The 144,179-nt window shown below is 41.9% G+C and overlaps 2 protein-coding genes and 1 non-coding gene across 4 annotated transcripts; 2 read left to right on the top strand and 1 right to left on the bottom strand.

Moving 5' to 3' along the window:
* Positions 1-29,514: 29,514 nt before the first annotated feature.
* TRNAN-GUU (transfer RNA asparagine (anticodon GUU)) lies at positions 29,515-29,586 on the bottom strand. Its single transcript has one exon. It is a non-coding gene; the product is annotated as a tRNA-Asn (tRNA).
* Positions 29,587-52,981: 23,395 nt separating this feature from the next.
* On the top strand, positions 52,982-97,804 carry LOC147438449 (uncharacterized). Of its 2 annotated transcripts, none has more exons than XM_086484110.1 (11): positions 52,982-53,136; positions 53,321-53,373; positions 53,692-53,775; positions 96,142-96,192; positions 96,309-96,389; positions 96,472-96,563; positions 96,652-96,728; positions 96,811-96,890; positions 97,068-97,162; positions 97,243-97,294; positions 97,392-97,804. In XM_086484110.1, the coding sequence occupies exons 1-11, from the start codon at positions 53,022-53,024 to the stop codon at positions 97,398-97,400; spliced, it is 789 nt and encodes a 262-aa protein (XP_086340236.1). In that variant the 5' UTR covers positions 52,982-53,021; the 3' UTR covers positions 97,401-97,804. The 2 variants fall into 2 exon arrangements, with proteins under 2 accessions (XP_086340236.1, XP_086340235.1); XM_086484109.1 differs by having other exon boundaries at positions 52,983-53,136; positions 97,243-97,308.
* A 17,214-nt stretch (positions 97,805-115,018) lies between these two features.
* On the top strand, positions 115,019-115,516 carry LOC147438450 (uncharacterized). Its single transcript, XM_086484539.1, has one exon. It carries the CDS (start codon positions 115,019-115,021, stop codon positions 115,514-115,516), a length of 498 nt encoding a protein of 165 aa, XP_086340665.1.
* The last annotated feature ends 28,663 nt before the right edge of the window (positions 115,517-144,179 follow it).

Raw genomic sequence — 144,179 nt, forward strand, 5'->3', positions numbered from 1 at the left:
TTACCTAACCAAGTTGGAAATTCGGATCCCGCCAAAGTAGCTGAATCAAACTCCTCTACCGGTGTTCGGTTCACATCTTTGTAGCTATGGTCTTTCAGGTTCACACGTGTAGTGGTTTCCATATTTCTCAAGTATATGTGATCGTAGCCCCAATCTTGGACCATTTTCAACTGTCTCATGAATGGTCTTCCCAATATGATATCATAGTTATTCTCCTTGGCAAAATCGACAATAGCAAAAGTATGTTCGTATTCAATGCCGCAAGAAGTCACTACAACTTTCTCTAATAACCCCATAGGTTTCTCCATGTGTCCATCTGCTAATTGGAGTTTCAACCTAGTCTTCCTTATTGCTGGTTTCCCCCATTTTTTCCAGATTTCTTTTGTAGCAATGGCTACCCCTGCTCCGCTGTCTAGTATTGCCATCGTCTTCACTCCTTGGAATTCAACTGGTAAGGTTGTATTCCCCTCTTCACCTTCGCAATACTCTCCGACCTTGTTTAAGGGTACAGGCTTAGCGTTCTTTTGTGGCTTGCTCAGCTCCTCTATGCTCTCTTGCAATCTCGATGTTGGATCTTTTATCCCGAATTTCTCCAAGCATTTTCCTACAGTGGTCCACATATGTGGTCTTAGCCTCAAAAGCTCAGCTAAAGTGATAGTGCATGTCACTGGTGTTGACAAAATCTCTATCAATCCTTGCGAGTCCATGACTTTTTCTGATGAGATTTTTCGTGAGGGAAGTGCTCTAATCTCGGATTTTGCTTCATACTCTCCTAAGTATGAAGGTAAGGTTTTCAGTGAATGAGGTTTGCTCTCCATTGTTCTAACAGAGCCCCCATCTCCCCAGTAAGATTGCAGATCCAAGTCCACTTGAGATCCTGCCTCAAATTCCACTATGGGAGGATTCCTGATGTCCTTTTCCCAATTTGTCTGATTAGCTTGGCAACTTAGCTCGTTTGCAAAGTTTGCCTCTCTCACTTGTTTCCAAAATTCATTGTAATCCTCATCTCTTCCGTAAGACCTCTGTATGACTGGATGAAAACTCTCTATCTCCTGATCGGTTGTGTTCAATACTATGCGGTCATCCTTTTGTGTATTTTCAGGCTTTTGTGCACTGGGAGTCTTTTCAGCTACCCGTGAAACGATAGTCTCTTGCTGAATTGGGTTTTCCTTCCACAATTCATTGTTTCTTTTGGTGGTTCTAATAAGGCTTGTGCAGTCTCGATCATTCTCTGGCACATTTCAAGTCTCTGCTTTTCCAATTCCGCGTTTGGGTATGTCATCCACCTCTGTTCTTGTGTTTGGTTGTTCTTTAACCTAGCTTCGTAAGCTCTCATCAGTGCGTCCAATGGTTCGTGTACTTTGTCGACTAGCACTGATCCCCCTGAGCTTAAGCTCGTTGTTTCTTTGATACTCTTTTGTTTCGTTCTTTCCGGGCTCATCTCTCGTTTCCCGTTTTGACTCTCAAGTTTTTCTAATCTAGCTTTAGTTTGCTTTAGTTCCTCAGCTAGAATAGCGTCTTCACGTTCTTTTCTCAACTTCATGCGTGCTTTTCTAGCTTTCCATGTGTTTTTCTGACTCCGCGGTCCTTGACTAACCACTTCAGTCGCTAACTTTCCATTCTCAGGTTCTCTAGTGGTTTTCTTAGCTTGAGCTCTAGTAACAACTTGCGTTGGTATCAGAGTTTCATTTTCAGACCCACTGCTGGTAGGAATAGTTTCTAGCATATTCAATGTCGTCTTTTGCACTTTGTTTGGATTCTTTGAACAATCCTCAATGAAGTGAGTAACCCCACACTCAGTGCAATAAGCGTTATTCTAATGATTTCCGTATGTGGGCAAACATTCATCAGATGGTCACCTCCACACTTGTAACAGGGTCCTAGTGCTGGTCTTGGTCCCATTTGATTCGTCCTTTGTGGATAGGATGGTCTCTGTCCTGCTAACCCTCCATGAGCTATGAACATCAAGGTTCTTGCGTCCATATTGTATCTCTCTTCATCAGAAGCACTTGTAATTGTTGGTGTTCCAACATTCCCCATCATGCCCCATGGTTCTGGTTGTTTTGGTTCTTCTAGTGGGTAATACACTGTTGGAGACATGTGTGCACCCGATTCTTCGTAATAGGCTTGAATAGGCACTAAGGCTTGTTCTTCCTGATTCTCTAAGGTTGGTGCATATCTAATGCCCACTGGTCTTGCTCCTGGTAAAGGTGGTTGTTGTCCCAATACCGGTTGCGGTCTTTCTATCCCCATAGGTCCTGGTACATTTCCCGTTGGGTATCGAGGTACTGGATGTACTTGAGGTGGTGCTAATTGAGCAGGAGGTGCATACTGACGCTCCCTTACATACCCTTTGTTGTAATAACACTCCTCTGTTGGATGATTTGTCCATTTTTGTTCAATAGCACACCATTTCAGTGGTTTTGGCAATGGTTTTTGGTATGTTGCCATCCTTTTTAGAGCATCTTCTATCATTTGCTCTACATTTGGCATGGTTGTTGTTTGAACATTCTTTTTAGTGGTAGTCTCACTCGCTACGGAGGAGGAGCTACTGGATGCAAAATCTGTATCCGCTGACACCTCTCCATAAACCGTACAGTTATCCACTAAGTACAATGCTTCTCTCATTACTTGCTCGAAACTTGTACAAGCTTTCAAGTGCAAGTCCTTCTTGAGAGTGTCGTTCCTCAGTCCCTCAATAAAGAGAACAGATAGTCTGTCATCTTGTGGTCGTTCACGTACTGGACATCTCTCAATGTATTGTTTGAAGCGAAGTGAAGCTTCCTTCACTTTTTCGTGTTCTCTCTGTTTAAAAGCATATATTTGTGAGACCGTATTGTGCTTAATCCCTCGTTTTGAGAATTCCTCAGCAAACTCTCTTAGCAAATGGTCAATGTCATGGAATCCCCCTATGTTCATTGGTTGAAACCATGTCAATGCAGTACCTTCTAGAGTAAGACCAAATCCCTCGTATTGTGTATGGAAATCTGTTATCTGCTCAGCTCTTAAGACTTGCTTAAAGAGTGACACATGTGCATACGGATCTCCTGAACCACCATACTTCTTTGGCATACACTTGGCTACTTGAGATGGTCTCATACGTCTATGATCTGCTACCAATCTCATTGCTCCTGTGTCTCGGCTAAAGCTTTCTCTAGCATCATGGACTTCATGGGTTACCCTTGTCGGTTCCTCTGCCCTGAATCTACTACTGGGAGGTAAATGTGATGGTTCCGCTTCAAACCTTGGACCTGGAGTGGTATAGGTGGGGATTGGAACTGCACTACCTCGATTCGTCTCCATTGACTCTCTGGAATCTAATGATCCCATTGGTCCGAGTTTTGAGTCCCAAGGTTGACTGAAAGAGTCAACAACCTGAGTTCTTTGTCCTCCTGTTGTCCTAGAGTTTTGCACTCCAGTTGTTGGTGCTGGTCTATGTGAGCTAGAAGTAACATAATACTGATGTAGTGGTCCCCCAAAGTATGTATATCCTTCTAATTCTTTCTTGACCATTGTTGAGTATTGCCTGCCATACTTATCGTAAGCAGCAATTTTGTAACATTTAATGGCCTAAAATCTTATTTGTAGCGGAAATTAGCATGAACATAGTGGGCATTTCATTAGAATAGATTCCTAATGAGAATTACAAGAGTGCTTGGGTGGAGAGAGCAACAAAAAGCATAACACCTAGTTAGATAGCATCGACAATACTTTCAAAAGAGAGAGCAATTAAACTATTGACAACAGTTGAGGACCGGATTTGCATGGAGCCGGTCCCCCCTCCAAAAGGCTTTGTATTATGGTTTCTCCCATCAAGAGAGACATTGTACAATACAATTCTTTGTGTTCCTTCAAGACTAGCTAGTGCAATGAAGATGGAAGCTTCATACACCAAGCAAAACACTTAATCAAACACAACTTGAATTATCCCCGTTCTCAGACCCAAGACCTCACACACCTTCGAAGATGGTGAGAGCTAGCAGGGTATGAGAGTAGATTGAGAGGAAAAAGAAGTATCTTACGAGAAAGAAGTACATCTCCTCACATAATCACTCATATTAGCATAGCTTAGCTTAGTAATTAGCTTGGTAGAGAAGATGAGCATGCATTGAAGCTTGGCTCTTGGTTGGATTTGCATCCACATGCCAAGAGAGTGTTGATGTAGGCTTCTATCTCACAAGCTTGGAGTAGGTGATGAGCTCTCCATTAAAGCTTGGGAGGAGATAGAGTATTTTCCCTTCACACATGGCCAAGTGTGAGAGTGTGAGTGTCAATGCCAAGAAAAAATCAGCCCCCTCTCTCTCTTGGGCGAGCCCTAGCTGCTAAGTTAGTCTGGCTTTTGCCTCATTGGACCTCCCCAGGTCAAGCCAATAGGGATTAAGCAGCATAAGTGATAGCCTTCTGACATGTGTCCCCCTTTCCCCTTTTGTGAGAGCTTTAGATAATTAAATAATTAAACTAAACTCTCATTGGACCCCTTTGCCTCCTGGCCAATAGGAATCAGGCAAGCCATGGGGCTCCTGAATGCTCATTGGACCCCTTGGGAGACTGCCCAATAGTCTTCTAGGACACTTAATTCTTATTGGTTTCTTTTATTAAATGTTTTTAAATTAATTAAACTAGATTTACTCTAGCCTAATTCTCATTGGTCCACTTCAAGGGTCTTCCAATAGGAATTGGGCACACCTTGTGGGCATCTGGCCTAGGGAGCTGACATGTGTCCCTCATTCCCTTTGTGTAAAGGGAGCCTGTGTGTGTGTGTGTGGCTTTCTCTCTCATCCCCTAGCTTTGGGGCTCGCCCCCTCCCATGTAGGGATGTAGAAAGACTTTTTGGGCACACACTAAGCATCCAATTTTCCCTAAGGTTGACCTTTGGACACAACCTTTGAATTTTGGAACCTTAGCATTTTGGAAGTCTTAATGGGCTGAACCTTAGGGTCTTTTTAGCCCATTGTTTCACATGGCTCTTTTGCAGATGGCCCCCCCTTTGGATCCCTATTTTCCCTCCTTTGGATCCCTACTGTGGCCGGTCTGCTAACTTAACCAATATTCTAGCTTTTTCTCCCTTGGCACTTCCCCACATTAAATGATCAGTTTAATATGAGAAAATCATTTAGGAGAATTAGATATTGATTATTATGACATTACCTCTCTCTTGAAATCATAGTCGTCCTCGACTATGGTGTAGAGAAGATAAAGCATATGCATGAGTCCTTTTCTTAGCGGGTAGAGGATCCCTATGTTACCCTACGACATCATTCCATAATGGATGACTAGTCCATTTGGCGCTTGAGAGCCTGAGGCTACCGCAAGCATGTCTGCACATTAGTCCTATCAGTCTTCCATAGTAGAGTGACAAGCTCTACTTGGTGTTCGGGAGACGTCGTCTCCGCAAACTTGATCTAAGCATGCATACTACTTCATTTTTGTGCACAAATAAAGAAAAAGAGAGTCTTATAAGACAAAAAATTTTGTTCATTTTTAACATTTTGTACATTTGCTTACTCTTGGGAAGCATTGTAAGCATTGACAAGGTTTAGGTTATCCTTTAATTGTATGCCTTGCATCCATCTAGCATCTTCAAAAGGATAATTCTTAAACTTAATAAGATATCGTCTGATAGTCTTACCGCCTCTTAATACCTTGTCTTCATGTCGGAGAATGGACTCGGGCTGCAGCACCTCCTCGTGGTCCTCGATCTCCGGTGGGTCTTCAATAGTTGGTTCTTGAGGTGGCTCTCCTTTGTAAGCTTTAAGAGGCTCACATGAAAAGCATTGTGTATGAGCCAATGATTGGGAAACTTAAGTTGATAGGCCATCTCATTGATTGGCCTAAGAATCTGGAAGGGACCATAGTACCTTTTTGCTAGTTTAGCATAGTACTTTTGGTGGCCCGTAGGATTCTTGCCCGTCGTGTGCCTTAATCGAGCCTTGGGAAACTTTAACAAGACCCAATCTTTTTCTTTAAAGGCTTGGGCTCTTCTGTGCTTGTCAGCAGCAGCCTTTTGCCTTTGCTGTGAGATAGAGATAGCATCCTTAATCTTTTGGAAAGATTCTTGTAGGTCTCGGCTATACTCATCTGCAGCGAAGATCTTCCCATGTACCTTAAGTAGCAAGGGACTTTTTGATCTTCCCTCAATTACCTCGAAAGGTGCTTTTCCTGTAGAAGTATGTACAGTGTTATTGTAAGCATACTCTACTAAGGGTAAGTACTTCTCCCATTGGGATCTTTGATCTACTTCCGTTACATAGGCTTTTAGTAGATCGAGAATAGTTAGGTTAGCTATTTCACTTTGGCCATCAGTTTGTGGATGATAGGCCGAAGAGAAGTTTAGCCTTGTTCCTAAATTCTCAAAGAGACCCTTCCAGAAATTACTGGTCATTCTAGGATCTCTATCCGACACTATGGACATTGGCAAGCCATGGTACTTGAAAATTTGTGAAATGAAGAGGGTTGCCATTTGATGGGCTTTGATAGTCTTTTTGACAGGTATAAAATGAGCTTGTTTACTGAACCTGTCTACTATCGTCCATATTCCCGTATTCCCATGGATAGACTTAGGCAATCCAAAGATAAAATCCATGGATATGCTCTCCCACGGTGAATTAGGGATTGGCAAGGGTTGAAGCAATCCAAGTTGCTTCCCTCTATCAAATTTTGTCTTTTGACATACCACACATTTGGAAACATACTCATGTATGTTCACTTTCATGGTAGGCCAATAGAAATATGTTTCAATTCCCTTTAGGGTAGACTGAATCCCTCTATGCCCCGCATATGGGGGAGCATGAGATTCATACATTACTTTCTCACGTAGTGAGTTAGTAACGCATAGTCTATTGCCATAGAGAAGATAACCATCTTGTAAAGTAAATGGTTCTTCTTTCTTCCCTAATGCAAGGGCTGAAATCACATCTCTAAAATCGGGATCAATAGCATACTCATCTATCATTGAAGATAGATCATTGTGAGTTGCTATGGAAACCGCATTCACTCTCGGTCGTCTTGAGAGTGCATCGGCTACTTGATTATGCTTGCCAGCAATGTGAGCAATATGAAAATGAAATTGCGAAAGGAAATTTGCCCACCTCATTTGTTTGTCGGAGAGCTTGGTCTGCGTCATGAAGTACTTAAGACTTTGGTGATCCGTTCGCAGAATGAAAGGAGTCCCCAATAAATAGTGCTTCCATGAGTCTAAGGCATGTAGAACTGCAAGGAGTTCTTTTTCGTATATGCCTAGAGCTTGCTCAACAGGGTCGAGCCTTCGACTCTCATAGCCTATGGCGTGCCCTTCTTGGAGCAAAACAGCCCCAAGGCAATCACCACAAGCATCACATTGGACCTCAAATGGTTTTGAGAGATCCGGTAGTGTAAGCACAGGTTGAGAGATAAGCTTTTCTTTAAGTTTTCGAAAGCATTGTTCTCCTTAGCAGACCACGTATACCTAACATTTTTCTTTGTTAGGTCATGTAATGGTCCCGCAATTTGTGAGAACTTTTCTATGAAGCGTCTATAGTATGCACACATACCTATAAAGCTTCTTAGTTCATGAAGATTCCTTGGTTTAGGCCATCCTTTTATTACCTCTAACTTGGATGGATCCATTTGGATTCCATCTTGAGAGATAATGTGACCTAAATATTGAATCTCTTGCAAGAAAAATTCACTTTTCTTTCGATTAACATAAAGTTTATTCTCTCTTAAAACTTGAAATATTACCTGGAGGTGTTGCTTGTGTTCCTCTAATGAATTAGAGTAGATGATAATATCATCAAAGAACACTCCAGTGAAGGTTCGATGAGGTCTGAACAGCTTCTCCATCAAGCGGTTAAATGTGGCTGGTGCATTAGTCAAGCCAAAAGGCATGACAATGTATTCGTAAAGACCAAATGTAGTACGAAATGCGGTCTTTACAATGTCTTGATCAACTATCCTTATTTGATGATAGCCACTTTTTAGGTCAATCCTACTGAAGTAGGTCGATCCTTGTAGCTTATCAAATAGGTCTTCTACCCGTGGAACGGGAAACCTATTCTTGATAGTGATCCTATTTAGTGCTCTATAGTCGACACACATACGATATGTGCCGTCTTTCTTTTGCACTAATAGCACAGGTGAGCAAAATGGAGATGAGCTAGGCCTAACCATGCCCTTCTCAATTAACTCATGCACTTGCCGCATAATCTCCTCTTGTTGAGCTTGAGAAACTCTATAAGGAGGTTTGTTAGGCGGTGAACTTCCTGGAAGAAGTTCAATTGCATGGTCGTCATTACCTCGTTTAGGAGGTAGCTCACAAGGGATGTCGTCAATAAAGACATCTTGAAACCCCTTGAGAAAATTGGATAACTCTAATTCCTTTTGGTTGCTTTTATTTTCTTTTGCTAAAGCATTAGGTTCATTTTGAGAATCTTTAACAAAAATCATGTACACGGAAATAGAGCTCTTTATTGACTTGTTGAAAGCTGGTGTATGTACAATGGGGATGGTGTTACCCATCTCCCTAGCATCTATATACATGTCCTTTTCCCTGAACTTAAAGGAGATTCTCCTTTCAGGAAATTTAACATGGGCAGCCAGACGGTCAAACCATGGTGCCCCTAGGATTACATCCTCATGCTTGAGAGGAGAGATAAAGAAGGTCCTCTTTGTCCACATAGCCTTGGACATGAAGCCTCAATTTCCCGATTAAGGGAGTGACTGAAGCTTCTTGCCCCTTGAAGGCACTGTCTGCGGATAGGATATCTCCCATCTCGTAGGATTGTATGCCTAGCTTGGTGGCTAACTCCATAGATATAAAATTGTGAGTAGAACCAGGGTCAAAGAGAATAAAAGCATCATGTTCTCTTACCTTTCCCCAAGCATGGCATAGAGGAGATCCTTTGTGGTGAGTTTGGTGAATCTCCTCCTCTTGGATTTCAACCAAAGAAGCTCTAGGAGGATCTTGGCGGTTGTTCTTTTGGGGACAAGCGCGGTACGCATGCCCTTGTTCGCCGCACTTGAAACACCGGTTATCTTTACGATAACGCTCAAGCTCTTCAGGAGAGAGTTTATTCTTTCCTTTGTAAACTCCCTTCTCTTTAGCTTTGTTGGAATTGCCCTTAGGAGACTTTTGGACATTGTCCTTCCCCTTAGGCTCATTGGAACTTTTGTTTTCCGGGGGCTTATTATTTCTTTTACCCCCCGTTTGGAAATTGATTCGCGAGGCCACCATAGTATGGTGTATTACCGCCGATATGGTACGTGGCCTTTGGGAGTTGACATACTCCGCCATTTCTTCGGTTAAGCCCGCACAAAATTGTTGCTTTTGCTCTCCAAAATCCAACTTTTTGAAGACAGTGGCTTTGAGTTGTAGGTCCCAAAACTTGTCTACATATTTGTGGATGGATTCATTGGGAGAGAGCTTTAAGCTTCGCCATTCGGTGAGTACCTTGTCTTTGGCATCGGTGGCCAAAAACTGCTTCATAATGGAAGCTCTTAAAGCCTTCCATGTTCGTGGAGCTTCACCGTTGGCTCGTAGGCTAGACCACCATTGTCTGGCGGACTTTTGAAAGTGCATAGCTACATGGCGTAGCTTAGAGGACTCCGTGAAGCCCTCATCTCCAAACGCCGCATTGAATTGCTGGATAAAGGCCAAAACTTTGTCTGTAGCACCGAAGGTGCCATCATAGGTAAGAAAAGAGATGCTCTTCCCTCCCTCTTTGAATTTCTTCAGCTTGGACGACCTCTTCCATGCGGCATAGGATTTCCTATGGCCTCTTCTTTTTGATGGTTCAAAAGTTGCACCATCACTTTCTTCAGAAGATGAAGAATTTGAAGAAGGTGGAGAAGAGGGTGACCTCTTTCTCGCCTTTTTCTTGTCTTGATCTTTGTCGTCTTCACCATAGCTTTCATAAGAGGAAGAGGATGAAGAAGATGGAGAAGAGGGTGTCCTCTTTCTCGCCTTTTTCTTCTCTTGCTTTTTATCATCCCTCTTTGAATTATGGCGTGGAGAAGAGTGTGATGGTCTTCTCCGCTTTGGTGGTGATGGAGAGCGTTTAGCCCGCCGTCTTCGTGGAGCCATCTCCGCCGAGGTGGCGGGAGACTCGCTTCTTTCTCGTTCCTTCGGTGGAGGCTCTTGAGTTCTCCTTTGGGAAGGAGATGCATCATCAAGAAGTAAGTTCTTGAGCCCTTCATATGGATTCTCTTCTTCTTCCCGAATCGGAGAGAGACCTCTTTTGGTAGTCTCACAAGGAGGCTTCCTAGGTGTTCTCTCGTCATGGTGATGAGCTTGGAGAATCCCGTGAGCACGGAGCTGCCGTTGCACTTCACTTTGGAGAGATGGATTGCCCATGGCTTGTTGAAGCCTAGAAACAAGATAATTAACAAGCATTGAAGCATCATTAGTAGCTTGCTCATGAGCAAAATCAAAGTTATCAACATTAATTTCACTCTCTTTAATATTGTCAGCCATTCTAACAACTTTTAGGTGTAAACTTTTTAGGTGTACTTTGGCACTTCAAGCCCTAGTTGCTACTCCTCTTTACCCCTTTAGAAAAAGCACTCAAGCTACTGTACCCGCGGCTCGAATACCATTAATTGCAAGGAATAGAAGAGAGGGTCTTTCGACACCAAAACAGCACCGGCTCCTGTCAAGCTTCTAATAGCTCAATAGTGGTTAAGCCGTAGGCAAGCCCCGTAGGACTCCACTATTAAGACCATAGCTCTCGACGGTGATGCCCCGTTAACTGCACAAAGGCAGGCGCACTGCAAGGCTGAAAAATCCCTATTCTACTTACTCACAGGCAATTAATAATACCAACCATTTGTAGCTAGCTTGAGGACCTCCCTTCTTGAGCAAGAAAAGAGAAACCTTGAGCTCTGATACCAATGTAACATTTAATGGCCTAAAATCTTATTTGTAGCGGAAATTAGCATGAACATAGTGGGCATTTCATTAGAATAGATTCCTAATGAGAATTACAAGAGTGCTTGGGTGGAGAGAGCAACAAAAAGCATAACACCTAGTTAGATAGCATCGACAATACTTTCAAAAGAGAGAGCAATTAAACTATTGACAACAGTTGAGGACCGGATTTGCATGGAGCCGGTCCCCCCTCCAAAAGGCTTTGTATTATGGTTTCTCCCATCAAGAGAGACATTGTACAATACAATTCTTTGTGTTCCTTCAAGACTAGCTAGTGCAATGAAGATGGAAGCTTCATACACCAAGCAAAACACTTAATCAAACACAACTTGAATTATCCCCGTTCTCAGACCCAAGACCTCACACACCTTCGAAGATGGTGAGAGCTAGCAGGGTATGAGAGTAGATTGAGAGGAAAAAGAAGTATCTTACGAGAAAGAAGTACATCTCCTCACATAATCACTCATATTAGCATAGCTTAGCTTAGTAATTAGCTTGGTAGAGAAGATGAGCATGCATTGAAGCTTGGCTCTTGGTTGGATTTGCATCCACATGCCAAGAGAGTGTTGATGTAGGCTTCTATCTCACAAGCTTGGAGTAGGTGATGAGCTCTCCATTAAAGCTTGGGAGGAGATAGAGTATTTTCCCTTCACACATGGCCAAGTGTGAGAGTGTGAGTGTCAATGCCAAGAAAAAATCAGCCCCCTCTCTCTCTTGGGCGAGCCCTAGCTGCTAAGTTAGTCTGGCTTTTGCCTCATTGGACCTCCCCAGGTCAAGCCAATAGGGATTAAGCAGCATAAGTGATAGCCTTCTGACATGTGTCCCCCTTTCCCCTTTTGTGAGAGCTTTAGATAATTAAATAATTAAACTAAACTCTCATTGGACCCCTTTGCCTCCTGGCCAATAGGAATCAGGCAAGCCATGGGGCTCCTGAATGCTCATTGGACCCCTTGGGAGACTGCCCAATAGTCTTCTAGGACACTTAATTCTTATTGGTTTCTTTTATTAAATGTTTTTAAATTAATTAAACTAGATTTACTCTAGCCTAATTCTCATTGGTCCACTTCAAGGGTCTTCCAATAGGAATTGGGCACACCTTGTGGGCATCTGGCCTAGGGAGCTGACATGTGTCCCTCATTCCCTTTGTGTAAAGGGAGCCTGTGTGTGTGTGTGTGGCTTTCTCTCTCATCCCCTAGCTTTGGGGCTCGCCCCCTCCCATGTAGGGATGTAGAAAGACTTTTTGGGCACACACTAAGCATCCAATTTTCCCTAAGGTTGACCTTTGGACACAACCTTTGAATTTTGGAACCTTAGCATTTTGGAAGTCTTAATGGGCTGAACCTTAGGGTCTTTTTAGCCCATTGTTTCACATGGCTCTTTTGCAGATGGCCCCCCCTTTGGATCCCTATTTTCCCTCCTTTGGATCCCTACTGTGGCCGGTCTGCTAACTTAACCAATATTCTAGCTTTTTCTCCCTTGGCACTTCCCCACATTAAATGATCAGTTTAATATGAGAAAATCATTTAGGAGAATTAGATATTGATTATTATGACATTACCTCTCTCTTGAAATCATAGTCGTCCTCGACTATGGTGTAGAGAAGATAAAGCATATGCATGAGTCCTTTTCTTAGCGGGTAGAGGATCCCTATGTTACCCTACGACATCATTCTATAATGGATGACTAGTCCATTTGGCGCTTGAGAGCCTGAGGCTACCGCAAGCATGTCTGCACATTAGTCCTATCAGTCTTCCATAGTAGAGTGACAAGCTCTACTTGGTGTTCGGGAGACGTCGTCTCCGCAAACTTGATCTAAGCATGCATACTACTTCATTTTTGTGCACAAATAAAGAAAAAGAGAGTCTTATAAGACAAAAAATTTTGTTCATTTTTAACATTTTGTACATTTGCTTACTCTTGGGAAGCATTGTAAGCATTGACAAGGTTTAGGTTATCCTTTAATTGTATGCCTTGCATCCATCTAGCATCTTCAAAAGGACAATTCTTAAACTTAATAAGATATCGTCTGATAGTCTTACCGCCTCTTAATACCTTGTCTTCATGTCGGAGAATGGACTCGGGCTGCAGCACCTCCTCGTGGTCCTCGATCTCCGGTGGGTCTTCAATAGTTGGTTCTTGAGGTGGCTCTCCTTTGTAATGCTTTAAGAGGCTCACATGAAAAGCATTGTGTATGAGCCAATGATTGGGAAACTTAAGTTGATAGGCCATCTCATTGATTGGCCTAAGAATCTGGAAGGGACCATAGTACCTTTTTGCTAGTTTAGCATAGTACTTTTGGTGGCCCGTAGGATTCTTGCCCGTCGTGTGCCTTAATCGAGCCTTGGGAAACTTTAACAAGACCCAATCGTTTTCTTTAAAGGCTTGGGCTCTTCTGTGCTTGTTAGCAGCAGCCTTTTGCCTTTGCTGTGAGATAGAGATAGCATCCTTAATCTTTTGGAAAGATTCTTGTAGGTCTCGGCTATACTCATCTGCAGCGAAGATCTTCCCATGTACCTTAAGTAGCAAGGGACTTTTTGATCTTCCCTCAATTACCTCGAAAGGTGCTTTTCCTGTAGAAGTATGTACAGTGTTATTGTAAGCATACTCTACTAAGGGTAAGTACTTCTCCCATTGGGATCTTTGATCTACTTCCGTTACATAGGCTTTTAGTAGATCGAGAATAGTTAGGTTAGCTATTTCACTTTGGCCATCAGTTTGTGGATGATAGGCCGAAGAGAAGTTTAGCCTTGTTCCTAAATTCTCAAAGAGACCCTTCCAGAAATTACTGGTCATTCTAGGATCTCTATCCGACACTATGGACATTGGCAAGCCATGGTACTTGAAAATTTGTGAAATGAAGAGGGTTGCCATTTGATGGGCTTTGATAGTCTTTTTGACAGGTATAAAATGAGCTTGTTTACTGAACCTGTCTACTATCGTCCATATTCCCATATTCCCATGGATAGACTTAGGCAATCCAAAGATAAAATCCATGGATATGCTCTCCCACGGTGAATTAGGGATTGGCAAGGGTTGAAGCAATCCAAGTTGCTTCCCTCTATCAAATTTTGTCTTTTGACATACCACACATTTGGAAACATACTCATGTATGTTCACTTTCATGGTAGGCCAATAGAAATATGTTTCAATTCCCTTTAGGGTAGACTGAATCCCTCTATGCCCCGCATATGGGGGAGCATGAGATTCATACATTACTTTCTCACGTAGTGAGTTAGTAACGCATAGTCTATTGCCATAGAGAAGATAACCATCTTGTAAAGTAAATGGTTCTTCTTTCTTCCCTAATGCAAGGGCTGAAATCACATCTCTAAAATCGGGATCAATAGCATACTCATCTATCATTGAAGATAGATCATTGTGAGTTGCTATGGAAACCGCATTCACTCTCGGTCGTCTTGAGAGTGCATCGGCTACTTGATTCTGCTTGCCAGCAATGTGAGCAATATGAAAATGAAATTGCGAAAGGAAATTTGCCCACCTCATTTGTTTGTCGGAGAGCTTGGTCTGCGTCATGAAGTACTTAAGACTTTGGTGATCCGTTCGCAGAATGAAAGGAGTCCCCAATAAATAGTGCTTCCATGAGTCTAAGTCATGTAGAACTGCAAGGAGTTCTTTTTCGTATATGCCTAGAGCTTGCTCAACAGGGTCGAGCCTTCGACTCTCATAGCCTATGGCGTGTCCTTCTTGGAGCAAAACAGCCCCAAGGCAATCACCACAAGCATCACATTGGACCTCAAATGGTTTTGAGAGATCCGGTAGTGTAAGCACAGGTTGAGAGATAAGCTTTTCTTTAAGTTTTTCGAAAGCATTGTTCTCCTTAGCAGACCACGTATACCTAACATTTTTCTTTGTTAGGTCATGTAATGGTCCCGCAATTTGTGAGAACTTTTCTATGAAGCGTCTATAGTATGCACACATACCTATAAAGCTTCTTAGTTCATGAAGATTCCTTGGTTTAGGCCATCCTTTTATTACCTCTAACTTGGATGGATCCATTTGGATTCCATCTTGAGAGATAATGTGACCTAAATATTGAATCTCTTGCAAGAAAAATTCACTTTTCTTTCGATTAACATAAAGTTTATTCTCTCTTAAAACTTGAAATATTACCTGGAGGCGTTGCTTGTGTTCCTCTAATGAATTAGAGTAGATGATAATATCATCAAAGAACACTCCAGTGAAGGTTCGATGAGGTCTGAACAGCTTCTCCATCAAGCGGTTAAATGTGGCTGGTGCATTAGTCAAGCCAAAAGGCATGACAATATATTCGTAAAGACCAAATGTAGTACGAAATGCGGTCTTTACAATGTCTTGATCAACTATCCTTATTTGATGATAGCCACTTTTTAGGTCAATCCTACTGAAGTAGGTCGATCCTTGTAGCTTATCAAATAGGTCTTCTACCCGTGGAACGGGAAACCTATTCTTGATAGTGATCCTATTTAGTGCTCTATAGTCGACACACATACGATATGTGCCGTCTTTCTTTTGCACTAATAGCACAGGTGAGCAAAATGGAGATGAGCTAGGCCTAACCATGCCCTTCTCAATTAACTCATGCACTTGCCGCATAATCTCCTCTTGTTGAGCTTGAGAAACTCTATAAGGAGGTTTGTTAGGCGGTGAACTTCCTGGAAGAAGTTCAATTGCATGGTCGTCATTACCTCGTTTAGGAGGTAGCTCACAAGGGATGTCGTCAATAAAGACATCTTGAAACCCCTTGAGAAAATTGGATAACTCTAATTCCTTTTGGTTGCTTTTATTTTCTTTTGCTAAAGCATTAGGTTCATTTTGAGAATCTTTAACAAAAATCATGTACACGGAAATAGAGCTCTTTATTGACTTGTTGAAAGCTGGTGTATGTACAATGGGGATGGTGTTACCCATCTCCCTAGCATTTATATACATGTCCTTTTCCCTGAACTTAAAGGAGATTCTCCTTTCAGGAAATTTAACATGGGCAGCCAGACGGTCAAACCATGGTGCCCCTAGGATTACATCCTCATGCTTGAGAGGAGAGATAAATAAATCCTCTTTGTCCACATAGCCTTGGACATGAAGCCTCAATTTCCCGATTAAGGGAGTGACTGAAGCTTCTTGCCCCTTGAAGGCACTGTCTGCGGATAGGATATCTCCCATCTCGTAGGATTGTATGCCTAGCTTGGTGGCTAACTCCATAGATATAAAATTGTGAGTAGAACCAGGGTCAAAGAGAATAAAAGCATCATGTTCTCTTACCTTTCCCCAAGCATGGCATAGAGGAGATCCTTTGTGGTGAGTTTGGTGAATCTCCTCCTCTTGGATTTCAACCAAAGAAGCTCTAGGAGGATCTTGGCGGTTGTTCTTTTGGGGACAAGCGCGGTACGCATGCCCTTGTTCGCCGCACTTGAAACACCGGTTATCTTTACGATAACGCTCAAGCTCTTCAGGAGAGAGTTTATTCTTTCCTTTGTAAACTCCCTTCTCTTTAGCTTTGTTGGAATTGCCCTTAGGAGACTTTTGGACATTGTCCTTCCCCTTAGGCTCATTGGAACTTTTGTTTTCCGGGGGCTTATTATTTCTTTTACCCCCCGTTTGGAAATTGATTCGCGAGGCCACCATAGTATGGTGTATTACCGCCGATATGGTACGTGGCCTTTGGGAGTTGACATACTCCGCCATTTCTTCGGTTAAGCCCGCACAAAATTGTTGCTTTTGCTCTCCAAAATCCAACTTTTTGAAGACAGTGGCTTTGAGTTGTAGGTCCCAAAACTTGTCTACATATTTGTGGATGGATTCATTGGGAGAGAGCTTTAAGCTTCGCCATTCGGTGAGTACCTTGTCTTTGGCATCGGTGGCCAAAAACTGCTTCATAATGGAAGCTCTTAAAGCCTTCCATGTTCGTGGAGCTTCACCGTTGGCTCGTAGGCTAGACCACCATTGTCTGGCGGACTTTTGAAAGTGCATAGCTACATGGCGTAGCTTAGAGGACTCCGTGAAGCCCTCATCTCCAAACGCCGCATCGAATTGCTGGATAAAGGCCAAAACTTTGTCTGTAGCACCGAAGGTGCCATCATAGGTAAGAAAAGAGATGCTCTTCCCTCCCTCTTTGAATTTCTTCAGCTTGGACGACCTCTTCCATGCGGCATAGGATTTCCTATGGCCTCTTCTTTTTGATGGTTCAAAAGTTGCACCATCACTTTCTTCAGAAGATGAAGAATTTGAAGAAGGTGGAGAAGAGGGTGACCTCTTTCTCGCCTTTTTCTTGTCTTGATCTTTGTCGTCTTCACCATAGCTTTCATAAGAGGAAGAGGATGAAGAAGATGGAGAAGAGGGTGTCCTCCTTTGGATCCCTACTGTGGCCGGTCTGCTAACTTAACCAATATTCTAGCTTTTTCTCCCTTGGCACTTCCCCACATTAAATGATCAGTTTAATATGAGAAAATCATTTAGGAGAATTAGATATTGATTATTATGACAATTTTCACTTCCGATCCTTCTGTGTAGGTAAAGACATAGAGTCTTTTTTTGTCTGTCAACTCTCCGGTGTAGGGTTCTTCACATCTATAATAGAGATCTTGCTCCCCATTATTATATTTGTATAGCCCCACATAGATGTTATCAGTGTTGATCCTTGTAGTTTCATTCTCTCTTCTTAACCTCGCATTAGGGAAGTTCATTATTGGTGCTTTCTCCTCGAGTTCTTCATCTATTTTGGCTTTGGTGCCCATCAATCCCCACTTGTCCACAATGTTAGGGTTTAGGACTACCAAGTACATGGTACCCTCGTCATCTAGATATCTATCTCCGCTATAGCTCACAGGCACTAAGTCCTTGAACTCACTAGGTCTATCTTCTATCTTTACACAATAGCGGTCCATTCCGTCTTTGTAGATCTTTGCACCTTGCTCATTGTCGTACTGATATTTTATGAACAATAGCTTCATTGTGGCGGAAGGGTTTGATGATCCTGCTGCCATATTTTCTCTGTTGTTCCTGTTCGAGTGTTCGGTGAAAATCTCGTAAGACCTCTCCGAAGAAGTATCAGAAACACTTCCTTCAAAGATCGGCTCTAATGGTTGCACCCAACTTTGGTTTACACTTCCCTCGGTTGATATGACACTTGCTGGTTCCCCTTGTTTTGGTTGATTATTCCAGAGATTCCTGCCCGATCTCAAATTCATCAATTCCCCTAAAGGACTGTAACTTTTCCGTCTCGGCAATTTGTTTTCCCCAAGTTTTTGTGGTCAGAATTGATCCAAACTAACTGATACTTGGTCAATTGTTTAATCTTGTCAGTTGGACAACTTCTGTTTCATCAAGTGAGAATTTTGTTGCAGTTATGCTGAAAAAGACATTATACGCGTATGATGTTTTTTTTCACAGATTTTGACTATTTTGGTTATGCTCACTCTCAATGGCCCCTTTATGCTCTGTTCACTCACAAAATTCAGTTTGAACTCTGTTTGAGCAAGTTATGGCTAGTTCAGGCTTTTCTTGGTAATTTTCTGCTTTTGACTTGTTTTTGGGTCAATTGTTATCCAAATGGGATGAAACTTAAAATATAACCTCTAGACAACTATTACAATGGATCTGTGTTAGCAAAGTATCAGAATATGTCCAAAATTAGGTCAAAGACATCATACGCGTATGATGTCTTTTTCATCAATTTGGGTCCAAACTTGACATTTATGCTTCCTACAGTGCCTGTAACAATCTTGTCAGGTCAGATATCAAAAATAACCACATGCTCTAAACCATCATTAATTTTACCCTTAAAAGGAATGTTCCCACCAACAAAGGGTTTTAGTCCAAAACCATTGATTGCTTTTGGAAAAATTCTGCCTTGAGCATCTGACAATAAAAATGTTGAATCCCCAATCTCCTCTACAATTTGAAAAGGACCCAAGTATCTTAATTCAAGTTTTCATAGCCTCTTGCCAAGTCTGCTGTTATACATGAGGACCCAATCCCCTTTTGAAAATGATTTATATTTAATATTTTGGTCCCTGTCTTCTCCTTTCAATGGCTTTAGCTACATAAGCAGCCTCAATTCTGCTTTCTTCCAATTTTAGGAGTTGCTCATGTCGACAAACTAATGACTCAGCTCCTGACAATTTGTACCAAATTGCAATTCTCAAACTTGGAGCAACAAACTCCATTGAAACAATTGCTTCCAGACCATACACCATCTTGAATGGTGTCATCCATGTACTTACTTTAAATGATGTCTTGAATGCCTAGAATGCTGAATCCAATTTTGTATCCCACTCTTTCCTGTCCTCTGAAACAATTCTTCTCGAAATTCTTACCCGAGTCTTGTTAGTGGATTTTGCCTGACCATTAGTCTGTGGGTAGTAAATTGTGTACTTCTTATGGATAATCAAGTGATGTTCAGTAAGCTTCCTGAATACTTTATTGATAAAGTTTCCTCCTTCATCTAAAATCAATTCCACTAGACATCCAAATCTAGTCATTATGTGTTTGTAAAGAAATTTAGTCACACTCTTTGCTTTGTTATCTTTCATAGCGTGTGCTTCCACCCACTTGGTGCAATAGTCTGTTGCCACAAGAATATATTTGTTCCTTGTAAACTTTACTGTTGGCTTCATAGGGCCCACAAAATCTAACGCCCATTTTTGAAAAGTTTCAAGTGGTAAAACAGGTTGTAAAGGCATCCTATGAGCATTCAAGGGTATGTCATCCCTTTGACATGTCAAACATGACTTCACAAACTGATGGGAATCTTTTAAAACTAACCACCACAAACCTGCTTGTAAGATTTTCTTTGTTGTGATATCCCTCGAAAAATGACCTCTGTATTACCTGAATGAGCTTCAGATAATACCGCATTCTGTCCAAAATGTTCCACACATCTCCTAAGAATCTGATCAATTCCCTTTTTGTACAAAACTCCCATTATCACTGTAAAAGACCTGCTTTTCCATGCAAGTTTCTTTCTTTGTGTAAATACCATTTTTCTTGGGTAAAACACCTTCAAAGAAGAAAGTACAACAAGAATCCTTGTCGTGAATGACCTGAACTGGAAACAGGTTTGCATCAGGTAATTCATCAATTGCCTGACTGGGAACTTCACATGTAGCCAATCTGCTATGGTAATCTGCAATAGCCTATTCTTCACCTGGTTTATGAATTACTGAATAATCAAATCTCTGCATCAATAGAACCCATCTAGCCAGTCTTCCTAACAAATGTGGCTTATTCACCAAATACACCAAAGCTTGATTATCTACATGAATGGTCACCTGATTGGCTAACAAATAATACCTGAATTTTTAAAGTCTAAAAATCATCCCCAGACATTCCCTTTCAGTGACTGAATGATTTCTTTTTGCAGAAGACAACACCCTGCTTGCATAATAGATTGGTTTAAACGAGCCTATTTCAGCTTCCTGCATCAAAACTGCACCAATGACTGAATGAGAAGCATCCACACACAGGTGGAATGGTTTTTCCCAATCTGGAGGAATTAAGATGGGTGCAATTACTAGCATTTTCTTCAACAGAGTAAAAGCCCTTTCTTGCTCCTCCTTCTAGACAAAGTCCACATTCTTTTTGGTTAAATGTGTCACGGGTAAGCAGACATGAGCTAGGTATCTCAAAAACCGTGTATGCCACTTAACCTGTCCAACACATCTCATTAGTTGCTTGACATTTTTAGCAGCATGTGCTTCCAAAACAATCTCCACCTTCTTGGGGTCAATTTCAATGCCTTCTTGATTGATTATGTGACCCATCAAAATTTCCCTTTTCACTACAAATGCACACTTTGCAGGGTTGATTGACATCCTGGCCTCCCTGCATTTCTGAAAACGTAACCTCAAATGAAACAAATGTTCATTTTTATTCCCTGAGACACCAAAATCATCCAAAAACACTTTCATGAATGTTGTCAGGTAAGGATTAAAAACTTCCTCGACCCATTTTTAAAAAGTTGGTGGTGCATTCTTCAGTCCAAAGTTCCTTACTGTGGAAGCATATACACCCCATTCTATAATAAATGTAGTTTTGTCCCTGTCCTCCAAAGCCATACTGACCTAATTATAGCCACTGAAACCATCCAGAAAGTTATACATTTCCTTTCCAGCAACTGCATCTAGCATTGTATCACAGTGAGGTAATGGAAATGGATAAGTAATTGTAGTAGCATTCAGTTTTTTGTAATAATCCACACAGATTCTGATTTTGCCATTTTTCTTTGGAACCACCACAATGGGTGACAACCAAGTTACTTTATCCACTGGATAGATGAAACCTACTCCCAACAGTTTATCTATTTCCTCCTTCACCTATTTGGTATAACTAGGATTCATCATATACCGTTGTTGCTTGATTGGTATTGCATTAGTTTTCAAATTGATTTTATGTTGACATACCATTGGATCTACTCCCTTCATATCAGTATAAGACCAGGCAAAAACATCTTTAAACTCCTGTAATAAGGTTTTCAATGACCTCTTAAAATTCAGGTTCAATTCAGTGGATACTCTGACAAATTTGGTCTCTTTTTCCTCTCCCAAATTCATATCTTCTAAATCATCTTCTCTCACCCTTGAACTCTTTGACATTTTCTCCTCAAACATTCTCTCCACATGATTTATTGATTCTAATGTTCCCTACTACTCTTGCATCTTTTTAGTAATGATTGTGTTACATTTCTGCTACCTGTCCGTTTTATGTCAAGTGACTGTACCTGATTATGAACTGCATCTGCAATCTTTTGCACATCTAATTCAAAAATAGGAATAACTAATTTATTCCTTTGAAGGAATTCTTCTTCCTCATCTTCCTCAATAGCTTTGTCCATGTTGATTCCCTCTGCATACAAAGGTCTAAAACCTAGTGGGATGGTTTTCCTAGGAATCATCTACATCCTAACCTTCTTCTTGCCCTACTTAATAACAATGGTGTCTGCACCCCAAAGTTGTTTTGACTTGGGCTGCCCTTAACCATATGGTCTTCCTAGGATCATTGGATAGGAACAGGTTGTTTCTTCCAATCTAAAAATCGCAAAATTCACAATAAAGATTAATCTTGCAACACTTATGGTTTGGTTAGTGAGAATTCCTAAAGGTTGCACTCTTGTCTTGTCTGCCATCTTCACTTGAAAAGGTGCAGGTTCCCATTTGGTCAAATTCAGTTTCTTACAAACTGATTCAAGAAGAATGTTTACTCCTGATCCTCCATCCACTAACACATTTGACAAATATAGTTTCACAATACAAATATTGATTACTGGAACCTTGTAGTCCACATCTACTGGTACTACCTCTCCAGAATGGATATGTGCCAGATGAATGTGGCTTGTTTCCTCCTTCGGTTGCAAATCCCTTTCTCTAACCTAATTTGTCAGTTTCTTGAGGAATCCTTGGACTAAAGTTAGGAGCTAATTTCAACAGTTGTCCCACCTTCACTGAAATAGGGGCATCCATCAATGCTTCAAAAAGGTCATTTGATTGCCCCTTAGCAGGAGACTGTACTGAATTATCTGATTTCATGTGATACCCAAATTCTCCCATCGTTTTTGCACTGAACTAGTTGGCCAAAAATCTCTGAATGTTCAGTTTTCTGATTAAATTGAATTTCCTTTAGAACTTCTCTTCGGATTTTATCATGAGCTTTCCAATTATTAATAGGATCCTCAGGATCTTTCCCGTGTTCCTTTTCCTGTGGGGACAACTTCCCTTTGGACCTAGTAATAACCAAACTCTGTGCTGCCAATGGTCTCTTCATCACTTCTTCAATTTCAATACATTGAAATCAATCACACTAAGAAGAATCTAAAGAATGAGTGTATGAGTTTGTGATTTTGTCCCCTGGTTCCTCAATAAACTGGTTGCAGTCATTTTTCTGCTTGTTGACAACCCTGCTTTTCTATTGAAGTAACAATTTCTTCCAAAAAGACTGCATTAACCTGAGTTGGTTGTTTCATTCTTCCATCATTAGAATAACTAGTCCCTACATATGGAGAGTTGAAGTTTACAATTAGAATCCCTCTCTCATTCTTATGCTTACACCAAAGCTCACAAGAAGGTCCTTGCATGTGCCTAATTGTACCACAATAAGTACATGGTTGCATCGGATTATTTGATTGTTGAAACCTTGGCCCATTTTGCCAATTCCCTTGTTGGAATGGCCTTGGTTGATTTGAATTCTGAAATCTACCCCTGAAGGGTTATGGTGCAACCACATTAGCACCTGAGTCCATTTTTGATAAAATGTGTATTGGTCTCCTTCCTCTAAAATTACGGTTATAATAACAATTATCATAATCATGTCCAGGTCTTTGACATACCTGACAAAATGGTGATTTGGCAGGATTGGAAAATGATTGTGGCTACATCTCCTTCAGTTTGTCCAAATTTTGTTTACTGATATTATTTGTCTCCTTGGATTCAGACTTACCATTTTTGGCTATGCCTTTGCTTTTTTGTTTCTTTGACTTTGATCCTTTCTTTTTGGATTTATTCTTCTTCTTCTTGGCACTCCATGTGTCCTCTTCCTCATCCTTAGAATTTGTCTCTTGATCAGAATCTGAATCTATTTCCTCATCATCATCTGAATCTGAATCTGAATCTTCTTCCTTTGAATCTGAGTCCTGCTTGGACTTCTTCTTCTTACTTTTCTTTTGTTCACTAGTGCCATATCTTCTCTCAGCTCTCATGGCTGCATCTACTATGTTTCCAAAATCTTGAGGTTGGGTAAGAGGAGCATGACATGCAATTGCACTCTTCAATTGCTTCCTCAAACCTCTACAGAAGTAGTCACCCAATTGCTCCCAAGAGGGTCTTTGATTGGCTTGCAACATGTTCATCAAGTTTCAAAATTGTTGGGCATAGTCTTCTACCAACAAATCCTTTTGCTTTTTTTTTTTTTTTTTTCTTCAGAACATCTTCAGGGGTTTTCTCTACCCTGAACCTGGCCAAAAATTTGATTTTCAAATTATCGTAATCAGGGAATGCAGCAGTACCATATTGCATGACCCAGGACATAGATTTTTCCTCCAATGTTGTTGCAAAATGCTCCTGTTTTATAGCATCATTGTAAAGTACATCATACCCACTAGCAAACCATCTTGTGTCAGACTGTCCCACATGACTGTCAGCATCCTGGGATTCTTTCCCACTGAATTTTGTTGCCTCAGTTTTAGGGTTGAGTGGTGGTTGTGCCATAATGGGTACTCGTTGAATTTGTTGACCTCCCAAAGGATTGAAGTTCAACAACGGTACAGGTGGTGGTGTAGGAAACTACAGTTGCCTCTTTGTCCTAAAAAACTGATGTATTGCCTGAATGCCAACTAGCTGATGGATGACCCTTTCAAGAGTTGGGTTTCTTCCCTGCTCTATTGGCCTAGGTGAAGAAGTTTCCCCTGCTTCCTATTGTTGTGTTGCTAGTCTCTCCAGATCCGCTCCCTTCAACAATTGGTGGCAAACCTGTAACTACTCCTACTTCAGGAATCTCTTCCCCTGTATGACTACCTATTCTCTAAAGTTGAGATTCCAACCATGAATCCCACCTTCTTCTTCAAAACCTGGTGCCATAGGAGATTGTTGGTGGTGGATTCTTTGAATCACTCATACATATCTCCTTCTGCTTGTAAGTTTTAAGAACATTCTGAGTTGCCTACTACTGGAATAATTAGTTAGACTAATTGGACCGTTCAATAATCCAAATGGGAGTAACAATGCCTTGTAATACTGAAACACCTTTGAAGCAATCTGAAGTTTTAAATCACCGGGTAGTTATGAAAAATTATCTTGAAGGAATATACAGTTGTATTCTTCTTGCTCCTCTTCCTCTGACTGCCAATTGGAGAAAGCCGTCAGAAAATCTTCAAATGCAATCGTCATATGCCCCAACTAAACCCCATTGCCCATGTCGGCTTGAGCAAGGTTCGCTCCACAATCAACAGGATTGCCAAGTGTTATTGAGGCATTAGGGGGTTGAGGAATTGCATAAGATTACCACACAAAGCATTTCAATACTTCAATACAAAATTAGCACAGTTTCAGTACCTGTTCAAGTTGCAGTACAGATTCAAGGAACAGAATAGAGACTAAATAGAGAGAATAGATAGAAACTGAGATACTCCATAGCCCAAACCTTTCATTCATCCCATTTTCTCCTTGTCATCTCGTTACAAGGGGCACGAGATAACTTACTTCCAGAAATAAAGAGGTACAAACCAATTAACTTACAAAAGAATGAAAGTTAACAGCTAAGGTTCTATCAACACTTAACTGAAAATATATCTAAGGTTAACATTAGGAATGTTGCATTTTCACCCTTAAACTACCATGCATGGAAGGGTTTCACTCTTTCATAAGCACTCAAAGGAAGTTTCTTGATTATTTGTCTCAGGATTGCAAGTTGGTGCAATTTGAAGTTTTGTGTTTGCCACGCATGATCATACCAAAGCAAAACTCATTTTAGAAAGAATATGATTTGTTCATTTCAGGTTTGTCTACTTTCAAATTTGTTTACAAATTTGAAGGGGGGAGTAAGGGGATAGCTTCACGAATGTTGTGACCATCATAAAACTCTCGTCGCTTCCATGGAGATGCCCCATGGATGGAAAATGAAGCAAAGGTACCAAAATGGGATTCGTCAAAGTTGGGATTAAGTTGAAACTTACGTCGATACAAGACTTTAAACTCCCAAGAGACTCGTTGTATTTAGTCGGGTCTTATTTGATTGAAGATAAAATTGAACTAGGAACTAAGAGATTATAACTCAAGGAGCTTCATCAAAATTTAAACTAGGATTAAAACTTTACCGATAATATTTGACGTTGATAGCCCTAGAATAACATAGAAGATTTAGGTGTGAACTTTGTCTTACATGCTTGGATAAGGCCGACGCAGGTGTTTACATGTGGGATACAACAAGGGATGCTCCTTTTTGGCTAGGAATGATAATGGTTGGTCTATGTTTTGAGGTCAGGTTCATTCACTGTCCTAGAAATGGGATTGAATGGGAGTGAGTCTCGGCCGGGTGTGATAGGGACCCGCGAATGCATCTGGAAATCGGCCTAGTCCGGGTAGGCCTGATGCCGATGGGAAAAGGAGGAAGGAAAATGGATCCATGAAGGGATCAAGATAAGGGAGGAGGATGTGATTTAATTAAGTAAATCTTCTAATTGTTTGGTAAAAAGGAACCTTGGAAAGGCTAGGAACCTAAATGGCCTATTACAAATTGTCCTCATGAGCCGAACCTTTCCTCTACTTCTCAAATTATTGATTTAAAAAGAATCTAGAGTAGAATATTTTTGTAAGCCTGTTTGAGGATTGATCGAACGGGCATCCACCTGGCCGGACACGTAGCTGGACACCACATTTGTAGTTTATTATTTTGTCGAGCTAGTGTAGTAATACTCTATGTAAATCCTAATTCAAGAGTAGCAGATCAGTTCCCTGAGTGTCATGACAATTGTAAAGGTCCATGTGAACCGACCACTAGCCATGTCAATAACCTTAATGTTAAAGGAGGCTTATCTTTACAGAAGAAAGAGCTCTGCTATACGTACGCTCAAACTACAAAGCTTCTCCAACTTGTAATCATTGCAACTAATGATTGGGTAATCCATTTTCAATTCCAAAACTTGCATTGTGTTCCCCTTTTCTTGCTCTTTCAATTAAGTGGACGTATTGTTAGTTTTATTGAGGTTTGTGACTACACGTTAGTGAGCCTATTCTTCATATTTGAGTGCTTGAATCATTGTGTTTAGTTGTTTTGACCATAAGAGAGTGTTCTTAGACCATAGAGTGACCTTTCTGGATGGTTTTGTTGCAATTTTTAGGACCTTTTTCATGATGGATTGTGATTTTGGTACCTTGTTGGATTGCGACTAGACTTGGTCGGATAGTGCCCCTAGGTATCCTAGACCTCCTCCTAAAGTTTCATTGCATTTTGAGCCCGTTCAAGTGCCAAAATGGCGTGATGACCTAGAGCTGTGAGAAAGGACATAGGAAAATTTTCCTAATCATGCTTGTTGAGTTGGTGTCTTTGCTTGTTAAGGTTCACTTCTTGAGATTGACGATCTCAGAGAGTCTCCATGCCCCATCTGAGTCATTTACCTGAGTATTGACATTATGTTAGTACCAAATCGCTATGCTACAGGCGTCCGTTGCGGTGATCTGCTAACATTGGCGTCGTTGCTGGGGATATGATCCTTAGATGGTGAGTGACCTAGTGTGTATTTAAAGCGTCTTTTTTTGAAGATTTGTCTCTCCATCCCATTTACACCTTAGCAGTGAAGCAACTAGACATGGGGTTTAGTGCTTAGTAGGCTCTAGAAGTCAAGGACTTGTTAGATCTATTCTTGAAAGGTAAAGAGGGTTGTGAGTCAGATAGCCAAAAGCATTTCATTCTTCAATTTTCTCTATGCTTTCAGAGTGTTCTTCCTTTTTTCATTTTGATTTTATTTTGTATCATTTTGTTTGTTTTTGTTTCATATTTCATTTTAATACTTTGGAGTAGGGTAAGTAGAAACTACAACCATCAAATTTGGGCTAAAAGATTGAGGGGAAAAAGGGTGAAAACCATATTGTGGCAGAAATGACCATAACTCTAAAATTATAAAAATTTGATGGTAGAGATCTCAAAAGTGGTCCAAATTCAAAAATTTGTGGATCAAGGGCATCAACATACTCTCTAGAAGCAATCTAGAAAGTCTGAACAGATTCTATGGAGGAACATGGATTGCAATCCATAAACCCCACATACCATTTTGGCAGAAAAGTGACTAGTGACACTGTGCATCAATGGGACATTGCTCTCATCAAGTTTTCTTGAAAGAGAAACTCAAAAAACACATCAGAATAGCAAAACAGGCATTACAAACATAAAATTTGGGATTTTGCAACTTTTTGGGATCCAAATTCACAAGGGTGAGATTTGGCTTCTAGAATAGAGAACCAATAGAAAAAAATTCATGGAAAAATGATGTCAAACATGGATCGTGATCCATGTACCTTTTGACATTTGGGGTTGATATTTGACAAGTACATCCCTAATAACTAGTGGAACAACTTTTGCCAAAAGGGACCATGTCAAAAAGCTAAAAAAAATTGGTCAAAATAGCCAAATAGAAAAACTTGTCAAAAACCGCAGGGCAAACATAAAAACTTACTTTTGACCAGGAAAAAGGTGTCCAAATTCAAAAAAAAGTGGTGGAATAGACTAGTGTCACTGCAAGTAATCATCAGGCATGATTTTTAAGAGCATTATTAGGTAATTTTGCAAAAAACTACACGTTAATATCCAACTTTTTCTTCCTCTTCAAACATTTCCCTTAATTACTAAAGTTTCCTTTCACTCCTCCTAGATGGAGTCTCCAGGACGACTGTGTGCATGGGGGTTGAACAATTGTGTCTATGCATAGCCATGGTTGGCCCTATCGTACTTTGAAGGTAAATGCACTTTAAACCAGTATCCAATGCAAGAGTTGGGTCTTGAGTAGTTAAGTCAAGGGTTTTTGTTGTTGAGGTTTCCTATTGCTGTTTTCTAAATAGCAAATTTTATAATTTGTGTGCTCTTTGTCTGATTCTACCATCTGGATGCTTTGACACTCTAATTTCTAGAGTTGTAGGTATCAATGATGACAGTTGTTGAGCTTTAACTCTCCATTGGTATTTTGATTTTCCGTGGGTGAACTGTTGTGGTTGAGTTTTTTGAGATTTAACCTTCCGCTGATTCATTGGGGCTTTACAGTTGGTGAAGAAGATAAATGCTCCTTTGGTTTCCAAACCCATTGATTGCTAGATTCTCTTCTGAAATATGTTTTTTTCTGAGTTGTTCGATGTGAAACTTTCTTCAGTATAATAGATGAGTTTTTGGGCACCCAAATTTGAGACAAATTGTCCTTAATTTGTGCTTTTGGTAGCCAAATTTTCCTGACTCCTTACATGCTACTTGTAGCATTTTCTTTTCTAGAGAGTGAGGTAGATTGATTACTCCCTAGTCTCTTTTGTGGGCGACTTCTTTTCCATTCTTCTTTGCTTGGTGCAATTGGAGCTAAGAGTTGTCCTCCTTTAACTAAATGGAATAATTGAATGCATTCATTCAAGCTCCGGTATCTACTAATGCATTTGTGCTATGATTGTTTAGTTGTACCTTGATGCGAAGGTCAATTCCACCCAACCATTCATCATCCATTGACACTTTATCATTTTGTAATTCCCATAGTCTGTCATCTAGTTCCAAAGTATTGATGGGAATAGGCGTTTGTTGATTTTTGAAAGCAAATTTTTTCTTGAGTACTCAAAGTTGAGCTTCATCAATAACCTGCTGTCGTTTAATCTTCCTTTGCTTTGCTACATTTATTTTTTCTAGCAATTCATTGGTTAGTGGCAAATGGTACTTCTTTAAGCGGCATCCACTAATCTAATTAGCCATTGGTTCACCATCTAGAACGGAACGTGCCAATATTCTCGTTTCCATTAGTTGGTGTCGAGGCCTAAAATAGCGCGATAGCAAACCATTCAGTGGTTGGTGGGTCACGCCGACTTGATTTGGCATATGTGTGATGTGAAATACAGCTCTCCTAATCCTAATTAGTATTAGTGGAAATTCTTGACGTAGATACGGATCTCCCCAGATAGGATTCGAACCTACGACCAATCGGTTAACAGCCGACCGCTCTACCACTGAGCTACCGGGGAAAATGGTAGGGAATTCAGTCCCATACACACTTGCTTGAATACCTTTCTCCAGAAGCCAATTCCAAATCTGGAAGGAGTTAAGCTTTCTTTGCCATTGCAAAAACTTTGCGTACTCCCTAGCCCCCATTATGGGGGGGGGGGGGGGGGGGGGGGTAGTGGCGATAGCAATCCCATTCGAATGGAGGGGCCCCCAAATCATGGGCGTGGGAGGGGGGGGGGGGGGGGGGGGGGGGGGGGGGGGGGGGGTCCAACCGGCCGAGACGAGGTCAAGATCAACCTGGCAAGCCCCTCCCAAGATTCGTATTGATCAATCACCAATGAGTGGTTTCTATTCCCCCCTTCCGGGAGGCGTAGTAGAATAGTTGCGGGATTCTTCCTCCACGTTATTTTGAGGACTAGAATTAGGGGGAATAGAGGAAGCAAAATAGAATTAGAAAGATGGGGAAGATGAAAAATAGTCGGGAGAAATGAACGCGAATTGGAGTTTCGTGAAACGAAAGTAGCAGTTTATGGAAAAGGCGGAATTGGAAAATCAACAACTAGCTGTAATATATCGATAGCTTTAGCCAGAAGAGGAAGAAAAGTCTTACAAATTGGATGTGACCCAAAACATGATAGTACATTTACACTAACAAGATTTTTAATACCTACAATTATAGATACTTTACAGGTGAAAGATTACCACTATGAAGATGTATGGCCCGAAGATGTGATTTATAGAGGTTACGGCGGGGTAGATCGTGTAGAAGTTGGAGGACCCCCTGCAGGAGCAGGATGCGATGAGTACGTTGTGGGAGAAACGGTAAAACCTTTGAAAGAATTAAATGCTTTTTACGAATATGACATCATTTCATTCGATGTTCTGGGAGATGTTGCTTGCGGGGGATTTGCCGCTCCCTTAAATTATGCGGATTATTGCATTATTATAACTGATAATGGCTTCGACGCTCTATTTGCGGCAAACCGTATTGCCGCTTCAGTTAGAGAAAAATCACATACCCATCCCTTGCGACTACCGGGTCTAGTTGGAAACCGAACATCCGGAAGAGATCTTATTGATAAATATGTAGAAGCTTGCCCCATGCCTGTACTAGAGGTATTGCCCTTAGTAGAAGATATTCACGTATCGAGAGTGAAAGGAAAAACCTTGTTTGAAATGGCTCAAATCATGATCTTCGTAGAATTTTTGAAGGAATTGCTAGGGGTTTAGTAGGTAGCGCGAAGGGCTATTTACTCCGAAGCCTGCAAAGGCTAGGATTGATATTCGGAAACAATTCTATTAATACTATATCATCCGAGACAGATCTTCTCATTCTCGAAAAAATCCCTGATAAAGCGGAGATTTTACATCCGGGGGAATGGTCGGTATCTCAATTTTCCAATAGGCCTATCTCCTATTGCTGCATCCTCTCAATATTACTTGTTCTCCTGTCATTGAAACATCCTTTGTCTGCCGTTTCGGGTTCCAATTCCTTTCATTTGTGGAAACGTTTTGCTACTATTGACTATTTAACAGACCCAATGCGTGGATCCTATTTGAGAAAGGTAATGTATTCCCCCCCGACAAGCTAAATGTTAACAAGAGATCTACTAATTCATTCTCTCAATAGATTCTTGAATTGTGTAAGTAATATACTTTTTTCCTTTTCGTGAAAAATGAAATTGATTCGTGGATATTTCGTAGAGAAAGCTCTGATATTTTAGATAGTAATAAAGAACTACTGACTCAACATTTGGTAACGACTAAGATTCTCTACAGGTATGCATCGAAATCAAAATTCAATTATGATTTATCGAGCAACAAGATTTTTCATGAACCTTACCCGCAAGATAGATCCAACGTTTTGGCATACTTACTTCAATTCTGGCAAAATGATCTATTGGGTCACAAGATTCGTAAGTTGGATCCTGCGGAGAAGTGGGCTTTTTCCGCCCTTGGGAGAGATATTCTATTTTCGGCAACAACTTAACTACTCCACTTGGAGATACATCTTCAATGATAAACGGTCCATTTCCCTTTTTCTTGAACTTGGGAATGTGTTGCTTAAGGGAATAAACTAAAACTAGCTCCCCTTTTTAGAAGATTTTTGTGACTAGATGTGAATCAAAAAATTATTTTTGCTTCTGTTTTTGTGCATAGATGTGAGCTACAGTTGTTATCCTTTGCTCATCAAGCTTTTCTAGATCTTCAAGCCTTTCTCACAATTCAAGTCCGATCCACTCAAGATATTTTTCTACCCTTAGTGTTGGCAATAGAAATATTATCGGTAGTATGGCATCAAGACCATAAACAAGATTAAAGGGTGTAGCATTCAAAGTTGTCTTGAATGAAACTCTATAAGCCGATAGAGCGGCATGTAGATTCATTTCCCAATCAGCTCATCTTGAACTAACCACTTTAATCACTATCGAGCTAAGAATTTTATTCGTGTGCTTAGCTTGTCCATTTGCTTGTGGATTATATGGAGTGGATTTGTTATGGATGACCATAAATTCATTCAGCAGATACTCAATTACCTCATTGAGTAAATGAGTTTCCCTGTCTCACTGACAATTTCTATTGGAAGTCCATATCTTGTGAATACATTCTCATACAAGAATGCGGTTGTGGTTCTAGAATCATTCTTCCTAGTTGCCTTAGCCTCTGCCCACTTGGTCAAATAGTCTATAGCTACAATGATCATTGAGCTTGAGTTCTATAAGCAGGTGGTTGTACTGGTCCAACAAAATCTATGTCCCATTTTTCAAAAGCTATAGCCCCCATCATTGATCTTAAAGGCATGCTATTTACCCTTGTTGGAATTTGGGCTCGTTGGCATGCATCACATCTTTAAACATATTCTTTGGCATCTGCAAAAAGTGTTGGCCACCATATGCCTGCCATTAATATTGCTCTAGTTGTGGTTTTACTAGAAAAGTACCCTCCAACTAATCCAGCATGTGCTTGTTCTAGAGTGGGTATATATTCATCTTCATTTGCATAGAGACGCAAATGTTGATCCTTTCCTCTCTGATACAATTGGTTTCCAATAAGAGCATAGTCTCCTGCTTCAGTTTCAATAGCTCTTTGGCGACGTTTACTCATATCCTTCGAAAATGTTTTGCTTGTAAGTAAGTGCCTATATAGTTGCTCCACTTAAGAACGAGTGATTTTTGAAATAATGTCACATGAGGTATGGGTGTTTGTTTCTGTCACTGAGGAAAATCTTTTACAAATGAGTGAACATCACTCCTCATGGTTGGCCAAGATTGTTAAGATTGCACCATGGCGGATTAGTCTTTTTGGGTTTTAACTTATGTAATGGACCTTAATATGATAATGTGTCTTTTGGGATCTTAGTGAAGGGATGTGATGTTTTATGTGAAAGGGTGTTCGGGCATTGCGAGCGGAGATACGCTGATGCAGCAGATGTAATGGCGGATAAAGGAAGTGAATACAGTTTTGTCATACACTTTTGTCTTCTTTCATTTCTGTATTCTTGTCAACCTGGTGTTCTAAACACATAGATGAAGCAGTGAGTGTCGGCACAGTATGTCTGTGAAAGTTAACTAAAGTTTGTGGCGGCGATGGCGGATTTCTGTAAATGTATCTCAGAAGTTGTCAAGCAGTTTGTTATAGTGTATGGTGTTGGAAGTGTGGATGTTTAAGGTTAATAATACACTTGCGATCACAGCGTTAGGTATGTGTGTTCATGGTCGGATTTACTCTCTTCTGTGGGAAGGTTGAGTGCCAGGATGAAGTGGAAGCGAAAAGATATTGGCAATTATTATGACAATTTTGGTTTGAAGAAGTCAATTCCATCGGTAATCAATTCTGGATAATTTACAACGATCAATACATTCTTATTTGACAAGGTTGGCTACGAGGCAGCGGGACTTGCAGCAACAAGAAGAGGAACAACGTGCACCAGTGCAGGAAGGTCGAGAAGATAGAGGTCTTCAGGTTGACAATTTGAAAGAAGAATCAGAGCCAAGTACGGAGGATTTAGAGGATATTGAGCAGTATGGTGGTATCTTTCATGAGGCTAAGGAGAATAGGGCAGTAGACCCGGATATGTTGGCAGTGTTGTGTTGCAGCAATTGTTTCTGACAAGAAGAAGGTTAGAATATGATCCTTTGGGCATTGGCAGAAATATCCCACGGCAAACAGTACTACCAGAATCATCATCATCATCATCCTCAGCAAGGCAGTTATCTCCAAATACGCAAAGGAATACAGCGAAAGCGGATTTACGCGTCAAGTTTGGGACCTTTTCAAGGAAATCAAGCAGGACCCTAATTGCCACGTAGCTCAATTTGAAACAAGATGGCAGGCCAGAGGATTTGACGGATTATATGATGCAGTAGCCAAGATGCGACAATTCCAAGCGACATTGGAGGGGAAAGCCATGTAGTGGTTAAGTGATTTTAATGTGGGACATTTTGCAGATTATGATGCATTGAGAAATGCATTTTTGAACAGATTTCGTAAGGAGAAGACACCAAATGATGTGTTTAATAAGGTCAAGGGTATTAAGTAGTGGAAAATGTTTGTCAAGGATTATACTCAAAAGTTTAATCAATATTTGAATAGGCTTACTTATGCAGAGAGGCCTACAGATGAAATGTTAGACGAATATTATATGAATGGTTCACGGAAAGAGTTGCAGAATGCAGTTCCAGGTGTTGATGTTGGGGCAGGTTTGGATATTTTGGTGGAAACTGCCACAAGGGCAGAGAAGAGGTTTGGAGTTATTAACCCAAGTTCCTCTAAAAAGAAATCCAAGAAGAAGAAGAAAAAGGGGAGAAAGAAGAAGAGATTAGCTGATGATAGTAGTGAGGATGAGTCACATTCTGATTCACATTTCGATAATCATTTAAATTTTTCTTATACTCACAATGATCAAACACATACAAAAAGGTGTAGGGCTCTCCAAATGCCAAGCCTCACTATCTTATTGTAGTGACAATGAGAACCACGTACATAAATTTCATACCGTGGGACGAAGTCGAGTCAACTAGAGGTTGTCAGTCCCTTGAAAAATACAGTCAATCCCTATTGACTCAAAGCTACACTCATTTGCATGTCAGGCAGCAAATGCTAACTACGACACCGCAAGCAAATCTCGTCAATTCACTAAGCAAACAAAATCCAAATGAGATGAAACTTATAGGATGGATAGGCAAGATCTAAGACACATGCATATGCCCTCAAATCCTCCTTTTGACCACTTACCAAAATAGTGCTTATTATCTATAGGGCAGATTTGACATAGCCATTTTCACCCTCGAATACACCCTAGAGCTTAGCAATGATGTTCATACACCCCTCCAATGCATAATGTAGTTTGGTTAAGTGAATCTTGAGTTATAAGCACATTAAGGAGTAGGCGAGCAACAACAAAGACATAGTTTTATCACAAGAAAAGCACAATGTTACAAAGAGCTTTCACATGTGAATGCAATGAAGTAAGAGACACTTCAAACAAACACTTCATGTGGGAGTTATGAGCTTGAGAAGAAAGTAAGAAGTACACAATGCTTTGATAATTAGTCGTACCGCTTATTATCCAAAAAGCCTCCTCTAGGTTTTACAAAAAATGGCTTTTTATACCTTAGCCAAAGGTTTTGGGTAAAAATTGTTATATAACTCTTTGCAGCCTAGGATTCCATTGATACAATTTGGAAACATTTAGCCCCACTTTGTCTGGCTTATAATCACGTAATGTCTTACAAACTAATTTTGAAAATAAAAGAATTACAAAGGCTTAGGGCTATAGGTGTCCAGATTGATAAAAAAGTGAAAGATTACATCATAGGCTAGATATGTAGGCTCTGATGTTAGCTATGTGCTAACATTTCCCCCCCCTCCTAGACTAGATCACCCCCAACACAGCTTCAGGGAATCGGATAGTGTTCCGGCTTGCGTGTCTTTTTTTCTTCTTAAGGGCTTCCAAGGCATCATAGTATGATTCGTAGTTTCTTGTCTGCTTCGGCCAAGAACTGCAAGTTAATAGGAGTGTTGAGCTCCATTGTTGTGTAGCCCACGAACCTGGCTCAAAGGTTCTCAATTACAGGGCCAAAGGTCTTTGATCTAAAAGTAAAGAATCCTATGTATAAGGCTTCCTCAAATGTTTGCATGTACTATGAAGACAAAAACACGACTCAAGTCAATAGGAGTGTTGAGCTCCATTGTTGTGTAGCCCACGAACCTGGCTTGAAGATTCTCAACTACAGGGACAAAGGTCTTTGATCTGAAAGTAAAGAATCCTATGTAGAAGGCTTCCTCAAATGTTTGCATGTATTATGAAGACAAAAACATGACTCAAGCATAGAAGTCGTAAAGGACTTCATCAGGTGATTGATCCGACAAATCATAATAGAGCCCTTGATTGCCCTTGGGGAATGCCATTCATGGTGCATCGGTCTGCTCTGCTTGGTGGAAAGTCTGTATGCATTTGAGTAAAATTTTGGCAATTTTGATATATATAATGCTGTTGGGGGTTTCATTGTTGCATATCTCCAATGACCAACAAAATTATCAATCCAGAGGGATAAGCTACCAGGCTAGGGCATGGAAACACTCACATGATTAGTGAGCTAATCATGGCAACACGAATGGTTAACTCTATGAGGTGAGCTTCTCAGCCTATGGAGGAGCTAAGCCACAATGAAGGGGAATCTCCACATCCACTTCTCTTCACCTCTAATTAACCCAGTCGCACACAGTAACGATTGCAAGATGCACACAACACTAATCATATCATGCAACATATTAATCACAAGCACACACATATAGATCTATAGAGCACCACACTCCAATAAAACCTACATTCACACACAAGCAAGAGAGGGCAATCAAACAATATTAGAGAGAGATTAACCACTAAGTAGTTAAGATCTAGCTAATCAAAGCATCATAGGCAATCATAAGAAGCATGAGAGAGGCATTGTGAAAGAAAATTAAGCATTGATTAGTGTTAACCAAGTCACATGAGCAAGGAAAAGCTCAAGGACTCCATAGCCACACAGCTCAAGAGCTCTCACCAAAGAGTGCTCTCAATAAATGAGCTTGAGAACCCCAATTTCTTTTACACACTGCCTTATATACCTAGGATAAAAATATGCAATGTCTGGACGCCCAAGGCCTTTAGGGATCCACCACTTACTGAATCTGCTACCCAGGCACACTAATTGACCTGTCCTTTACAGCTTGGAACCCCCATTGAGCCCGATACACATTAAAATATTACAATGGCTTGAAATAAATCCGGAATTTACAATACGTGACCATTTTGAGAAAATGTGAAAATGTGTAATTCCAATCTTTACTGCTTCTTTTTTTCCATCTTTGATGTGCATTCGTATGTCTTTGGTCTTTAGCAGCTTCTGTTAACTGACGTTGACTCAGTTAACATTCCTTCCTTCTGATTTTAGTGCCCGTCCTCGGGCACTGTTGAAAAGTGTTCGTGGAGGGTGTGGAAGGATTTTTGATTGGTTATTGATGGGCTAATCGTCTTTATTTGTCGTTGAATTTGTTGATGAGGTCAATTTGCTACAGCAACTTCATTGGTCGGATTATATCTAATGTGAGAGATGATGTTGCATTTTTCCATTGTATTAGTATAATAATGAGGCTGTTGTTTATTTATGAAAAGTATGTACAAGGGAAGTAGAATGATGAGGTTCTACACGCATTATTGGAGTATTTATTAGCATTGAAAACATTAATAAAGTACTGAAGGGATTATTTGTTGATAGATATGGAATTAAAAAGGGAGTAAATATGAAAGGGTAGCATGATGGAACATTGGTTTGCCTGTTGTAGTCCACTCAAGGTGCATAGTTGGAAGCAAAAAAGAGTGTCTAATGCATATGTCCAATAGTGGGACATCCTATTTATGCATACACAAAAATACATGGGAAACAATATGCTGTGCAAGAAATATTTTGAGGGGTTCTTCAGAAGGATGGTGTAGCTATAAAAGCATATGACATGGCTTTGCAAGCTAGCACTCCTTTAAGAATGGTTTTTGTTGATGAAGATATGTACTCTCATCTTATTGTACACTGTGCATGAGTGTTGGACTCTACGACACTCCATCACTTGTAAGTTAATAGACTTTGACTCTTATGCTCATCTCATCCAACATGAGCAACATGACTTTAGATATGCTCAACTCTTCAAGCTTGAGCGCGTAAGCCTAATAACTACGATTCTTAACACAAAGTTTAATATGACTTGAAGCTTTGGGACTAATGCTTTGCTCAATTTATGGCCCAGCAGCCCGACTCTGACTATTCCAAAGAGTGTTTTTTGCACTCTGGTGACTTGACTTTTGACATTATTGTGCTTACTACAAACATTTCTTCAGGTAAAAGTAAGCTTGAATCCTCAAAAAGAGGATTAGCGAAGGACCAAGTTGGCATTGAAGGTTTCTTTTGTCATACCTGTTTTATCATCTTTGATTTGCATCGTTGGTTGGGTTGTCCTTCTTTGACTGTGAAGACTCCATTATCTGTTTGATTCTCCAATTAGGCATGTTGATAGGAGTCTTTGATTTTGTTGTAGGCCTTTGTTCACTGTCGACATCTGGCTTTTGACTAGGAGCATTGGAAGACTTAGGAATCCAAATTTGTTGAGGATCTTTGTAACTCCTTTGTTGACTTTGCTCTGCTCTAGGTCTTGTTGAGTTCTTGAGATCTTCATGCAGTTCTGATGTAGTTGCAGTTGGCTTGTGGTTGACTAGTAGCCAAATCTTTGTATAACATGTGTAGAATTCTTGTCTAAGAGGAAGATTCTTTGAGATCCGTCTTTGTCTTGTATCCTCTTGTGAGCTCTGGTAGACTTTAATATCTTTAAATGTTGTTCTATTATATACGTACTTCTTAGGTATCCTAGGATCTTGTTGAGGTTGATACCTAATGGGCCTTCTTTCTTGGGAGGGTCTTGATGTTACTTCATATGCTCTAACCTACGGTTTTGGCACCCATATCTGTATGTTACCTCCATAGTACTCTTGTTATTTTAAGCTCCATTGTGATGCTATCCATCCCGTGTGTTTATCTTTTTGTGTTGATTTCCTATCTTTAATCCAAACTGGATCATTGACTTTGACAAAACTGCTCGGAACAAAAACTTGCTCGACTTTCCTTTACTTTCTTGAGTACTTTGGTTGATATGTCTTTGTTTTTCTGGGTGTCTCCTTAGAGGTTTTGGTTGTGTCAGCAACTGACTTGAAGTTTTGAAAGCCTGACTTGCTTGAAGAAGCTGATCCATGAGGGTTTTTTGATGTAGAGGCATATTCTGTCACATCTTCTTTGCTAGTCGATGGAAGTTCCACTTTAGCTTTACCTTTGTCTGCAAGGTTTGTCTTCTTTACCTCTGGTATCGATGGCATTCACTGCTCAATAGCTTCCGTGGTTGCTCTTTGCTCTGTTTGATACGCACTTAATATTACCTGATTTGTTTTAAGCTCTTTTGAAGTTTTGTTCGATGGAAATGATTCATCTTCAATAAGATATGCTTTAATATCAGTCTCTATTTTAACTGTGCTTGAGGACTTTGTGATGTCATCCGTGGGTGACCACTCTTGGTCTTCATTCTTGGTTGTCTTTGAAGACTGCATCTTGCTTACATTCTGTATCTCTAACATCTTCTGAGCCATCAGCATTCCCATTATGATGTCATCTGGCATATCCTTTGCTGTGATCATGTGGAATTGAGCTTTGACGATCTGTGAACTTACTTCAATGGTGGTGGAGATGATTCCCCAGCATTATGCTCGTTGTTTCCTGATATGCTCACAAATTCAGGAGCATCTTCCAGTTGTGGTTGGCCACATCTTTTCCAAGTGCAAAAAGACATGAGGTTCTTATCTAGCTGAAAATCTAGCTTTACTTCTCTTGACAGTTTTTCTTTGTTTTCACCAATTATGTGGCACTTGATCGTCTCGAGATCTTTTTCTGTTTTGAGTGCTTTTGTTGTGGCAGTGTCCTTTGGTTGAGCTTTATCTGTATTTTCTTTGCTTTGATCACCTGCTTCAATCAATGTTGACTCGTATGATTGTGATACTGCACTTTTTTGTAATTGTTGAGCATTGTCCTCCTGCATTTGAGTAACCTTTGACCTTAAAAGAACCATTGTACTTTTTGGTAGAATCTGTCTCTTCGAAGGAGATTTTGGTGGTGACCTTTGTGTAGCCTTCTGAACTTTTGCTCCCATTGACTTTGACTTTGATGTCACCTGTTCTGGCAACTTGAGGCTTTGCATCAACTTCAGATAGTCTTTGATTTCAATTGTGTCATCCATAGTAGGGGTTTGTACAAGGTTTTGATCTTGTTGATATTCATTACCATGTGCATCTTGATATGCATATGTGAGCTTGATCACATGAAACTGTTTGAACACTAGTGGATTTGTCGGCTTTTGACTTGACTTATGGAGATCAACTGAAACTTTTGTCTCTGATGATCTTCATATAAAGCATTTGTCTGCTGATTTCTGATGGAATCTGGGTCAATTGGAAACTTCCAAAAACCATATGATCTTTTAATGGTTTCTGCTTTGAAGGGGTTTGTTGGTTAAAGGCTCTAGGGCTTCTAATTGGTGTAGCATTTCCTAGTACATGAGCCAAGCTTGATGGATTTACAGCTCCCCCCTTCCTAGGATGATCACTATAGCATGCTTCGTTGTAAGAGATTAAAACTGTTTGACTCTAATTTAATTTCACCTTTTGGGACTATGAAGGTACACTTTGGGTAGCACTGTTGATGTTTGGTATATGTAAGCCTTCTGCATAGTTTCCTATGTATCTTCGTGAAACATGACAACTTATTCAGATCTAGCTGAACCAGGAGAAGAGCCTAGACCTGCCTACATTGCAAATGACTTGACCGAAGAAGAAGAAGAGCTTCTGCTAAGCTTACTGAAGGAATACCGAGATATCTTTGCTTGGTCTTATAAAGATCTCAAGGGTGTTGATCCAAAAATTTGTCAACATACCATACCTATGAGAGATGATGCAAAACGAAGTAGACAAAGGCCATATACTTATAATGAAATATTTGCCAGAAAGATCAAAGAAGAGATAGAAAAGCTCAAGGAAGCCGAATTCATTTATGAAATTGAACACACAAATTAGGTGTCTCCAATTGTGGTAGTACCCAAGAAAAGTGAAAAATTAAGAGTGTGTGTCAATCTCAAAAAAGTGAATGCAACCACCATTAGAGACAACTACCCTCTTCTAATCACCGAGCATGTTTTAGAACAAGTTGCAGGAAAAGAAGCTTACAGTTTTTTACCAGGCTTTTCAGGGTACAATTAACTTTTGGTTGATCCCAAAGATTAGCATAAAATTGCCTTTGCAACTGAATGGGGTATTTTTGCCTATCGGGTTATGCCTTTTGGGTTAACTAATGCTCCTGCCACCTTTCAAAGATTGATGAGCCATGATTTTAAAGAATATCTTTGGAATTTCTTAGAAGTATATATGGATGATTTATGTGTACATTCATCGGTCTGGGCTGATCATTTTGAACACCTCATAAAGGTATTTGAGAAATGTAGATTTTATAGGGTTTGTTGAAATCTTGAAAAGTGCACCTTTATAAGCAGACAAGGAAAAACTATTGGACATATAGTGTCTAAAAATGGCATAGCGACCGATATGGATAAAATTCATGTTACTGTTAAATTACCTAGACCGACAACAATCAAAGGGGTTCAAGCTTTCATGGGACATTGTGGATATTACAGACGATTCAATTACATGTATGCTATAATCGCAAAACCCATGTATAGCCTAATTACACTCTTTGTATGGACTGATGAGTGTGAAGAATCCTTCATAAAGCTTAAGCAAGCTCTCACTTCAGCCCCAATATTGAAAGCACCAGATTGGAATAAGATATTCCATATACATGTTGATGCTTCCAATCTTGCCATTCGATGTATATTAGCTGAACCAGGAGACGGGAAAATTGATTTTCCTATTTCTTATGCTAGTAGACAGTTGAATGTGGCAGAGAAGAATTATACAACCACCGAGAGAGAAGGATTAGGGATGATCTATGCCGTAAAAAAGTATAGACATTACCTATTAGCCAACAAATTTGTGTTATTTGTGGACCACCAAGCTTTATTGTACTTGGTAGACAAGCCATGCAACACAAGAATAATAGTGAGATGGTTCATCATTCTTTTGGAATTTGACTTCACTGTAGTTGTAAAAAAGAGCACCACACACCAAAGAGCATATCATCTATTGAGGATTATTTCAGGAGAACCACCAAAAGGGGTAGATGATGATCTACCAAATGCGTACATATTCTCCATAGAAATGATACCCCGTTGGTCAAAAAATATGGTTTCATTGATGACTATAGCTCAAGTGGATTCTCAAATACCACTTCCTATTACACCCGAATTAATTGGGCAATCAGCTATGTATCAATTACTAAAAGCTGGAACACTATACAAAAGAAATAGAGATGAAATATTTCTTTTGTGTATTAATCCTGAGGAGAAAATCCAATACCTAAGTCAAGCACACATTACCATAGTAGGACTTCACTTTGCGGAAGACCAAACTATGCAACAGATCTTGAGACTTGGAGTATTTTGGCCAACCATGAGAAGTGATGTTCACTCATTTGTGAAAATTTGTCTTCAATGCCAGAAACAAGCACCCATACCTCATGTGACATTACTCCAAATATCACTCGTTCCTAAGTGGAGTAACTATCTAGTTACTTAATTATCAAGTATAACATTTTTGGAGGATATGAGTAAACGCCGCCAAAGAGCTATTGAAACTGAAGCAAAAAACTATGCTCTTATTGAAAACCAATTGTATTGGAGAGGAAAGGATCAACATTTGCATCTTTGTGCAAATGAAGATGAATATATCCCCACTCTAGAACAAGCACATGTTAATTAGCGGGAGGTCACTTTTCTAGTGAAACCACCGCTAGAGCAATTTTAATGCATAGATTTTGTCTGGCCAATACAACCACCTGCTTATAGAACTCAAGCTCAATATATCATTGTAGCTACGGACTATTTGACCTAGTGGACAGAGGCTAAGGCAACCAAAAAGAATGATGCTAGAACCATAGCCGCATTCTTGTATAAGAATGTAATCACAAGATACAAACATCCAATAGAAATTGTTAATGATAGGGAAACTCATTTCCTCAACGAGGTAATTGAGTATCTGCTGAATGAATTCATGGTCATCCATAACAAATCTACTCCCTATCATGCCACAAGCAAATGAACAAGTTGAGCACACGAATAAAATTCTTAGCTCGGTATTGACTAAAATGGTTAGTTCAAGACGAATTGATTGGTAAATGAATCTACATGCCGCTCTATGGGCTTATAGAGTTTCATTCAAGACAGCTTTGAATGCTACACCTTTCAATCTTGTTTATGGTCTTGATGCCATACTGCCAATAGAGTTTCTATTGCCAACACTAAGGGTAGCTAAAGATCTTGAGTGGACCGGACATGAAATGTCAGAGAGGCTTGAAGATTTAGAAAATCTTAATGAGCAAAGGCTAACAGTTGTAGCTCACATCTACGCACAAAAACAAAAACAAAAACAAAAACAAAAACTGTTTTTTGATCCACATCTAGTCACAAAAATCTTCAAAAAAGGGAACCTAGTTTTAGTCTATTCCCTTAAGCAACACATTCCCAAGTTCAAGAAAAAGAGAAACAGACCGTTTATCATTGAAGATGTATCCCCAAGTGGACAGTTAAGTTGTTTACTCTAGATGGTGAACCAATGGCTAACTGGATTAGTGGATGCCGCTTAAAGAAGTACCATTTGTCACTAACCAATGATTTGTTAGAGAAGATGCATGCATCAAAGCAAAGAAGATGAAACGATAGCAGGTTATTAATGAAGCCCAAGAGGCAGCTCGACTTCGAGTACTCAAGCGGAAAGCTGCTTTCAAAAATCAACAAACACCTATTTCCATCACCACTTTGGAACCAGACGACAGAATATGGGAATTAAAGAATGATGTAGTGTCAACGGATGATGAATGGTTGGATGGAATGGACCTTCGCATCAAAGTACAACTGAACAATCATAGCACAAATGCACTGGTAGATACCAAAGCTCAAATGAATGCAGTCAGTTATTCCACTTACAAGAAAGCGACGAATCAGTCCTTAGCATCGGGAATACCGGCTATCAAAGGATGCAACGAAAACCCAACACCGGAATTGGGAGTAGTCAACTTGAATGTGATAGTACATGGATGTTCATTCCCTCATCAATTTGTATACATACCAGATGAACATATGAGTGAAAAGATGATTCTTGGGATCTCATGGATGCGGACGTACAAGGAGGTACCAAATTGGGACACCAATCAACTCAAGCTATCACCTAAAGGAGGACAACTCATTGTTCCAATTGCACCGAGCAAAGAGGAATGGAAAAGAGGAAACACACAAGAGAAACAAGGGAATAATCAATCTTCTTCACCCTCTAGACAAGCAAATGCTACAAGTAGCATGCAAGGAGTCATGCAAATTTGGGTACCAAAAGCACAACTCAAGGACAAGCCATCTCAAATTTGGGTGCCTAAAAACTTATCTACCATAACAAAGAAAGTTTCACATATAACAACTCAAAGAAAAACATCTTTGAAAGGGGACACTAACAAAAGATGGATTTGGAGGAAAAAGGAGCATTTATCTTCTCCACAAACTGTAAAGCCAATGAAGCATTGGAAAGTTAAGTCTCAAAACACTCAACCACAACAGTTCATCAACAAAAAACCAAGATACCAATGGAGAGTTAAATCTTAGCAACCATCATCATTTATACCTACAGCTCAGGAAATCAGTGTGCCAAAGCATCCAGATGGTACAATCAGGCAAAGAGCACACAAATTACAAAATCTACTATTTTTAGAAGACATCAAAAGGAAACCTTGACCACGAAAACCCTTGAATTAACTACTCAAGACCCAACTCTTTGCACAACATGCTGGTTTGAAATGCATTGATCTTTAGAGCATGGTAGAGCCAACCACGGCTATGCATAGACACGATTGTTCAACCCATGCACACAGTCGTCCGGGAGTACTCCATCTAGGAGGGATGGAAGGGAACTTCAATAACTAAGGGCAATGGGAGGGAAAAAATTGGATGTTAACGTGTGGTTCTTTTTGCAAAATTACCTAATAATGCCCTTAAAAAATCATCAACAGGGAAATTTCAATCGATAACATCTCCCTGATGAGTGTAAATATTGTATATACTATCAAAAATAGTCTTTCGTGCTTATTTTCTTCAATTTTTCTTGATATTGGAGCTTAAAAATGGAGAAATCCACCAAGAAGTAATAAGATAGTGTTGTCCAATGGATTTTCTTAATTATTGATTTTTCACTTTGCTTTTTCAATGCATTTTATTATTTTCTTTAAATTTTTTAATAAACATGTCAAAAATTAATAATAAATAGCAAATGAGCTTTGATGGAGAAACTGAAGATACGCTGCTGATCAGAAGAACAAGAACGAACAGACACAAAAATTTTCAATCAAAACGACAAACAAAAGCGGGAAGCCTAAATTAGGCCGCCAAGGCCTGTTTCTGCAAATTCTTGCAAAATGAGCTAATAGAGTGCGATTGAAGAAATTTTTGAGTCTAACATAGATTTTACGGCCTAGTAGGACTAACAAGAAAATCTGAGAAAATATAGTTTGGGAAGTCCGAGTATAGATATCCAAGGTAGCCCTAAATCACTTCATCTCCACTAGTCACTCTTGGAGGAGAGAGCTTTCTACCTTCTTCGCGCGCGATTTTCGAAGTCCACAGTCACCCATTTTCAGCACCGTCTCACACAAAACATGAGGGGTAAGCTCTAACCTTATCAAAGAATGTTTCTATACGGTGTACCAAGTCTAGGCCAAGGAGAAAACCCTAGAATCCCAGATCTGTACGAATGCCTACGACATAAAAACGACCATAGCGGCCTGTCAGCTCAATTGAATCGGACGAGACTTGAAATGTAGCATGCCCCTAGATAGTAGAACAATTCCATATCATTAGATGACCATTTGGTAGGGGTCGAGGGGGTCCCAAGTAAGTAATCTAGGTTGTTGCCACATGCCGAATGAGCCCAAACTGGATGAGCAGCATCAGGACTATGTAGTGGATAAATCCATCGCTTCAAAAGTGACCGACCAACTCTACACACCAAGTAGTAACAAAATCCGGTGATTTCAGAGTCGACAAGAGCAGAAAGTGATGCCGACACGACCAAACCTTACCAAATTTATTTTAGGACTTGTTTTAGATGTATTAAAGATGTTTAGGTCATCAAATTATCTTTTAATGCAAAAAAGTGATTGTTGTAAATATCACAATTATTTACTTTTGTGCACATTTGGCTTGAAATTTATCTTGTCACTTCATCTATCTCTTGTATACATCTATCACATGCCATATGTCAAGAATTGAACCCAAAAGATCAAGAAAACCTCTGATTTTATCAAAAAACGCACCAAAAGCTCTTCTGTCCAAATTTGAGTTAATTGTCACATTTTTTGATCCAAATCATCCCATATCTCACCCAGAGGCTTTACATCATGTCTAGAACCAACTTGCAACAAAAAATGTCCAATTTGATGAAAAAGTTAATAATCGCGATTATTTACTTTTTCACCAAAATGAGCTCAAATTTCAACTTTGACCTTATGGGACCAAAGTACATGATGTTCCAAGCCTACCAATCAAGTTTGATCACATTTGATCACAAAAACCCAAAATCCCTTCATATCTACTGTGTTAGAGTCTGAAGCCTAAATCTGGCACCATTTCCACCCAGTGCACTCAAATGAGCCCACACTTCACTTAGAGCATCTAAATCACATATATTTCAAGCCTATGATATCAAAAATGCAAAAAGTTGAAAAAATTACCCATTTGAAAATAATCGTGATTATTTACTTTAGTTGCAAATTTTGCATGGATTGCATGATTTTGATCTTTACATGTTTTTATGCATCTATGCATGCTCCAAAATTGATTTGAAGCAAAATGGACATCATTTACCAGCAATTCATACACAGGGCATTTTGGATCGAAATCCGTGGAATTTTCTAACGATGACATTGTATTCCCTATTAGGTGCAATGCAAGCGACTGAGAAGGCAAAGAAGAGGATGTCTCAGAAAGAAAAGCTACAAGAATTGCCACCATACCAGTTGGAGCCACAGGTTCTAACAAGAATTGCATACCATGCTATTGGAATGGCCAAAACTTACCGCCAACCCCAGATTAGAAAACATGGATAGTATCAGCTCAACCTTCTCCATGAACCACTAGATCGACAAATAAAAGGGTATATAAATCAGATGAAGAATCAGCATAAAGCTCACCTGAAGCCCACAGCAGTGAAAGCTCTAACAATGAAGAAATGAGGGCAAGAAGAGAAGAAATGAAGAAGAAAGCAGTGGCAACCCATCAAGAAGAACCTCAACAGAAAAGGCCCAAGTTTGAAAGAGAGAAACAATCGTATGAAAGAAGCCGCCAAACTGCAGGAGAAAACCCGCAATCATGGAGTTCGAGAGAGATCAAGGGTCCAAGGACCAAGAACCCCGCAAAGAAGGTCCTAGAAGATTCAAAGGATTTACTTGAGCGAATGTATGCAGAAGCCGAGGCCTTGAAGATACAGGAAGCTCTAGAAGCGCAAAGGAAAGCAAGAGAAGAATCGGCTGTGCAACAAAGGCAAGCAGAAGCTGCACAACAAAGTGAACCACATTATGAACAAGGAGAGATGTCTCCAAGACCCACTTCACCCAATACACCCACTACGGAGCAAGAAGATCATCCCATACCAAGTTTGAGCCCTTCACGAACTGCTAAATCCAATGAAGGCGAGGTCAAAAAGGGAAAAGAGAAGCCACATGAAGAGGCCAATTTTGAACAACCCAAGGGAACAGAAAAACCTAAAGCTGGACCTTCTACAACAACCCAAGCAGAATCAGCTGAGGCAACCACGAAGCCTCAAGAAGAATCAATTGAACCAACTACAAGGCCACAAGCAGAATCCGCTGCACCATTGAAAGAGCCGCAAACCGAATCTACTGAAACCTCTAAGCAACCCCAGGTAGAACCTGAAGAATGGGAAACCATGGATAAGGTCATCATTCAAGTTAATGAGTATGCAAAGCAAATGCAGCTTATGACAGAAAAGATGCGAACAACAGCACTTAGCCGCAGTGCCAAGGCTAGAGAATTGGAACAGGTAATAGATGCTTTACAAGGTGAGCTCGAAGACAGAATCAACATCACCGAGGATCTTCAAGCCAGATTAAAGAGCTAAAAAACAAAGCAGAACAACACCAAACTGTCAAGGAAAGACAACAAAAAGAGATGGAAGATTTAGGGGAGCTCCTCACGAAGCTATCAGATGCATGCAAAAGCAAGGACCAACAGCTGACTGAAGTGACCAATGAACTTTTAATCACTACTCAGTTAGTCCAAAAGATCCAAGTGCAACTAGATGTAGCTAATGCCTCACTGCAATACTCCGAGCAAAGAATCAATGACCAAGCGGAATTTCTAAGGTAGATTAGGGAAAACCTAGCCGTAGCTTCACTGAAGGGGACAAATGAAGTCTACAAAACTTTGGAAAAGAGAAACAAGGACCTGGAACTTGAGTTGAAGCTTGAACAGGCACAAAAACGAGACCTCTCCTTGATGCGAGTACAAAGGGAAGAGCAGTTGCTCAAGGAAATAGAGGATTTAAAGAAAGCTAACCAGCTTCTGAGAGAAGGACATACAGAAGCTCAAGAGGAGGCAAGAACCTCTGAACAGTCAATCATAGACATAACATCAGTCTCCTTTGCAGATATGGAAACACAACCATCACAAGGGCTAGGAGGAGATTCTAAATTCCAGGTACCAATCACTGAAGAAAAACAAGTGCCAATGGTCCAACTTTCTAAAGGTGAAGAAGATGCACTAAAAGAAGAGATTGTCCATGAAGCAGATGTTGAATGGAAAGCAACAATGTATTGGGAGTTGAGAGTTCTCCACTTAGTCAATGTAACCTAGCTCACTCCCAACCAAATCAACACTCAATGGCATCAACAGTCGCTACCCTACCCTTCGATAAAGGTGGAGCTACTCCAAGTCAAAGAAAGACTTTACAAGGATATGCAGGAAGAAGGTTCAGATGCTCTCCACCCAAAATGAAGAAAGAACTGGCTCAACAAGAACTCACGATATCTCATTTTGTTTATAAGAACACCTACAACAATACAGAAAGACCCTACATTTTGTATTGTACCAAGGGTAAGAACATGGCATGCACATGATGCATTGAGGAAGAAGAGACCAACTTGGCTCAACTAACCAAGACTACCATCTCTAGAGCAGAGACCAACAACGGAGGACTCCATGGTGAAAACCCTAACGGGCACCATGAACTTCTTCAAAAGTCTCCCTGACCTCTCATGTGCAATGCTCTATAAAATCAACAGAATGCTGCTTACATGCATTCAAGCCTTTCATGAGCATGAGCAAGCAGGAGCCCCATGGATGTCTTTCCTAGAAGGTAACAAAGGTTTATGCTATGTTATGAGTGGACAGCCCTCAAAAGAAGTCCTCTACGGCTTCTACGCCAGATGCTTGTTTCTGCCATCAAGCAATATGTTGGCATTCAAAGAGGCTTTTTACACAAGATTCTTCACATGGCGGACAAAGATTTTTGGGCAAGCGATCCACAATCTAACATCAAGGTTTGTTGGCTATTCTACCATCGAACTTAAAAACAAAGTCACTCATTCAGTTTTTGCAAGTCCCTGACAAAGAAAGGCACATCATATATGAAAAAGCTCTATATGCACTTAAAGACCGCCTCGCCAATCATCAACCCAAAGACTACTTCAGTCCTGAAACTGTATCAAGGGACGACACAGTCGAGGAGGGGGGGAATGCTAGCAGCAAGCTAAGCCATGTAACATTTTTTGGGAGTTTTATTGTAAAAACGCTTATTCTTTTGATAAATCGAGAATACTATAACTCCTATTTTCTAGGTGGATATTGTAATCGATGAGCCAGGGCTATAAGCTGTCAGATTGTATCAACTTATTCTTAGTTAAATCTCCCAGATTATTAGTTTTTTATCAAAGAAGCCTTGGTTAAGATATAAAAGCCAATTTTTGTAAGTTATTTTTAAGTTTTGGATAATAGAAACACAATGTGAGCTAACAACGCTCGCTTCTCTCCTTTTCGCGCTTCCTACTCCCTTCCCGGTTGTCACATTGTAGTGCCATCTGTTGCGTTGCAACCGCAGGTAAGAGCTCTACGCATTGATGTAAACATTTCATGGTACACTGTAGCTTTTGGCGTCGTCGACCGGCGGCCTAATTTCATCATAAGCAGGAATTTAAGCTAGGAAATCACAAAGTAAGCATAGGCGGGGGTGGGGTATTGGGACATCATTGCTAAGCATGTAGATGCATTTGGGGTAAAAAACGACTAGGTCAAAAACTCACTGCCGTTAATAATCGCGATTTTTGCACTTCATCAAAAGTGAGATTTGAGACATTAAGCACGTCCTAGAAGTTTCGTAACATTCGGATGTCGTTTGATGCTGTAACGATTATAATTTGTTTGCCGATTAACGATTAGCTTTTGATGACTTAGGTCATTTGAATGTAGCTTGTGTTAGATACGAGTTTTCTATTGTTTTCCAAGAGATTGACACCCTCTTGTAGCCTTTATGCACTAGTCGAGTCAGCTTCGTCCCATGGATTGACAATTATGTTTGTGGTTCTCGCTATGTCTGCAATAAGATAGGAGTGAGGTTAGAAACCCGTCCCACAGTGACATAAGAGGTATGTGGAATGCAAATATGCAAAGTGCAAGTGGTGTGAAAGGCCAACATGCAATGTGGATGTGTGGTGTGCAAAATTAATGTAAAGCTTGTTAGGCTTTTGCAAAACCAAGGGTTACCTCATGATGTTCACTCGAATACTGGACAAGCTCAAACTTTAAATGAGATTATTGTTAACTTTAAGGACATAAATTCACATAACATCATCCATGCCAAAACATTCATTAGAAAGCACTATGATATGGATGTCACACAAACAATAGCAACCCAACATGATTCATGTATAGATGGCCAATTACATACAACCTATTGTCCACATTCAACGTCTACAAAAGTAACCACCCTTCTCTCATAAATCGATCAAAATAGAATGATAGACTTCTAAATGCAATTATACCATTACTTGCACTCCATGAATGTCTACGAAAAACTACCCCATTGTCAATCTCTCAAACATTTGTTATCCTTTGCAATTTTTCATAGCGATATTTGGTTCTCGCTTCATAGAAGATGAGAGTCGACGATAATGTTGGCTCCTAGAGTGAAAGAGTTCATATTTGTAGACATTAATGCCACTATTCGTAAGCTCATTTTTTGTCCAAGAGCTGAGTCGCACCCGTATTAGTGCGGGTAGTGGGGATAAGAAGAAAGTTTAGGTTGTACCTTATGCTTGAAATTTGAGGAAGAGGGTTGATCATAAATTGTAGGAGTGGATGGAGATAACGTGAACTCTTCCCATTGGCAAAAACTGCATTGCAAATGAGGAGAAGGGAAAGTCTTCCTCAAGTATAACTTAATACCCCTATTTTTCCCAACGCTAGTATAAGTAAGTTCTTGATTCTATTTTCTTGGCATATTTTTCTCATTTGCTCATAATAGAATGTGACCTCCCTCCACTCCCCCACTCATCTTTGCTGCGACCCCCCTAAGAGCCCCGTCTTGCCTAGCAGTTGTGGGGATTGGGGAGGAATGGGGGAGTCATGTGCTGCAAGCGCTTAATGGCGTCACACGAGCTTTACGAATTTGAAGGAATCTTCTTCACGTGCACTAGCTAACCAGTTGCAAGGTCTACATACTATTCCTTTCATCGTGAATCAACGAGCACATCATGAAGGAGCCCCTAAAACCTGCAACGGTCCATTGGCGAGGCTATGCACTGTAAAATCTCGTTCTTAGATGCCTACTTGTAGTGGCTGCAATGCATTTCTCTAAATGCTACAAGCACCATGCATGACCACTATGCTTAGTGCTTGTAGAGCAACGAGCCCCCCTCAAGAGTTGGGTGGACGACTTAAAAGGAATGTCTCTATATTTATGAGGTATGCTGAAATTTTAAACTTTTGGGAATTTCTATTTTGGCCTTCAGGGCTGGCTTGCCTTTTAGTTGTAAGGGGGTATGAACTTACTCGCAGGTTCTCTATTATATTCATTTAGTGGCTAGAATCCTCCCAACTCAATAACTAGTTTGTCGTTTATTGCGTCAAACAAAAGACCCTGCATCGAATTCAAACTCCCACCCTTTGGAGGTTCACTCTTGCAACCTTTGACCTACACCAACTGAGCCTCGCCGCTTGGTTGCTCACGGAGAGCGCTAAATTAAAAAAAAAAAACTTTTTGTTGTTTGCTTCCCCCTTGTCCACTCCCCGCACATGGCCTACTGCTTCATCCTCACCCTCGTCCCTGCCTCCACCTTGTGCTTTGCCCCTCCCTTCTTGCTTCGCATGACGTTGCATCTAGAAAGATTTGCATGTTTTTCTTTTTTCAAAATCGTTAGGACATAGTTATTTGCTCTGATGCCACTTTTGCGGATAGAGACGTCGTGATGGCAAAAACACATCTCATACTCACGTGCATGCCCCTCCAGATCGAGGGTACCATGCACACACATGCGCGTACGCGCACACACACACACACACACACACACACACAGAGAGAGAGAGAGAGAGAGAGAGAGAGAGAGAGAGAGAGAGAGAGAGAGAGAGAGAGAGAGAGAGAGAGAGAGAGAGAGAGAGAGAGCATTGGGTACAAGCATCCCCCCATACCCAGAGTGAGCTATCTTCCTCTAGGCATGTATTTATATTAATTCAAAAAAAGGGTCAGCTCATGAATGAGGCTATTTACATTCCACTTTGAGGATAAAGGAATTTTATTGGACTAACTAAAAACCCTATGTCTTATTGGATTATTCCATGTCCTGCTAGTTGCTGTCAGCCACTTGCCCACAACTCAACTGCCTTGACCTGCTACATCACACACACATGACCATAAATGTTAGTGTCTAACTGCATTATTGTGATTGTGGTATGCAGAAATCAAGTGTTGTACGTGAGAATTTTTAGACTTTAGGGAATTTCAATTTTGACTTTCATGTTTGATTTAGTTCTAGCGCTCTAGATCAAAGAGTGTTGGATGTTTTGGCGAAAGGGCAGTCCATTTTTGGACCTTTACCCTTCCGTCTACTAAGAACATTTGACCGATTGGCTACGGCGCTCACCCGTTCAGCGATCGGCTCGCTTCGAACCCATGACTTTGGCTTTCATGTTTTGGCCTTCGGGGCTGGCCTTTTAGGTGTAAGGGGGTATGAACTTACTTGTTGTGGAAATGAGCAGGGCGTTGCCAGTGAGTCCGACGGATTGTGCTGCGCCCACTCTCCCTTCCGCTGCGCCACCATCTCCATCTTCATCGCCCCTTCCCCGTAAGTGTTCGCTTTGGCCTACATCTATGTTATTTAGAATCGATGGAATCCATTCAGCTGGACAGCTGCACCACTGAGCTTTCAGTGAAGTTTGAGGAATTCTCACGTATATGCAGTAATGGCTAAGTGGATCCTCTCTGTTAAAACTAATCCCATCTCTCAATTTGTGTTTTCCCAATTGCAGCCAAAGATGTCCAATTGGGGATACAGCAGGCTATACAAAATCTGCAAGCAGAGGTGCTTCATCAACCCTTGCTTCTTTGATTTTCCTTTATTTTTCAGAAAGGGCTTCATGTACGCACTTCTGCTGCAATGCTTTTCTCGCTTTTGGAAGCCCAATGCTTTTCTTGCTGCACCAAGGTGCTGGTGCCAATGTAGAGATCATCCTGTTCCAAATATCCTTATTTATACTCCAAGTCGACTGACTGGTTGTATTGTGTTAAATGCATCACAATTTATGGATGACAGGATATGAAATTTTGGTAATTTTGAGTGTATGGCTTCTTGTTGATCGTTTTGAGCTTTACATAAGATTTGAAGTGGGCTTGTTGCCAGGATGACCCGTCTATCATGAAAGCAGCGGCTTCTCTTGTGATGTTCGCTACATTGCCTGAAGCTGAGCCCCATCTGGCAGCATGTGTGAGTGTTTCACCTTTTGTCCCTTCCTATCATTGTCTTTCGGTTTTCCTTCTAACTTTTTGCACTATTCACATGTTGTAAGACTAGCAGCAACTTTATGGGTTTGCTTTGTCAAGAAGAAGGCATAGAGGACATTAGAACACAATCTATCTATTTCAGCACGAAGTAGTAACATAGCTGTGAATTGTCTCTAGAGAAGTTTTAGGATTGAATTTTTGACCACTTTGGGCATCAAGCCATGTAACTCTATTGTGAAGCTTGATGTTTATTGATCATTGTGGCTAGCGTGGTTTTCTTGTTGATCCTCATGCAAGAGCACTTTCGCCATATGTTTAATATGTCAGATTTTCTTCTAGGTGCTGGCATAGTAATATCGATTCACACCATTTTCATCAACCAATTTGAATCGTAATGGTGAAGTTGGCATTATATACTTCTTATTAGCCATATATATTCTTGGGTGCAACTTGGAAAGGAGAGCATGGAAAGAGGATTTCATATCCAAGTCGTGTTATTTTTGGATTGATTTCATTGAAGAAATGTTGCAATAGTAGTAACAACCTTATCAACTTTGCATGTGCTAATGCTTAGCATGTCAAAGATTATTGGAAGCCATGAGTTGTGATCCCCCATGCGAGAGCGAGAGTGAGAGAAGATCAGTGAAAAATCATTGAAGAGATGCAAGAGTTGTACTATTCGTGAACACCCCCCTCTAGGACCTTGGATGGGACAACCCAAGGAATCCAAAGAGCATCCATGTGCTAGTCTAGTCTACAACTACTGTTGTCGTTGTCACAAAGTGATGATGTGGTATGGCCTGAGGACAAAGGCTGGACAGAAGGGAGGCCAAATTCTCTTCCTATCGAGGGGCCCAAAGGGGTAAGAGTTAAAAATCTAACCCGCCCAACTTATAGAACCCGGCCGAGGGGCCTAAAACCTTTCAAAATTGAAAGTTGGACCCAATTTGCGTAAAGGCTGACGATGTGGCAGGCATACGGATCTCCAAAAATTGCACCGCGGTTTGCACTGACAGGGTGTTGACATGGCAGTGTGTATGGAGAGCCGCTAGGTGCTAGCTTTTGGGGCTCGAGATGCTTTTTGAACCTCATCTTTTTATGTAATTGCTTTTGGGCATGGCCAAGGGCCTCTATAAGATTGCCAGGGGCCTCCTCTTTTGGCAGATTTGCTTGGGAGCACTGCAGAGAGAGAGGACCCTTGGACGTTGTACTTGTTGAAGCATAATAATAAAGAAATACCGAAGAGGCATTGCATTTGGGCGCAAAACTCCGCCATGCCATGTTCTCTCTCAATTTTGTTTAGTTGTTTCAGTTTCTCTCACGTGTGTTACATCAGATCTTTGGCTTGGAGTGTCCCAAGTCTATTACATTGGTATCAAAGCTTAGACGATTCTTCTTCTACAGAGGATCCGATCCTTTTATTTGCAGCACATATGGATTCGGATTATGAATTCCGCCAAGAGGAAATCGTCATACCCGATTGCTTGGTGACGAAGAAATCAACGAAAACTCTAATAGGACACTTTGTCTGGTTACCGCCGGTGTAGGTTTCTTCTTTAGAGTTGACTTGAGAGGTGAATGGATGGTGGCACACCATCAGGAGTGCATCTCGTCAAGTGGATGCTTCGCCAAAAATTTCGCATACTAGGGATCCTTGGAGTATCGTAGCATCTGTCAAGCACAGTTGTCGCATCTCCATTCTTTCTTGAGTTGTAACAGACTTGGACACTCCAAGTCAAGAATCTACCGCGACATCACCAAATAACCACTTATAAAACAGTTCACAGTTCACAATTGATTCAACACTGGCTTGGTGGAGTTCCGTGCCTAGAGATATTGGACCCAAAGACTGGCGCCCCTTTCGGTATTTCTTTTTGTATTAATCTGAGTTCAAAGTACAAGAGTGTGGGCAGGCGCTCACACTCAGACTCTACGTCCAGATGCTCTCAGTTGTGAGAGGTCTGCTCACATATTTAAAGTTACAAGGGATGCCAAAAGAAGAGCCTCAAAAGCTCAAATTCAAAAGCCCATAAATAAAGCAAAGGCTCTTTCTCTTTCTTGCTTATAAAATAAAGCAAGTTCTAGAAAGCTCGCCAATCAAAAGCTTTTAAAATAAAGCAGAAGCTTTTTCTCTCTCATTCTTCTATGCTTTTATAAAATAAAAGCAAAAGCTTCTCTCTCTCTCTCTCTCATCTCATGCATTGAGTAAAAGCAAAAGCCAAAATCTGCCCAGCTTTCCGTAAATCACGCTGGTGTCTGTACAACAGACAACATGTCAGCCCGCCAAGGTCAGCCCGCCACGTTAGCAAATCAGGGTTAGGGTTAGGATTAGGGTTTCAAGAGAATTAGGGTTTTGGGCAGCCACGTCATCACTTTGTGACATACCCTTCTCTTGAAAGCATTGTAATCACCCTCGATTACGCCCGCTAAACAGACAGAGGCCATAAACCGTCTTAGCATACACTGACTGTTAGTACCTACGTACTAGGAACACACATCTAGCACATGTACCAATCGACAGTCACATCACATGACATTACTAGACATCACATGACATTCAACATTCATTCGGATCTTAGATCATGATTTATCGGCAATGTAGCTAGCAATCGCATCTAGATCCAGTCGGTACCTCATAGATGCCCGATTGACTAACCCCTATTGCAACCATGTCTATTCGAGATCATTTAGACTTTGGGACACATCGTCTCAGCAGCAGGAGTATAGATGGATCCGGCCAAGATTGAGACTATACGTGATTGGCCCGATTTGAAGAATGTCCATGAAGTTAGAAGCTTCTTGGGCTTATGTTCTTACTAGCGGCGGTTCATTAGAGATTTTGCAGAGGTTGCTTCCCCTTTGCATATCTTGACACAGAAAGGAGTCCCTTTCTTGTGGGGACCCATAGAGGTGACTGCCTTTTAGACTTTGAAAGAGAAATTGACTACAGGGCCAATTTTGACTTTGCCGGATTTGCAAAAATCATTCGAAGTATATTGTGATGCTTGTGGTCGTAGTCTGGGTGCGGTTTTAATGCAAGAAGGCCATGTCATTGCCTATGAGAGCTGATTGTTTTCAAGGCCGGAATTGACAGCACAGATTTATGAGAAAGAGCTTTTGGTGGTTATCCATGCTCTTACTCAGTGGCGACCTACTCGGACCCGATTTTACGGTCTTCACTGATCATCAGAGTTTACGCTACTTGTCACAGAAGCAGCTTTCGGAAACGCATATGCGGTGGGCTAACATCTTGTCACTGTTTCACTTTCAGATTATCCATGTACAGGGACAAAAGAACTTGGTGGCAGATGCTTTGTCCTGGAAGCTGTTCGTCTTGGTTATTTCTGTGATTCATCATAGAAGCTTCGAGGATATGGTCGATCAGTACGCCACATATCCAGATTTTTCTGACGTATTCAATCGAATACAGAATGGGGAGGTAGTAGCGGGATATTCCATTCGGGATGGCTACTTGATGAAGAAAACGATGTTGTGCGTTACGCAGCCGTTGAGGGAAAAGGTTCTAATCGAATGCCACTGTCCACCATTTACGGGTCACCGCGGCATTGATACCACCTTGAAAGGTGTGGAGACTCAATGGGAAAATTTTTTGCCCTTGGTGGAATTTGTTTACAATAACACGATCCACTCTTCGACGGGGAAGGCGCTATTTGAGATTATTGAAGGTGCTACGAGGTTCCATCCTTCCTAAGCACGAAAGATAAGTTTTTTTAAGCCGACTTATACATGAGAGACTTCAACATTGCTTTTGCCAAGGTCCGGGAGGCTTTAGCAATCTCAAAAAAGACTCAAGAAGGTAGCAGATCGACACCGATGCGATTTGAAATTAAAGGAAGACGATTGGGGGCTCTTACGATTTGAGATATCACGCCTGAGAAAGAAAAAGGGAAAGGAGCGGCTTTTTCCAAAGTTTAGCATGAGATACTATGGACCATTTTAGATAAATGAAAAGATAAATGATGTCTCCTTTTGTCACGTGCACATCTAACCCTATGTGTACGTGGACAAGCTACTTCATGACATGGGTTCAGTTCAGTTAGATTAGGAAGTAATCTGGCACTTTTGTGAGTCTGTTCGCAGACCGTGCATGTCCAGACACTTAGATTATATGCATATCCTGTGGTTGCTCACAACATGATCATCTGATTTCCATCAGAACCCATCAGGAGCATTTTTATAGTGCATAGACCTATTTTCCCTATTTTTGACATTTTTCACTTATTATTTTTAAGTGACTTTTGTTGGGAACTAGGTAGGGCAAATTGAGTAAGTGACTATATAAGAAAAACCTAGCTCTAGCAATTCTGGCAAAAGAGGCAGCAAGATCTCGGTTCAACAGGCACCTTCTCAGCAGGACCCCCAGTAGGCCTAGCGTTTTTGCATCTGCAAGAAGGCCTAGCGTTTTGCACCCAGATCAGCCAGCATTTTTACATTTGCAGTAGCTTGGCGACAGCAGAGGACAGATCAGCCCTAGCGTTAGTAGTTTGCACCAGCAGATTCACAATGTTTCCATAGCAGAGCCCAAATCAGTCCTAGCGTTTTTGCTCAGCCTGGCACCTCAGCGTTTTTGCAGATCTTCGCAACAGGGTCAACAAACAGACCAGCATTTTCAGTTTTCAGCAGTCAGACTCCGTAGAAGAAGTCCCGAACCTCGCAGATCTCACCTTTCTGCAGTAGATCCTGGCCGCACGGTCAGATCCAACGCAGTTTGCAGTTTCAGCCCGGAAAACACAGATTTCAGCATTTGCGTTTTCAGCGCATTGTCGTCGCATCGTCGCCATCGATATCGTCACCGACATAGAGTCACAATTCAACAGATAAAGATTTGCAGATTTCAGCCCTTAGCATTTTCAGATTTCAGCCCGTCTCGTCGTCGTTCTCATCGTCGTCGACATTGTCGGCAAGTCCAAAGCATTGTAGAGATTTGTGCAATCAATAGTAGACCGCTCTCGCCATAGAGTGGGGCCTTCGGAGGAGGGCTTGACAACGTTCTGGTGTCATATTCTTCTCTCTCTATCTCTCAGTCTCATGCACCTTCATTCACAGTGTTCACCACTTTGTTTGTGTCCATTGCACTCTCTCACTAAAGGAACGGAAGGCTCTCCCTTGCGTAAGTAAAAGGAACCTTGAGCACAGTTCGGAGCACTCATCTTGAGCAAAGTTCAACATTCACTTCCGCTGCACCTTACATTGGTATTAGAGCTTTGGCAGTGTTGTGTATCACTCAAGGAAAGTGTCACAAACGGGAGCGCATAACAATAAAAAATACATTCGGATAAATAGGATTTATCACTTATTACTGAAGCCAGAGGATATATATATATATATATATATATATATATATATATATATAGAGAGAGAGAGAGAGAGAGAGAGAGAGAGAGAGAGAGAGAGAGAGAGAGAGAGAGAGAGAGAGAGAGAAGATCGACACAGTACTGGGGACCAGAAGATGGGCCGGTCCCCCCCCCCCCCCCCCCCCCCCCCCCTTAAATAGTATCTATATTACCGAGGAGAAGTCTATACAAGCACTTGAACCGAACGTATTACCACGTTGGTTCTAGAATAAGACTTGATGGTTCTCGGAAGCCTCAGCTTCCGATTCCTAGGGCAAAACCCTATTCCAAGGAACTTCCGTTCCTTATTCGAAATCCTTGAGAACCAAGGTTCTCGCCTCTGGATCTCACCTTCCAGACTCAGGGCATGCCATCCCTGCAGCTCTCTTTTCCAACTCTGTTTCCAGAGTCCTCTCCCCGCAGAACAACTCTGCTTTCCCAGACACGTAGTCCTTACTTGGGAATCCCAACTTCCGGATCACAACTTGAGAGACTACCTCTCTCCGATCCGTGGATCTACTTCCCAAACTCGGGTACGAAACCCTTGGGCTGATCTGGCTCTAGTTCCTCAGAGCGCTTTTCTCTTGCAGAGGCTCATGCCTTCCTCTGCTCATACTCCCTCACTCCTACTCCCTCATGAAGAGGAAGTACACCTGCAATCAAATACTCAGAGATCATAACATGAAAACCGTTACCTTCAAAGTCTCGACGCTCGAAACACAACTCGGTTCTTGAAAAGCAATTCCCCGGAAGAGATCTCTACATAGAAAATCCTCTCTTCCAATCCTACACACAAAAGAGGGGTGTTCTCTGGTTCCTTCTCGTAAATCAGCCCTGTCTACGACGTTTATGGGTTGAAAACAGGAAAAAAAACCCTTGGGCTGATCTGGCTCTAGTTCCTCAGAGCGCTTTTCTCTTGCAGAGGCTCATGCCTTCCTCTGCTCATACTCCCTCACTCCTACTCCCTCATGAAGAGGAAGTACACCTGCAATCAAATACTCAGAGATCATAACATGAAAATCGTTACCTTCAAAGTCTCGACGCTCGAAACGCAACTCTGTTCTTGAAAAGCAATTCCCCGGAAGAGATCTCTACATAGAAAATCCTCTCTTCCAATCCTACACACAAATGTCACAAAAATACGGAACCGTAAACTGACTTTTAATTGTACTTCAAATACTCAAGAGAATCAGAGAGAGAGAGAGAGAGAAAGCTTGACACTTCATTGGGGACCAGAAGATGGGCTGGTCCCCCCCATAAAGAGATTATCTTTATTACTAAGGGAGAATCTTTACAAGCACAAGAACGGGGCAATAGCCCATCCTCTATTCTTTCTTTTCTGCTTCTGACTGAGAGAGTGCGAAAGCTACTCTCTGAATACTGAGAGAATTTTCCCTCTGCTATGAGATTTTGGGAAGTTCTCAAAAACGAGAGTATCTTCCACAAAACTCAACGGAAGCTCTCGAAAATGAGAGTCTACCTTCCGCTAACTGAGTCCCTTTATGCATAATTATTCCTGCAACAAAAACACGGGAGAAACACGCAAAATGCACGTAGACATGCTTGCTGTAATTTTCTGCACATAACCTGAAAATGTTACCTGAGCACCTTCCAAAGCCGAAATAGAGACCTTTTCCACGATGGAATTGCACGAAACTTTCTGTACACGTACTGTAGGTAAAGAAGAACTAGATTCTATATGTATTTTGCTGAAATTCACCCTAGAGGAGGTGATTAAGGGCTGAAAACAGAGAATTTACAGCCACCACACTCTACGAAGAAAGTGCCTGCTGCAACTTGTCACGATGAAACTTCACCAAAAGCTGGCTATGGCTATGAGAACCCTTGTTCTAAACAATGGGAGCACGAGGCCACCACATATGTCGCAAGGGGTTGCTCTCAAGCTTCCATGGAGGGCTCCAATGCGTAGAGCATACTCACAATAGGGGAGGTAGGAGCACTGCCAACACTGAAAATGGGGGAGGGGGGGCTCCGAAATAGCCATCAGGGAGAGGGGGCGCTAGGAAGAGAGAGGGTGAGAGTGAGAGTGAGAGAGTTAGTTTGCAATGGTATGTGTGCCACTTGGCACACTTACTTAATAACTTAAAAAACCCTTCAACTTTCACTTTTAAAAATCCCTAGGCTATTAATGAAATGTGCAAATTAACTCACAACTGCACACACAGATGCTACTAATGAAATTGTTAGCTGCTCCCCAACGCAATGCCGTACCGACACTGCTCTGGCATTGAAGGAGTACGAGCAGAAGTGCGACGCAAGAGAGAGTGCGACAAGAAGAGCACGACGATATGGTGAACTCGCTCTACTGTAATGTGTAGAGCATAGTGAGTTCTTATTAGGTTTTTACAAAAGAATATGTGTACATACCTGGCGGCCCGCCCACTTACCTGGGCGACCACATTGGGCTTTATATCCCAACAACCTCCCACTTAAAGTCCAATGTGGTACTTTAAGTGTGAGAGAAGCTACTATACAAGCTAATATACAAGAGATGTAGAGAAGTGATGTACTACCCTACACCTAACTGCTTGCGAAAATGCGCAAAGCTCTCTGAGGGAAGTCCTTTTGTAAGTAGATCCGTAGGATTTTCTGTGGTGTGAACTTTGACAAGCTGAAGTTGCTTATCCTCGAGCATTTCCTTGATGAAATGATACTTCACATCCACATGCTTTGTCTTTGAGTGATAAACTGGATTGCGAGCCAATTGTATAGCACTTTGACTATCACAATATAACACAGGCATCTCTTCTTTGATTCCCAAATCTGTTACTAGTCGATTAAGCCAAATTGATTCTTTGCATGCCTCTGATGCTGCAACATATTCAGCCTCTGTAGTAGATTGAGTAACACAATCTTGTAATCTAGAACGCCATGATACTGCTCCACCAGCCAATGTAAAGACATACCCTTACGTAGACCTTCGGTTGTCTAAGTCACCTGCATAATCTGAGTCTGTAAAACCCTCTACACTTAGCTCCTGACTCCCATAGCATATACGCATACTCTTTGTAGCTTTCAGGTATCTCAATATTCCTTTCACTGCCTCCCAATGTTTCTTGCCTGGGTTTGACATGTATCGACTTACTACTCCCACTGCAAATGCAATGTCTGGGCGAGTAGCAATCATTGCATACATCAAACTACCCACTGCAGACGCATATGGAATCTTATCCATTTCAGCTTGTTCTTCCTCAGACACAGGACAATCTTGTTTGCTAAGTTTCACATATGGTGGCAATGGAACACTCAATGCCTTTCCCTTCTCCATATTGAAACGTTGCAAAACCTTGTCAATATACTCTGTTTGAGATAACCAAATCAACTTCTTTGATCTGTCTCTCTCAATGCGCATACCAAGTATATGACTTGCCTCACCCATGTCTTTCATGTCAAACGATTTTGCCATCTTTGACTTCAAAGCTGAAATTTCTTCCAAGTGCTTGCCAACAATCAACATGTCATCCACATACAAAATAAGGATCAACCAACTGCCATCCTTAGACTTCTTTGTATATAGACAGTGATCGAACTCACTACGTTTGTAGCCTTGAGAAAGCATAAACTTGTGGAATTTATGGTACCATGCCTTCGGTGATTGTTTTAAGCCATAAAGACTCTTTAACAACTGGCATACCCAATCTTCCTTGCCTTTCTCAACAAACCCTTCTGGCTGCTGCATGTAAATTTCCACATCTAAATCACCATGCAAGAACGTTGTCATGACATCCATTTGGTGCAACACCAAATCTAATATGGCAACCAATGCAAGAAAGCATCTCAATGTAGTCATCTTGACCACCGGAGAGAAGACTTCCTCAAAGTCAATGCCTTGTTCTTGCTTAAAGCCCTTGGCAACAAGCCTTGCTTTGTACTTTGGCTGACTATCATGAGCGGTGATCTTATACCTGTAAACCCATTAACAAGGTAGAGCCTTTTTGCCCTGTGGTAATTTAACTAGCTTCCATGTCTTGTTTTTATGCAGAGCTGTCATCTTTGACTGCATGGCCAATTGCCAATTCCCGGAGTCCTTCATTTGCACTGCTTCCTTGTAACATGAAGGCTCATTGCAATCAGTCAACATGACATAGTTCATAGATGGAACAAACCTATCAGGAGGTCGCGTGACACGTCCAGATCTACGCACAATAGGTGGGTCAGGCTCAACCACAACCTGTGGTTCCACTCTATCCTGTCCTTGCTCCTCTTGAGCCCTGACATTTTGTCTTGCACGTGCAGGTCCATCTTCTTGGAAGACAACTCTTCTAATCTCCTCAACCCTCTCTGGTTCAGAATGATATTTGGATTCATTGCTGCGGACTATTTTTCTGGATTCGGGATCCCAAAGTCTGTACCCCATCTCACCAGAATTACCATAGCCTAGAAAGATGCACTTTCTACTCTTTGGCTCAAGTTTGTTCCTAAATTCCTTTGGAACGTGAGTATATGCCTCACAGCCAAAGACTCTGAGATGCTTGTATGAGGGCATTTTGCCTGACCATACCATCTCTGGCACTGAATCCTTCTGCAAAACCTTGCTAGGAGATCTATTTACAAGATGAACAACTGTTGATACAGCTTCAGCCCAAAACCCATTTGGCAGCTGTGCATTAGACAACATACTTCTGACCTTCTCTTGTATGGTCCTATTCATCCTCTCAGCAACACCATTTTGAGGAGGATTGTAAGGAGCAGTAAGTTCACGTTTTATACCTTTTGACTCACAAAAGTCCTGAAAGGCCTTTGAAACATACTCTCCACCATTGTCAGTGCGTAAGCATTTAAGCTTCTTGCCACTCTGATTCTCCACAAGTGTCACAAACGTTTTGAAAACACTAAACGCTTCATCCTTGTGCTTGAGAAAGTAAACCCATACTTTCCTCGAGTAATCATCTATAAATGTCATAAAGTAAGAAGCTCCCCCTAGAGATAGGTTAGGCATAGGTCGACACAAATCACTATGAACAAGTGCCAACTGTGTATCTCTTCTACTGCTTCTATGCTTATGTGGCTGCTGTGTTTGCTTACCATACAGACAATGTTCACAGAATTCAAAATCATTAAATGAAAAGCCAGGCAAATAACCAGAATGAGACAAGATTTCCATTCCCTTCTTGGACATATGTCCTAACCGGCTATGCCACAAAGAAACGTTCGGCTGCTCGATTACATTGATTACATTTTTAGAGACATTTGATACATAAATCATGTAAAGTCCTCCAGACTTTACTCCATGTGCTACTGTCATAGAACCCTTGGATATCTTCCACATGTTCTGTCCAAAAATGGTGACGTAGCCAGCATCATCAAGTAAACCTGTGCTGATCAAGCTCTTTGTAATTGCGGGAACATGTCTCACATTCTTCAGCGTGAAAGAAGAGCCATTCTGAAACTTCAATTGAACATCTCCAACACCTAAGATCTCACATGTCTGCCCATTGCCTAGCCGAACATGATCTTTAGTGGTCACATAAGAAGTAAACCACTCCTTGTTTGGAGACACATGAAGTGATGCCCCTGAGTCTATAATCCAGTCACTCAGTGCATTTCCATCAGATGCTGTAAGAAGAGCTGAGTCCATTGTATTCTTCAAGAAGTAGATGTCGCCTGACACTAGACTGTCATCCTCTGCAACAGTGTTTGTCACATTTATTTCTTGAATCTTCACTGAGGACTTGTTCTTCTCACCATGGTCTTCAGCTTTCTCTTTGCCTTTTTTTGCTTTCCATTCTTTGCAGTCTCTTTTCATGCGACCCTTCTTGCCACAATGGTAGCATTCTATGTCACTCTTGCCTTTAGCACTGCGGGACTTGCTACGAGACTGATTCCTCTTTCCACCTTTGTACTTTTCTTTGGTCCTTCCCCTGCTAACTAAGGCTGTTCCTTTGCCTTTGTCCATTGTCTTTCTATTGGTTTCTTCAGTAAGCAGACTTCCTTCTACACCTGCTATGTTCAAACCATCTGGAGGTGCAGAATTACTCAAAGCTGTGCGAAAAGTGTCCCAACTTTCCGGCAATGTGATCAACAAGAACATAGCTCTAACAGGTTCATCAAACTTGACACCTTGAGCTGACAACTGACTATAGATTGTGTTGAATTCATTCAGATGATTGGACATAGGTGTCCCTTCTTTCATCTTCAAGTCAACAAGCTTCTTAAGCCAGTATACCTGTGAAGCTGCACTGTGCTTCTCATAAAGATCACTTAGCTTTAACCATGCTTGATAAGCCGACATCTCGTCTGCATCATTGAAGTAAAGGCTGTCACGAGGACGTGGCAATTGCTAACCTTAGTTGTTGGTTTCTTTCCAATGATTTTTGTTTTATTTTTGAGACCCTCTTTTTGAAGTTGCAAATGGTCGGACATTGTATGGCCAATGTGAACGGTAGTTTCACCCGCAGACGGGAAGTTGGTCGGCACTGGAATTCGTACAGTAAGAGGATGTCTAGGCTCAGAGCAAGATCATACAGGTCCCCCCCGTCGCACTTAGCAAGTTGGTGGATACTAGGAAGTGAACTCAATAAAGGCATAAAGTCAAGGTGGGATCACCAACAGAAAGTATCCGACAGTTGGGCCACATTGCACTTTTGGATGCGGTCCCAATGAGGATAGATGGTCAGAAGACCAGCGAGAGCCCGACGGAAGCATCTCCTAAAAATTAGGGAACTGCTATTTTGGGCTGTGAAATGTGTTCGCGTCATTACCTTCGGTATGACCAAGGGAACATTTTAGTACTCTGCTGCAAAGTCAACTGATGCACAAGTTGAGAGATTTTTAAGCAGGAAGCCCAATGCGGGGAAATTGCATGTATGAGTGCCAAGTGGCACTTTGTGGTCAATTTACCAAGTCTGGGAGAACAGAACCCGTAACTGACTTTCTGGAGCAGTTTTGGAGGCTGTTAACTTGGATTTTCAGCCATTTCTCTCCATTTTTGAGCTTCCCATGACTTTGCCTAGGTCCAAGGAGCTCATTTTCAGCATTGGAAGGCATCAGATGCGTGTTTACAGGGCTGTTTTGCTGCGTTTTCAGCGATACGCAGGTTTTGGCAGCCATGGAAATCTTCTCCTTTTTGCATCTATTTGTTCACAGATGCATTACAGGTCAAGGGTAGAAGAGAGGGCGCTCGATTTATGCTGGGAGGATGCTTCATTGAGAACCTGTCACAGGTTAAGAGCTATGGAGTGCTTCCTTTCCCTCTATGTACAGTATGGTGACGGGAGTGATGCCCCGCACGCTACATACTGCTCTCTTTCTCCCCTACGTGCAGTTATGTGATGCCCCACAAGAGGGCTACTCATTTGACTGATGTACAGTTGTGTGGGTTCATGCTTTTGTGCTGAGGCAAGAGCCTCCTTGAGCAGGAACAGGGGTAGCTAACTGCTGCTCCAAAGCAGGCACTGGTGAGGGTCATAACCTCACCGTATAGGTGCAAAATCAGCGCTGTGTATGCGCTGTAATTTGACTGTTTTTCAGCCATACGGACGCCAGGATCATTGGGAATCGTGCCCCATTGGCAAAGGACAGTTAGGGGACTGTTTGGGGCTGAAAACAGGGCAAAAACCAGTAAATACAGCGTGCTGAATTTACTGTTTTTGGACAGGAATCAGAGGGTATACGACAGTGCAAGCGAGTTCCAGCAGGGGAATTGGTTTCGCGCAAGTTTTGGGGCTGTTATGCTACCGAAATTTGGCCAAATCAAATGGTATCTAGGTGGATACACGTGAAGGATTCCCAGGACCTTACCTTGTAATTTACCCTCCTAAAGAATAAAGAAATACCGAAAGGGGCGCCAATTTTGGGGCCTACAGGTTGTCGGCGTCTGCTCGGAGCATTCTAGCTTCCGAGCCGTGTGTGAGTTGAAGTGTTAATTCCCATTACGGGTTCTCTTTGCAAAGTGCTCTGTGTGTGTGTATAAAGTAAAGAATTTCGGGTGAAAGCCAATGCCTACCGCCCTACGGGCCGGTTACATGGTTCCGTTGCCGGGATATCAATCACTTTTTCCTCAAAGAGTGAGCCTGGATTGTTCAGGGTAAAGACACACAGTGCAGGAATACGGGATTACACTATGGCCGACAAAGGGAAGCGCATTATGGAAGAGGGTTCCTCTTCACAGGACAAACAGGAAATTCCGCATGTACGCCCTGCTAAAAAGTGGTCAAATTAGGGCTGATTTTCTGCTGCGTTTTAGGGTTTGCAAGTATGAACCAAGATGAGATAGGGAGAGGTCTCACGGTGGTAGATTGGCCACTAGATCTCGTGCGGGAGTGATGTGGGTCTGCCAGGTGACATGCTGCTTGCCGATTCTCTGAGGCGATTGCTTGGATTCTATGACGCATTGGTAAATCATCTTGAAATTTGAGCTTGCTTGGTCGTGGGTGGTACGTCAGGTTGTGGAATTATGCTCGTTTGCAGAGGCAAGAGCCTTTTGCATACGTAAAAGTTAAGGGACAGGTTGCAAGATGCTATGGTGAAGTTCAAGAACTATCCACCTATGGATGCAAAGTGGATGGAAGAGCATGAACTGTCAGAGTCACCAAATGTATTGCAGCTTTACCTTGAGGCCTTTGGGTTACAGCCTACGTATGCCCCAACCCAATGTTTGCAAAGGAGGGGTAATGATAGAGCTAGCACATCAAATGTACTCATGGATTCAGTGCAACAGCAGTGTACAGTTTGACAAAAGTATGAAGGTCCCATTAAGTCATTTGTATATATGTTTTGACAGTCTTTCTTGCGGATACATGCGATGATAAAAGGGTGCTTACCACACAAGATCATCTATGGCATGTATTTATGGTATGCAATCGAGGACGTTTGCGATTTCAAGAGGGGGGTATGTCACGAGGACGTGGCAATTGCTAACCTTAGTTGTTGGTTTCTTTCCAATGATTTTTGTTTTATTTTTGAGACCCTCTTTTTGAAGTTGCAAATGGTCGGACATTGTATGGCCAATGTGAACGGTAGTTTCACCCGCAGACGGGAAGCTGGTCGGCACTGGAATTCGTACAGTAAGAGGATGTCTAGGCTCAGAGCAAGATCATACAGGTCCCCCCCGTCGCACTTAGCAAGTTGGTGGATACTAGGAAGTGAACTCAATAAAGGCATAAAGTCAAGGTGGGATCACCAACAGAAAGTATCCGACAGTTGGGCCACATTGCACTTTTGGATGCGGTCCCAATGAGGATAGATGGTCAGAAGACCAGCGAGAGCCCGACGGAAGCATCTCCTAAAAATTAGGGAACTGCTATTTTGGGCTGTGAAATGTGTTCGCGTCATTACCTTCGGTATGACCAAGGGAACATTTTAGTACTCTGCTGCAAAGTCAACTGATGCACAAGTTGAGAGATTTTTAAGCAGGAAGCCCAATGCGGGGAAATTGCATGTATGAGTGCCAAGTGGCACTTTGTGGTCAATTTACCAAGTCTGGGAGAACAGAACCCGTAACTGACTTTCTGGAGCAGTTTTGGAGGCTGTTAACTTGGATTTTCAGTCATTTCTCTCCATTTTTGAGCTTCCCATGACTTTGCCTAGGTCCAAGGAGCTCATTTTCAGCATTGGAAGGCATCAGATGCGTGTTTACAGGGCTGTTTTGCTGCGTTTTCAGCGATACGCAGGTTTTGGCAGCCATGGAAATCTTCTCCTTTTTGCATCTATTTGTTCACAGATGCATTACAGGTCAAGGGTAGAAGAGAGGGCGCTCGATTTATGCTGGGAGGATGCTTCATTGAGAACCTGTCACAGGTTAAGAGCTATGGAGTGCTTCCTTTCCCTCTATGTACAGTATGGTGACGGGAGTGATGCCCCGCACGCTACATACTGCTCTCTTTCTCCCCTACGTGCAGTTATGTGATGCCCCACAAGAGGGCTACTCATTTGACTGATGTACAGTTGTGTGGGTTCATGCTTTTGTGCTGAGGCAAGAGCCTCCTTGAGCAGGAACAGGGGTAGCTAACTGCTGCTCCAAAGCAGGCACTGGTGAGGGTCATAACCTCACCGTATAGGTGCAAAATCAGCGCTGTGTATGCACTGTAATTTGACTGTTTTTCAGCCATACGGACGCCAGGATCATTGGGAATCGTGCCCCATTGGCAAAGGACAGTTAGGGGACTGTTTGGGGCTGAAAACAGGGCAAAAACCAGTAAATACAGCGTGCTGAATTTACTGTTTTTGGACAGGAATCAGAGGGTATACGACAGTGCAAGCGAGTTCCAGCAGGGGAATTGGTTTCGCGCAAGTTTTGGGGCTGTTATGCTACCGAAATTTGGCCAAATCAAATGGTATCTAGGTGGATACACGTGAAGGATTCCCAGGACCTTACCTTGTAATTTACCCTCCTAAAGAATAAAGAAATACCGAAAGGGGCGCCAATTTTGGGGCCTACAGGTTGTCGGCGTCTGCTCGGAGCATTCTAGCTTCCGAGCCGTGTGTGAGTTGAAGTGTTAATTCCCATTACGGGTTCTCTTTGCAAAGTGCTCTGTGTGTGTGTATAAAGTAAAGAATTTCGGGTGAAAGCCAACGCCTACCGCCCTACGGGCCGGTTTCATGGCTTTCTGCCAAAGTCAGCATAATGGTAGAGAGTGCCAATTTATCCATTTCGCTCCATTCATCTTCGTCCATATCTTCTGGTTTTATCCCCTTGAGCTTTATAGGTTTTATCTGCTTCTTTTGTACCAACACGTGCCAAATCTGCTTCTTCCACAATGGGAAATTGGTTCCATCCAGCTTCTTGATATTGTAAAGAGTAGTGTCCTGCGATCCAGCCATAGCTACGCTTCACAGTAGTTTACTTTTCTGGGAAAAATTCGGCAAAGTTTTCCCTGTAAACTGACCTCTGAACCAATATCAACCTGTCAAATGAACCAAGAAAGCTTCAGATTCTGCTGAAATTTTGGCAGAGTCTTCTTTGTAAAATGGCTCTGGTGTACTAAAACAGCTCAAAAAACCACTGTCTCTCTAACACTGTAAGCTGTGGGTAAACCTGTCCTGACCTGTATTGTCTCTGACTGTCCTATCACTGTCCTGTAAGCATAGACTGCGACAATGCCTCAACGGCAGTAAAGCAAAGATGCAATCCCAACTGTCTAACTCACAGTCAATACATCCTAGCTGCCTATCTAAGGGTGCTCGAGGGATCCCTCCAAGACCTGTATCACCGAAAGGATCTCAACATTCGAGAATCCCCCAGCTCAATAAAACCTCACTCGACCCTCAACAAAGGCTGCAGTAAATCTGACAGTACATAGACTTCCCACAAAGTCATACATCCACAAATTTCCCACTGTATGCTGTAACCGTTGTTGCGGTTGTTTGCTGCGTGACTCACAGCCAACAAACCCTCAACAAACATATATCATCTCTGACAATACATCCCATGTGGAAGTACCTGCAATGTCAGGATGAAATCTGGAATATCAAGCAGCAAACACAAGCTACCTGGTGAACTAGTGGATGTCGCCTACAGTCTATGTATAGAGGCGCCCGTGTCGTATGTGACACGCCTCCAAGAACTGTGAGCCGTCCTTCGATGTGTAGACAACCACAAATTAACACTCTGGGAGTGTGGATATTCTCAGCACCTGCAGTCGTACACCGAAAACCCCAAATTTGCAGAGTCGGATCTGCACCCGTCGAGACCACGTAGTCGAAAATGGCCTGCGCAAACCTTTGTCGAAGCCGAACGGTGGCCGAGATGACCTCAGAATGAAATTCTGACAACACCGAGTCCTTTGGGCTCACCCACGAGATTTGGGGCTGTGTCTTCGCGTGTCGAATTTCACTCCAATCTGAGTTGGTGACTCTAGCCTCCTGCAGTGCTGTCCCGAGCCTCGATCTGAGCTTTGATACCAGTTGAAGGAGTACGAGCGGAAGTGCGACGCGAGAGAGAGTGCGAGAAGAAGAGCATGACGATATGGTGAACTCGCTCTACTGTAATGTGTAGAGCATAGTGAGTTCTTATTAGGTTTTTACAAAAGAATATGTGTACATACCTGGCGGCCCGCCCACTTACCTGGGCGACCACATTGGGCTTTATACCCCAACAGGCATTACCTGTTCGCACTTGTCCGGTCATTTGGTCCGGCATAGATAATTTAAAAATACATTAACTGACTTATCCTAAGGCCGTAAAATGATTCAGGCCTTAGGGTTATTATTCTAAAGACCCCATCTCATTCCTGTGCTTGCACTAGCGCGCGTAATTTTCTGAGCCTGAAATCTGAGGCTACTATCTACCTGTAGGGTGCAGCGGAATGAATGTTGTATTTTCTCAAGATTAGTGATCTTTATTTGCTCACGGTTCCTTTTAGTTCTTAGGGAAAGAGAGAGCTTTCCGTCTTATGGGGAGTGCTGTGATCACAAACAAAGTGAGTGGATATTGTGCGTGCAAGTGAATGAGACTGAGAGAAGGAGAGAGAAGAGATACGACACCGAGAGGTTGTAAAACCCTCCTCCGAAGGCCCCACTCTCGTCGGCGAGAGTAGTCTACTTGATTGCACAAAGGTGTACTATGCGTATGCAATGGACTGATGCAATGGGACTATGCCGATGACGATGACGGTGACGACGACGACGACTTGGGTTGAAACTTTGGATCTCCTATATGCTGAATTTCTTGGACTGTTTCGGGCCGAAGATGGACTGTTTTCGGGGCTGAAAATGGACTGTTCCTTGCGGTGTTTATGGCTGCAAATGACTGCTAAAAAAACGCTGGATTACCTGCACTTTAGGCTGCGTTTTTGGAGAGGCTCTTTGGCTGAGAAAACGCTGCCACAACAGGAAGATTCTGGCTGAAAAACGCTGCCACAGAAGGTCCTACAATGCTGAAATCAGTGGTCTTGGAAAGGGTCCCAATGCTGATCGAAAACACTGATGATTTATCCTGCTAGCGTTAGTGAGAGGCTGGGATCGCTGCCTTGGGTAGTGGTTGGAAAAACGCCAATAGCATGAGAGGGATGGCGATGGGTGCTAGGGAGGGAAGGACCAGGTATGCAAGAAGGCAAAACGCTGATGGCTGCGGGTGGAAGGGGAGTGGCCTCGCCAAGGTTGGAGAGGGTCTTGCTGAGAGAGGGTTGGACACCTGTTGCTTGGGGAAGCCTGCTGTGCCTTTGCTCATTTGCCAATTTGTGCTAACTTGGGGTTTGCTTATATGTTAACTTACCCAATTTGCCCTACTGAGTACCCAACAAAAGTCACTTAATAAATAAGTGAAAAATGTTGAAAATAGGGAAAAATGGGATAAAGTCATCTGAAAAATCCCCAAATTGACTCTGATGGAAATGCTTATGCTTATGTAGTGTGCAACCAGAGGATATGCATGTACACTGAATGACTGGGCATGCACGGTCTACGAATAGACTCACAAAAGTGCCAGATCACTTCTAATCTAATTTGACTGGACTTGACGGAAACCCTGCTATGGTGTAGCTTATCCACGGACACATAGGGTTGGGATGTGTCACGTGACATCCCCTCCTTTTTAAAGTGAGGTATTGGTACCGAGCTGCATGGCTTCCTTGTAGTTTGCCAACAACTCTGGATAATCCTTGAAGAACTCTTCATCTATCCACACCGCTTCATGGGTTTCTCTATCTTTGAACTTCAAAAAATAATGTCGTACTTGTTCCTTCGAACCATGGCGAAACCGATGCAACAAGACTTGCTCCGGCTCCATGACTTCTGCTTCATCTATTATCTCCGGTTCTTCTTCTTCCGAAACGTCCTTTGGAGGTGTTCCCTGAAATACTTTCAACCAAGAAACATGGAAAACGTTGTGCATAGACCATGAGTTAGGCAATTGCAATTTCATTGAAACCTCATTATTTTTTTTGATAACTGGAAATGGACCATACATACGAAAAGATAACTTAGGACATTTCTTTCCAACTTGCTTAAGACGCTGTTTCATAATTCGTAGATACACCCAATCTCCTTCCTTGATCGAGACCTCCTGACGATGCTTGTTAGCCTGTCGAGAATAAGATTCTTGAGCCTTGCTTAGCCGAAGCTTCACACTCTCAGAAATCTCATCCAATGACTGACTCTCAGCATTGGCATCAGGCATTTGACTGACCGATCGAGTCAACAGTGTGACTGGAATCGACGACCAAAAGCTGCCTCATATGGAGTTCGACCAATAGCAGAAGAGAAGGAATCATTGAGAATAGCCTGTACCAATGGGAGATAGAGCTCCCATTGAAACTGCTGATCATGAACATAAGACTTCAACACATCAAAAGCCAACTGATTATAAATTTCTGTTTGACCATCTGACTGTGGATGAAAAGCGGATGAAAAATTCAACTTTGTGCCAAAATTTTCAAAGAGTGCACGCCAAAAGTTGGACGTAAACTTAACATCCCTATCTGAAACAATGGACTTTGGCAAACCATAGAGGGGGTACCAATGCTTTATGAACAATCGTGCAACATCTTGTGCAGTAACTGTGGCCTTACAAGGAATCAACATGCAAAATTTGCTGAAACGATCAACAATAGTTAAACATTGAGTGTTCCTTGAATGCTGACTTGGTGGTAAGTTAGTCACAAAATCCATAGAGATATCCTGAAAAGGTCCCTTGAGAATAGGTAGCGGAAGCAAGAGGCCTTGCTGCTTACTTCGAGGAGCTTTTACTTTTTGACATATAGTGCAATGTGTGACATAACTAAACACATCTTTTCGCATTTTAGGCCAATAGAAAAATCGTTCAATCTTTTCCAATGTGGTGTTCATACCCCTGTGCCCACCCGTGAGAGTCATGTGCATCATGCAATATGGCTGGCTTGAGAGAGGGCAACATACATAGACGCTGATGAAAAAATAACAATCCATCACGAATGAGATAGTTGCTGGGCCCTTGGGAAGCAAGAGCCTGCAACCAATACTTACCAAACTCCGAATTTGCATACTGATTCTTCATGCTGTCGAAAGACTCACCCTGTATAGAAAATGTGGTTCTTGACTCAAGAGCCAAAATCTGTCCTTTGCGACTCAACGCATCTGCAACAGGGTTAGCTTTTCTAGGCACATACTCAATCAAACCGCCAAATTGTTCAAAAAATTGTGACCACCGCGCTTGGCGATCACTCCAATGTGCACTAGGCATAGATTGTAGCCACTGGAGGGCTTGATGATCTGTGCGCACTGTAAACTCTCTACCATACAAAAAATGCTTCCAATATAAATCCTATGGGTTATTGGTTGGCAGTGATGACGTACCTACTTAGGGGGTAATTGATGGTTTCACATGGCTACAACCAAGTCGGACATGCAGATATCTGGGCTTCCAGGTTGGATTTGACGTTTCCTCACAGCAGCAGTTTGCACCCGTACTGCAATCTATTCGCAGGAAGCTTTGTCATTGGTCTTCACGTCATCTGTCGTTGGCTGGCCGTGCATTGGTCGCCAACCAGGTCATTCTGGCTATAGTATGGTATACGGCCTCCTGTTGGATGCTACATTCTGGAGTGATAGCTCAGCTCCGCAGATTCGTGCGGAACTTTTTATGGAGTGGCACAGATGGGAGTACTGATACTCGTGCCCGAGTTCGCTGGTCCACGATTATTCGCCCTCGATTAGAGGGTGGCCTTGGCATTATTGATCCAGAATTATAGAGCCGCGCCCTTCTTACCAAGCTTATTGTTTGGGGTCTTTTTCCCGGCCAAGAACCTTGGAAGATGCTTCTTCAGGCCGCTCTTTCCACAGCGACTCCGCGCCGCTGCACTAGAGATGGCCATGCTTGGCATACAGGGTATCGTTTTCTCTTTACGGATGCCCCCTTGTTCACCAGCACTCTCTCACCCTTCATCCGATCACTCCTTCAGATTTGGGTCTCCATGCGAAGGGCTATCATACGCTCACCTCCCTCATGTCGTGAGGAGATTGAGCGCCAACCTCTCATTTGGAATGATGCAGTTCTTGATTCTTCGGTTAATCCACCCCGTCAGCTTGGAGAGAGGACTCACATTGATTGGGCTGCTTGGGACACTGGCCTTGCTGCCTCTATGCGGTTGTTTCATGAGACACGTATGCTGGATGCAGATTTTGTGGCAGAACATTATGACATTGGTCGCGGAGTGACAGACAGACTGCTTGAGATTGACTCCGCCGTTCCTTCACAGTGGGATGCAGTCATGCGAGGCATGGTTCAGATGCCTCCCCATAGTGGCTGGGAAGGTCTCTTTGCTCAGAGCACTCACTTATTAGTTCGTTTAGACACCATGCTGTTCACAATTGATACAGACTACTCTCAGGGGATTCATGTTAGATTGACATATGCTACCACCTCTTCGCACCTTGGCTACCCAGGCGCTCGATGGGAGGCCATACGAGTAGTAGGCTCCCGTGGGAAGCGTCGTTGTGTTGACCCCCGTTTCGCTTCCGCTGATGCCGCCCTTTGGAGGCTTTGGGTGTGGGAGGGTCGTGCACTATCTCAGCTTTATTGGGACCCAGGAGAGTGGCATTGGCCTCACTCTAACCCCACTGGTGCACCTGTATCATTCTTTGAGTACACTGTCAGAATTGGAAGATTAGCATTGATGAGACAGCACCCAGAGCAGCCCACTCGTATGCGTTTCTGGTTACATTCAGGTCTCTCCCATGCCTATCTACAGCAGTTTTGGTCAGCCATCTGGGATTTACATGCGGCTCGTCGTATTTCTTTTTTCATGTGGATGATTGCACATGCAGGACTTCCAGTTGGGACTTGGCTAGCTACTATGGGTCATGATCCGTTATGTACTCGATGTCCTCTGCGACTACCGGAGTCCCCTGCACACTGTCTTTGGTCATGCTCCTCTTCCCATATCGTGTGGCTAGCAGTTTGCTTTTTACTTAGCAGAGCCGGTGTTCAGCATGGATTTCTCACTTGGGGATCTGTCTCATGGTTGATGCCGATGCCCTGGCGGCATCTTTTCTACGAGGGCTCAGACACAGATCCAGCTCTTATGCTTACCTCGACTGGTTATCAGCGAGGGACTTTGGCTATGTTACCACAGATCGCTTGGCAGGGGGATCCTCAGACCTGTGATGAAGTTTTTTCAGTCATCACTAGCATTACACTATGGAATATTTGGAGAGCTCGTTGTCTTCACATTCTTAGTGCAACACCACAGCTCCTTCAGGATACCCTCACGGCCATTTGGCTGGACATCATTCACACCCTCATTTGGCAGTGGGATTCTTCCTCAGGTACCTATAGAGCAGCCGAGGCTCGTCAATTTGCCTTCCTTCGGCGTTGGGCCAGATCACCACTCTTCTTCACACTTACAGGTGGCCAGATTACATGGCATTATGCCCCCCCTCAGTGGTTTCTCCTTCACTAATCACACAGACCACCGTGAGATTGTTCTGGTCGAGTTGTCACTATAGTGGCTCTCACCCTTCCATTCAGATTGTACACCCCACGTGATAGGCTATTTTGGCATCCGCTGGGGATTATATTGTACTCAGTAATATATAGCCCTGATTTTTCCAAAAAAAAAAGAGGAGGCACAAGAAATTTCCTACGAAAAGAAGCTTATTGAATGGTAAACATCACATCAAGGCATTCCTTCGTGATGACAGAGTCCATACCAGGAGCGAAGCCAGAAACCTCGAGAGGAGATTTCTGACTAACCTCTAGGCGGACTCTCTCAACAAGAGGGGGACTAATCACATCATACATACTGCCTGGATCAAAGAATATGATGAAACGTTGTCCTTTTACATGACCATAACACTTCAAGAGAGATTCATCAATGTGTGTGTCAGCGTCATGAGAAGATGCAGGTTGTGTTGTGATAGCGTTTGTGGTAGTTGTGGGTGCCTTTGGTTCTTTAGGTGGGACTGTCTTAGGACAGGCCTTCTTAATGTGACCCTTGACATGACATTGAAAACATCTACCTTCTTTATCATAAATCACTTGTTCTTCAGCCGTGATGTATCCACCTATAATTCCTTGTGAAGCTTTTTCATCAGGGGTGAGCTTAGGTTTTGCAGGTGCTTTAGCTTTACCCTTAGATTCATTGTGAGAGTTCTTTTTCGAGGAATTAGAGGAAGAAGGGCTAGAAGAATTACCATTCTTACCATTCTTATCGTTCTTACCATTCTGTGTGTTCTGAGAATTCTGAGATGTCCCTTGAGAAGACTTGTTCTCCTTAGGCTTCCCTTGTTGTGCTTCATCTCTTGGGCGAGAGCGATTGCTACCGCCTTGTTGAGATCCGCGGGGTCAAAGACTTCAACATCAAACTTGATGTATTCGTCTAACCCAAAGAGAAAAACCTCTTTGCGCTCATCATCCGACTTGCGTAGTTGAGTGCCTAGCTGCAAAACACGGTTAGAAAAAGACATGACTGGCATACCATGTTGCTTGAGATTACGCCAATCCTCTTTCAATCGTGCAAGGTACTGAGGTGGCATAAACCGCGCCTTGAGCTTGTCTTGGAAATCAGCCCAACTAAAAGAGAGGGGCGTGAAATCGTCGGCTGCCTCTAGGTGCGCGGCTAGCTGTGCCTCTTGCCATGCATGGTACCAATTGATGGCATCACCAGCAAGGTACATAGCTGCCGTCAAAAACTTTGCTATTTCCTGTTTTCTTAGTTGTCGCAAAATAAGCATTAAATTGATGCAACCAAGAATGAATCACCGTAGCATCCATCTTACCATCATACTTACTGAAAGTCACTTTTTCGGTGACTGGGCTGTTGGAATCCGCATCGTGGCTTGCACCACGAGAGGAACTTCCATGATCCTTGGAGGGTTCGGTCTTCGAGGCGAGGACTTGGGCAAGCAATTCTTGAGTGCGTAGCTCTCGTCGAGCTTCACGCTCGGTCTCCATAGCCAATCTACGAGCTTCATGCTCGGTCTCCAAAGCCAATCTATGAGCGGCACGATCGGCCTCCAATGCTGCGTTTTGTTTTGCCGCTTCTTCCTTCCTTAGTTCTTTTCGTTCCTTTCTTGCGTCGCGCTCGCGTTCTAAAGCAAGGCGCTTGTCTTCCTGTCTATCCGTCATGGCCATCATTTGCTTTATCATTGCTTCCATAGGGTCTGGCGTAGATAGCGAAGGGGGAGGGTTGGAAAAATCTCCTGGTGGGGAAAATCCTTCGTCGCCTCTCTCATGCTCATCACCTGAATGCGAAGTATCCATGCCGCTTTGGGTGACGACCATGCACTATGATCTTGGGGTCTTAAGCTCGCGAGGAACTTGGTTTCTTGAGGGTCTTGAGGTTCTTGAGGTCCTTGATTCGTGAGAATCTTGGGTTCTTGAGGTTCTTGAGGGGTTCTTTCGCTTGCAAATCGTGTTGGAGAAGGATCTTCTCTTCACCCGAGTTCTACTCCTTTCTGCAGGCGCACCCCTTGGCGGCCTTGCACTCACACCAAGGTTGCTTTTTCCCACCTCACGTCGATTGGCCGGCCGCTAAGTGCACGGTCCGCTCTCAATGAGTGAAAAGAGACACAAGGGGAGGCTGGACAAGCCCTTCTTTCTTGGGATTCCTGTCACTCTTCAACAAAACACGATTAGGAATCGCCACGCCCAAGCGAACTTGGGTTCGTGCGACCGCAACAAGCAAAAAAATTCTTGTGGTTCTTCCCTTGAGTAATGCAGAACACTTCCAAGGCTCTGATACCAATGTAAGGTGCAGTGGAATGAATGTTGTATTTTCTCAAGATTAGTGATCTTTATTTGCTCACGGTTCCTTTTAGTTCTTAGGGAAAGAGAGAGCTTTCCGTCTTATGGGGAGTGCTGTGATCACGAACAAAGTGAGTGGATATTGTGCGTGCAAGTGAATGAGATTGAGAGAAGGAGAGAGAAGAGATACGACACCGAGAGGTTGTAAAACCCTCCTCCGAAGGCCCCACTCTCGTCGGCGAGAGTGGTCTACTTGATTGCACAAAGGTGTACAATGCGTATGCAATGGACTGATGCAATGGGACTATGCCGATGATGACGACGGTGATGACTACGACGACTTGGGCTGAAACTGTGGATCTCCTATATGCTGAATTTCTTGGACTGTTTCAGGCTGAAGATGGACTGTTTTCGGGGCTGAAAATGGACTGTTCCTTGCGGTGTTTATGGCTGCAAATGACTGCTAAAAAAACGCTGGATTACCTGCACTTTAGGCTGCGTTTTTGGAGAGGCTCTTTGGCTGAGAAAACGCTGCCACAGCAGGAAGATTCTGGCTGAAAAACGCTGCCACAGAAGGTCCTACAATGCTGAAATCGCTGGTCTTGGAAAGGGTCCCAATGCTGATAAAAAACGCTGATGATTTATCTTGCTAGCGTTAGTGAGAGGCGGGGATGGCTGCCTTGGGTAGTGGTTGGAAAAAATGAGAGGGATGGCGATGGGTGCTAGGGAGGGAAGGACCAGGTATGCAAGAAGGCAAAATGCTGATGGCTGCGGGTGGAAGGGGAGTGGCCTCGCCAAGGTTGGAGAGGGTCTTGCTGAGAGAGGGTTGGACACCTGTTGCTTGGGGAAGCCTGCTGTGCCTTTGCTCATTTGCCAATTTGTGCTAACTTGGGGTTTGCTTATATGTTAACTTACCCAATTTGCCCTACTGAGTACCCAACAAAAGTCACTTAATAAATAAGTGAAAAATGTTGAAAATAGGGAAAAATGGGATAAAGTCATCTGAAAAATCCCCAAATTGACTCTGATGGAAATGCTTATGCTTATGTAGTGTGCAACCAGAGGATATGCATCTACACTGAGTGACTGGGCATGCACGGTCTACGAATAGACTCACAAAAGTGCCAAATCACTTCTAATCTAACTTGACTGGACTTGACGGAAACCTTGCTATGGTGTAGGTTGTCCACGGATGTGTCACGTGATACTACCCCTTCATTGAAGACCCGATTTCCCAATCACTAGGGCTTCAGGGTATTTTCTTCTAGGGTCTCTCTGAGGTGCTCTGGCCCAAACTTGGGTGCACTTGAGGCCCGAGAAACTGCTAGATCTATTCTGATGTGCACACAACTAATTAGATAATTCTTTTCTCGTAAATAAATTAATTATTTACAAAGTCTGACGTAGTTACACAAAAGAGGTGTGTTCTCGGGTTCCTTCTCGTAAATCAGGCCTGTCTACGACGTTTATGGGTTGAAAATAGAGAAAAAAATAGAAGCTTGTCGCGATGGAAACACGCTCCATAGGCACTTCTTCGCGAGGGAACTCGCGTATTGGGTCTTGGCGACATCGGGTACACTTGGGACAGTCATGGGCATCACCGGCAAACGTTTTCTTTGCGGGTGAACTCTGCTTCTTGCAAAAACTTTTCCTCCCCTCTGAGTGAGGGCATGTGATGCTTTTATAGCTCCTGACCACGAGCACGAACAGCTGCTCGTGTACAGATCGCGGCCGTTTTTTTTGTTTTTTTTTTGTTGTGCTCTTCTTCCAGAAAAAGAGAGAGAAAACGTTGGCTGATCTGTTGCCTTATTTATCTGATGGCTGCCCACTTATTAAGTGGGCAGCCGGCATATTTCAAAAATAGTCTGAATCTGCCCAAAAACTTAATAAAACCTTATAATTTAAAAACAATGCTTTCACAGCACTTCCTAGGCGTCCCTGGATGCAATCACATGCACAATTGCAATGCAGACATAGACTTCCTCGTCGCGGAAAAGCTTCTGCTTTCTCGAAAGGCAATCCCGCTTTCTCAAAAAGCATTTGTTTTTCCTCAAAGTTTCCTCTGAACCCATCTTCATTCAAGTGCTTGCTTTTCCTTGTGCACAATACCAACACAGTTCAATTTCCTCCTGACTATGGATATTCCCTTTCTGATGCACTCATCACCCACCTTGTGACGCATAGGAATACCCATCACCTAGTTCTTTTCTACCGAACTTACGGTACAATCTTCTTGGCGATGCTCTATGTCACCCATCCTATGACGCATCAGAGATGGCCGTTCTCGAATAGTCGGATACTTCTTCCCGATGGTCCCTGTCACCCATCCGATGTGACGCATCAGAAGCACCCAATCCTGGTGGCCTTACAGATATTCCCTTTCACAGTGCTCCCGTCATTACTCTGAATGACGCACTAGGAATTCTCTGTACTCGGATGTCTCTAGTGAGAAAAACCCTCTCACTTAAAATTCCAATAATTCATTTAGAATTATTTCTCTTGGTGTTCCAAGCGAGAAAACCCTTCTCAATTATAAATGCAATAATTCATTTAGAATTATTTTCCTGTCTGATAAAGTCAATTTAGCAACAGAAAGATCCACCACCACAAGAATTTTTTTTGCTTGTTGAGGTCGCACGTAACCCAAGTCCTCTTGGGCGTGTCAATTCCTAATCGTGTTTTCGAAGAGTGACAGGAAACCCAAGAAAGAAGGGCATGTCCAGCCTCCCCTTGTTTCTCTTTTCACTCATTGAGAGCGGACCGTGCACTTAACGGCCGGCCAATGGACGTAAGGTGGGAAAAAGAAACCTTGGTGTGAGCGCAAGGCCGCCAAGGGGTGCACCCGCGGGAAAGAGAGGAGCTTGGGTAAGAGAAGATCCTTCTCTAACACAGATTGCAAGCTAAAGAAGAACCTCAAGGACTCAAGAACCTAAGACCCACAAGACCCCCAAGAACCTCAAGACCCTCAAGAACCTCAAGAACCCAAGACCCACAAGAACCCAAGTTCCTCGTGAACTTAAGAACCCAAGACTTCAGTGGATGGTCATCACCCGAAGCGGAATGGATACTTCGCATGGGAGTGGCGAAGAAGAGTTTTTCCCACTAGGAGGTTTTTCCGACCCTCCCCCTTCCCCATCTACGCCACCGATTGCACTAACTTCTATGGAGGCTTTCGACAAGATGATGATGGACAAGAAGTTAGAACGCAAAGCACGAACAGTAGAAAGAAGGGTAGCCATAGAGCGTGAATACGAAGAAAGAATGGCAGCCATAAAGCGTGAGCACTAAGAAAGAAAAACAAAAATGGATCGCGAGAACAAAGCAAGGAAAGCGATGAACGACCAACACATGAAAGAGTTGTTGCGACTCTTTTCTAATGTGCAGGCGCAGATTGCAAAGGATCAGGAGAAGGAGATTCTCTGTGTCTCTTCTTTTCGAAAGCACGACAGACGTGATTTGCATGATAATGATCAGCATGATGATTTGCTTATAATATTAAGCATGATGATTTGCATAATTAAGATGTGATTATTCACGAGCATGATGATTTGCATGATCAAGATGTGATTATTCACGAGCATGATGATTTGCATGATCAAGATGTGGTTACTCATAAGCATGATGATTTGCAAGAAAAAGATGTGATTGTTCACAAGGATGATGGGTTAGTTGATACTTTTTCTCGTAAAGCTAACCTCATTGCAGAATCGATCAATCACGAAGAATCGATCTTGGCTTTCGAGTCGAGATCCAAAGAACCTCCTCAGGAAGTTTCGATCCCTCGCGAAGAACCGATCTTGGCTCTCGAGCCTAGGTCCAAAGAACCCCCAGACGAAGTATTATGTGTACAAATGATTAGTCAGCACGCCTTGTTCGAGTGTTTCATTCGTGATGCTTTCTTGTATTTTAGTTAGGTCCTTATGTGATCCCTTTTCATAGGCATGACATATTGTACGATGAGCACGATTCACTCATGAATGAGCACGAATGTATGCGGATTATTATGAAAAGTTGAAATGTTTGCACCCAAGGAATTTACATTCCATGTCTCTTCCTTGGCATGACACAGTATCAGAAAGAGCACAAGAAGGATTGAGCATCAAGCATCAGCATTTCCATTGTGTTTTTGCCACAATTGATTGATTTAGATCAGAAAAACAAGTTTTGAATCCATTGTTTGCGTGTGTTTGATGAACGGTTTGACACTCCGTCCCTATGTTCATCTACATTCCATGCACAGTTTTTAAGGAACACTAGAATTTTTCCAATCACTTTACATGGACTGAGTATCTTCATGTTTTTGTGTTGGAAGTGGTTTCAGGAATTTTCAGTCTCAGAGATTCTTGAAGATGGTAGACGCATGACTATTGACGACGTTGAAGCATTGAATGAGCTACAAATGACTGTGTCGCTTTCGGCGCAACCCAAAGAAGCAAGCGTTGCAGACCTTTATGAAGTTCAAGTATCGCATGATCCACGCATCAGAGTAGGCCAGCGACGAGTCCCTTCTAGGATTCGAGACCTTGTTGGCGATCTTCCTCGACGCCATACAGTTCGGTACCAGTACCTCACTTTGAAAAGGAGGGGATGTCACGTGCACGTCTAACCCTGTGTACGTGGACAAGCTACTTCATGACATGGGTTCAGTTTAGTTAGATTAGGAAGTGATCTGGCACTTTTGTGAGTCCGTTCGCAGACCGTGCATGTCCAGACACTTAAATTAGATGCATATCCTGTGGTTGCACACAGCATGATCATCAGATTTCCATCAGAACCCATTAGGAGCATTTTTATAGTGCATAGATTTATTTTCCCTATTTTTGACATTTTTCACTTATTATTTTAAAGTGACTTTTGTTGCGAACTAGGTAGGGCAAATTGAGTAAGTGACTATATAAAAAAAACCTGGCGCTAGCAATTCTAACAGAAGAGGCAGCAGGAACTCGGTTTAATAGACACCTTCTCAGCAGGACCCCTAGCAGGCCTAACGTTTTGGCATCTGCAAGAAGGCCTAGCGTTTTGCACCCAGATCAGCCAACGTTTTTGCATTTGTAGCAGCTTGGCGACAACAGAGGACAGATCAGCCCTAGCGTTAGTAGTTTGCACCAGTAGATTCACAGTGTTTCCACAGTAGAGCCCAAATCAGTCCTAGCGTTTTTGCTCAGCCTGGCACCTCAGCGTTTTTGCAGATCTTCGCGACAGGATCAACAAGTAGACCAGCGTTTTCAGTTTTCAGCAATCAAACTCCGTAGAAGAAGTCCCGAACCTCGCAGATCTCACCTTCCCGCAGCAGATCCTCGCCGCACGATCAGATCCAGCGCAGTTTGTAGCTTCAGCCCGGAAAACGCAGATTTCAGCATCTGCGTTTTCAGTTCGTCGTCGTCGCATCGTCGCCATCGATATCGTCACCGACATAGAGTCAGAATTCAGCAGATAAAGATTTGCAGATTTCAGCCCTTAGCATTTTCAGATTTCAGCCCGTCTCGTCGTCGTCCTCATCGTTGTCGACATTGTCGGCAAGTCCAAAGCATTGTAGAGATTTGTGCAATCAATAGTAGACCGCTCTCGCCATAGAGAGTGGGGCCTTCGGAGGAGGGTTTGACAACATTCTTGTGTCGTATTCTTCTCTCTCTATCTCTCAGTCTCATGCACTTTCATTCACAGTGTTCACCACTTTGTTTGTGTCCATTGCACTCTCTCACTAAAGGAACAGAAGGCTCTCCCTTGCGTAAGTAAAAGGAACCTTGAGCACAGTTCGGAGCACTCATCTTGAGCAAAGTTCAACATTCACTTCCGCTGCACCTTAACCTTTAGATTGAAGCTGCCCGATACTTGGAGAATTCACAATGCTTTTCATGTGAGTCTCTTGAAGCCTTTTAAAGGCGATGTGTCCGATGATGGGGAGCGAGATGAGCAACCCAAAGTGGAGAAAAGTGAGGAGATACTCGTTCCAGAACATATACTGACACATCAAGATAGAAAGATTAAAGGTAAGTGAGTAGGCGGTTCTTGGTTAAATTTCAAGAACTATCTTGCATTGGATGCGAAGTGTAACAGACTTGGACACTGCAAGTCAAGAATCTACCACGACAACACCAAATAACCACTTCAAAACAGTTCAGAGTTCACAATTTTATTCGACACTGGCCCGACGGAGTTCCGTGCCTAGAGATATTGGCCCCGAGACTGGCGCCCCTTTCGGTATTTCTTTTTATATCAATCCGAGTTCAAAGTACAAGAGTGCGGGCAGGCGCTCACACTCAGACTCTGCGTCCAGATGCTCTGAGTTGTGAGAGGCATGCTCACATATTTAAAGTTACAAGGTTGCTAAAAGCAGAGGCCCAAAAGCTGAAATCAAAAGCTTCAAGTGAACGCTTTGAAAATAAAGCAAAAGTTCTTCCTCTCTCTTTCTTTTAGTAAATAAAGCAGAGAGTCTTTCTCTTTCTCTCTCTCTTGCTAAAATAAAGCAAAGAGGGTACTCTCTCTTTCTCAGCAATTTGCGTAGAAAAAGCAACGCCAAAAAGCTGCCCAGCTTTTCGTAAATCACGCTGTTGTCCGTACAGCAGGCCACGTGTCAGTCCGCCATGTCAGCAAATTAGGGTTAGGGTTAGGACAGAGTTCGGGTTTCTGATTTTAGGATTAGGGTTTCAATGGAATTAGGGTTTTTGATTTTAGGATTAGGGTTTCAACAGAATTAGGGTTTCTGGTTTTAGGGTCAGGGTTTCAACAGAATTAGGGTTTTTGGCAGCCACGTCATCACTTTGTGACATACCCCTCTCTTGAAAGCATTGGAATCGCCCTCGATTATGCCTGCAAAACAGATAGAAGCCATAAACCGTCTTAGCAGACACTGACTGTTAGTACCTACTTACTAGGAACGCACATCTAGCACATGTACCAATTGACAGGCACATCACACGACATCACAGGATATCACTAGACGTCACAGGAGATCACATGACATTCAACATTCATTCGGATCTTAGACCATGATTTAACGGCAATGTAGCTAGCAATCGCATCTAGATCCAGTCGGGACCTCATCGATGCCCGATTGACTAACCCCTATTGCAACCATGTTTATTCGAGATCAATTAGACCAAAATGCTGCAGTCATTTCGTCTATCAGTTCCTGCACTTACAAACAGGTCAAGAACAAATCAGTTTCATATTCCAGAATTCCATTTTATAAAGTCATTCAGCAGAATACTGTCAGCTCTCAGTATCCCTGACGCTCAAAGAGACAGCAGTGACTCTAGTATTCAAAAATCGAGGCATCTATTGACAAAGGAGCGGACTAACTCTCCTCTTGTGCAAACCCATTGCACCAGATCTCCGACCAAGCTGAATTTTGGGTTCTATTTGGGATAGACTATGCTAAACCAAAAGCTTCAAGGTAAAGATTCACATTCCGAGGAATATTTGCTAGGTCTTCCTCCTCCATCCGCTTCGCATCCATTGTGAAGTAGGTCTTGAATTTAACCAAGAACCGTCAGTTCGCTTTACCTTCTTTCTTTCTTTTTGTGCCAATTTCTGTTTTGGGACGAGTATCTGCTTGTTTTCGTCCAATTCGGGTTGCACATCTAGCTTCCCATCATCGGGCACATCGCCTTCAAAAGGCTTTAAGAGACTCACATGAAAAACATTGTGAATCCTCCAAGTATTCTGGCAGCTTGAGTCCAAAGGAGATATCATTTATCTTTTCGGAAAATCTGGAAAGGTCGAAACTATCTCATGCTAAGTTTTCAAAGAAGCCTCTCCTCTCCCTTTTTTTTCTTTCTCGAGAGTGCCTTCCCATAATGTAAGAGCACCCAATCATTCTCCTTCAATTTCAAATCGCGACAATGGAGATCTACTGCCTTTTTCTGTCTTTCCCGAAATTTCTGCAAAGCCTTTCGGACTAAGTCCCTCGCGAACAGATCGACTTCAAAGAAAAATCTTATCTTTCGTGCTAAGGAAGGATGGAACCTTTGTAGCAAATTCAAGAATCTCAAAATGGCACCTTCCCCATCAAAGAGTTAATTGTGTTTCTGTAGGCATATTTCACCAAAGGTAAAAACCTTTCCCAAGTAATCTTCTGATCCAACCAAGAAGACTTCAACAAAGCCAGTACCACTGAATTAGCAATCTCTGATTGCTTGTTAGTCTGTGGGTGGAACGATGACGAGAACTGCAACCGCGTGCCTATGTTCTTCCAAATAGCCGTCCAAAACAAACTCGTGAACTTGGGGTCCTATCGGAGACAATCATCTCAGGCATGCCATGTAATCTGAAGGCCTGGGCAATAAACAATCGTGCCCACGCTGTGTTCTCAAGAGATGAAATCCATTGCAATACTTTCCCAGGGCGGGTGAGTATGGGTAAAAAAGTTGTAACAATCCTTGTGCTTTATGTCAAACTTGACCTTCTGGCATTACCAAGCAACTGTGCACAAACTCGTCCACATTCTTCTTGAGTCTCGGCCAAAAGACGTATCTCTCTACCCCTTTCAAGGTGGTAGCAATGCCGTGGTGACCCCTCAAAGGCGGACAGTGGCATTCGGTTAGAACCTTTTCCCTCAACGGTTGTGTAATACACAACATGGTTTTCCTCTAGTAGCCATCCCGAATGGAATAGTCCGCTACTATCTCCCCTTTCTGTATTCAACTGAATACATCTGCAAAATCTGTTCTGTGGCGTACTGACCGACCATATCCTCGAAGTTCCTATGATGTATCGCGGAAATAGCCAGAACCAACGGCTTTCAAGACAAACTATTTGCCACCAATTTCTTCTGTTCTTGCAGATGGACAATCCGGAAGTAAACTTTGACAAGATATTTGCCCACCGCATTTGCTTTTCCGATAGCTGCTTCCATGACAAGTAGCAGCATAAACTCCCATCATCTGTGAAAAACCGTAAAATCGGCTCCGAGTAGGTAATGTCGCTATTGAAAAAGCGCTTGGATAGCCACCAAAAGCTCTTTCTCACATATCTGTACTGTCAATTTCGGCCTTGAAAACAATCGGCTCTCGTAAGCAATGACATTGGCCTTCTTGCATTAACACCGCATCCAGACTACGACCACAAGTATCACAACATACTTCAAACGACTTCTGCAAGTCCGGCAGAGTCAAAACTGGTCCCGTAGTCAATTTCTCTTTCAAAGGCTGAAAGGTAGTCACCTCTGTGGGTCCCCACGAGAAAGAGACTCCTTTCTGTGTCAAGATATGCGAAGGGGAAGCAACCTTTGCAAACTTTCGAATGAACCGCCTGTAGTACGAACACAATCCCAAGAAGCTTCTAACTTCATGGACATTCTTCAATTCGGGCCAATGAATTATGATAGTCTCTATCTTGGCCGGATCCATTTGCACTCCTGCTGCTGAGACAACTTGTCCCAAAGAGTGTATCTCTAGTAGGAAAAATTCACTTTTCTTCGCTTTAATCACTACTTGTGATCTCGCAATGCCTGAAAGACCTGAAGCAGATGATCTCTATGTTCTGCCTCATTCTTGGAGAAAACAATGATATCGTCAAAGAAAGTGCCAACAAATGATCTCTATGTTCTGCCTCATTCTTGGAGAAAACAATGATATCGTCAAAGAAAGTGCCAACAAATAGCCGGTACTTTAGAAAAATCATGTCCATCATCCGGTTAAATGTCGCAGGAGCATTGGTTAAGCCAAAAGGCATCACCAAAAAGTCTAATAATCCAAAAGTCGTCCAAAAAGCTGTCTTGTAGACATCTCCCGGCGCGATTTTGATCTGATGATACCCACTCTTCAAATCAATCCTGCTAAAGCACGAGGATCCCTATACTCTGTCAAGTATATCATCGATCCTAGGAATCGGAAATCTGTTCTTGATGGTGATTTTGTTGAGAGCTCTATAATTGATGCGCATTCTCCAAGACCTGTCGTCTTTCTGCAAAACCAACAACCATGGAGAACAATACGGTGAAGTACTAGGCTGGACAAGACCCTTTTCTAAGAGGTCTTTCACTTGGTTCATAATCTCTTCGTTCTGGGCTCAGCTCACACGGTAAGGTGGCCGGTTCGGTGGTGTGCTTCCAGGTATCAGATCAATAGTAGGACGAGCAGATGGTAACTCGCCTGGCAGGCCCTCTGAAAAGGAATCGGCATGAGTGTGGAGAAAATCTTGGCGTTTGTTCAGGTCAAAACATATTCGACCTTTATCCATTGTTCAGTTCTCTCCCAAAAAAAAAGAGTAAAGAAACTGAAGTTCATCAAGTACAATCTCTGAGCCCTTCATTTGTCAAAGTCGCTTTCTCGGCCCGGTAGTCAACCACGGCGTTGTTGTTGTGGTACCAAGGGATTTCGAGTAGAACATCGCAACCTTCCAAGGCAAGTACATAAAACTCCTCGTGCCCTAAACACCCCTGTCATTGCAAACGAAGTTTGCCAATGCTCGGTGTAATGGCAATATCCCGTCCGGGTGTCACTCGAACTACCTCTGCCTGTGGCCTCAGCCTATCGGGCATAATTCCAAATCGAACTGCCAATTCCAAGTGAAAAGAAGTTGGCCTTGGCTCCTTCAAAAGAGCTCCCTGATCTTTCACTTTGCCCCAAAAGCGCCAAAGTACTTTCATTCATTTGATTCGGTTCAGGCCCCACGCAATGTGGTACTAGTTCTGCTTTTTATCTGCCTTTTCTGCCACGTCTCTCAGTTGCTTTGGAACTTTTTGGCCTTTCTTCATCCTGTTCATTCGGTGCCTTGTTAGGGCACTTCGCGGAGATATGCCCAGTTTCCTCGCATTCAAAGCCACTATGAAGCGAGCTCGCTCCTGAGGAGTAAGCCTGGGTCGTGCATCTTTCTTATCTGAGTTGCTCTTTCTCTTTCTACTTTCATTTGTCGAAGTCTTTTCAGCTCTTTGTGTGATGATCTCATCGGTGGGGTAGGTCAGACTGCCAGAGTGAATGGCAAAACCCCGTTTCGCATGACTCATCAACTTCTGAATGGAAGCTGACTTCTGTTCTAAGTAGTGATCTCGGATCTCTATAGGTAGACCCAAGGTAAGCCGCTCAATCTGCTCCTTGACCGAGATCTTCTTAAATGAAGAGGCGGGTAGAAAAGAGCTCCAGAATCTCTCGCAATAAGCGTCCAGTGTATCCTTCTTGGTCATCCGAAGATGGTTCCAAGCAGTTCGTATATTGCGTTCATACTCTTGAGTCAGCCAAGAAGAAATAAAAAGCCTCTTGAATTTTAGCCATTTAACTGGCGCAGTCTTGCTTAATAGAAGCGTGGACCACCAAATTCGAGCATCCCCTTAAAGTAAGAGGTAGCTCTCCGAATCTTAGAGTGCTTTGAGTAACGCCCTCCCGCGAAAGCGATGTCAAACTGCTGTACAAAAGACAAAGCCTTCGAAGCATCTCTATAACCAGAAAAAGTGTCAAATTTCATTGACTGTCCACCTTCCTTAAACTCTCGGACTTTCTTACTTTTGTCTTCCAGAAAGTCATACTGGTTGGCTTTGTAAAAATTCTTCTTCTTTGCATAAAAGTCGTCGTCATCATAGTCCGAATTGTCTGTAGACGAGTCCTCAGTAGAACTGTCACTCAGGGGGCGAGATTCAGACTTCTTTGCCTTTCTCTTGCCCTTTCCGAAGCGTTGCTTCTTGCTTCGCTTTTTGTCTTTTCAGTCTTCTTCGCTCGAATCAGATGAGCTAGAAGAACTGTCAGAAGAAGAAGAAGAAGAAGAAGAACTGGGTACTCCTTCAAATCGAACACGCTTCTTCTGTTTCTTTGCCTTTTGAAATGTCGACGGACGACCCAAGTAGCCCGGGAAGTCAATGCCTTTCTTTTGCTTTTTGCCGTGCTTTTTTTTTTAGCTTTGTTCGGCGTGTCAAAAAGCTGAGCAATTCGTGCATCAACCACCTTTTCTAATTCCTTCTCTGTATATTTCTTGTGAGCAGAAGGTTTCTTGAGAGCGGGTTTTGGGGGTGGTGGTGTGGTTTTCTGCCACTGCGCGTGCACTTCCTGGAAAGAAGTCTCGGTTAGATATTTTGCAAATTTTGGGTCCTTCGCAAAATTGAGCATCATCTTTGTTGCATCGCCGATCAATTGACGACGCTCCATCTCTCGACGCTCCGCCTGAGTAGGCCAAGGCGGTCCATACTCCTTGCCGGAATCTTCGTTGTGATGCATTCTCGCATCTCCGAATGCAAAGAGTCGATTGATTCTTGCCTGAAGCCATAGGTGCCGAAAAAAAAATCTGGGATCAGTTTTCCTGTAGAAGAGAAATCGGCCGTGCTCTGATACCACTGTAATAGACTTGGACACTTCAAGTCAAGAATCTACCATGACAACACCAAATAACCACTTCAAAACAGTTCACAGTTCACAATTATATTCGACACTAGCCCGGCAGAGTTCCGTGCCTAGAGATATTGGCCCCAAAGACTGGCGCCCCTTTCGGTATTTGTTTTTATATTAATCTGAGTTCAAAGTACAAGAGTGTGGGCAGGCGCTCACACTCAAGACTCTGCGTTCAGATGCTCTGAGTTGTGAGAGGCCTACTCACATATTTAAAGTTACAAGGTTGCTAAAAGCAGAGCCCCAAAAGCTGAAATCAAAAGCTTCAAGTAAAAGCTTTGAAAATAAAGCAAAAGTTCTTCCTCTCTCTTTCTTTTAATAAATAAAGCAGAGAGGCTTTCTCTCTCTCTCTCTCTCTCTCTCTCTCTCTCTCTCTCTCTCTCTCTCTCTCTCTCTCTCTCTCTCGCTAAAATAAAGCAAAGAGGGTTCTGTCTCTTTCTCAGCAATTTGCGTAGAAAAAGCAACGCCAAAAAGCTGCCTAGCTTTCCGTAAATCACGTTGATGTCCTACAGCAGGCCTCGTGTCAGCCCGCCACGTCAGCAAATCAGGGTTAGTGCTAGGACAGAATTAGGGTTTCTGATTTTAGGGTTAGAGTTTCAACAAAATTAGGTTTTTTGGTTTTAGGGTTAGGGTTTCAACAGAATCAGGGTTTCTGGCAGCCACGTCATCACTTTGTGAGACGAAGTGGATGGAGGAGGAGGACCTAGTAGATACACCTTAGATTGTGGAACTTTACCTTGAAGCATTTGGTTTAGCATAGTCTACTCCGATAGAACCCCGATTTCAGCATGGGCTAGGCTGAATTGTGAAAATGCTAGGCTGATCTGGGACTAGATGGGGAATCTGGCGAGGATCTGCAATGGGGTGGGAGCGTGTTCTCGCAAGACTAAGGCTGAAAACTGAAAATGCTGGGCTGTTTGCTGAAAACTGAAAACACCAGGCTGATCTGGGTCTTCTGCTTCTTGAGAAAAACTCTAGGGTGCCTGTTGAGGTGTCACAAACTGGTGATGTGGCTAACCCTAGACTCACACGCAACCACTGAGATGCGCCAGAAAGGTTGACGTGGCAGCTGGCCAACGAGAAAAGCGCCAGAAAACACGTTGAGATGTTGACGTGACAGACCGTACGGATCGCCGCAATTTTCGCTAACATGTTGACGTGGCAATGTACGGATTTCCGAAAATTACGCAAGCTGATTTTGCTGGCAGATTTTAAGTTAAAGAGCTTTTAAGTTTGAGATTTGGGGGCTCTGCGTTTGGGCATTCCTTGTACCTTTAAATAAATGGGCAAGGCCTCACTTCTCAGAGCATTTGAGAGTGAGCACCTGTCCGCTCTCTTGTACTTTGAACATAGGTTAGTACAAAAAGAAATACGAAAAGGGGCGCCAGTCTTTGGAGCCAATACCTCTAGGCACGGAACTACGCCGGGCCGTGTCAAATTTGTGAACTGTTTTGAAGTGAATCTCTGTTGTGTCGCAGTAGAATCTTGACTTGGGGTGACCAAGTTTGTTACATGAGGTGCTGCCTGACTGCTGGGTGCTTGCCTCCTTGTGTCCTTGCTTCTTCTCCTTTTATTGAGTGCCCAATGGGTTTCTTTTATAGATCATTAGCAGTTTGCCCTACTTTTTCAACAAAGTCACTTATTAATAAATAAGTGAAAAATGTGTATTTTGGCAAAAAAGGTTCTATGCTTTGGAAAATGCTCATGATGGGTATTGAATGTCATGCTAATGATAATGTTGTGTGCAATCAGAGGATATGCAACTATTCTAAGTGCTTGGACATGCACGGCCTGCGCACAGGCTCACAAGGGTGCTAGAACACTTCCTAGGCTAACCTGAACCCTAGACCTGGGATAGCTTGTCCACATGCACATAGGGTTAGATGTGCACGTGTCATTCCCTAAGAAAGGAAATGAGAGGACCTTGCTCTGATAACATTGTCACAGAAACGGAAGCGTGAACATTACTTTTTCACATGGAATTCTGCACGACCTAAAAATTGGGAAAAACAAATGTAGAAAATCGACACAGCACTAGGGACCAAAAGATGGGCTGGTCCCTCCCCTTGAAGGAGATTTTCAATAATTTCTAAACTGTTACAAGCACTTGAACCCCAAACAGAATTTACTGTTCATTTTTTTCCGATGCATAAGGATGCACGGTTCCATAAGCCTATTGGCTGAAATTTATGGTCCCTCCCCTTGAAGGAGATTTTCAATAATTTCTAAACTGTTACAAGCACGTGAACCCCAAACAGAATTTACTGTTCATTTTTTTCTGATGCATAAGGATGCACGGTTCCATAAGCCTATTGGCTGAAATTTATTATACATGTAGCCGTTTCACGGCTATGTCTGCTTCGTACTGGGATTTTCAGCGTGCGTGTCAGAGTGCTGAAATTTTTGTGGGCAGCCGGTACTGCGCTTGTCTGAGTGCGACTATTCCCGCAGTGACGCACACAAGCTCCTATGGGTGTACTCTGCTTCTGCCGTGGGCTTCACAGCCTCTGCATGGCCTTCATGGACACGAGCAAGAAAATCGTGTATATATATATATATATATATATATATATATATATATATATATATAATATATATATATATATATATATATATATAGATATATATATATATATATATATATATATAGAGAGAGAGAGAGAGAGAGAGAGAGAGAGAGAGAGAGAGAGAGAGAGAGAGAGAGAGAGAGAGAGAATTGGCTGAACTGAGAGTTGAGAGAGAGGAGTCTCTGCGTGAAGGGAATTTGTTGTAGAGTGCCACCAATTGGTAGTGCTTTCTCCTTACAAGGCTTGCGTATGCTAATTTCTTGCCAGTTGGCGCTAGAGAGAGGGAGAAGTGCTCGCAAATTGCCAACTTTGGGCTTTCTAAATTTCCACTCTAGTTTGCCGTGTTTTAAGTCTTATTTTAATGTTTAAAACATTTGACCGCGTTCATACTAACCGGCCACTGAGTTTATAAGGTTTTAAACCTTTACACTTAAACGGGCATTAAATCCCAGTTTTATGGCCAATTTGAAGCTTTTATAACTCGTCCGATTTCGTGACTCTCCCGACTCAGTATGCCGGCTCTCGCTAGGTCGTATTTCCACTGTGTCCGGCCGGCCACTTCTTGGGCGACCATCGCAAAACTATTATATTATAGATTTTCTGAGCGAACTAGGGACACCATCTTACTCATGTGCTTGTTCTGGACTATTTGTACTGCGTGCGGCTACCGTTCTACTTATCATACTATTCGGACACGGATAAATTTCCAGATGGCGCATTGCACCATAAAATTTACCCGTTCATAATTGGTACCAATAAATTCATATATTCATTGGGTGCGCACAAAAATCATTTTCATTCATCTGTAGCCGTAGCTTAAAAATATTACACATCCCGGCGAAATTTGTGGCAAAATTGCCACAATAGCTTCTTCGCCAATAAACTGTTGCGTCTTATTTTTGTCCTCCAGCCTTCAGCTATCCTGCTTGCTAGGCTTGCCACGTCAACAAAATTGTGATAGAGATGCAATTTTTACTATGATTTGTAGCATCACATTATGGACCATGTGGAAGGCTTGTTGTGCTCCCGTTTTGGGTTTACAGTCTTCACCAACGTCGTCTACACTGACAACTCTTTGAATTGCGTTGCTGCATATACTTTGCAGCTAGTGGGATACTTCAGCGAGCTCCTTTAGGGCAGAGGGATACTCTTTTCCGAGGACATTGGCGAGATCTTTAGCCCTTTTTAGTTTAGATGACGGCCACATTGCATGGCATTATGCACCTTCTTAGTGGTTCATTTTGCACTCCTACTTGCCACCCAGATGTATACATAGCACACCTTGTACTTCCCATCTTGTACGTCCTTTGGGTGACAGGCCATTCAGCCTTTTCCATCATGCTGTTGAACGTTGTAGGAGCATTTGTGAGAATAAAAGGCATCACCAAATACTCCTATGATATCTTGAATGCGGTCTTGTATACATCTCCGAGAGGGATTGTGTTCTGATGATAGCCGCTTTTAAGATGGATAATGCTAAGACAAGTAGAGCCTTGTAATCTAAAAGTATATCATCAATCGTGGGTATTGGAAACGTGTTCATGATGGTAATCTTATTACGAGCCTTGTAGTCTATACACATCCTCCACAATCCGTCTTTCTTCTACATAAGTAACACTGGAGAACAAAAATATGAAGAATTGCGTTGGATCAAACCCTTTTCCAAAAGGTCTCTCACTTGGCTCATGATATTTCTTTTTGGGCTTTCATCACTCTGTAAGGTGGCCGGTTCCTCACATCTAAAGATTCCAAGACAAGATCTTTCTCCAGTGAGGAATGACCCTCCTCCAAATTCAAACTTTTAAAAAGTGAAGAATATCTCTCTATCAATCTTTTCAAAAAGTTCTTGCAACACTGCAACTTTTGAAGAGATTCTAACGATCTCTATCAAGTTGAGTAGCTCACTTGTTGACTTTGCTCGAATCCATTACACACACATCAACAAATGTATTGTGTCCAATTTCTAATCTGTACCTTGTCGAAAAGTCTTTGCCAACTTTTTCTACTTGCACAAACCAAGAGATTTCGCCAATCCTTTGGAAGTCAACTTCTTGCAACTTGTCAAGAGATTCTACCAATCCCTTTTTTGTCTCATCTTTTGAGACACTGAAAAGTCATTTTTGCCTTGGCTTTCATTGCAATCTGTAAAAAGCTTCTTTTGCAAAAAGCAATTTCTATTTAAAAAAAAAAACTACTTCAACAGTCGATTGCTAAATGAAGAGGTTTAAGCTTTTATTTTTCATGAAGCTGTCATTCATATTGCGCATACCAAAATGCATAAAATGGCTGCCTAATGACATGGCTGTAATCTTCGCACAGGCAGTGGTTCTGATGGTTCTGGGAGAGTTAGACTGAAATTGGCTGCTGTTTTTGTTAGTAAAGTTCATCTTTATTACCATAATTCCTTCATCTGCTTACTGTGCTCGCTTGTAGGTGCATGAACTTTTTCCCATCAATCCAAGAAAGTTTGAATTCTGATTCTTTTGTTCACAGGTTCCATGTTTACTTGTACTTCTGAACGGTGACCACTCACTACCAGTGCAGGTGACAGCAGACTCAACATTTGCCAGTTTAATTAATATGCACCATGGGGTTGCACCTAGACATATTCAACCACAAACTTTCATTCATTTTTGAGAGGTGTTTTTTTAACGATACAGAGGAATGCGTGTGCAGCATTAGGAGCTATTATGAATGCCAGTGTCATGCTCTATCATGTTGTGGCAGAGTCATCAGGTTTGGTAGGTTACTGCGGTGCCTAAGGCTAAGATGTATTGCTTTAATCTATGTACATGTTACATGTTAGTGTTTCTTCTTGAACAGTTGAAGGGACTGTTGAAGTGTTTAGAGCCCGGGATGGAGGATGTTGGATTGCAGATAAATGTTTTGGCTGCACTTAGTGCTCTTGCCCAACAGTAAGCTAGGAATGATGTCGAGTGGTTACAAATATGTGATATTCCATTATGTCAAGGCTTACTTTTCTTTGATTTTGGAAGTTTTCAGGGAACTGGGTTTAGCTTTGATGAAAGATACTGGTGTTGATGATATTTTACTTTCTCTTTTGGGACCCAATGTCGATGGTAGGAAGATAAAAAATATGATGCCTGACTAAGATGAGATCTGGAAAGATTGATTTGTTTGCTTTTGTTCTGATTTATGTAGCCAAGCTAGAGGAGGATGTGGTGGACACTCTATGTGCTATAGCTGCTCATGAGAAAATGCAGCAGATTCTTGTTCGTAAGGTGGAGCTTTTAACACTTGACATCGGTTATGCACAGACCTGAATGCATCACCTGCATTAAGAAGGGTGCATTTACTGTAGTATAGATACATAATGGTGCTTAAGCCTTACAGTGACCTTGATCTGTGGATGAAACATAACCTTAGTGTGTGATCTAAGAACTAAGAAAGTTTTGCAGGGGGCAGTAACCAAATTGAAATGGCACCTTGCATCGGAATCACCTGAGATATGTGTTAGAGTACTACTAGCTTTGGGTATGCTGTGTGGTTCCAGGTACAACTTTCTCTTCTATTTAATGTTGCCTTAAATCATCTAGGGCAAAGTTTCTAATGCTGTTCTTGTTTTGCTGCTAGTGTGGAGGGCCAGCTTGAGCTTGCTAGAGCAGATGGGGCTGTAAAAGCTTTGGTGAAACTTATGACGTATTGCATTGCTACTTCAAATCAATGCAGATTTTAAATCATTCATGATATGTGATTTAAATGTTCTTTCTTTTTGTGCTCAGATCCAATGACCATGACGTAAAATCAATTGCACGAGATTTGTTTAGCGCTCTCACATCAAATCAGGAGGCTCGATCAATTGTAGAACAAATGATGAGAAGCTGTCAAGTCTAGGTGCTCTATATTTATTGCATTTCTTGATCTGTGGGGTTGCTGAACTGCAGTTCCTAGTGAAGATCCATGCACCTCAAAGGTTCAACAGTAGATCCACTGATGCAAGTTGTCTTTGTAGTAAAACGTCTCAAAGTGGCATCCATTCATTGCAACGTTAATCAGGTCAAGGATCCGTTCTTACAGCTGTCAATAAGCTAACAGTTCAATTATTTGAGCATTTGCAGGTGTGCGCTCTCCTTGAAAAAATTGTACTGAGTATGTCTGCCCCACAGAAAGAAGAAAAATCGCGGATTCCAGAGTAGATTCTCTCTCTGTCTCTCTTAGTTGAGCCTTCCTCTCTGTTGGCTGGAGGCTCTCTCTCTCTCTCTCTCTCTCTCTCTCTCATCTCTCTCTCTCTCTCTCTCTCTCTGCTGTGCTGCTTGTGCGCGCACCCTGCTCGCTGCCCGCGCTGTGCTGCTGCCTGGCTTGGCCCTGGCCCCCCCCCCGCCTCTGCCCCTCGCTGCCTGCGCTGCACCCTCGCGCACCCGCCTCACTGCCACCCCCCCCCGCCTCTGCCCCTCGCTGCCTGAGCTGCACCATCGCCCCGCCCCGCCCCCCCCCCCCCCCGTGCCCTGCCCCCCCGTGCTGCCCCCCTGCCCTGCTGTGCCCCCCCCCCCCCCCCCCCCCCCCCCCCCCCCCCCCCCCCCCCCCCCCCCCCCCCCCCCGTGCCCCACCCCCCCCCCCCCCCGTGCCCCCCCCCCCCCCTCTCCCCCCCCCCCCCCCCCCCCCCCCCCCCCCCCCCCCCCCCCCCCCCCCCCCCCCCCCCCCCCCCCCCCCCCCCCCCCCCCCCCCCCCCCCCCCCCCCCCCCTTCTCTCTCTCTCCAACCTATAACTACGCTTTCCCCCCGGGCCGTACCGCCTCGCGCTCCACCACTCGCCGAGACCGTCGCTAGTGGGGGTGCACACGTGCATCTAGCGACTCCCTTGCGGACGACTCCCCCACACGCCCAACAGCCGCACCCACTGCTAGGGTGGGTGCACACGCGCATCTAACCCCCTTGCGGACGGCGATCAAGCATGAGGAAGACGAATGATAAAGCCGACCCCCTAGAGGATGCCATTCAAAAATGCAAAGAGGAAATGACGGAGACCATCACCAAGATGAACCGCAAGCTCTGGGGCACAATAAACATTCTCGAAGGACGTGTGCTGATCCAAGAGAGCAAGATAAGCACGCTGGAAGACCGAGTGACGACCCAAGAGGAAGAGATCACGTCACTCAAGAAAGAACTCTCCGAAGCCCGATCAAGAAACACACTGGAAGAGGGCGAACTACAACCCTCAGTAATTGAAGAAATCAACACGATCAAGGAACAAGTACGGGCCATCAAAGAGGGAGAAGAACAGCACAAAGAAATGACGACTTCTTGGGTGGATGTTCTTACCAAAACCCAACAGAAGGCGAATGAAGCCGAGAAATGGATCAAGGTGGCCCAGAAAGGAAAAGACAAGGAGATAATGCCCACGTCCACACCCAACAACATGATTAACCAGACACTAGAGGAGGAGCAGAGGAGAAGGGTGCGCGCTTTACATGTGAGAATTTGCGGCCTTAAAGACAAAGGCAATGTGGACGAAGAAGTAAAAGAACTCACAGCCTTGATGGGGATTCATGAGCCGACACACACAAGGGCATGGAGAGTGGGCAACATAAAGAAAAATGGAGGCAGTGGAGAAACCTCAAAAGAAAGAGCACTCATCCTCCGTTTTCCCTCCATGGAAGCAAAGAAGTCATTCTTGAAGAAAAGACCAACTCGTTAAGAGATTGGCATCTTTCTCGGGGACGATCTCACCCTCTCGTAGATCGCTCATATGCAGGAAGTAATGCCGGAGATTAGAGCGGCAAGGGGAAAAGGCAAGATCTCTTTTTACCGAGACGGAAAAGTGGTAATACTTGACCGACGCTCCACATGACGGTGCGAGACTTATGGGACCACACTCAAAGTAGCTGCCTGGAACTGCAATGGATCTATGCGTCTTGATGTGGGTGCTTTCGAGGATAGCTTTACTGGAATAGACATCATCTTCTACTCTGAGACACACCAGGCCCCTGGGCAATCCATGCCTCACATCAGTGGATATAGGTGGGAGACAGCCTATAGACAGGAGACACGCTCAGAGCACAGAGGGCGGGGCTCGAGAGGAGTGGCAGTGTTATTTAGAGAGGATCTGTAGCCACTGATATATATAGCCCGCAGGGACGAGCAGGCTAGGTACATGTGGGTGAGACTGAAAGCAGAGACAGACAGATACCTCTATCTAGCTATTTGTTACTTTCCCCCGAGTACATCAGTTTATGCACCACCCAGAGGAGAGTCCCCTTTCTCTATTTTGGATGATGACATATGGGAGTTCTCTAGGGTCGGTGACATTATCATCCTCGGGGACTTCAATGCTAGGATTGCCCATCACTAGGCAGTGTTTTATGATACTTCAGAGGAGATGCTAAGAGAGATAGATGTGGCAGAGACGGTCCTTTCCAGACTATCACACGATATGGAATATACTGAGTATGGGCGACACCTGATAGACATGGGCACTGCACATGGATTGGCCATCTTGAACGGCCTACAGAGATTTCCTTCTGCGGGAGGTTTTACATGCTTCCCACACAGACATGGAGCCAGCACGGTGGACTATGTCGTGGCACAACTGAATCTCATCTCTAGTATCCAGGATCTCACAGTTGGGCCCAGACCGGTCGGGGTGGCGGTGGATCATGCTTTGGTGTCAATGACCATCTCCTTCCATTTCAGTGTAGCACACAGGCCACGAGTAGCAGCCCTTACTCGCTACACATTCACAAGGGAGACGGACTCTGTATACATGGACGGAATCTATAGACGCCTATGCACTAAGGACCCGAGGCGACCTCTGGAGGAGCTACCTACTATACTAACACAGACATTACATGAGGCAGCAGCTGAAGCATACCCACACACCCAGCCTGAGCAGAGCCGCTGATTTGGGAGCATGCCTCAGAACAACTGGTACGATGAGGAGTGCCGCCAGACTAGAGCCAAACTTCAGAGGGAGGTGCTGTTGGGGGACGTCACTCGCAGACAGTCACAGATGGACTTCCGACGCCTGGTGCGGCGGAAGAAGAGGGCTTTTTTGGCTAGACTCGAGCAGGATCTATATCAGCTATTCTTGAGTCAAGACTTGCGTGAGGCGTGGCGGCTCTTTCATGAGTAGTCCCCCCCCCTCTGCTATTTCCTCCACAGAGACCTGGGGTTAGTACGCATCATCTTTGTACACAGTACCTGGACAGCCGCCCCTCCCCAACCCCCCCGACCCATGCCCACATACATGTGTCTTTTTCACTGCTGAGATGGTGAAGAAAGCCATTGACAGGATGAAGACTGGGAGAGCATATGATCATGAGGGCCTAGTAGCTGAGCATTTCATGCATGCCAAAGACCTACTAGCAGAGCTTCTAGCAGTTATGTTTAACCGTGCCATGTGTGAGGGCCTACCGGACACTTGGAGCCTATCTACAATCGTACCTATCTTCAAATCAGGAGACCCCATGGAGCTTGGGAATTATCGCACTATTATGATTGGGCACACACTGGCACGGTTGTATGCATCCATTCTTGAGCAACAGCTGAGTAGATGGGCAGAGACGGAAGGAATACGTGCAACTGGGCAGGCAGGATTCAGGAGAGGCTTCTCTACTCTTGACCATATCCTAACACTCATGGCCATCATCGAGGAAGGCAGATCTCATGGGAGACGGATCTATTGTAGCTTTGTGGACTTCCGCAAAGCTTTCGACACGGTACCCAGAGCTAGACTGATGCGCAGATTACAAGAAATGGGAGTACCCACAGAACTCATTTGGGGGATCATGGCATTGTACAGATCAGTAGTAGGGCATGTACGCACCCCGGAGGGACTTTCTACACCGGTTCACTCCACTATTGGGGTGAAGCATGGCTGCCCGCTCTCTCCCACTCTTTCCGGTATGTATGTGGATGAGATTTCTGACTACATTGACAGCGATGGGGATAAAGGTGCTCAGTTGGCAGGGACATGGATTCCACTTTTGTTATATGCTGATGACATAGTGTTGATCTCCGAATCCCCAGAGGGAATGCAACGTCAATTGGATGCTCTGCATACGTTTGCCCACGAAAGTGGTTTGTCTGTCAACCTGGGTAAAACCAAGGTTATGGTGTTAAATACCACCCCACAGTGGATCAGGAGGTCAGCACCTACACTCACATACGGCCAGGAGACTGTGGAGTACACAGATGCTTACACTTACCTTGGAGTGGTTTTTAGCGGACCTACATTCTCACTTAGAAGAGTAGCAAAAACCAGACTTACTAGAGCCCACGTAGCATTGGGTAGATTGGAGAGGATGTGTTCGCAGGTTCAGTTTCAGGAACCCCGGACGAAGCTCTGGCTCTTTGACACCTTGGTGGCTTCAGCATTGCTCTATGGAACCGAGATATGGGGACCTTCACTGGATCACCACGGGAGGACGGGCCGCTCAGACGGATGGGGGAACATGGAGAAACCTCTCGTCTCTATGATCTCGCGGCTCATTAGAGCCAAGGCATCAGTACCACGGGCCATTATCCGAGCAGAGCTAGCGGCCCCCCCACTTGTGGTGGAGGCGCTCACCAGATCAGTCTCCTTCATAAACTGCACACGGGAACTTCCTAGAGACAGATATGCTCGCATAGCACTTGAATCCTCTCGACAGTTAGCCATACAAGGAGATACAACATGCTGGTATGGGGAGATGACATCATGGTTTCAGGCACATGGGTTCAGCATAGACCGGCTGCCACCATTCCATTACTCATTGGATGCACCATCTCTCACTCTTACACAGTCAGAGATCACCAAGCTCATACGCCAAGACCTGACCCAGCTAGACACCAGAAGGACATGGATACAACCAGCACAGGAATTGGGCACGAAGATGGCTTTCTACAAAGACCACCTTCTCCAGCTTACGGAAGATGGTTTTGTGGCGAGACCCAGATACATGGATACCCACTTGTCTCATGGGATACGATGTGCTATTGGCCAGTTACCCACATCTTCTCACCAGTTGCGGATTGAGACTAGGAGATACAGCGGAGTACCAGCAGAGGACAGGACATGCCCCTTGTGTAACATGGAACCTGAGACAGAGCTACACTATACATGTCGCTGCCCCGTCTACTACGAGATACGAGGCCGCTTCCATTGCTTGTTCAGAGAAGGTTTTGGACCACTCTCAAGAGTCATGGGATACGAAGATCAGAGATGTCTGGGTTTGTTCTTGCTCGAGCTGCGCAGACACAGAGATAGCCTGATGAATGGCGAGGCTAGCCAGTCTCAAAGACGGATCACAGATTCTTCAGAGCAGACACGGGACAGCCGCATGAGCCACTCCCACAGCAGAGCCCCCCCCTCGTCTCACACCAGAGGCACATTGATTGACCGAGCGATTGAATTGGGGAAATCCAGGTGCCCGCGACTGCGAAGAACTACACAGCATCGACGGAGGCTACGACAGAAAATTCGGAGCACGCTGGCCAGGCATGCACGACGCCCGGTCAGACTACTAACCATGGAGGAAATTGATGAGATCCGCCAACGACCGATGCTAGATCTCTTGTGATTCAGCTATCCCAACAAGCCACCCATTTTTTGCTTAGTCTTTTGCTTGGTTCACATCGATCAACTTAGGACCCCATAGTATATATCTTTGTTTTGTACTGTTGTTAGGTTATTTTGTTACTCTGACTTTGTATCAGATCCACCACTTTGTAACTTTCGGGTCTCATAGGTCATTATGGCCTTTTGAAGACGTTAATATAACATTTCATTTCATTTCATTTCTCTCTCTCTCTCTCTCTCTCTCTCTCTCTCTCTCTCTCTCTCTCTCTCTCTGTGCTGAGAGAAGATTGTTGATCAAGGGCTCTTGTAGAGGCTACGTGGGGATTTTCAAGCCGTCTGTGTGCGCGAGGGAAGAGACAGGGAGAGGGAGGGTGGCACAGCCAGGGGGGGGGGGGGGGGAGTTGTTTAAAGGTTTTATTTAAAAGTAGCCAGGTATGTAGTATGTGATTATGTAAAGGGTGCCGAGTCCTGCAATAATAACTGTGGAATAATTTGATTATGCACGCGTACACGTCACCGAGCTGACATCACAGAAGCCTTAAGCCTTTTCCTTGGTAGCTCCCCATGCAAATATTATCATACAGAAGAGTTGCCCATCTATGTTACGCTCAAGTGACATCTTCTTGCAGTCCCCAGTGTACCTGAAGGTGTTGACTTCGACTATCTAAAAGATAATCTCAAGCCGAGCAAGAAGCTCAAGAAGCAAGTAGTTTGCCTTGCTCATATACTCTGTAAGAAACTTCTGTTAGAGTGGGAGTATCATGGCCAAGCCGAATGAGCTGTGGCTACTTCACAGGTATACATAAGGGTAATTAAAAGGGGTTTTATCTGATGTTCTTAATATTTGGGATCTCTTAAGTGTAGCGGCAGGGTTAAAAACTTCTGATGCTCTCATGTACCCTGTTGAGTTAGTGTCCTTTTTTGACTTTGTGTTTTTGTGGCCTCTGAATATAGCTAGCTAGCTGTTTGTAGAAATTTTTACCCACCTGTACATACATAGATAGATTTAATTTTTACCCACCTGTACATAGATAGATAGACCTTGTGTACTTCATGCTTTTGAGAAACCGGTGCTTGGGTAACCTCTTACTGATATGGGATATCGCTTACTTTTGGTGTTCGGTCAAGTATCCTAGGGTTCCAGATTCTGATAACGTAATCTCTAAATAGATAAGTATAATTAATATACAGGTTGTAGCTGGACTAATTACACCTCCATTGTAGGTCGGGGGAACACTTACTGATTGATTATTGCAGTTTATTTTACGCCAGGAGCATTTGGGGTATAATCTTGAGAAAACCTAGAAAATATATTTCTATCGTACATGGGCCTTTTTCCAATGAAGTCGGACTCAAAGCTATGGCCGACTCTGGCTCATAATTTGAAGGTTATGGTCTTAGCCTTAGAGCAAAAGGATTCTTGACATATTTCGCTTCCTATGGGTTGAAGGTGATCGGTCTGCAACCTTTTGTTTGTTTGTTCGTTGCTGACATAATAGAGGGGCCACCAGGTTGGTATCAGTGCTAGATGAGGAGAATTGGAGATGAAAGTAAAGGGGAAGTTCACAACTTATTTATGAAGAGGGCACAGGATCTTAATCGCTAGTGAACATAGAGGGGGGAGTCAAAATTTAGTAGAAATACAAGATTTCTAATCCCATGAGAGGAAATATTGAAGAGCATAGTGGTCCCAAATGTAGATAGCAAAGCCCAAGGGCATGAAAGTGTTGAAGCAAGTGAATGCCTACAGGACACAACCTCTAGAGGACGAGAGAGTAAGGGGCATATAATCCACATGCAATGTATCTAAGCTTTAGACCTATCTAAGATTTCCTTTTTCTCCATGTAAATCAATATAACCATTTGCAAACATCAATCTGTTGAACTCCATCAATGGCAATAGTTGGAACCCTAGTGAACCGGCAAAATCACCAAAAATGGCAGGCATACGAACAACATAAGCAAACATTCATAGTTTTGATAACAATCAAGTAGAGTGAGGAGAACACATGCACCCCCCTATAATAGATTGCTATGCATGCACTCAAGTAAGAGGAGCAACAATAGAGAAGATGAGAGAGGAGCAATGGATGAACTCGCGAGAAAATTGAGCATTGTTGAGATAAAGGTAGTGTGCTTCTTACTTGAGGCCGGACGCTTCGATTGCCCTCTTTGTTTACCCTTAATCTTGTTATACAACGTTGGGATAAAGGGGGTGTGCTTCTTCCTCAAGGCCGGACATTTTGATTGCCCACTTTGTGTACCCTTAATCTTTACCCTTATATACAAAGCAATAAAGAGAGCTCTCACTATCACATTGGGAGGAGCTTGCTCCATCCATTGTGTGTATCTTTTCCTCTTCTTTAACAACACGCTCTCGTGTACACTCTTCAATTGGTATTAGTGCGGTGGTTGTTAGCTTGGTCACAGAGAGGAATCAAGAAAGCTTCAAAGCTTTGTGAGAATGCAATGGGAGCTTGTGAGCTTAGTTGAGAGTGAGGTATGCTCTTGTGTAAGCGTAGAAGAGAGTGTAAATAGTGTGTAGGTGAAGGTGCACAAAAAACTGTGCGTGATCGATGTTTTCCAAGTCGATTTTCTTGTAGAAGATTGCGGATCTGAGTTTTCGGTTCATGGTGCCTCTCCGTTTTGATGTGGTTTATAACTTTGCAAAAGAAACATTTTGCAAATTCCTCATCCTTTGGTTGCTATCTTGCTTAGACGAATTGTTTTGCAAATTCCTCATCCTTTTGGTGCTATCTTGTATACAACTTCTCTATATACATTGAACTGTGTACATAAAATTCCAGGTTTTTTGTTTCTTGCATTGTAATTATGATACACTTTTGAAAGCACGGTGAGTGCTCAAATTTGGGTGCATTAATTTTGAGGTTTAAGATGTAATTTAAGCTTGTGCAAAACATGATGTTTGAGGGTTTGGTAGATTTGGGTAAAGGAGAAGCATGTAGAAACAGACAATGCAACTCATTGTCTAGTTGTTTTAGCTCCAAAAATATAGTTTTTGGATTCCTCTCTCATACGAACTCGGATATGTATAATCTTGGAGTTTAACCAAGGGTTTTGACATGCTCTAGATGCATTGGCAACATTAATTTTTGAATCTCACTACAATTTTCTACAACCATACCCTTTTGACTTAATGTTTACTTGTGTGGTTTGAGAGGTCGAGTCTCGAATTAGTAGTAGACTATGTTTTTAAATGCATTGAAAATTAGTTGCTTTGAACAAATGATTTTAGAGGACCATAGCGAGAGGAGTGACTCTACAGCAGGCTGAGGAGGCCCGAGCTCGCAGGCGCCCACGTACGCATGGAGGTAGGGTGCCTCACCTACATTAGAGCGAGATCCAGGAGCACTACTATAGATCTTTGGAGGAGAGATGCATCCGTGCTTTTATAGATCAACCGCCATCTTACGAGGACTATTCACACTCTCACCACCCATGCATTATGTATTATACCTTGATTACAATACTGGATAGAACATATAGGATTGCATCTTTTCCTCAGTTTTGGAGCTCCACCCTCACCCTTGTATCACTTTCCTCCCCCAGTCATTATACATGATAATTACTTTTACTTTTGTACCTATTATCCTTTACAGATACATAGCGGACACCCACCTCATGTACTTTGATTTGTCTCATAGTTCGACTTCAGCCTTTTTACAGATGTTAAAAGCTCTTTCTTTCTTTCTTTCTTTCTCTTTCTAATCTCTTGTGTATGAAGACTCTCTCTCCATTAAGTAAACTACTCTAATATCTACTTAGCTGCTTTCTATTTCCTAGCAATTGGTATTAGAGCAAGGTTTTCTCATAGCTAAAGTATCTCAAGGAAAGGATTCCTTGAATTGAGTGGGAGTAGTGGTGAAGGAAAGTAAGCTCAAAATGCCGAAGTTTAATGACAAAAAGTATCAACACCGGAAGATGCATATTGAAGACTATCTCAATCAAAAGGACCTTTATTTACCACCCGGCGTTCTTGTACAGAAGCCCGCAACAATGGCAGATGAAGTATGAATTGTCCTTGATTGAAAGGCATTCGGAACAATCCGGCTAAGCTTGGTGTCTACGGTGGCCTTTAACATTTTGGAGATGAAGACCACGGAGGACTTGATGAAGTCACTTGACGGCCTTTATGAGAAACCATCGGCATCCAATAAGGTATTTCTCATGAAGCACTTGTTCAATCGAAAAATGGTAGAGAGTAGTTCAGTTGCAGAACACCTAAACAACTTTAATACCAACATAAGTCGCCTTCGATCGGTGAAGGTCAATTTTGAGGAGGAAGTGCAAGCTCTCCTTATAGTATAAGGAAGTGAGAGCCCTCCTTATACTATCCTCTCTACCGGATAGTTGGGACAACCTTGTGATGGTTGTAACTCTGCCTCTGACACAAAAACTCTCAATTGCACCCTCTAGGCACACATTCTTATCCTATAAGTATACATTGGGATTTTCTTCTAGGTGTGCGGACTGCTTGGGCTACAACACTTGGTTGGTTGGTAAATTTGTTCACAATTATGGACCCTTGATCCTCATCTTTGAGCTTTGACTCAATGCTTGTAGCATGATGATGGTTCTTCCTTGGGAGACAATGCCTTGGAAATTTATATGATAGCTTCTTGGGCTTGGAGTGTTGATGATGTCCATACAAGTGAGGTTCTTATTGCTTGTGCTCTTTGCAACAAGGGCCATGTCTATATGCTTACAACTTTGCAAATGTGAAAATATTTTGGTTTGGGGTCTTATGCTTGTGAGCACGTTAGGTATATCATGAAACACGATGTTTATGCTATGCACACTATTGGGCATTGCTCCTACACAAGGGTGCATGAAAAAGCTTTCAAGCCAGCCCCATTTGGCAAGCACAGTTGAGAGAAAAGTTTTTGCAACGTGTGAATGCTTTCAGTTAAGGAAAAGGCATTGGTGGTGCTATGATGCAAATTGACTTTAACCCAATTGTTCTCTCTAGAGCTTGAAGGCTTGTTGCTCGCATTCGATAGGACTCTATTTCATGGACAAACAGATGATGACTCGAGGGTTGTGGGATCGGGTAGCTATAGTGTTAAACAATAGGAATGAGTTGCAACACTTTACAACAATGGGCAAAGGGTTTTATGTTAGTGCATGTGCCTCGGAATAGGCGGTCTAGGATTTGGTTATCAAGGGAGTAGTATGGGTGCATTGTCATTTGCATACATCATGTCGTGAACCCCAAATCTTTCCTCAATAAAGAGGTCATGCACCCCTATCTAGTATGGGTTACCTTCAAAGGGCTCCCACTTTGGTTGCATGATCACGTTTAGTCTATAGCCACCTGATTGGGCCGACTGCTTTTCATGCCGAAGCTACAGAGGATGAGATCCGGCTTGGAAACCAAGGTGTGCATCCTATGGAATATGGACACACTCGTTTGAAGTTTGTGGATCTTGATATGGGGTGATTTGGAGCCTTTCAACAACATTTGGCATTCACTTCATTCCCCATGGCTTGCTACAAATGTTGCAAAATTGGACATTATGCTAGAAATTGCTCCATGGTTGGGGCTGAGATGAAATCCACGGTCAAAACCAACATGGAAGCGAGATGATAGAGATCTCAAGCATCCCATGAAGGTAACACCAAGCATGCTAATGGAAGGGGGTGATAAGATCGGGACTGAGGTTGCAACCAGTACAGACACTTACCCAATAACATCGGGCAAATATGAGGAACATAGAAAAGTTTGTGTGTTAAGAGTATGATGCTATGATGTACCGTAAAATCCAAGATCATAGCAATGTAGGGGTTGACCCACCTAAACACCAAGTCATCCTTCTCAGCCCAATGGAGGATCAAAGTAAACTCGATGGGTTTGTGCATGAGGTTTCAACCATCGAGAAAAATTTGATGCACGTAGTCACTAGTGACCGCTCGTGGAAAAACTCGACCTTCTTAGTCATCTTATATATACCCCTAGCTCATCCACTAGTACTAGTCTTATAAAAAAAGAGAGGAAAGAAAGTAGAAACTATTTTGCCAATCTTTTGTGGTTCTGGTTGTATGAATTTCTAGATGGGTTGTTGGCTCCCTACAAAAGTGGAAGAAATTGTAACCCCTTAGGTCCATGGAAAAATTTTCTTTGCATGGGCTAGATTTTATCTTTCTTGTTTTTCTTAATACAATATTATCCCAAATAATGTGGGAATTGCAAAAAAAAAAAAGCAACGACGTATACTTTGGAGAAACTTTTGAGGGCCCAATTGTGGTGCCTTGATAAAGAGCTCCCTTGATGAAGAGTATTTGACTTGTTAACTTTTTAGGTGACTTGATGTTGCACTACATTACATATATATGACTGAATACATGAATAGACCACTAATTAATCGATTAATAAGCTTATTGATTGATAAAGTATCAAATAATAAACTTATTGATCGATAAGATACACTTATAAAACGAAAAAAATGTTGATTGATTACGTTACAAATTGATATCGCCATCTTTTCACATAAATCTCTCCCTCAATCTAGTCATCTACACACACACACACACACACACACACACACACACACACACACACACACACACACACACTATATGTCTACCTACATACAATCAAACACTCTCTATAGCTTACGATCACACCCCTCTCTAGCTTGTAGTCACATATTTTGTCATAAAAACTAATATCTAATTCTCCCAAATGATTTTCTCATGTTAAACTGATCAATTAAATATGGGGAAGTACCAAGGGAGTAAACACTAAAATATTGGTAAGCTTGCCAAAACGGTCTCTGTCAGGAATCCAAAGGAGGAAAAATAGGGATCCAAAGGGGGATAGTCTGCAAAAGAGAAATGTGCTTCAATGGGGCTTAAAAGACCTAAGGTTCAGCTCCATTAAGACTTCTATAAGCTTAAGTTCTTAAATTTAATTCAATTGTCCAATGCCCAAAGTAGAGGAAAATTGGATGGTCATGGGAAGACTAAAAAGTCTTTCTACATTCGTAGGAAGGAGGAGACGAACCCTAATAGTAGGGAATGAGAGAGAAACACACACACACACACACACACACACACACACACACACACACACACACACACTCCCAAGCTCTCCCCAAAGGGAAGAATGGCCACATAGCAGGCTCCTAGACCACTTGTCCCCAATTTCCCCTCAAATCCTATTGGATGGCCATAGAGGTGGACCAATGAGAATTAGGCTAGAGTAAAATTAATTTAATCAATTTAAAAATTCTTGATAAAAGAACCAATAGAAATTAAGCTTCTTAGAAGATTAATGGACAGTCTACCAAGCCAATGAGCATCCAATAACCCAATGGCTTGCCTGATTCCTATTGGCCAGAAGACTAAAAGGTCCAATGAGAGTTTAAATGAATTATTTAATTACCTAAAGCGCTCACAAAAGGGGAAAGGGGGACACATGTCACAAGACTATCAATTATGCTTCTAATTTGTGATTGCCTAAGCTTTGCAGGAGCCAATGGGAAGCCCGCAAGAGCAAAAAGCAAGAGGGGTCGACCAAATAGAGAGAGAGTGAGCATTTTTAGTCCAACACATTGCTACACACACACACACACAACTCATGTGTGAAAGAAGAACTCCATCTCCTTCTCCAAGCATTGAGAAGTAAAGGCCTACACCAACAACTCTTGGCTATGGAATGCAAATCCAACCAAGAGCCAAGCTTCAATGGCATGCTGATCTCCTCTACCATGCTAATTACTAAGATAAGCTATGATGTGATCAGAATACTTCTTTCTCGTAAGATACATCTTCTTCCTCTCAATCATCCTCGTTCTTTGCTAGCTCTCACTGTTTTTGAAGGTGTGTGAGGTCTTGGGATTGAGGCTAGGGAAAATAGGTGTGTTTTTTTTTTCAAGCATAATCTAGTGCATGAAGCTTCCATCTTCATTGCACCAACAAGTTTTGTCAAGGAACACAAAGATTATATTGTACAAAAGTCTCCTTTGATGGGAGAAGCTATAATACAAAGCCTTTTTGGAGGGGGACCAGCTCCATGTAAATCCGGTCCTCAACTGTTATCAATTATTCTATTTCTCTCTCTTTTCAAGTGTTGTCAATACCAAATTAGCTAGGTGTAAATTGATATGTTGCTTTCTCAAATTAAGTACTATTTCTATGCTCATTAGGAACTTATTCTTAATGAAATGCTCACTATGTTATCAATTTCTGCCATACACAAGTTACTAGTGCATAAAATGTTAAAAATCCTCTCTCTAGTTACATGTAGGTGATTAATTATACTTTAAACTACAAAAATATAAATTTCTTAAACGTTTTCAAATTATGTGTACTTGTATTCTATTGGGGGTACCATCGTAGCATAGCTCCAATGACCAAACAATAAATGCCAATCTGGAGTGATGAGCTACCCGGCTACTAGGACATGGAAACACTCACACAATTAGTTAGCTAATCATGGAAACACAAATGGTGACTCTACAGAGTGAGCCTCTTGGCCTATGAAGGAGCTAAGACACAAAGATTGACAATCTCCACATCCACTTCTCTTCATCTCAAATAAACGCAATCACATACACTAACGCTTGTAATGACGTACACATCACTAATTCCAGCATGCAAAACACTAATCACAAGTGCACACATAGATCTATTGAGCATCCACACTCCAATCAAACTTACATGCAGACACAAATAATAAAGGGAAATAAGAGTAGGATTAATCACTAATGAGTTAAGATCTCGCTAATCAAAGTATCATAGATAATCATAAGAGGGTGAAAGAGGCATAGTGAAAGAGAATTAAACATTGATTCATGTTAATCAAGTCACATGAGCAAGGAGAAGCTCAAGGACTCCATATCCACACACTTCATGAGCTCTCACTACAAGTGGTCTCAACGACTGAGACTGAGAACCCTAATTCCATTTACATATTGCCTTATATACCTAGAGTTTAGATGTGCATTGTACGGGCACCCAAGGCCTTTAGGGCTCAACAGCTTACTGTATTTGCAACCTAGGCACATTAACTGACGTATTCTTTATAGCTTGGAACTCTCATCAAGCCCGTAACACATTGCAATTATTACAATGGATTGAAATAAATCAAGAAATTACAATACACGGATATTTTGGAAAAATGTTTAACTCCAATCTTTACTAGTTCTTTGCATTCGTTTTTGATGTAAATTTGTAAGGCTTGGAACTTTAGTAGCTCCGATTAACTGACGTTGGCTCAGTTAACATATTCTTGTTTGATGCATTTTTGACGTATCCTACTTGCATATCGGGTGTGTAGAGTAGATAGAGACTAATTGCAAGGTTTGATTCACCATCTAGTGCATCCTACCCTAGAGGTAGTTTAGGGGGTTGGGGCTTAGACATTATTGTGGGTTGCTCTGATTTAATACAATCTCTTACTTCCACAATAATTTAGGAAAAAAATTAGATGACACACCTTCTGTTTGACTCATCGGTCCTACTTGAGGTATAGATAGCATGTACGTTGTTTGATTTGCCCATGATTTTTCCTACTTCTTGGAGTGCTTTTAGGTTTAGCATAGCTCCAACATACTACAAGCTATCAAATTATATGTTTCTCTCTCCATTATGATCCTCGACATAGCCTCGTTATTTACAAACAGAGAAGTGACTTGCTGTTAATGTAATCTTTTTTGACATTTGGATCCATGGTTACTCCCTTGGTCTTACAATGGGATCAAAAACCTTGCGTTTGATATTGTCAGTAGCTTATGTACTTGCAACGAGCAAGATTATGTGTTGTATCATTGTTTTACTATTTGAGTTTGCTTGGTTTTATGCTCATAATGACTTGTTTTCAATGTAATTTTGCTTGACATTCGGATCCACCTTTACACCCTTTCTCTTACAATGGGGTTTAAATCCTCTGTATTCGATCTTGGGAATGACTTAGCTACTTACAATGGGCAAGATTACAGACAACATCATTGTTTTATTGTTTTTGTTTATGGTAAACTCTTGGCTGTTTTGTATTTGCTTGATCGCATTTTAGTTTGCTCGATTGCATTGTTATATGGCCGTAGTGTATCATATTAGCTTATAAATTTAAGTTGTCATCATGTTAATCTATAATATTTTGTGGTCATTTATCACTAAGATTTTCTTAGTTTTATGACTTTGAATGGGGCATATTTATTGTAGGTGCTACATACATAACCTTGTCAATAGAGCATCGCTTTGTAGAGGAGTCTTTTACCTGCAACTTTATTTTGCTAGATAGGATAATCTAAGGTGCTCATTCAAAGCGCTGGGATTCAAGCCCTTTCTTGACACTTTATGCAAAGATATATACAATGCTTTGGCTTTGAAAAATGGCAAAGCAAGTGGCTGCATAGAGATTTTGATAGAAGGGTAGCTAGAAAATGAGGCCATGCAGATTTTGGGGCAAGTAGTGAGGATTGCCAAGAATCTTGATCGAGCAATGACGACTCAACCAGGATTTATGGATCACATGAAGATGGTTGAAATTCTTTACAAAAAATAGAAGAAGAAGGGCAAGCGTCCATGCATTGGTGACCAGGCTCGCTCTAGTGGAGAGGCCATGCATACATTTGGTTCTTGAGTATATGCATGAATAGGTGGTACACTAGCTACCTAATTTTGGGGTTGGTAGCAAGGGGGTGGGATGTTTGGTAGCTAGGTGAGTGAACAATAAGAATATTTTGTAATAATTGATGCAAAATCTTCACTCTTTTGAAATTTTAGTCTCACTATGTGCGTGAAAGTAGTGGGGGACCAAAACCTTATCATGCAATCATGAAGCCTGTTTATTGACGATTACAGAGGGTGGCCAGTGTGGATGGCCAAGCAATTCATCTAATTGAAGCAAAGGAAGGCATGTCAATAGGGAGGAGGAAGAAAAACCGTTCTCCATCTCATCCACCCTCAGACTGCGCTTTGTCTACACCACCAATATCTTCTACCACAAAGAGGACAAAGAAGTTCTTCACTACTCCATGCAAGGCCTCTCCCTCTCCTCCATCCTCAGACTCCCCTTTGTCCACACCATTAACACCCCCTGCCCATGAAGAGGACAAAGAAGGTCTTTAGTACTCCACGCAAGTCCTCTACACCTTCAAATATGGCAGCTATTGCCACTCCCAACATAGAGTTACTACCCCATGCATTCATGTGTTTTACTAAGTTTCTTAGCCTTATGTATTACTAGTGCATGCATTCATGTTTTTTACTGTTATTAGTTGTCTTTACATATAGTACTATTTTTTTCCAAGGTCTATAAGCTTATAAGCTTGCTTTGAAGAAAACACAGATTAGAGGCTAGATCTTTATGCATCCATTCAGGCTCCATAAGCTTATACAAATGCATTCAATCTTGAATTGAAAACCTAGGGTAGAGCCATGCAAGCATGCATTGAAGCATACATGTTTGTTCATTCATGCATTTTTAGTTAAAATTTTATTGGCTAGCTACCCATGAATTCATGTCTTATCCTTTTTCCTATATTCTATAGGGCAAGATGTGCTGGTGCACTCCTTATGTGCCTTTTGAAAGGAAGACAAGTTTTGGCATGAGCCCAACCGCATGAGCCCAACCGCATGAAGTATACGACCTTCCCAATTTTGGAGTGGATGCACAATCCTTGAGTGAGGTGGAATTCACAAACAAAGACCAGTTTGAATGCTTTAAGGAGGTTCCAAAGAGGGGCAATAAAATAGAATGTAGAGATGAAAAGATAGAATCTAGAATAGGTTCAATACATATACTGAAGGGACACGTCGATTGGGTCTTTTTTTTGGAGAGTACGATCACACATATGGATGCATCCAAATCGTAGGCAAAGAAGCAAAAATGGTCATTTTTCCATTCCTCCCTTTGCCCCTCAAGAGTTTTTGGAAAGTGACAAGGACTTCAGATCACTTGGAGGAAGGACAAGAAACTCCAATCTCTAGAGTGGATGATGTCCATTTTTTTTTGGTTGCAAATTTATATACTATTTACAACATGGTTGAAAGCAAGCATCCTTTGGCATTGTTAGAGTGTAATGAAGCTACAAGGAAGCTTGGATTACATAATGGAAATGTGCACCAAGATGAAGGTGCCAACCTCCTAGTGGACAAGCTTACAGGGCAGTTGAAGGATGCAAAGGTTGCAATACAAAAGACACAAGACAACATGGACATTGTGGATGTAGTGTATGTGGAGAAAACTAAAAATACTATTGTTAGGTTGTCACTCACAATCCAAACATTGCAAGGAATTATTGTGGAGAAAGAATCAATAGTTGGGGATATGGCTAGGGCTCAAGACAAAAGAGATTTAATAGAGGAAATGGATGAGTGTGTGTAGATGGATTTTGTGAGAAGCATGGAGATCAAAAGAAGTATTTTTTTTTTGGTCTGTGCCTCCACCACAAGTTCCACTTATGGATATGGGCACCTTTGCTTTGCACAAAGTTTGTAGTGCTCGCGGGTTGATGCTGCTTGGTATGTTTTTGTTTCCCTGTAATTATGCCTTCACATGTACTATTTCGGCACAAAGTTTGTAGTGCTTTCGGGTTGACAAAGTTTGAAAATGATGCACTTGGCATGCTTTTGCTGCCCTGCAATTGTGCCTTTCACATGTACTATTTTGGCCACATTGCTGCAAGCAAAGATAGATGCATGCAATCCATTTTGCAAGCCATGTGGGCTTTGGTGATGCTTTGACAATATTGATGCCAATTCTAAGGAGTTAAATCACAAACCAAACCATCATTAGTGCTCTTAAGCAATTGTGATGCATCTAAAAGCATGGACTATGGTATTCACCCGAACTTTATTTTGTAGCATTGAGTTAAACTTATTTTCTATTTGTCTATTATAAAGGGAACCCTACTAACTATAAATTTGTTTATGATATTAGGCATTAATAACAACCATAGATAGATCAATTAATGTCACATAGTAGTGGCTATTAGTGTTAGGATGGTAGCTACCTTTGGTAGATAATGTAGCTACCACTATGAGATTGGTACCTACCAAGATCACATTGGTAGCTACTAGCTAGTGGTTAGATTATCCATTGCTTAGACTAGGAGCCACTAGTATAGGACTAGTATCTACCCGTCTCATAGTGGTAGATGCCATGCTATTCCTGGTAAAGCTAGCTACCAATATGGTAGTGGTAGCTACCATTTTTCCATTGAAGTATATCTCATGGTAAGGTAGCCAACACTTTCATCTTAGTAGTTGCTAGTACCACTTTAAACACTATTGGAAAATGGACTAGATAGGCGCCCTCCTAGTCAACCCCTTCCTTATGAGCTCTAAAATTTTGATTTCTATCCTTATTTTTTTTGGAAAAGCCTTGAAATTATATGAGAGTCTGATTTTAGTCAGATAATTTCTAAGCCAGTTTATGCTGAGTTGTAAAGTCTGTAAATGAGGCTGTGAGCCTTGTAAAGCCGGCCACTGACCAAGAAAGTCCTAGGTATAAAGCCTATTTTTTTGTAAGTGGAAAAGGACACACATTGTCTTTATCCAAGGTTATATGAGTTTTGGAGCGTACGACTGAGAGCGGCTACTCTCACGTGCTTTGTAATCAATCTATCTTGAGCTGTGAAAATCCAATTTTGCAAAACTTGCATTTTGTTCCTTGTCTTTTGCTCTTAAATTCAAATGTAACCATTGTCAATTTTGTTGTGGTTCATGACTACATGTTAGGGAGATAAATTGGCTATTTTTAGTGATGGTTGTTTTTTGACGTTTCGACCATAGGAGAGTGTTCCTAGACCATAGGGCGACCATTCTAGTATGTTCTCTTGCAGTTTCTAGGACCTTGATCATGATGGATTGTGATTTTTCTACCTTGTCAGATTTCAATCAAACTCGGTAAAATAGTGCCCCTAGGTGTCTTAGATCTTCTCCTAAAGTTTCGTTGCATTTGGACTTTGTTTGCATGCCAAAATGACATGACGACTGAGTGCAGTGACATAAGACATATGCAATTTGCCAGATTTGAGAGTGATAGATTTGCTAGTGTAAAAGATGGCTCTATTATGTAGGTTCACTTCTTAAAGTTGAAACCCTCAAAGAGTCTCCATGCCCCATCCAAATTGCTTCCTTGAGTGTTGACATTATGCTAGTGTCAGATAGCTATACTACAGGCATCCGTCACGGCGGCAACACACTAACATTGGTGCCGTTGTCGGGGATAGTGATCCTTAGGTGGTGAGTGACTTAGTTGTAGCTTTTACTTTAAAGACCTTTGATTTTGATTTCCATTCCATTTACACTTTAATAGCCAGACAACTAGACACGGGGTTTATTGCTTGGCAGAGGCTAAAAGTTAGGGACTTACTAGGTCTATTCTTGAGAGGTATTGGGAGTTGTGAGTGAGAAAAGAAAGCATTTTATTTTGCATTTTTCCGATGCTTTGAAAGTACTATTCCATCATCCGTTTTTCTTTCAATTTTGCACCATTTGTTGGTTTTTGTTCATATGATTCATTTTAGTACTAAGAAGTAGGTGAAGTAACATCTACAACCATCAAATTGGGCAAAAAAGATCAGGAAAAAATTTGTCGAACCCATATTTTGGTAGCCAAGACCATAAACTTTGAAAATTTGAAAAATTGATGGTTATAACTCAAAAGCTAATACAAACCCAAAAATAAGTGCAAAAAGGGGTAAACCAGGCCAGGGAGAGATGATCTGGAAAGTTTCAAGCCAATTGGTGCAAGAATATGGATTGCAATCCATGACCCCTGATGAAAAATTGACATACAAAAATCATCTAAATCAAGAAATTGAGAGAAACCTTCAAAGTTCTTGGAAATTGACCAAAATTTGAGCCTTTTTGACTTTTTGGAATCCAAATAAAAAAATAAGTGAAAATCTAACCTATACAGGGTGTAGATATACAAATGACCAAATTCCAAATGTAGAAGTGATCAAACATGGATCGTGATCCATGACTCCCCTTGATCATCTGGAGCTGATATTTGAGCAATGAGTAGCTGACAACAATTGCGACAACTTTTGTAAAGGTCATCATAGCAAAAAACAACAAAAAACTAACCAAATCACCAAAAGACCAGCTGCAAGTCAAAAAACCGCAAGACAAACACAAAAATTTGCCTTTGATCAAGAAAAAGTTTTCCAAATCCAAAAATAAGTGGGGATTTTCAGGTAGGAAGGAAAAGGTTGATGTTGAGCTTGAAGAGAAGCCGCCAAAGCTGGACATTTTGAGTGTGAAGCTTAGGCGAGTGAATGTGTCTACTCCCGTCAACACGAACAACACGCATGTGGGTTTGTATAAGTACAATAACGGAGAGAAAATGCTCTATTACAGGTGTGATGAGCCCAATGTGAGAGTTGACAGAGCAAAATTGCTTGTATGTGTTCACGTACAAAATAGAGAGAAATACTACGGTGATCATGCTAGACAAGTATGGCCAGAGATACTTTGCAGTAAACCGCAAAGAGATTGAGGGATATACATACTTCAGGGAACCACTCCACCAATACTATGTTACCCCCATCACGGCTGCATAGGCCAACTGTCTCTGAAACAACAAGGCTAGACACTACAAGAGTAAGTTTTCCTAGAACCCGAGTGGACGATTCTTTTAGTCAACCACATTTTTCTGAGCCAAGAACGATGGGATCTTTGAGTTCAAGGGTTCCTATGTCCATGCATCAAGGTAGTGATATTCCAGACACGATTTTCAGTCAAGGGTTCGTGATACTAGAATCAAGGGTAGAGACATGCGACCTGAGGAGAGGATAACTGACCAAACTCTCTCCTAGGCACCTCTTAGCGGATATGAGGCAAGAGATATAGTGGTAGGAGAGCCTAGAATGATGAGGATGGTATCAAAAAATCAAAGAATGCAACCTTCTCAAGTTGCAAAATGTGTGCTCGTGCCCAACAGCGAACCGAGAGATCCATATGCACATGTTTTCATATTTAAGCAAGTCTTAAGGGTGGAACAAGTCGTGGATTTCCATACGCAATACGGAGGATTTGGGTTGACATTGGAAGGAACAATAATGACTTGGTTCTAGCCATTTCTCTTGAATATCGATCAACTCTTGCAAGAATTTGATGAGGAATTATCTAAGAGGGGAATCAAGCACAACACGGTTTCCTAAATTTATGCTTTTAAGTAGAAGGAGAATGAAAAGGTGAAGGAATCTTCACTTCGCTTCAAATAATACATTGAAAGACGTCTATTATGAGAATTATTGCAAGATGATCGCTTATCAATTCTCTTCATAGAGGGCTTGAGAAACAAAAGTCTCAAAAAGGACTTACACTTCAAAGTATGCACCACATTAAAAAAAGTCACTAGAGAAGCATTGTATCTAGTCAACATTTATAAGACCTACAGAGAGGTAGTGAAGGATGTAGATACAAACACCAGCAGTACCTCTTTTACAACCAGCGACTCAACTATGAAACATGGTGCTCCTACTTCAATCATAAAAACATGGATCAAGTGGTCGAAGAAGTGATCCATAGAATGAACCAAACAGATAGACAAAATCTCAATATGAGACCGCAACAACCACAAGTAGTCAATGCATTAAGAGGGTTGAAGTAGTGTGCCATTGAGTAGAAATACACCAATCACGATACGAATGGTGAGTGCTTCTACAACTAGAATTATGTGAGGAGAAGGTCATATGGACCTCCGGATATGCAACAATTATCACCACCTCTGAGATCCCAAATTGGTCCCAATAATGTAGTACAAGGAGGAGTTAAATTGTAACCTGTGTTGGGCCAACATCCACCTTTTACGCTACATGTTGCACATGAATTAGTGTGGACTGGACATGAGCTATTTGGTAGACTAGAACAACTAGCCTAGTTAGATGGGATGAGACTCAAGGCTATTGCAACCATTTACGCATAGAAATGGAAAATGAAATAATTTCATGACCAACATGCGATAAGCAATGAGTTTCAGAAGGGCAACTATGTAGTAGTCTACACCTTGAAGCAACACTCCAAGAAATTGAAAAAGCAAGGTAATGGCCCATTTGTGATCAATGACATATCGCCAAGTGGTGCCTAACAACTTGAAACATTGGAGGGAGAGGTAATGGCCCATTTGTGATCAATGACATATCTCCAAGTGGTGCATTAGGGGAATTTTGAGGTCATTTTTGTGCCTTTTAGCGTGTAGAGAGAGAGTGGTCTCAACCAATGGTTGAAGAGCTTCCGTTACGGAACCTTTATTTTTGAAAACTCACAAAAAAAGCAAATAGTCTATCTTTATCGCAACTTTGAGCTGGTAAATAGCAATGTAAACAAGTAAAAGTGCAAAGGCATTTAATAGCTGTCGCTTTTAGAAAGACGTACTTCTCATATTATATTGTTTTCATTTTGCACGTTGCCATCATAAAACAACGTTTGGATTATATCTCATGATCTTTTCCAGTTTTGAACCGTTTTTTGCACATTCTGCTTATTCTTCTCTTGAACTCGGACTAGACTTCTCTGCTCATTTCTTTTTTCACCATGGAATCTTCATCACGATCAAAACGACCAAGAACTTCCATTGAAGCCATTATCACTTACAACACGACTGATCAAAATGGACAGAGTAGAATTTCTATATTCATGCCCATTGTAGTTTCTATAGACTTTAGACTCAGAAAATCTAGAACAATGTTTTCAGTGAAGACTTTAGACTCAGCAAATGTACTTGAATTTGTGGATGAGGGTTGGAACACCAAAACAGTGAATGGAATCACTTGTTATGTGCAAGCTGGCTCAATTGCTTGAAAATACATGATAGGGACACAAAAATTCATTATGTCATTTTATTACTGAAGATGGCACTATGTTGGTGGTCAGCTAACTCCACTTGATCAAGACATGGAGGACTTCATTGACAGCCCAATAGAAGACATTGATATATGGGTAAACAATGAGCATCTGTCAATTGTAAAGATAAGAGGCATGTGTAGCTTACAACAATTGAGATTGGACCTGCAAAATGATGAAATTGAACTGCCCACAACATTCTGCTTTCAAGTAAATGGTAGAAAGGTAACTATTATGCCTAAAAGTCTCTTGTTCTCTTATTGGTTCTTTATTTAACTTTGACTGTTTTTGTAGGTATCAAAAAGGAATGAAAACAGGCTACATTGCAAGGACATCTTGGATGGCATTGTACATTTGGTGCCTTAAACATCCTTCAAGGCAATTTTGTAACACATGCCCTGCGAGGATCTTATTTTGTATCACATGACCTACAAGGATCTTATTTTGTATCACATGATTTAAAAGGATCTTTATTTTGTTATTGAAATGTAACTTTTTCAAACATCCAATGATTTGATTTTGTAACAGAGTCTTAAAACAAGTATTCAATTTCAAATATTTGCACTTACATACAAGGGCCAATTGGTTACAAGTGGGCTATAGAATAGACAATTGGATACAATAGAGAACTGAGAAGCTTGATACAAGTGGGCTACAATAAGCTAGAATAGTTTTTTGGCAGGAGTTTTCCTGTCCCTAGGGGACTTCCTTAATGGGGTTGGTGCTTTTGCAGGAGATTTTCTTTTTGAAGTGGGCTCTTTTGTCCTGGGAGATTTTCTTTTTGAAGTGGGCTTGACTGGAGGGCTTGAAGGCTGCTTCCTCTTTCTCTTATCATCCATCTCTTCACTTGCCTTTTCCTGCTCACCACTCTCTTCTTCATCTTCCAGCTTTGCTTTCCCCTTCTCTTCAACATCATCATCTTCAAATACCTCTTGCAGTTCTCCATTTGCTTCAATCATATACTTGATAATACTTGCTCTTGTCAACCATAGCACTCTCTGTTGATCTATACAAGGCAATAGAAAGCAAGTTTTAGGAACAATAAAATGAGAAAAAATACAGCTGGCAAATATGAAATATGCTATACTTCTATATCCTGATTGTCATTGCAGTATATAAAGTCCAAGAGGAGCTTGGCATTTGTCAATACCCTCCATCCACATGAATGGCTTTCAGGCTGGATTGGAACCTGCAATTCATTACATGTATTTTTGGGAAAAAATCTTTGAGGATAATCCATTGAAGTGAACAAAGCATAAAGAATTCCAACCTTCACCACTACAAAATGGATGCCATTCAGCATCTATAAATCTTATAGTAGCACTATCCAAAATTCTTTATAAATGTGGTTCTGCTTTACTAAAATTATGTGCTTATGGTTTACAAAATGTGTCTGCTGCTATACTTACAATTTTGCTTGACCATGTACTCCAGCAAGAGAATTGACAAAGTAGCATTTTCTTTTCACAATATCAATTGCAATTAAACTCCAATGTGAGCTATAAAAACAAGCCTCAGTTAGCCTTCTAACGTGAATTAGCAAATTCTCTTCACAAGGTGTAGGTAGAAAACTTACCTCTCATGATAAGGAATCAAGAAAAATTCACAGATTTCCAAGTCCACATGAGTCAACCACTTTGTGAGCTCTCTAATGTTTGTCTCTGTCCTGAGAAATTGGGAGATAGCAGGGTCTAAAATCTCCACCTTTTGTTGAAGGTTTGGATCATATGAATGCATCATTAACCTGGTAAAGAGTTCTTGTTATATAAAGAGTTCTTGCTATAAACAAAAATACAGAGGAAAACAAAAACAACCTAAGGCATGTGATAAGGAGTGGAGAATTCATCTCCTTGGTCCAGTCCTTGAGAATTTCCAAGGTCTCAGAGTCAAGTGAATTGTAATCCTCCCTAGGATCCTCCCCACTGAATAGAGTGACAACAAAACCAGTAGGATTGACACTCCTCAAGAGGGGCACTGGCTGAGGTTCCAACAGGTCAAGCTCCTTTCTCTCTACAATTTCCTTGTCTTACTTGGCTCTCTTTTTCCTTTCCTTTTCCTCTTCTTCAGTAATATCAAAAACTCCTACTTCAGGCTCCTTGGGCTTCCTCCATGGAGGAATGTTGAGAATATTGAATGCCTTTATATCATGCATAGGGACAGGCTCCAAAATTTTTGAAAACCTGTATGTCAGCCTCCTAAGAGTGATCATGTCTTTGTCCATCAGAGTAACCCTATGGGCATGAGCTGCACAAATATAGGCATCTTGGAAAATCTCAATCATAAAGTCCTCAGAAGCCTCCTGGATACATGCCAATGCAGTACTAGTCCACCTCATGGAAATCTTATACTCCTCTACAACTTGTCTGCACAGTCTCTGGAAGGGCAGTTTGGGAATTGCAAGATTGATGGCCTTTATGGCCTTCCTTATCTCTCTTAGACATTTGACCCCCTGCTTGAACTTTCTCTTTGTAAGGAGAGGCTTAAGCTGCACAGGCTTGGAAGCTTTCCTCTGATGTGTATCTTTCCTTTTGCTTGTTTTAGGGTCGGGTAGAGAAGAATCCTTCCTCTGAGATTTGGTCTTCTTTGTGCCAGCAGAGGTTGGTTTGCCAGGATCTTTAGAAGTGGATGGTTGGTTTGGTAAAGTACTAGCTGAAGCTTTGCTAGGCTTAGGAATCTCTTCTTCATCTTTGGATAGAGGCTCATCAACTTTCCTTGCAGTCTTCTTGGTCCTTGCCATCTTCAAAAGGAATAGGAATGATTGTTGCACAACAAACAACAAACATTAGTAACAAACAACAAACATTTTTTTCCTATTATGACACCCCGTGCGGGATAACCATAGCATTGGAAGTTTCCACCTTCCAAGCGGCTCGCGACCGAGTGACACCCCGTAGGCGAAATAGCAAAGCGAGGAAAAAGTTCACACATACAAAGATCGCGCACGGGGTGACGGGGTGATGATTGTTCTTCTTGGTCCTTGCCATCTTCAAAAGGAATAGGAATGATTGCTGCACAACAAACAACAAACATTAGTAACAAACAACAAACATTTTTTTCCTATTATGACACCCCGTGCTGGATAACCATAGCATTGGAAGTTTTCACCTTCCAAGCGGCTCGCGACCGAGTGACACCCCGTAGGCGAAATAGCAAAGCGAGGAAAAAGTTCACACATACAAAGATCGCGCACGGGGTGACGGGGTGACAATTGTTCCAAGTGCGGGTAAAATTGGGTTGTGAAAGCGCCGCAAGAATCGGGAAAAATTGGGCAAGAATGTGCTCGATTTGAGTGCTTCTCGGGCTTGTATAGGGCGCTATGCGCAACTCCCTAGGCGCATACTAGCCGTTGGGCACAAACTTAGAGGCGGAAACCGCTTGGCACACCCCCCGAGGCGGCATTTTTGGCCATATAAACAACCTACCCAACCCACTTTTCCGCTCATTGTCCTTCACAAGGCTAGAAATAAAGCCTCCAAGCGACACCCCGCGACACCCCATGCGCGAATTTTGAAGGCGTCGACCGCTTACCCAGTGACACGCCGTAAGCGAATTTATTGAGTGCCAACTCTCTCCTCACCCTCACAGCTCGCATAGCAAGTGACACAATTTGTTGTAATTCTTTCTTGCTTGCTTAGATTTACAACTTGCATACTTGTTTGTAAACCATTATTAGTTTTTTGCATTATTAAGGAAGGGTAGTTTATTGATATATTTTAGTCATAGAAGAAATATATTTCTTAATGTCATGTCTACTTCTTAATGTCTTGATGGACTTCTCTTTTCTCTTTCTCAGACATTTGTGGATTGTCCTAATGGATACAGAGGATATGCAAGAGACCGCTGATGAGAGACTGATGTCTTTTCTTTACAAAGTTAATGAACTTGCAAGATTTCAAAGTGTCAAAGAGATTTTTAATGATGCCTTTGAGCTTCAACTACTTGTGGATGGCTTCTCCACACAAATTAGTGAATTGATAGAGATATATACAGCATTGACCAAAGATCACAGGCTTGATAATCTTGTTCATTTTCTTGATATATGCAAAGCAGGTAGCTTGGCAAGGACAAGTATTGCAAAGAAGTGTTCAAGCCTTCATCCAGACTGGAAAAAGATCATAAAGCCTTGCAAATTTCATGGTAATATGCATTGCCAGTTGGTAGAGTATGACCTTGGACTTATCATTTTCTTCAGTGTACTCCCAACACCAGAGGGCAAACAGATTCCAAAGCAGATTTCTCAGGCTGAGGAGGACCAGGAGGAAGAGGAGAGGGAGATGGAGTTCCATGAAGAGGAAGAGAAACTACAAAGCATTGAGATGTTGGACATTGCAAAATTTAAAGTAGAAAACATCACTAAAGTGGAGAATGTTGACATTGAGGATGAAGATGTTGATCCTTTGCATTGCACAACAACATTTTCCACATACAAAGTTAACAAAAAGGAATATGTTTTGCTGAATGACATTCAACATCTTTTTGATCTAAGGGAAGTTTTGGCTGAGTGGGGATGTAATGACATAGGATTCATTGATTACTCTTCTTGCCCCTTAGCAGTCTTGGACACAGAGGCAGAAAATTTTATTGATAGCTCAAGTGTTGGAAAGCTTGTGCAGGACATTGTTCTGAGATATGAGCAACAGGGTGTACGTTTTGAAGAGGAGTTCAATGAGATCCAAAAAAGGCTTAAAATAGAGCATATGGGAGAGGAAAAGACCAGAGATTATGAAGTAAGGGCAACTAGATCCATTGATATATGGGAACCTGCCTTTTTTGAGGAGGATGAGTCTCCTAAGGTATGTTTATGACCATTTTGCTTTGTCTAATTAATGTGCCAAACAATTAACCAAGACATATTTTTGCAGATTGAAATACGGGACACCGACAAATTCCTTGGCAGGGGGAAGGGTTCCAGACCATTAAATTTAGGAAGGAACCAGAGCTTGGGACACTTTATTGGGAAGCTCAACAAAGAGACTGTCATTATATTCCATAACAAGTTTACAAGAGAACCATTGCTGCCAATGCTTGCAATTAAAGCACTTGCAAAGGTTGTTGGTTCATATCAGCTTCCTCCAGGGTTAGAGAAGTTAATATTGGTGGAAAAGGAGGAAGCCATCAGAATTTTTGGATTCTTCCCTGGACTTATTGGTTCTAGAGCTGGTTATTTTGCCACAATGGCATCCTATGTGCTTGCCCACATCCTATGGGACCTCATTTCTTGATGTACCTTCAAGACCATGATCTTTGATGGCATTGTGGAGAGCTTTCCACTGGTTATACTTCACATTGGATGAACCCTTCTTGGCATTTACCTTTCCTAGTTTGCCATGAAACCCTAGGAAAGCTCTGGCCTTCACACCACCAACAAAGACCTTTCTAGGCACATTGTTTCCATTTGAAGATCTCTTCAGGTCTGTTTCAATCTTAACCTTATTGAGTTCACATTTCTAAACAGCTTGCTATAACCATCTCTGCTAATGCCTACCTTATCCATAGTATATTGCACATCCTCCTTGTCCAAGCAAGAGCTCTACAAAAATCCCTCAATGCAATGCTCCTTTGCCTTGTTAAACTTCTTCTCTGTGAAAATCTTTTTGGCAACCTTGGGAGGTAAAACATCACAATAATGTTTAGCTGCCATTTCCATGTTTGATGTAGAGTTTGGTTGTAGCAAAGTCCTAAATCAAAAGGTACAAAATTAACTGATTATTGATCTTGTCCAAATGACACCAACAAAATAAACAAACAGTGATCAACTAAATTAAATCATTTAATAAAGAACAGCTGCAATAGGGTCTTAATAACAACCTAACAGAAAGATTAACAACCTAACAAAGAAAAGTAACCTACGCATATTAACAAAGAAAAGTAACCTAAGCATATTAACAAAGAATAGTAGCAACTTAACAATATAAAATAAGCATATATACCTTGCTGCTCTGATTCTCCTGTTGCAACCTCCTCCACCACGTCTCAAGGCTTCAATGTTCTTTGACTTCTTTTCTCTTTGTCTGTTTCCTAACATTGTATTCTTTCTTCTAGCTTGTTTGAGCTGAGTTTGTAGCTTTTCGTTGCTCTCTTTACATTCCTCAAGCTGTTGTTTAAGAGTATTTATCATTTGTTTGGCCAAATGATCTTCTAACTTAAGAATATCTCTCTCTACCGCAAGACTCTGTGTATAACCCAGCAACCCTCTTTGACCATCACCCACAAATTTTATCAAAGATGAACAATTTGATAATGGGGGAGTGCTCTTTGTCATTGGGTCCACTGGATACAATCTTCCATCAGTCCAGAGATCAATGTGTTTTTTTAAATCTTGCCGCATTGCTTCAAATATGGACGAGGACACCTTTGCACATTTGTTTCTCTTGCGCACTGGACAATATTCTTCATTTAGCTCAATGTGTAGATGGTATAAGCTTCTCTTCTTCATGGAAGTCTATTAACAGTATTTGTTAGAGATAGTACTATAGAGAAAAGCTCTGTAGATACGAGGAAGAAGACGACACAGAAAAGGTTTGTTTCAGCAAGTGAAATTTTGAATTTTGGGCCAGAACTGACGTTTTCGTTAGTTTTGGAGGGAGTATTTTTTAGAATACTAAAGATCCTAGAAAGATTTGACAATGACATGTTTCCACGGAGGTAAAAAGGACGCAAACTCACCTTTTTACAAACATTTCACTATTTTTTAAATAAAGTATATATTCTCTCTCTACATATTCTTACAGGGCACAAAAGTGACCTCAAAATTCCCCTAATGCCTAACAACTTACATTGGAGGGAGAGGTAATGTCTAACTGGATCAATTGAAGAAGATTGAAAAAGTATCATCAACCACTCACCGTAGAAAAATTGAAAAGGATTCACAAAGAAAATGAAAGGAAGAAAAAAGCACAGCTAATTCAAGAACACGCAAAGGAGGAAGCTGGATTGTGGATTTTAAACCGCAAAGAACGACAAAATCCAACTCCCCTACAACAAGTCAAAGCACCTTCTCCTCCTATTGTAGTAGTCCAAATCGAGAAAAGTTGGCTTGGAGATATGGATGTACACATCAATGTCCAACTCACCGATGGAATGACAGAAAGAGCACTAGTAGATACTGGAGTGCGCATTAATGCTATGCAGTATTCTACATATCTCAAAATTTTAAACTCCATAATCAAACATTCCAAGATTGAGCTAAAGGCAACCAACAAAGGAACAATGGTTAATTTGGGACGAGCCAATGTCTCAATTAACATTGATGGTAACCACTACCCACATAATGGCAGATATGAACCTCAATGTGGAAATCATCTTAGAAGTTTCATCATTAGGAAAAATATGAACCCCAGAAGGGCCCTTTAGGGTCAAAGATGCTTTTGGAATATACTCTCTACACCAATGAGAATGGGCGTGTGGCCACAGTCCACTAGTTTTTGCATTTTTTTGATGGCCATAACTTGAGCAACTTAATTTCAAATTTGTTGGACAATAGTGCATTTGGATTGCATTGCCATGCACTTTCCATAGATTTGTTGCATGATATAGTTTTGAGGTATGTAGATATGGGCTATCCATGCCCCCCCTTTTATGTCCTATTGTTGACTAAAATTTGATTGCTTGCTCTTGCAAGGCCCTTTGGGGGTTCATATTTTTTCTAATGTGGATTCACACTTACAAAGCAATTCCCGAGTGGGAGGAAGACACTCTGAAGTACAATCTCAAGGGAATAGCTTATGTTACACCCTTGACACAAACATATCATATTTGGGATGTACAACCTCACTCAGGATAATCGATGATAGGGAACCCACAATCATATATTCAACCACAACAGTCTACAAATACTCATGGGAGAAAGGTTAATCAAGTTTGGGTAAAAAAGTCAATCATGGAAAACCAAACCACAAAAGATATGGATCCCCAAAGCCTTGCTTTCCAATCAATCTTCCAACTTGATTGAGCCAAGTTTCCAAGTAGCCAAAAATCCTCGACATACACCAAAATAGTGAAGGAAATCCCAACAACACCTCAATGCTTCAACGTACAAATGGATTCCCAAAGTCCAATCGAAGAAGTCCATAACTGCCAAAGAACCAACATGGCAATGGAGAACCAAACCATCAAACTGCCATAATCAATCTTAAAGTCTAAAGCTAGACTAAGCCAACTCAACGACCAATCCATCGTACTCACCAAACCAACCATCAAAGAGCGGGAAATTCATCTTCTATAACTTTTGTTTGGAAAACGCAGCGTAGATGATACCTCGTCACAGGAAACCACTGAACAATTGATTCAATACCCACATCTTGCACATCATTGTGTTACCCCATGCATCTCTTTCATGAGCATGATAGGGCACATTTTACGGCCTTGAATAGACAAGTTGTTTGGGCCCATGCACATCTCTCAAACCTTTATCTAAGGCGACTCAGACTGGGAAGGGAGAGTAATCGTAGCTAGAGCAGCATATTGCAAGATTCATGCTGCAAGATGATGAGAGATTATGTGTACAATGTATAAAGTGTGTTTTGACGTTTAAATTATTTCTTTTTTTTCAACTTTTAGCAAAATTTTTCTCTTATCAGACATAGTATTGAGCCATATTGACAAACTTGGACAGGCGAGATGCCTAGAGTGAGAGTATGTACATGTGAGTGTGAGGAATAATTTGGGCAAAATTTGTGGCCAATCAATGATAATTATTAGTAATTTTGAGTAGTTTTCTTACCTTTTTAACCTAATAATGCTAAAAAATAAATAAACAAAGCCATGAAATTCGGATTTGAGTTCTGAAAAAAAACATCAAATATACAAAGCAAGAACTTAGAACATGTCAAAAAGGAACGATTTGGCACATATCAAAATTTGGGCCAAGTTACAACGGACTACAATTGTAGAATCATGACCAAATGACTAGTGTCTAATTGACAAGCCATCTGAGCCGCAGGTGGTATGACATGAAGAATGTGGGCAAGTAAGGTAAGTGTGCACAGTGCACTTGGGACAAGCCATACAATATAGGCAAAAGGGGAAAATCAAGCCTCATTTGCAGTTACACACTTTCAAAGGGAGAGAGAGAGAGAGAGAGAGAGAGAGAGAGAGAGAGAGAGAGAGAGAGAGAGAGAGAGAGAGCCTTTCTGACCTAGAGCATTTTATCAGAGAATTACCTGCTATAGCTACACCGGACACCCACACTACACTAGATTTCATACGTATGACCCTCGTCGGTGCATGAACAGTTGTGTGTGGTCACATCTATACAAAAAACACTCACAACAATAGATTCAAACAAATTTGAAATGGGATTTTTTGGAAATGACACAACACTTTTGGGAGGATTAACCAAGTCCAAATTGACAAGCAAGTTGATAGGAATATCCAAATTTGCTAGCAGAATCAAGCCATACCATCAAAGTTTGGAAATGGGATGGAACATGGATTACGATCCATGACCCCACACTTCAAATTGCAAATATGAGTGGTGAAAAAAGCTATTGAGTAAAGCGCTTATCCAAAAAGGCTTAAATTTCCAACCAGTGATTTAAATGCGAAAAGAAATGAACCATAGCATCCTCAAAGCATGCTTTATCAGATGGTATCACCAGAATTTCTAGATGTGTTCTACCTTCATGACCCTCTAAGGTAACCATATGGCCTAGTGTATGTAGTTGTCCTAGATGCATTGGTAAAGTTTGGATTTGTTTTGATCAAATTATGCTCATTTTTCATTTTATGGTCAAGTTTACATTTTTTTGTCTTTCTCAACAACTTTTTTGCTAACCTCTAGAGCTAATTGAACGATTTTATGATGACAAAATGCCTCGTAGATGACCAAGAAAGCAATGGGAGACTCCCCCTACCTGGTGGTGGAGATCTCGTCTAATGAAAAAGCTCACATCTTGGAGGAGGACCTAGCAAAGATTCTAGCCAACATCTTGTTGGAATTAGGGTTGCAAAAAAACACACACAGCTTGGAGAAGACGAAGGAAGCTCAAGGCACACAACTCAGAATATCTTACTTAATGTGAAATGGAAAGATAGATAGCCCTAGTGATGGGCGTATATACAATGTACGGGTGAAAAAACCTCCTAAAGAGGGGAAAAATGCCCCGGCGGTCCTAGTGTGTTCACACACATCACTACCACATGTATATGATAACAAATCCCCCCTGGAGTGATGCGGTGAACGAGAGCTGGCACATGAGTAAAGGGAAGTGCCATGCCTTGAGGACATGATCAATCAACAAAGGGGAGTAAACCCAAAGCTTTACGAAAAGCGTTGAGCTTCTCACGAGACAATGCCTTTGTGAAAAGATCTGCAAGGTTGTCCCGTGTTGGCACATAAGCCAAGCTGATCTCTCCAGCTAAGAGCCTCTCCCTGACATAGTGGTAATGCACCTCAATGTGCTTTTTGCAAGAATGAAAAACTGGGTTCCTTGCAACTGCCAATGCGCTCTGACTGTCAGTGTAGATAGTGTCCTGTCCAACACCCAAATCAGCCATAAGGCGTCTGAGCCATACACACTCAACCGTACCTGTGAAGAATGCCCTGTACTCAGCCTCACAACTAGAAGTGGCCACAGTAGGTTGCTTCTTGCTCAACCATGATATACATGAACTGCCAAGCATGAAACAAAAACCACTTGTAAACACTTGCGTGTCAAAACAACCAGCCCAATCTAAGTCTGAAAAACCATGCAAGCTTGGCCGCAATGATCCCCCCTTGGGATAAAACAAGCCAAGATGTAAAGTGCCACTAAGGTAGTGAAAAATCCTCTTGACAGCCTACCAATCCTTAGACCCTGGGCTATGCATGAATCTGCTGACCTATAGACTGCAAACTGAATATCCGGCCTTGTGTTGCATACATAAATGAGGCATCCCACAACAATTTGGTAAAGAGTGACATCAGCAAGATCACCAACGTCATGAAGATTCAATTTGAAACTTGTTTCCATGGGAGTGGCAATAGGTTTGCAATCCTCAAGGACAAACTTACATAGCAATGTCTCTATGTAACTTTTTTGACACAAGGCAATACCACCATCACACTGCTTAAACTCTATACCCAAGTAATGATGCAACAGTCCCAAATCTTTCATCTTGAAAGTAGCATTAAAATCAGCCTTAAATTCAGCAATATATCTCTCATTTGGTCCAGTGATCAGCAAATCATCTACATAAAGAACCACAATGAGAAGTACATCACCCTCATGCTTTACATACAATGAGATTTCTGTTGGAGTGTTTACGAAAGCCTCGTTTGACCAAATAAGTGTCAGCATTCTCATACCAAGCACGAGGAGATTGCTTCTGTCATAATAACTAATATCTAATTCTCCTAAATGCTTTCCTTATGTTAAACTGATCATTTAATATGGGGAAGTTCCAGGGGAGAAAAAGCTAGAATATTGGTTAAGCTGGCAGACCGGCCACAATAGGGATCCAAAGGAGGGAAAATAGGGATCCAAAGGGGGGGGGGGGGGGGGCATCTGCAAAATAGCAAGGTGAAACAATGGGCTTTAAAGACCCTAAGGTTCAACCCATTAAGACTTCCAAAATGCTAAGGTTCCAAAAATCAAAGGTTGTGTCCAATGGTTAAGCTCAGGAAAATTGGATGCTTTGTGTGTGTGTACAAAAGTCTTCATGAATCCTACAAAGAAGGGGGCGAGCCTTGCAAGTAAGGGATGAGAGAGAAACACACACACACACACACACACACACACACACACACACACACACACACACACACACACACTCACAAGCCTCCTTTACACAAAGGGAATGAGGGACACATGTCAGCTCCCTAGCCTAGATGCCCACAAGGTGTACTCAAATCCTATTGGATGGCCATGGAGGTGGACCAATGAGAATTAGGCTAGAGTAAATCTAGTTTAATTAATTTAAAAACACTTAATAAAAGAACCAATAAGAATTAAGCTCTCTAGAATACTATTGGATAGTCTCCCAAGGGGTCCAATGAGCATTCAACAGCCCAACGGCTTGCCTGATTCCTATTGGCCAGGAGACAAAGGGGTCCAATGAGAGTTTAGTTGCATTAATTAATTACCTAAAGCTCTCACAAAAGGGAAAAGGGGGACACATGTTAGAAGGCTATCACTTATGCTGCTTAAATTTCATTGGCTAAGCCTTGCATGGGCCAATGGGGTGCCTGCATGAGTAAAATGGAAGAGGGGTCGACCAAGAGAGGGAGGGGGCTGAATTTTCAAAGGCATTATCTCACACACTCACATTCAAGCTCATGTGTGAAGCAAGAAGACTTTCTCTCTCCTTTTCAAGATTTAATGGAAAGCTTATCACCTACACCAACAACTCTTGGCTTTGTGATGCAAATCTAACCAAGAGCCAAGCTTCAATGCATGCTCATCTCCTCTACCATGCTAATTACTGAGCTATGCTATGCTAATATGAGTGATTATGTGAGGAGATGTACATATTTCTTGTAAGACTACTCCTTCTTCCTCTCAATCTACTCTCATACCTCGCTAGCTCTCACCATCTTCGAAGGTGTGTGAGGTCTTGGGTCTGAGACCATGAGGGAATTGATGTTGTGTTTTATAAGTATTTTGCTTAGTGCTTGAAGCTTCCATCTTCATTGCACTAGCTAGTATTGAAGGAACACAAAGAATTGTATTGTAAAATGTCTCTCTTAATGGGAGAACCATATAATACAAAGCCTTTTAGAGGGGGGACCGGCTCCATGAAAATCCGGTCCTCAACTGTTGTTAATAGCTTAATTTCTCTCTCTTTTGAAATATTGTTCATGCTATTTAAGTAGGTGTTATGATTTTTGTTGCTCTCTCCACCCAAGCACTCTGGTTATGCTCAATAGGAACCTATTCTAATGAAATACTCACTATATTCATGTTATTTTCCGCTACACAAGTTTCTAAGAAATTAAAAGTTACATTGGTATCAGAGCACAAGGTTTGTCTTTTCTTGCTCAAGAAGGGAGGTCCTCAAGCTAGCTATAAATGGTTGTTATTATTAATTGCAAATGAGTAATTAGAATAGGGATTTTTCAGCCTTGTAGTGCGCCTGCCTTCATGCAGATAACGGGGCATCATCGTCGAGAGCTATGGTCTTAATAGTGAAGTCCTACGGGGCTTGCCTACACTTAACCATTCTTGAGCTATTAGGAGCTTGACAAGAGCCGGTGCTGTTTTGGTGTTGAACAACCCTCTCTTCTATTCCTTGCAATTAATGGTATTCGAGCCACTGGTACAGTAGCTTGAGTGCTTTTTCTAAAGGGGTAAAGAGGAGTAGCAACTAGGAGTTGAAGTGCCAAAGTACACCTAAAAACTTTACCCCTAAAAGTTGTTAGAATGGTTGACAATAGTAAAGAGAGTGAAATTAATGTTGATAGCTTTGATTTTGCTAATGAGCAGGCTACTAATGATGCCCCTATGCTTGTTAACTACCTTGTTTCTAGGCTTCAACAAGCCATGGGCAATCCACCCCTTCAAAGTGAAGTGCAATAGCACCTTCGTGCTTATGGGATTCTCCAAGCTCCCCTCCATGACGAGAGAGTACCTAGGAAGCCTCCTTGTGAGACTCCCAAAAGGGGCCTCTCTTTGATTCGGGAAGAAGAAGAGAATCCATACGAAGGGCTCAAAAATTTGCTCCTTGATGACGCATCTCCTTCCTAAAGGAGAACTCAAGAGCCCCCACCATAGGAACGAGAAAGAAATGAGTCTCTTGCCACCTAGGCGAAGATGGATCCACGAAGACGGAGGGCTAAACGCTCTCCATCACCTCCAAAACGGAGAAGACCATCGCACACTTCTCCACACCATAATTCAAAGGGGGATGAAAAAAAGCAAGAGAAGAAAAAGGCGAGAAAGAGGAAACCCTCTTCTCCATCTTCTTCATCCTCTTCCTCTTATGAAAGTGATGGTGCAGATAAAGAAGATCAAGAGGTCACCCTCTTCTCTACCTTCCTCAAATTGTTCATCTTTTGAAGAAAGCGATGGTGCAACTTTTGAACCATAAAAAAGAAGAGGCCATAGGAAATCCTATGCCGCGTGGAAGAGGTCGTCCAAGCTCAAGAAGTTCAAAGAGGGAGGAAAAAGCATCTCTTTCCTTACCTACAATGGCACCTTTGGTGCTACGGACAAAGTCTTGGCCTTTATCTAACAATTCGATGCAGTGTTTGGAGATGAGGGCTTCACGAAGTCCTCTAAGCTACGCCATGTAGCTATGCACTTTCAAAAGTCCGCCAAGCAATGGTGGTTTAGCCTACGGGCAAATGGTGAAGCTCCACAAACTTACAAAGTACTCACCGAATGTAAAAGCTTGAAGCTCTCTCCCTACAAATCCATTCACAAATATGTAGACAAGTTTTGGGACCTACATCTCAAAGCCACTATCTTCAAAAATATGGATTTTGGATAGCAAAAGCAACAATTTTATGCGAGCTTAACAGGAGAAATTGCGGAGTATGTCAACTCCCAAAGGACACGCACCATATCCGCGGTTATACACCATACTATGGTGGTTTCTCGCATCAATTTCCAAACAGGGGCTAAAAGAAATTCTAAGCCCACAGAAAACAAAGGTTCCAATGAGCCTAAGGGGAAGGACAATTTCCAAAAGTCTCCTAAGGGCAATTCCAACAAAGCTAAGGAGAAGGGAGTTTGCAAAGGCAAAAACAAACTCTCTCCTGAAGAGCTTGAGCGTTATCACAAGGAAATCACTGTTTCAAGTGCGATGAGCAGGGCATGCATACCACGCTTGTCCCCAAAAGAACAACCGCCATGAGCCTTTTGGAGCTACCTTGGTTGAAATCCAAGAAGAGGAAGCTCACCACAAGGGATCTCCTCTATGCCATGCTTGGGGAAAGGTAAGAAAACATGATGCTTTTATTCTCTACGACCCTGGTTCTACTCACAATTTCATATCCACTGTTAACTGAGTCAATGTCAGTTAACAGAAGCTGCTAAAGTCCAAAGATGTACGAATGCACATCGAAGATCAACAGAAAGAAGCAGTAAAGGTTGGAGTTACACATTTTTCACGTTTTCCCAAAATGGTCACGTATTGTAAATTTTCAATTTATTTCACAAGCCATTGTAATATTTTAATGTATTATGGGCTCAATGGGAGTTCCAAGTTGTAAAGAACATATCAGTTACTGTGTCCAGGTTGCAGATACAGTAAGTGGTGGAGCCCTAAAGGCCTTGGGCGCCCGAACATTGCACATTTTTACCCTAGGTACATAAGGCAGTGTGTAAATGAAATTAGGAATCTCAAGCTCATTTGTTGAGAGCACTCTTTGGTGAGAGCTCTTGAGGTGTGTGGCTATGGAGTCCTTGAGCTTCTCCTTGCTCATGAGACCCGATTAACACTAATGAATGATTCATTCTCTTTCACTATGCCTCTCTCATAATTCTTATGATTGCCTACTATGATGCTTAGATTAGCTAGATCTTAATTAATTAGTGGTTAATATCTTGTGTGAGTGCCTTCTTTTGCTTGTGTGTGCATGTAGGTTTGATTGGAGTGTGGTGCTCGATAGATCTATGTGTGTGCGCTTGCGATTAGTGTGTTGTATGATAGGATTAGTATTGTGTGCATCTTGCAATCATAGTGTGTGTGGTGCTCGATAGATCTATATGTGTGCGCTTGCGATTAGTGTGTTGTATGATAGGATTAGTGTTGTGTGCGTCTTGCAATCATAGTGTGTGTGATTGAGTTGATTAGAGGTGAAGAGAAGTGGATGTGGAGATTGCCCTTCATTGCGGCTTAGCTCCTCCATAGGCCGAGAAGCTCACTTGATAGAGTTAACCATTTGTTTTGCCACGATTAGCTCACTAACCGTGTGAGTGTTTCCATGCCCTAGCCAGGTAGCTCATCCCTCAATATTGACATTTTTGTTGGTCATTGGAGCTATTGCAACGATGGGACTCCCAACATTTGGCACCGTTGCCGGGGACGATGGTCTATGCTAGTGTAATTGTGGCATAAACAAATGCGTTCCCTCACTAATTTCACTACTAATTTTACTTGTGTGTTTATGTTTTTGTGGATTTTGGATGTGTGTGCATGAAACATTGTGTTCATAATTCCCTAATGTGTAACCGTATCTTGCCAATTGTGTGTTTACACACTCTAATTTCTCACTAACCCCTTGCTAATTTGACTAATTTTTGCTAATTTACTAATTTGCTATGAAGGATTGGAGCATTCGACCATTCAATTGATCTTCAATGGAATGGTAATTAAGGTGGTATTCTCAACCTCCTTAGAATCTAAGGATGTGTAGAGATCCCACCATGATGCAATGTAATGTGATGCAATTAAATGCTATGCTATGTTGATGCAATGCAATGTTGATGTTTTGGATTGAAAATTTTACGATTATTCATTTTCACGCCGTCGTAATGCCGAAATTTTTAAGAATTGGTGGCGCATGAATTTGACAAGTTTCAATTGCTAATTGGTGACTGTGTGTTGTTAATTGGATGACTAATTGAGTTAATTGCATGCTTGGATGGTCAATTTCTAGTGTGTGTGCACTAAAATCAAGTGTGTGTGCATTATAATTGAGTGTGTGTATGTTAATTTTAGGTGTGTGTGCACTATTTTCCCCATGTTTGTGCACCTAAAAATCAATGTGTGCGTTATGATTTTTCAATTGTGATGATTGATTTGTGTTGTGCTCATGCCCAACTATTGATTTGTGAAGTCATATTGCAAATTCGACAAATTTAACCCTTTTGTGTGTGCACCTAAAGATTGGTAAAAACTGTCAATTTTTTAGTGTGTGTGTGTGTGTACCTAAAAAGTGATGAATTTGCATGAATGATTCAATATTTTAATTGCACGGTTGATGTGTGTAATGATTAATTTCTGCATTTTTGTGCTCAAAACAATGATTTACACACTCTAATTGCGTCAATTTATGCCGTAATCTTGTCGATAATTTTGTCGATTTAATTACCTAATCTTGATTTTATTGATAAAATTGTTGGCAATTGAAGTGATGTGATTTTGGAAATATTATTTGGCTGCACTATTCTTCAATGTGTGGAGAATTTCTAGTAAATTTTTGGGTATTTTTCGGATAATTTTTGTAATTTTTGATAAATTTTTATTAATTTTTGTATTAATTTCTGTTTAAATTCCATAAAAGTTGATATTTTGCAATCTTTACGATTTTGTTTGTGCATCATTATGGCATCATTTGTTCGCATTTGTGCCCTCCGTGGTCGATTTTTGAGCGTTTTACTATTTTCGGTGGCCGGATTGATATGTGTGTCGTAAATTACATTTTCGAATAAATTTGCTATTTTTGGTGTGCTTTTGCGTGTCAAAAATGTTCGATTGTGAATATCGATGATTTTCTAAGATTCTTAAAATTTTGTGAGAATTTTTGGGATTTGTTTGGTAATTTTTGGGATTTTTTTGGCAAATTTTAGCGTTTTCGGCTAATTTCAGACTAAAATTGGCTTTTTTCAGGCATTAAAAAATTAAAAAATTGAAAAAAGATGCTTCGACAAGCACCGGCCGGTTTGATCTCGAGCTTAGGCTCTTCTTGATTGTGCCATTCAGCGCATGAATGGTCTCCCGCTTGCGCGTTTGTAATTTCCTCTCTTCTCTGTTGACGCCGGAAGCCACCTCTTCAGTCTTTTGCGATAATTTCCTTCGACATTAAAAACTCTTCTTTTTCTTCTCTCGAATAAAAGGTTTGGAGTTCAACTCCTCGTCAGCTAGATCTTAATGGTCTCTTGGGATAATTTCCTACGACGTTAAAAGTCTCTTCTTCTTCTTTTTTCCCGCGCCTGAACGCCACACACTCAACCATCACACACACACACACACCCTCCTCACCCACTCTAACTCTCTCTCCTCTCATCAACCCCTCACTCAATCACCTCTCTCTTCCCACTCTTCCACTCTCTCTCTCTCTACTCGCTCTCGCTCCCTTCCCACTTGCATGAACCCCCTCTATCTCTCTTTTGTCAACACACACACACACACACACACACACACACACACACACACACACACACACACACACACACACACACACACACCCAACCCGTTGACACGCCTGCCCACTCTCTCTCGCCCCTTTTTGTCCGTGCTGTCAGCGCTGACTCTGCTACATGCTTGCCTCTACTCTCTCTCTCTCTCTCTCTCTCTCTCTCTCTCTCTCTCTCTCTCTCTCTCTCTCTCTTTCTGTACAACGCGCCAGACCCGCCCGGACTGCACGCTGCTGCTCGCCTCGCTTTTCACGTCTCGTTCGACCTGTCAACCCCGCGCAGTCAACTTTGCAGGTAAGTGAGCCTTGAGGTAAGTCCTTTGTTTTTGTTAATTTCAATTTAAAAATTCCATTTTTTTAAAAATATAAAAAAGCAAAAATCAAAAATCAAATAAAAAACTCCAATAAAAAATAAAAAAAACATTGAAAAACATAAAAACAATAATTAAAAAAATTTTAAAAAATAAAAATAGAAAAACATAAAAAACTCACAAAATTTAAAAAAGAGTTTAAAAAATCACAAAAAAAAAAAAACTTATAAAAAATCATAGAAAAATTTAACAAATTGTAAAAAACTCCTAGAAAATTCACAAAAAATAAACATTCATGAAAAATTCATAAAAAGTTAAAATTCATTAGAAAAATCACCATAAAATCCAAAAAAAATCACAAATTTATAAAAAATTCTATAAAAAAAACTCATAGATTAATCATGAAAATAGTAAAAAAAATTCATAATAGCTCACAGAAAATCCATAACAAATAAGAAAGTGGTTGGAAAAATCCACAATAAATCACAAAATTCATAAAATCATAAAAAATTCGATAAAAAGTAGAAAATTCACAAAAAATTAACCAAAAAAAAAAAAAAAAATCCTTAAAATTCAAAATTTTCCCAAAAAAATTGTAAAAAATCATAAAAAGAAAAAAAAATTAAGAAAATTTAAAATTTTACAAAAAAATAAAGAAAAATAAAAAGGCAGTCGCAAAAAGTGCCAGAAACAGCCAGAACGAGGCCAAACAACAAAAAACAACGCCGAGAAATATCGCAACGCTGGGGAAATTGAGAAGAAGTGTATCACACACCGAAAAAACCGCAAAAAGAGCAGCAAACTATGCCAAAGCAAACCAAATCAGTAGGACAAAAGAGAGTAGATCAACCAACTCGAAGCAATTGAGCGGCATGGAAATTTTCAAATTATGCATGCTAGAAATTGACAAGTGCAAGCAATTGCATTGCAGTTGAGCTTCCATGAATGGGCATAACTTGCATATGATTGCAGATTAGGCTAGTACGAGGAACAAAATTCTGCTAATCACTATCAGAATGTGCCAATTGACAGTTTTTGTAGATTAAGCCAACATGGACTCAAATCGAGCTGAGAGTTCAAGTACAACAGAGCAAGCCAATAGCAGTAGCAGCACAAGTGCAACTATAACCGACCAAATTTTGCAGCTATATGGCTACGATGGGGATAAATTTTTGTACACAGATTTAGAAGGCCATAGATACTTGATGAGCAATAAAAGCAGCACAGAAGCCAAGATCCTATTGATCAGAGTAAAGCCAGATCTAGAGAACTCCCAGATGTTCACAGACTTCAGTGGAGCCAGGTATTGCAAGCTTAAAGATGAAGTGCAGATAGAAGTGCAAAAGATCAACCCAAGTGTTTATCTAGAAATATGCACAAGTCCGCAACAAAGCATCCATTTAGTGCATATGCAATCAGGGTCATTGTACATGGATTACAGTGGTCAGATCTATAGCTGAGAGCCAGAATCGGAAGATCCAACAGATCAACCAATAGAAGAAAATCTAATTGGAGAACCAAGCCAAAGACGATATAGAAGTCTAGATGGAGCAATCTATAGCTTGATGCTTAGTGTTCTAAAAGAAGAAGCCGACAATTTGGCCAACATAGAAACAAAAGCTTCTCAGCTAGAGCTTGACATCACAAAGCCAATTGAAATACCACCAGTCATGGCGTATTGCTCAGATTGTGGATGAAAAGGTGGACATTTTTTTGAAGATTGTCAAAGAAACACAGACAACAAGGATACATCAGTTGCCAAGCAAGGTACAAAGCAAATTGGAAATGCGAATCTCGATGTAAGTGCATTTAACTCGTCACTGTTAATGCAATCAGATGATTCTGCATTACCATTAAAAGCACAAGTAAAAACATTGCAAGTTCGAAATCAGCATAAAGATGCACAGGCACCTGAAAAGCTTAAAATTGATTCTTTGAACAACAATTCTTGCATGAATTTAGTCAAGGTGTCGAGATATCACCAAAGGTTGAAAAGACTATCAAATTTGCAAATGATTTTGCATCCACTGTCACAAGTGTGTAATCATTCATGAGTCTAAAGGACACATCAAACCGAATGATGTTAGCTTTGTATGGTACACATAATTCATATGCACACTATGTAGACCAAAAAGGGCAATTGTACAAAAAGGATCAACCAGTGTTTGAACGACCCACATACAAGCTCATAGAAGTGCATCCAATGATAGATAAAAAAGGATGGTTCATTTCAGAGGAAAGAATCTATTATAGTCCATCCTCTCTAGAGTTGAAGGATATTACCCAGGTGAACCCAGAAATTTTTTCAGAGCCAAACTCTCCTCCATCAAAAATCAAGCTTCGATGTTGTGACCAAACGAATATATACTTTGACTGAAACAATCGTAGATATAGATGAGAGTCTAGCATCTATGATGCCTTGGGTTCTGAAACCAAAGAAGCTCATATCATAGGAGACCCATGGGATAGACAATATCAGGGCAAAGATAATGCTATTTACAGCTTAACTTGGGGAATAATTTTTCATGTTTCAAGGAGATACATAGCAAACTATGCAGAAGGTTCACAGATGTCAAACATCAACAGTGCTACCCAAAGTGTACCTTCACAGCCCCAAAAGGTGAGACTAAACCAGAGCCAAGCAATTTTCAATTCTTACAATGAAGCAGGCTATAGTGATCACCCTAGGAAGGGGGGAGCTGTAAATTCATCAAAATCAACTCTAGTACCAGGAAATGCTACACCAGCTAGAATCCCTAGAGCCTCTAGCGAACAAACCCCTTCAAAGCAGAAACCATTGAAAGATCATATGGTTGTTGGGAGTTTCCAATTGACCCAGATTCTATCAGAGTCTACAGATAAATGCTTATATGAAGATCATCAGGGAAAAAAGTTTCAAGTGATCTCCACAAGTCAGAGTCAAAAGTCGACAAGTCCAATAGTGTTCAAACAATTACATGTGATCAAACTCACATATACATATCAAGATGCACATGGTAACGAATACCAGCAAGATCATGACCTAGTATAAATCCCTATGGATGGCATGACTGAAATCAAAGACTATCTGAAGATGATACAAAGCCTCAAGCTTCCAAAACAGGTGATAAAAAAGTCAGAATCAATGAAAGCTAAAGTCTAGAAAGCTACACAAAGGTCACCACCAAAATCTCCTCCAAAGAGACAGATTCTACCAGAAAGTACAATGGATTTTCTAAGATCAAAGGTTACTCAGATGCAGGAGAACAATGCTCAACAATTGCAAAAAGGTGCAATATTACAACCAATGGAGTCAACATTGATTGAAGCAGGTGATCAAAGCAAAGAAAATGCAGAAAAAGCTCAACCCAAGGACACTGCCAGAACAGGATCAATCAATACAAAAAGAAATCCTGAGAATATCAAGTGCAACATCACCAATGAAAATGAAGAAAAGTTGTTAAGTAAAGTAAAGCTAGATTTTCAGTTAGACAAGAACCTCATGTCGTTTCGCACTTGGAAAAGATGTGGCCAACCATGGCTAGAAGATGCTGCTGAATTTGTGAGCATATCTAGAAACAAACGAGCAGAATGCTGGGGAATCATTTCCACCACCATTGAAGTAAGTTCACAGATCATCATAGCTCAATTTTATGTGATCACAACAAAGGATATGCTAGACGATATCATAATGGGAATGCCAATGGCCTAGAAGATGTTAGAGATACAGAATGCAAACAGGATGTAGTCATCAAAGATAACAAAGAATGAAGACCAAGACTGGTCACCCGCGGACGATAGCACAAAGTCCTCAAGCACAATTCAAATGGAAGATCTTATTGAAGATGATTCATCTCCATCAAACAGAACTTCAAAAGAGCTTAAAGAAAAACAGGTAATAGCAAGTGCTGATCAAACAGAGCAAAGAGAAGCCACGATAGCTATTGAGCAGAGAATGCCACCAAAGCCAAAAGTAAAGAAGACCAAGGTTGTAGACAACCAAGAAACAACAAGAAGTCCAAAGATCCACACATTGCCAGCTGAATTAGCTGATGTAAGTCAAATTGGAAAACAAAGTCTCAAGCTACCTTCCATAGAGACACAGTTAGATCAAGATGAGACCATGGCAAAAGCAGAACAGAGATCTTCAATAGAACCAACAATGAGAATAGCTATAGTTCTCAGCAGTACAAAAGGAGCAAGTGGCAGATGCAATGCTCTACTGGATAAAGAAGCAAGTGCAATATGGTTGTAGATAACATTCAAACCATTCTAGAGCTTATCAGGACAAGCCAGGTAACAGAGAAATCATGGGTAAGGCTACAAGTCAAAAAGAAATGGTTGCTACCCTTAGCATCCAAAATCATGAAGAGCAGGTAAAGTTTCAAGTGAAGCCTTCAAAAGACATTCTTGCAGATGTCATCCTTGGAAATCAGTGGTTAGACCAACACAAGGCCTACACAGAAGATAAAATGCTAATACTCGCTTCTCCAAGAGGAAGCAAGCAATAGTTACAGACACCATTAATGATAGATTCAGAGTTGCAAAAGTCACAAGAATCAAAGACAAATCTTGCAGACAAAAGTAAAGCTACCGACTAGCAAAAAAGGTGTGATAGAATATGCCTCTACATCAAAGAACCCTCATGGATCAGCTTCTTCAAGCAAATCAGGCTTTCAAAATCTCAATTCAATTGCTGACCCAACGAAAACCTCTAAGGAGACAACCAGAAAAGCAAAGATATATCAGCCAAAGTACTCAAGAAAGCAAAGGAAAGTCAAGAAAGTGTTTGTTCCAAGAAGTTTAGTCAAAGTCAATGATGTGATTTGGATTAAGGACATGAAAGAAGACAAACACATGGGATGGATAGCATCACAATGGAGCTTAAAGAAACAAGAGTA

This window comes from Adiantum capillus-veneris, chromosome 16, assembly GCF_014529385.1.
Source record: "Adiantum capillus-veneris isolate H3 chromosome 16, ASM1452938v2, whole genome shotgun sequence".
Classification (NCBI taxonomy): domain Eukaryota; kingdom Viridiplantae; phylum Streptophyta; class Polypodiopsida; order Polypodiales; family Pteridaceae; genus Adiantum; species Adiantum capillus-veneris.

Excerpts from the sequence above, each read along its gene's own strand:
- LOC147438449 (XM_086484109.1), top strand. The coding sequence starts at position 53,022 with ATGAACTTACTTGTTGTGGAAATGAGCAGGGCGTTGCCAGTGAGTCCG. Across the intron at positions 53,776-96,141 it reads AGCCCCATCTGGCAGCATGT|GTTCCATGTTTACTTGTACT; the intron begins GTGAGTGTTTCA and ends TTTTGTTCACAG. Across the intron at positions 97,163-97,242 it reads GGTATGCTGTGTGGTTCCAG|TGTGGAGGGCCAGCTTGAGC; the intron begins GTACAACTTTCT and ends TTTTGCTGCTAG.
- LOC147438450 (XM_086484539.1), top strand. The coding sequence starts at position 115,019 with ATGGTCATTTTTCCATTCCTCCCTTTGCCCCTCAAGAGTTTTTGGAAA.